Source organism: Gopherus flavomarginatus, chromosome 10 (assembly GCF_025201925.1).
Source record: "Gopherus flavomarginatus isolate rGopFla2 chromosome 10, rGopFla2.mat.asm, whole genome shotgun sequence".
NCBI lineage: Eukaryota > Metazoa > Chordata > Testudines > Testudinidae > Gopherus > Gopherus flavomarginatus.
The window spans coordinates 81,869,521-82,008,602 of record NC_066626.1 but is presented as its reverse complement, the minus strand read 5'-3'; the positions used below and the strand labels follow the sequence as shown (position 1 = coordinate 82,008,602).

Genomic DNA, 139,082 nt, shown 5'->3' with positions numbered 1-139,082 from the left:
GGCGGGGGGGTTGTCTGGAATCCAACCCTCAGCTCCCATGTAGCTGGTGTGCTTGGCTTGGGCTCCCCTGTGGGATTTCTGCGCCCAGCTCCACCCAGCCCCACTGAACCTCCCCGCGACCCTGACCCCGAGCTCTTCCTCCAGCCATGGCCCTGGACGTCTCGCTGCCCCGTCCCCCCCCCGCTCCCGCCCTCCCGCTGCCCTGTCCCCCACACTCCCACCCAACACCCCCGCCAGCTGCCCCGTCCCCCCACCTGCTGCCCAGTCCCCCCCACCAGCTGCTGCCCTGTTCCCCCCACCTCCACCGCCTGCTGCCCCGTCCCCCCACCGCCTGCTGCCCTATCCCCCTCGCCTGCTGCCCCGTCCCCCCACCAGCTGCTGCCCCATTCCCCCCACCTCCACCACCTGCTGCCCCGTCCCCCCTACCTGCTGCCCGGTCCCCCCCACCAGCTGCTGCCCCATTCCCCCCACCTCCACCACCTGCGGCCCTATCCCCCCCGCCTGCTGCCCCGTCCCCCCACCAACTGCTGCCCCATTCCCCCCACCTCCACCGCCTGCTGCCCTATCCCCCTCGCCTGCTGCCCCGTCCCCCCACCAGCTGCTGCCCCATTCCCCCCACCTCCACAACCTGCTGCCCCGTCCCCCCCACCTGCGGCCCCGTCCCCCCACCAGCTGCTGCCCCATTCCCCCCACCTCCACCACCTGCTGCCCCATCTCCCCCACCTGCTGCCCGGTCCCCCCCACCAGCCGCTGCCCCGTTCCCCCCACCCCCCATCACCCGCTGCCCCATCTCCCCTGCTCCCGCCCAACCCCCCTGCCCATTGCCCCACCCCCCCTACCCACCCCGGTGGCTGTCCAGTCCCCCCCAAATCCCACCCAACCCCACCAGCCGCTGCCCCATCCCCCTCACCCACTGCCCTGTCCCCCCCCACTCCCGCCCAGCTCCCCCGTCTGCTGCCCCATCCCCCCAACTCCCACTCAACCCCACTGCCCTCTGCCCCATTCCCCCCACTCCCTCCCAACCCCTACACTGACCCCTATCTCCTCACTGCCCCATCACCCCACTGCTTCCCACTCCCTCGCTATCCACTTACTACCATCCCCCTATTTCTCCTGCCCCCTCACTGCCCAGTACCCATCCCCCAGAGTCCCCCACCCCCTGACTATCTGCTGCCCCTTTCCCTCATCCCCCCACTGCCCCTGTACCCCATCTTCCTGCTGTCCCTGCCCCCACACTGTCCCTTTCCCCCCACCAGACCCCAGGCTGCCCCAGGCCTGCGTCCTGGGGAAAACGGGGCAGAACCAGGAATGGCCCCACCCCCCTGAGGTTCGGTGCCCCCACCCCGGAGTCCTGGGCAGGAGGAGGCCAGCACCGAGCTCCCTGGGCAGGGCTGGGGCTGGTGCTGGGGGCTGAATGCCATGGGTCCCTGCTTCCTGGGTGGCTGGCTCTGCCCCATGGAGGGATTGTGCCCCACTGGGACTCCCTGGGACAAGTTGAGCTGTGTCGGGCCCCCAAGCCCCCCCGCCGTGGGGCAGGCAGCTCTGGGGCGGGGGCTCGGGGGGAAGGCAGGGGCTGCCCAGGTCTCTCCTGCGATGGGCAGGGGGCACTTACCAGGGCGCGCCAAGAGCTGCTGTCGGGGCAGAAGGGGACTAGTCAGGCCTGGGGTGACTGGAGCATCCCCATCGGGCCTGGCTTTATACCCCGGCCGGGGCGGGGCCCCGGGCCCCCGGGGCAGCTTTGCCTGAGCCACCGGCTGCATTCCCGGCCCAACGTCGCCTTCTTTGGCCAGTCAGGGGCCCCCTCCCGCTGCGGCCTGGCCCGGCCCCCCCCCCATGCCCCAGCCCTGGCATTCCTTATATAGCCTGGCCATGGCTACCAGCGGGAATTGGGGCTGGCCGGATTGCAGCCTGTGCTGGCTCATCGCATACCGGCCCTCCACTGGGACCCCCCGCAGCAGCTGGGCAGCCCTGGGCCGTCCGCGTGTGTCTGTCTGTCTGCTCCCCAACTGCTGTACACTCAAAACTACACAGGATCTTTTCAGGGGGCAAGACAAAGATGCCACATTTATTATGATAACAATCTGATTTATGACCAATAACTAATATCTTAATCCTTATACACACACATTATACCTAACACACACACACACACACACACACACACACCCACCACCCCCCAACCATCAACCATCAGATGTTCTGCAGCTGCTGCATAGTTACCAGTCCTGGACATAGCTTGAGTTCGTGGCTTGATTTTGCAGCTTGGGTTCGTAGCTTGTGGCGGTAACTGGCCAGGAAAGCTGGTCACAAGGACCAGCTGGGTCTCTGCTGGGCCTGCCCCGATGCCCTTCCATGTTCACAGCAGAATGTTACCCTCCAAAGTCTCCCATCTCACCCATCCTTTCTGTAGGCTTTAGTCTGAATCCAGAGTCTATAGGTCTTGCTGTGTCACGCTGCCTCTGGGTTTGGTAATTGATCACCTGTCAATTGCAGCCTAGGACCTGGCTTTGATCTTCCTTCTGTTGTACCTGTTCTGTTTAGGGTGGACTCTGCTTACTTTGTTAGGGCTCTTGTCTGCATCTTCAGCCGGGGCGGGGATTTGAACTTTATTTCATCAGGACAGGCTGGGGCTGGAGGTCGATTCCATCATCCATACACACCTCAGTCACACAGCTAACCTAAACTAATAAGATTACAGCCGGGTTTGCAAAAATGAAGGTTGGAGGAAGCTTTTACAAAATGGAGTGAGTGTTTTAAAATGGGGTTTGAATTACAACAGGGCAAACAGTGAACAGAAGTTACAATATAGACAAGTGTAGTGAATGGTGAACAGAAGTTACATTAATAAAGTGAACAATTAAAAACAATTTCATTTATCAGTTCTACAACCCTCTACCCTGGTGCTGCTCCCCAACACCCCCTGCACCCCCTAGCCAGCATGGCTCCCTGTGCCCTGCTGCACCCCCACCCTGGTGCTGTTCCCTAACCTCCCCCGCCCCCGCACCCCTGTCACGGCGTGTGGGGGAGTCAGGGCCCTGCACCCCTCTTCCTGGGATTCACCGGGACTCTCAGCCAGCTGGTAACACAGAAGGTTTGTGTAGATGACAGGAGCACAGTCTGTCATAAACACACAGTTGAGTTAATTCCTCTTTGCAGAGTGACTTACCTTGGACACCAGGTGGGTCAAGGAACTATCAACCCTCAGAGGCCAAGGTGGCTGGTGTTCAAAAGTGGCCTGCCCCAAAGTCAAAGAAATGGGTCCAATCCTTCCAAGGCTTGGCCGGATATTACAGGTAATTTGTACCACACTATAGCCAAATCGCCGCCTGGCTGACAGACCTGACCAAAGAGACCAGCCAGATGCAGTGCAGTGGACTGATGAGTGTCAGAAGGCCTTTAATGAGCTTAAGGAGACATTCATGTCTAACCCTGTGCTAAGGGCCCCAGACTTCAACAAACCGTTCCTAGGAACCACAGAGGCGTCCGAGGGGGCTGTGGGGGCAGTTTGACTGCAGGAAGGACCAAATCAAGAATTCCATCCTGTCATGTTTCTCAGCAAGAAACTGGCTGAGAGGGAAAGCCACTGGGCAATCAGCGAAAGGGAATGTGTACATGCTGGAAAAGCTACGCCCGTACGTCTGGGGACAGCGTTTCCAGCTACAAACCCACCATGCTGCGCTGAAGTGGCTTCACACCACCAAGGCCAATAACAAAACACTTCTTTGGTGGAGTTTAGCTCTCCAAGAATTTGATTTTGAAATACAACACATTTCAGGTGCTTCTAACCACGTGCTTGATGCTCTCCCTCTTGAAAGTTTCCCAGAAGCAACTGGTTAAAATCGTCCTTGAAATGTGAAAAATCTTGTTTGTTTTTACATAATCCATAGTGTATGTAAAGGTGCATGTGTCTTATTAACTCTGTTTTCTCCTAAAGTTCTAGGAAGAAATCACAGCCAGTGTGATCCAGCCCTGTCTATGACTGGGGGGCGGGGGTGTCATAAACAGACAGTTAAGGGTTCATTCCTTTTTACCCGTAAAGGGTTAAGACGCTCCCATAACTTGGCTGACACCTGGCCAGAAGGACCAACAAGGGGATGTTACTGAAAATATCGGGTTTGCCTAGCTGAGAGCCAATTAGCAACCTGACAGGGATAAGGAAAAATGCTTTATTCTGCAGAAAAAGGAGAGCCTGTACCTTGGTACAAAAGACTCTGTCTTACACAGATTTCACAAACCTTTTATACACATTCAGACAAAGACCCTTGCGTGTTAATACTTGATTGGTAAGTGTAAAATCTCATGTTCCCCTTATCTGGGTAGTACTGACTGGTCTGGAGCAGGACCTTCCTGCTTTGAGGCAGAGGAAAAGAGATAGTGAAAAAGTTCAGGCTACTGTGTCCATGAGCAGTACTCACCCCTCCCGCCTACTGGCCGCTTGTAATCTATTAAGGGGGGTCAGCCCGCTTTCACAGGGACAAGATACTTTGAAATCTGGAAGGAGGAAAAGTCTCTTGTCTGCGCTGGGCGTGTGCTTTAGCCTGAGACAGAGAAAGAAGGAACCATCCCATTCCCATAGGAGAGTGAGTATTTAGAGAAGGAATCTGTTAGGTTACTTTTATTCCCTTGTTTGTGAGTTCTTCTGCAAATAAGAGGGAGGATAAATTTGGGTTCTTTGCGTAATTCTAAAGTTTTGCCCAGAGGGAAACTCTCTGTGTTTTGAATCTGATTGTCTGTGAGATTATCCTTCATTCTAATCTCGCAGCGGTTCTCCTTTCACCTTTCTTCTTTCATTCAAATTCTTCTGTTAAGAACCTGATTAATTCTTCATTGTTTTAAGACCCAAGGGTTTGGATCTGTGTTCACCAGGATGAAGTGATGAGGGGATATTCTCAAGCCTACCCAGGGAATGGGGTGTGGGGGCTTGTGGAGGATTATTCCCAAGCAGCCAGAAAAAGGGGGTTAGGGACTTGGGAGATATTTGGGGGAAGGCAGAGTTCCAAGCAGCTCTCCCTAAATATTTGGTTAATGCTTGGTGGTGGCAGCATCCTGTTAACCTAAGCTGGTAAAAAATAAGCTTAGGGGTCTTTCATGTGGGTCCCCAAATCTGTTCCCTAAAGTTCAGCGTGGGGAGGGAACCTGGACACAGCCCAAGACAAGTCTTGCAGGTACAGACAACAGGGCCCCCTCAGTCAGGTCCGTCTTGGGGGGCCCCAGGGAGGCCAGAGCCCTGTTGGGAGGTCAGAGCCCATCTGGGCTCCCCTCCATTCCCCCAGCCAACTCCAAACTCAAACTCAAACTCCTTCCAGCATCTCCCTCAGCCTCCCCCAGGCCCGTCACCCAGCCTTTGTCCAGCTTCCCCGGGCAGAGGTGTCACCTGGCCTCTAACCCATTCCTGGGTTCTCACGTTACCTGCTCAGGTCTCCTGCCTCCAGCCAGTCTCCCATCCCCCAAGGCAGACCGTCCTCCCAGGCCAACCCTCCCCACTCAGCATTCACAGCCCACAGTTAGAACAGTCCCAGTTCATCACCTGTCCCCCCTTGGAGACCAAACTGAGCGGGGTCACTTCAGCCAGTGACCTGGGGAAGTTCGAACCCACCCACGTTCCCAGGGACACCCCAACATCCCCCCGCCTCGTGGGGGAAGAGTTACCCCAGGCCCTTCCAGTTTCCTGCCCCCCTTTAGGTCGGGGGTGCTCGATGGCACCCGTAGTTCGCAGGTGGGAAGGCTTATGCAGCCCGTGCCCTTTCCCCACCCCAATACCCCTGGGGTTGAAGCTGGGCTGGGGTCTTCTCCCCACGTTCCAGTCTAGGGGGCTGTGAATCGGGCTCTCTTAGTTCAGAGCCCCCCTTTTGACCCTGTCCCCCCTCTGGAAAGGCCCTTTGTGCTGGGCAAGGGTCCTCCAGCCGTTTTCCCCTTGTCCCGGGCCTTCCCCACCCTCTGGCAGGGGTCACAGGATTGACAGTACTGTCGGACCTGGGTAAAGACCCCAGGCCAGTAAAAGTTCTGTAGCAGCCTCTGCCTGGTGCGCTGGATTCCCTGGTGCCCTGCGAGAGGGATGTCATGGGCCCGGCACAGCAGCTGGCAGCGATACTTCCAGGGTATCACCAGCTGCCTCCTGATCCCCCCGACTCCATTTTCCATGGGGAGCCCATTCTCGGTACAGGAACCCCTTCTCCCATGGGAACCTTTTCCAGAAACCTCCCCCCATGGTCTGTACCACACCGAGGTCGGCCAGGTCCCTTATCTTACGCACTGAGGGATCTTTCTGCAACTCGGCCTGGAACTCAGCAGCTGGGGCAGGGATGGGGACCGGCTCTCTCCCGCCGACTGGGGCTAAAGACGCAGCCTCCTTGAGCTGTGTCTCTGGGCGTTCCCCCCACCAGAGTAGGGTTCTGCTCCTCGGGCAAGGTACCTTCCCGAGGTCAGGACGCAGTGTCCCTTGCAGGTTTCTGCTACGGGTCATGAGCAGGGCACCCTGGGGTTGCTTGGCCAGTCCTCCAGGTCCTCCCCCCCCAAGCTCAGTGAGTAAATGGTGGTGCACCCCCACTTTCTTGGGGCCCTCCTTGTCCCCCCATTTCAAGTGTACCCTCACCAGGAGCACCTTCAATGGGGTCCCACCCACCCCCGTCAGGGTCAGGTAGGTGTCGGGCATCAACCGATCTGGAGCTACCACCTTGGGTCGGGCCAGCGTCACCTCAGCGCCCGTGTCCCAGTATCCATGGACTTTCCTCCCATCCACCTCCAGGGGAACAAGGCACTCGCTCCGCAGGGACAGCCCTGCACCCACCCTGTAAATGGAAAACCTGATGTCCGGAGCATCCAGCTCTGCGGAGGAGGTGGCCTGGGCCCTCCTCCCTCCTGAACAGTTGATAAGCTGCCAGCCCCTCTTTCCTGGGAAGCCTGCCCCTCCTCCAGCTGAGCCGCTACCCAGTTAACCCTCTGTGGGTCCAGTCTGCTCGATCTGTCCCTGAGCCTGGGGCACTGGGACTGTATGTGGCCCCTCTGGCCACATTGATAGCAGCTCATGTCCCATTGGTCCCCTCGAACTGGTCGGTTGGCCCTGATGCCGGATGTTCCCCTTCGGAGGGGTGTCACGGAGTGTGGGGAGTCCAGTCCTGCACCCCTCTTCCTGGGACCCACAGTGACTCTCGGCCAGCCAGTAAAACAGAAGGTTTATTGGACAACAGGAACACAGGTTACAGCAGGGCTTGCAGGCACAGTCAGGACGCCTCCACCGAGTCCTTCTGGGCTTTCAGGGTGCTTGGATCCTAGCTAGGATACCCTGAATTCCGCCCACACAGCCCCAAGCCCAAACTCAAACTGCTTCCCTCCTGCCACTCCCTTCCTTTGTCCCCTTCCCGGGCAAAGGTGTTGACCTTTCCCCTCCCTTACCTAGCTCAGGTTACAGGCCCTGGCATCGTCCATCCCCTAAAGTCCACCCCTGCTCTCCCACTCCCCACACAGACAGTCCCTACTGCATCACATCTCTCCCCCCTTCGAGACTGAACTGAGCGGGGTCACTCTGCCCAGTGACCTGGGGAAGTTCAGGGTCCCCTCTCCGGGACAACGCATCCGCTGTCAGGTTGGCACTTCCCTTCACATGGACCACGTCCATGTCATAGTCCTGCAGGAGCAGGCTCCACCTCAGGAGCTTGGCGTTGGCTCCTTTCATCTGGTGCAGCCAGGTCAGGGGAGAGTGGTCGGTGCACACGGTGAAGTGTTGCCCAAAGAGATATGGCTCTAGCTTCTTAAGGGCCCACAGCATGGCCAGGCATTCCTTCTCGATGGTCGCGTTGCTTTGTTCCCGGGGTAGCAGCTTCTTACTCAGGTACACGATGGGGTATCTCTCCCCCTTTTCATCCTCCTGCATTAACACTGCCCCCAGTCCCGTGTCTGAGGCATCGGTGAACACCATAAAGGGTTTGTCAAAATCTGGGTTTGCCAGAACTGGGCCACTGACCAGAGCCTCCTTCAGCGCCCGGAAAGCCTCCTGGCCCTGCTCAGTCCAGATCACCTTGTCTGGCTTCCCCTTCTTGCACAGCTCAGTGATGGGGCGGCTATGGCGCTAAAGTGGGGCACGAACCTTCGATAGTACCCCGCCATCCCAATAAATGCCTGGACCTGCTTTTTGGGTTGGGGAGCGGGCCAGTCTCTGATCACCTCCACCTTGGCTGGTTCCGGCTTCAGGCAGCCGCTCCCCACCCAATGGCCCAGGTAAGATACTTCAGCCATCCCCACCTTGCACTTCTCAGCCTTTACGGTTAACCCCGCCTCCTGGAGTCGGTCCAGGACTTGTTTAACCTGGGACACGTGGTCCTCCCAGGTCCGGCTAAAGACGCAGATGTCGTCAATATACGCCACGGCAAAACTCTCCATCCCCCTCAGTAGCTGATCCACAAGGCGCTGGAAGGTGGCCGGTTCTCCCTTGAGGCTGAAGGGCAGGGTCAGAAACTCATAGAGCCCCAGAGGGGTGATAAAGGCCGATTTCAGCCTGGCATCTGCGTCCAGCGGCACTTGCCAGTAGCCCTTAGTAAGATCCATGGTGGTGAGGTACCGAGCACCTCCCAGCTTGTCTAGGAGCTCGTCAGGCCTGGGCATAGGGTAGGCATCAGATATGGTGATGGCATTGAGCTTTCGATAGTCCACACAGAACCGGATTGACCCATCCTTCTTGGGGACCAGCACTACTGGCGAGGCCCAAGGGCTGGAAGACGGCTGGATCACCCCCAAAGCCAGCATGTCCCTGACCTCTCTTTCAAGATCCTGGGCAGTTTTACCAGTGACCCGAAAAGGGGAGCATCTTATAGGGGGATGTGACCCGGTCTCCACCCGGTGGACAGTCAAATTAGTGCGTCCAGGCTGGTTGGAAAACAGCTGTCTGTACAGATGCAGCACCCCTCTGATCTCAGCCTCCTGGCCCGGGGTCAGCTGATCGGAGAGGGGAATCGCCTCCAGGGGGGAACCAGCTTTGGTCCCAGGGAATAGATCCACTAAGGGGTCATCTCCCTGCCCCTCCCAATGTCCACACACGGCCAACACCACATTCCCCCGGTCATAGTATGGCTTCACCATGTTCACATGGTACACCCGACGGTGATGTGCCCGGTTTGACAGCTCCACCACATAGTTTACCTCATTTAGTTGCTTGATAACCCTGAAGGGCCCTTCCCAGGCAGCCTGGAGTTTGTTTCTCCTCACGGGGATGAGAACCATCACCTGATCCCCGATGGCGAAGGCACGGGCCCGTGCCGTGCGGTCATACCAGACCTTCTGCCTCCTCTGGGCTCGGGCCAGATTCTCCCTGGCCAGGCCCATGAGCTCGGCCAGTCCTTCCCGGAAGGTCAGGACATACTCCACCACTGACTCTCCCTCGGGAGAGGCCTTCCCCTCCCATTCGTCCCTCATCAGGTCTAGGGGCCCCCTTACCCGCCTTCCATACAACAGTTCAAAAGGCGAAATCCGGTAGATTCCTGGGGCACCTCCCTGTACACAAACAGCAGGTGAGGTAAGTACTTGTCCCAGTCCTGCGGGTAGTGGTTCATAAATGTTTTTAGCATCATCTTCAGCATCCCGTTGAACCTTTCTACCAGCCCGTTGGACTGGGGGTGATACGCTGAGGCCCAGTTGTGCTGGACCCCACATTTCTGCCATAAGGACCGGAGCAGGGCCGACATGAAGTTGGACCCCTGGTCCGTTAAGACCTCCTTGGGGAACCCCACCCGGCTGAAAATTGTCAGCAGCGCATCTGCCACAGTGTCTGCTTCGATAGAGGACAAGGCCACCGCCTTGGGGTAGCGAATGGCAAAATCCACCACCGCCAGGATGTATTTCTTCCCTGACCGGGTCATCTTGCTGAGGGGTCCCACTATGTCCATGGCCACCTTCTGGAAAGGTTCTTCTATGATGGGTAAAGGCCTCAAAGCCGCTTTCCTCTTGTCCCGGGCCTTCCCCACCCTCTGGCAGGGGTCACAGGATTGACAGTACTGTCGGACATGGGTAAAGACCCCAGGCCAGTAAAAGTTCTGTAGCAGCCTCTGCCTGGTGCGTCGGATTCCCTGGTGCCCTGCGAGAGGGATGTCATGGGCCAGGTACAGCAGCTTGTGACGAAACTTCTGGGGAACCACCAGCTGCCTCCTGATCCCCCATGACTCTACTTCCCCTGGGGGAGCCCATTCTCGGTACAGGAACCCCTTCTCCCACAGGAACCTCTCCTTGCAACCTCTCCTCATGGTCTGTACCGCACTAAGGTCAGCCCGGTCCCGGTGCTTCCGCAAGGAGGGATCTTTCTGCAACTCGGCCTGGAACGCCGCAGCTGGGACAGGGATGGGGACCGGCTCTCTCTTGCTGGCTGGGTCTGAGGCCGCAGCCTCTCTGCACCGTGCCCCTGGGCGTTCCCCACTCCCTGGGTTAGGGTCCTGCACCTTGGGTCGAATACCTTCCCTGTTGTCGGGGTGCAGTGCCCTTTGCCGACTCTGACTACGAGTCACGACCAGGGCACTCTGGGTGTTACTAGGCCAGTCCTCGAGGTCCCCTCCCATTAACACGTCCGTGGGCAAATATGGGTGTACCCCCACATCCTTGGGGCCCTCCTTGGCCTCCCATTTCAGGTGTACCCTTGCCACGGGCACCTTGAATGGGGTCCCGCCCACACCCATCAGGGTCAGGTAGGTGTCGGGCACCATCCGATCTGATGCCACTGTTATACCAATTATATTAGACCAGTAAAAACCAGCAGGATCTTATTAAAGGGGACAAGGCAAAGATGCCACATTTATTATGATAACAATTTATGACTAATAACTAATATCTTAATTCTTATACACACACATTATACCTAATACCTATACATACACACATTCACACGCACACACCCACATTCATCAGGTGTTCTGCAGCTGCTGCATAGTTACCAGTCCTGAAGATAGCTTAAGTTCATGGCTTGATTTTGCAGCTTGGGTTCGTAGCTTGTGGCGGTAACTGGCCAGGAAAGCTGGGCACAAGGCTGAGCTGGATCTCTGTTGGGCAGGCACCGATGTTCTTCCATGTTGGCAGCAGAGTGTTACCCATCTCACCCTTCTTTTTTATAGGCTTTTAGTTTGGATTCAAAGTCTATAGGTCTTGCTGTGTCACGCTGCCTCTGGGTTTAGATTGATCACCCATCAATGGCAGGCGTGACTTTCAGCCTTGGACCTGGCTTTGATCTTTCTTCTGTTGTTCTGTTGTCCTTTTCTTTTTAGGGTGGATGCTTCTTACTTTGTTTAGAGCTGTTGTCTTCAGCCGTTGGTATTTGAACTTTATCTCATCAGGACAGGCTGGGGCTGGAGGTTGATTCCATCATTCATACATACCTCATTCACACATCTAAACTAAACTAATAAGATTACAGCAGGGTTTGCAAAAATGAAGGTTGGAGGAAGCTTTTACAAAATGGAGTGAGTGTTTTAAAATGGGGTTTGAATTACAATATGGAACAGAAGTTACAGTGTGGGCAAGTGTAGTGAATGGTGAACAGAAGTTACATTAATAAAGTGAACAACTGAAAACAATTTCATTTATCAGTTCTACACCACCACCTCGGGCCGGGCCAGCATCACTTCTGCGCCCATGTCCCAGTACCCAGTGACCTTCCTCCCATCCACTTCCAGGGAAACAATGCACTCTCTCCGGAGGGGCAGCCCTGCGCCCACCCGGTAAACCAAAAACCCGGAGCCTGGAGCATCCACAGGTGGTATGTTGCCAGCCCCCCTTTCCTGGGAATGTAGCCCCTCCTCTGATTGGGTTTTTACCCAGTCCACCCTCTGCGGGTTGGGTCTGCTTGGTCTGTCCCTGAGCTTGGGGCACTGGGCCCGTATGTGGCCTCGTTGGCCACAGTGATAGCAGCCCATGTCTCGTGGGTCCCCTTGAGTGGGTCGGAGGGACCTGCCGCTGGATGTTCCCCTTTTGGGGGGGTTCTCCATAGGCCCCCTTTGGGAGGTCCCATGATGACTCTCTCTCTGCGTTGAGGCAGGCCTGCTCCTTCGAGACTCCTCCCTGCCATCCCCTGCCCAACTGTCCACAAATTGGTCGGCCAGCTGGCCTGCGTGCTGTGGGTTCTCCGGCTTCTGGTCCATCAACCACAGCCTCAGGTCGGACGGGCACTGCTCGTACAGGTGCTCCAGTATGAATAGGTCAAGCAGGTCCTCTTTAGTTTGGGCCCCAGCTGTCCACTTGCGGGCATACCCCTGCGCCCGGTTGACCAGTTGTAGGTATGTGACCTCACGGGTTTTACGCTGGCTCCGGAACCTTTTCCGGTACATCTCAGGAGTCAGCCCAAACTCGCAGAGCAGGGCCTGTTTGAACAGTTCGTAGTCCCCTGCCTCCGCCCCTTTCAGTCGGCTGTACACCTCCACGGCTGTGGAGTCCAGTAAGGGGGTGAGAACTGCGATCCTGTCTGCAGGGTCAACCCTGTGCAGCTCGCAGGCATTCTCAAAGGCCGTCAGGAAGGTATCTATGTCCTCCCCCTCCTTACGCCGGGGCAGCAAGTGCTTATCAAAGCTCTTTGTAGGCTTGGGTCCCCCCTCACTCACCGCAGCCGGGGCCTCACTGCTCCTCAGCTGGGCCAGGTCCAGCTCATGTTTACGCTGGTTCACCTTCTCCTCCAGCTCTCGCCTCTTTAACTCGAGCTCTTCCCGTCTCAGCTCCCTTTCATATTCCAGCCGCGTCCGCTCCACGGATGCCGAGCGTTGCCGGGAGGATCCCCTGCTGGGGGGTGGGCTTCGCCGGGCGGATCCCCTGCTGGCCGGGGGGGTCACGGTGCCCTCGGTATACACTGGGCTCCTCCCCGCCCTTCCCCTAGGCCTAGGAAGGGGGGGTCTCGGGAAGCCCTCGTCCGCCGGCTGACCACTCCCAGCGGGGACAGACACTGGTGCCTGCGCTGCATCTGCTCGGCTGCTTCCCTCAGAGACAGGGCTCCGTTCATTCATGCGGTCTCCCTGCTCCAGCTGGGCAATCAGCTGGTCCTTGGTGCGTCTCCCCGGGTGCAGCCCCCTCTGCTTGCACAGCTCCAGCAGGTCACACTTGCGCCGCTTGGCATACATCTTCCTGCTGACCACTCACAGGCCGGGGTGCTCGCCGCTCCCCACGGTTTCCAGGGGGACCCCTAGTGCACCAGCCCTTCTTGAGGTCACCACCTCTCTGCCAGGGTCGAGCTGCAGACTCCTCCGCCCCTGGGACCGCTCGCTGCAATCCCCCGGGGAACCCTGTTACTGCAAAGTCCTTCTCACTGGGCACACACTCCCAGGGGTTAACCACCCCTTCGTTTTACTGCTCCCCAGTCACTTACTGCAGGAAGCGCCGTCCACGAGGTGCAGTATATCCCACCGCTGCCACCAGTTGTCACGGAGTGTGGGGGAGTCCGGCCCTGCACCCCTCTTCCTGGGACCCACAGTGACTCTCGGCCAGCCAGTAAAACAGAAGGTTTATTGGACAACAGGAACACAGGTTACAGCAGGGCTTGCAGGCACAGTCAGGACCCCTCCACCGGGTCCTTCTGGGCTTTCAGGGTGCTTGGATCCTAGCTAGGATACCCTGAATTCCGCCCACCCAGCCCCAAGCCCAAACTCAAACTGCTTCCCTCCTGCCACTCCCTTCCTTTGTCCCCTTCCCGGGCAAAGGTGTTGACCTTTCCCCTCCCTTACCTAGCTCAGGTTACAGGCTCTGGCATCGTCCATCCCCTAAAGTCCTCCCCTGCTCTCCCATTCCCCACACAGACAGCCCCTACTCCATCACAAGGGGGTTCTCCACGTTTTCCCTACGGGAGGTCACAGGATGACTCTCTCTCTGCATCGCGGTGGGCCTGTTCCTTTGAGACTCCTCCCTGTCACCCCCCGACTGGCACTTCACAAACTCATCGGCCAGCCGCCCTGCATGTCGCGGGTTCTCTGGCTTTTGGTCCCTCAACCACAGCCTCAGGTCGGATGGGCACCGCTCATACAGTTGCTCCAGTACCAGCAGTTTAACCAGGTCCCCCTTCGTCTGGGCCCCATCTGCCCACTTGCTGGCGTATCCCTCCACGCAGATGGCTAGTTGCAGATATGAGACCTCAGGGGTTTTATCCTGACTCCGGAACCTCTCCCGGTACATCTCAGGAGTCAGCCCAAACTCGCGCAGCAGGGCCTGCTTGAAGAGTTCCTAGTTCCCTTTCTCCTCCTCCCCCAGCTGGCGGTACAATGCCACGGCCTTGGGGTCCAGTAAGGGGGTGAGAACCCAGAGCCTGTCCACAGGATCTACCTGGTGCAGCTCGCAGGCCGTCTCAAAGGCATCCAGGAGTCATCCATGTCCTCCCCCTCCTTACGCTGGGCCAGGATGCACTTATCAAAGCTCTGCGCAGTCCTGGCCCCCCCCTCACTCACTGCAGCCCGGGGCCTGCTGCTCCTCAGCCTCTCCAGTTCCAGCTCATGTTTTCCAGGAGACAGTCCCCCATCCTGTGAGTGTGGCCTGTAGTCTGTGTTCCTAGTTGTAGACATTTACATTTGGCCATATTAAACCCATATTGTTTGCTTGCACCCAGTTTACAAACCAATCCCAAATGCTCTGAATTTGTGTGTCATATTTGCAGGTCATTGCTAAAAAGGACAAATACCATAGGGCCAAGAACCAGTCCCTGTGGGATCCCACTGGAAATATACCCACTCAATGACACTTCCACATTTACAGTTACATTGTGAGACCTATCAGTTAGCCAGTTTTTAATCCATTAATGAGCCATGTTAATTTTATATCGTTCTAGTTTTCTAATCAAAATGTTGTGCAGTATCAAGTCAGATGCCTTACAGAAGTCTAAGTACAACACTATCACCTTTATCATCCAAACTCGGAATCACTTCAAAAAAAGATATCAAGTTAGTTTGAGAGGCTCTATTTTCCATAAACCCCTGGTGACTGGCATTAATGATACTACTGTCACGGAGTCCCCGGGCGATGCGCTGGAACTGCTCCCCACAAAGCCAGGCAGGACTTTGAGGAGCCTCCTCTCCCTCAGAGCAGACTGTCTGCAGGGCAAGAAGCTCACACGGCTTCACCTCCTGGGTCTCTCCTTGGAGCATTCAGCATCCTCTGCCCCTCTGTGCGCTTCCCACAGCGAGCCCGCCCCAGCGGGGTCCTGGGGGGGCCACAGAGTCCTGCCTCCCCACTTTGCAGTCAGACGTGACTCTCAGCCAGCCAGTAACACAGAGGTTTATTCGATGACAGGAACAGGGTCTAAAACAGAGATTGTAGGTACTGTGAACCAGACCCCTCGGCCGGGTCCATTCTGGGGGGCCATGAGCCAGACCCCCACATCTGCCCTCAGCCAGCTCCAGACTAACAACCCCTCCAGCCCCTCCTCTCTGCTCAGCTCCTTTCCTGGGCCAGGAGGTCACCTGATCCCTTTGTCTCCAACACCTTCAGCTGGCACCTTTGCAGAGGAGGGTCCCAGGCCATCAGTTGCTAGGAGACACAGTGCCAGGCATTTAGGTGCACTGGCCCTTTGCTCTGCAGCAATCACACACCCTTATCCCACCACCTAGATATTAAGAACAGGCATGGGGACACTGAGGCACCAACACAGTATTCAGAGAAAACATTAAGAACATTCCCAGTTCGTCACAACTACACACTTTTAATTCTGTATTAACTGAGTCCTGTATCAGCTGCTCCATTATCTTGCCCGGGATCAATTTCAGGGAGACAGGCCTGTAATTTTGCAGGTCACCCATTTCCCCTTTTTAAAAACTGGCCCAACATTCGCTACTTTCCAGTCTCTGGGAAGTCCCCAGTGCTCCAAAGCGTATTGAAAATCCACATTAACGGGCCTGCGAGCTCCTCAGCCAGCGCTTGCAAAACTCTTCAATGCAAGTGCTCTTGAACCCGATTTAAAAGTGTCTGACGTTGGTAGCTGGTGTTTAACGTCCTCCAGAGACACGAGTGGGATGGGAAGAGTGTTATCACCATACCATGAGACTACATGATCTGTTTTCCCCCAAACACAGAACAGAAACATTCACTTCTGCTATTCCAATTCGCTGTTTGCTCGCTGGCTCCCAGCGCTGGTGTCCAGGCAAGTGACAAATTTCTTCTCTCCGGGTCCTTTGGCTCCTAGATTTTCTTTGCAGCATCTGGAGCTTGTACTGGTCGAGGGCTCGGATCTTCCCTCACTTCACCCTCCCCTTGGGCTCTCAGGAAACCCCCTCTGGCTTCAGGCGGGGAAGAGAACACACCACGTCCATTGCAGGACCCTGTCACTGTCCCATCACATGTAGAGCTGCAGCAGGGGGGAAAGTCTCCCCACGCCCTCTCGCAGCTCGTGAGAACGTCCGATCGGCCAGCATGGGTCAGACCCAAGGGCCTTCCCGGCCAGTGGGCGTCCGGAGCCGGTGCTCGGGGCGGGGCAGCGCGCCATCTGCTGGCTTAGTCCACTCGAGCCCAGGGCCAGCAGGGACCATTTGGTCACCTAGTCTGGGTAGCCCAGGCGAGACCTGCCCTGCGTTAATTCCTGTCTGAACCCTGCTGGAGAATCCTCCCCACCCTTGGGCCACTGGCCCAATGTTTTATTGCTCTCGCTGCATCGCCGTCAAACCTGGCAGCGTCATGCCCGGCGTCACAGCGACGCAGCACAGCCTGTCCCAGAAACCAGCCCCGATTAATCACCTGCAAGCCAGGATTTCAGGGCTCAGGATAGCAGGGAAAAGCTGAGCTCCTGTGAGCCTCCGGCCAGCGGCATCCCCTGCCCCTCTGGCCCAAAGCCCCCAGGATCTAGCAGTGGGCAGCCAAGTTCTTAGCCCTGAGTCCTGTGGGCGTGAACAACTAATGCCTGGACCCAGGTCCTCACGGTCTCGCCCACACAGCTCCAGCCACATGGAGCCCGTTCTAGATAGTTCATTTGTAGCAACCGAGCCCTGCCAGCTGCCTATGCGACTCCTACTCAGTCCCGTCCCAGAGGAGAAATTAACCGCCACAGTACAGAGTGAGTGGGGAAACTGAGTCACCTTTTTCATTAAAATATTGCAGAAATTTCCCACATTCTCCAATCCCCCTATTCCCTCCTCCCCACTCCACCCCCATTCTTATCCGTGTGAGCTTCTGCCTGGGAGACAAGCTGCTCAGGGCGCCAGCACGTTACGCCCCCGGGGCGGCTGGGCAGAGCTGCGCTGGGTGCTGTTAAGCTGGAAGGTGTCAGTGGTTTCCATCAGCTGGTTCTTTGGTCTCCAGCCAGTGGCCGAGGTGGCTCAGCTGGGCCCCTGCTCACCAGCAGCACCGTGTCCCTTGTTCCACAGTCTGTCCCCCCTGCCCCACAGCTCAGCAGGGGGCTGCCCGTCCGTGTGCTGGCCCCGAGCGGTGGCCGCGTCCAGAGCTCTCGTGTGCAGGGCGAGCAGGCCCCACGGAGAGCGCAGGATCTCACAGCTTCCTGGCAACGAGGGGCTGGGGGGTGGGCCGAGAGATCATCACGTCCATCCCCTGGTGCTGGGGCAGGGCGAAGTCACCATAACCCAGCCGGACAGGGGTGTGTCCAGCCTGACCTTCAAACCGTCCAGTGCCGGGGATCCCACAGCCTCCCTTGGGCACCTGTCCCAGAGCTTAGCGACCCTGGGAGTTTCTCAGATCTGCTTTGGGTTTCAAGAGGGGGAAACCTTAAGCCACAAAGACTGAGATCCCCAGTCATTGACTGGAGCCACCCTGAATATGGAAATTGGACTGTAACCTCTGGACTATTTCTGAAAGGACTTTTGGCAACTACAAGCTCATCTCTGCTGTGTCTGAACCTCAAGAATTGAATTCAAGTCTGTCTGTAGATTGATCTTTCAGCCAACTCTCTCTCTCTCTTTTCTTTCTTAATAAATTTTAGTTTAGTTAATAAGAACTGGCTGTAACGTGTATTTGGGGTAAGATCTAAGTTATCATTGGACCTGGGTATGTGGCTGATCCTTTGGGGTTGGAAGAACCTTTTCTGTTATACGATGAAATAAGATTTTCAGTGATCATCAGCATCTCTGCCGTGTGTGTCTGGCCAGAGGCCTGAGGCTGGGCACTGGAAGGGAACTGCGGGGTTTGGATTCTGAGGAACCAGTGAGGTGCTAGAGAAGCTGTTCTGTGCTGGTTGGTAAATCGGAGTATTGGAAGATCCACCAGCTTCTGGGGTCTGTTTGCCCCGTTTGGTTTGCAGCCCACCCTGATTGAGTGACCTCAGCTGGCTCCCACGGGCACCATCGTCACACTGGGTCAGACCAAAGGTCAATCCAGCCCCGTGTCCTGCCTGCTGACAGTGGCCAGTGCCAGATGCCCCAGAGGGAATAAACAGAACAAGGAATCAAGTGATCCAGCCCCTGTTGCCCAGTCCCAGTGTCTGGCAGTTGGGGGTTTAGAGACTCCCAGAGCATGTCCCTGCCCAGCCTGGCGAATAGCCATTGCTGGACCAGCCTCCAGGAACTTACCTCGTTCTTTTTCGAATCCAGTTACAGTTTTTGGACATGGAGAACAATCGCTTCCGGTCCTTCCTGTAACATCCTTTTGCAGGTGGGAGCCTGTTCTCAGTCATCTCTTCTCCAGACTAAACAGGCCCAGGTTTGTCACCTTCCCCCACAAGGCAGGTTTTCTAAACCAGTGGATCTCAGCCTTTCCAGACCAGACGACTGTACCTCTTGCAGGAGGCTGATTTGGCCTGCTCACCCCCAAGTTTCACCTCATTTAACTACTCAAAACTCTTCTCAAAACCCTCAACATTGACTCGCTTACAAAGTCAGCCATAACATAGAGAAGTGTCACAGCACACGATTACTGACAGATTGTGGACTTTCCCATTGTTACCATATCATTATAAAGAAACCGATTGGACTAGAACTATGGTACTTACATTTCAGTGAGTGCTCTGCAGAGCAGCAGAAACAAGTCGTCGTCTGTCTGAAATGTTACTTTGCACTGACGTCACTAGGGCTTTCTCTGTAGCCTGTTGTAAAACTAGGCAAACCCCTAGATGGGTTGACGTCCCCCGGGAAGACCCCCACATGCCCCAGGGTACACGCACCCCTGGCTGGGAACCACTGCTCTAAACCTTTGGTCAGGTCTGTTGCTCTCCTCTGGACTCTCTCCAATTTATCCGCATTGTTCCTGCAGTGCAGGGCCCGGAACTGGACACAGGAGTCCAGCTGAGGCATCGCCAGTGCTGAGCAGAGCGGGACAGTGACCTCCCATGTCCCATACGATGCTCCTGTTCCTACATCTCAGAATGAGATTGGCCCTTTTCACAGCCACATCACATTGCTGATTCGTCCTCAGTTCATGCTGCACCGTAACCCCGGATCCTGTCCAGCAGTGCTACCACCGAGCCACTTAGTCCCCAGTTTGTACCTGTGCAGCTGAGTTTTCCTCCCTACGTGCACTTCCTCACTCACTGAGCGTACTTAGAATCACGGAATCTCAGGAGGGGTCTAGTCCAACTCCCTGCTCAAAGCAGGACCAACCCCAACTAAATCATCCCAGCCAGGGCTTTGTCAAGCCTGACCTTAAACACCTCTAAGGAAGGAGATTCCACCACCTCCCTAGAGCAGATAAATCTCTGATAATTTTCATGTGACTTTACATTGTGCCTCTTCATATAACCTTGTTGTGGGTCTACCCACGGGGAACCTCTGTTTTCATGAGACTTTGTATCAAAGCCTCATAGAGAAACCTTGTACTGATGAGCCTTGGTATATGGAAACTTTGCACTGAACCTTGGTATAACGTTGTAGCCTGTCGGCTAAGGGGCCTATCGCTTTCCTAGGATTCAGCGGGGTCCCTCCCTGATGTGCCACAGCTCAGAACGACTCGTTTGGGTCTCTGCCCCCTTCGTCCAGAGCTGCTCTGTTATTTCCAAGTGCTGCTTCCCGTCCCGTGGGAGCCTGGCCGGCTGCTTGGCAGGGCCACGCGCCGTCTCTGCTGCGGGACCCCAGCTTTTGGCCAGCTACGAACGCGCTGGGAAGGGTGGCTCCTTTTCAGCCACCGTTTGTAGCCTCGGCGTTGGGCCGATCGCCTCTGAAACCGGCCTGGAGCACCCGGCTGGGTCCCTGCCCCCGCTGACTGTGAGCCGGGGGGCTGCCGGGCTCCCCAGTGACCACACGGAGCCAGGCCGGGCTGTCAGGGCCTTTATTGCTTCTCAGTCACATGGCTTGTCCACACCAGAGCAACTGCAGTCCCAAGCCCAGAGCGCAGCGAGGGGGGCGAGGGGACAACGGCTGGGGAAAGCGGGGGGACAATGGCGGGGGAGGGACAACGGCTGGGGGAAGCGGGGTGGGATTGTGTCCAAAGCTGCCACCCCACGCGGTATCTCTGGGGCCGCAGTGCCAGGGGTCCAGCCGAAGCCCCGGGGTGGAGGAGGGGGGAATGGGTCCTGCGCAGAGCGAGGGGGTGGTTGGTGCAGAGACCTGGGCAGGCATCCCTGGGGCAGAGCCCTGCAGGGACAGTTATCTGGGAACTGCCTGGCACTGGGAAGCGCAGGGGGGCGTATGGGGGAGTGTCGTTCTGTGTCACCACGCTCCAGGTGTGTGCGCATGCATGGGGTGTATGGGAGTGTCGTGTGTCGCTGTGTGTGTGTACAGGTGTGTCCCTGTCTGTGTGTACGTTTGTACAGGCGTCACTGTGTGTGTGTAGGGGGGCATACAGGCATGCAGCTGTGCGTGGATAGGGGAGTCACTGTACATGTGTACAGGCATGTTGTTGTGCATGTGTACAGACGTGTGTGTGTATGTAGAGGCGTATCGCTGTGTGCACAGGGGAGTCATTGTACATGTGTACAGGCGTGTCGCTATGTGTGCATAGGGGACTCACCGTACATGTGCACAGGCATGTCACTGTGTGTGTGTGTACAGGCATGTGTGTATGTATGTAGAGGCATGTTGCTATGCACACATAGGGAAGTCACTGTACATGTGTACAGGCATGTTGCTGTGTGTGTGTACAGGCGTGTCACTGTGTGTGTGTACAGGCGTGTGTATGTAGAGGCATGTCGCTATGCACGCATAGGGAAGTCACTGTACATGTGTACAGGCGTGTCACTGTGTGTGCACAGGGGCACACGGGCATCGCTCTGCGTGTCAGACTGTGGCTGGACACAGCAGGTGACTCCTAGCAGCTCCCCAGGTGCGGGGAGGCGGCGGGGAGGCTGCTCAGTTTGCCTTCATCCATAACAGGCACCAGTTTCCCTGACTTCCAATGGAACTGAAGCCACAGGTTGCCCTCAGTCAAAATCCACCCCCCCCCCCCCGCAGTGAAGCCTCCCCGCCGGCCACTACAGCCCCCCCACACACCAGGCGTGTTGTAGCCACTCCCTGGGGCCTGAGCTGTGCGGGGGGGGGGGAGGGGGAGGTTGCACAACCAGCTCAGCCATGTTCAGCACAGATGCAAACTCACCATTTGCCCCGCCAGCGCCTCGGCAGCCTGCGGGCGTGGGGGCAGGGAGGGAGGCCACCGAGTGGGGCCGGTGCTGGACAGCCAAACCAGGGCGACAGCGCCCTCGAGAGGTGCAGGAGGCACGCGGTGACACTAACGCTGGGCGCTGCTGCCAGGACCCCGGAGGACGCAGCTCTGCTCCCCCCAGCTCCGGTTACAGGGCATGTGGGCAGCCCTCCAGCCCAGCCCCAGAGCATGCGTGGCGCTGGAGGGAGAAGACGCGCCGAGCTGGTTGCTGGCAGTGGAACCCCGCAGGCCGGGCTGCGCTCCCCTAAACCCGGGGGAAACATCTCAAAGGGCAGACAATGCTGGTGGCTTCCCATCGTCACAGCTCCTGCTTCCTGCCCCTGGCCCTCCATCTCCCCCCTTGACAGGGCTCCCCAGACACTCCCCTCCCCCTGCAGCCCCTAGTCCTGCAAGTCTAGCTGTTTGCGTAGCTTTCCCTGGCCTCCGGCACAGCAAACAGGACGTCCCGCCCCGGCAGCAGGCGCCCGCAGGAGGAGCGGGAGCAGTCAGGCGTGGAGCAGTGAGCCCCCGGCAGTGCCGACTCTGCTGGGCGGAGGGGCCCGCGGTCTCCTCTGCGCCCCGAGCGGCCCAGCCCTGCCCTGCCCTGCCCTGCCGGAGCGCGCCAGCCTCCGGGAACCTGCCGCCGCGGGCCCGGCCCCTGGAATGTTCCTTCGACTCCTCCGTCGCCGCGGGGGGGGGGCTACTGCGTGACCGGCGCAGGGGGCGGCTGGCTGCCGGAGCCGCGGTAGGAGCGGAGTAAGACCTTGTGCTTGGTGACAGCCTCGCCGCGCCGCCGCTGGTGCTCCACCAGGAACTCCTTGAGCCGGTTGGTGGTGAAGGTCAGGGTCTGGCGGCGCAGCTTCATCAGGTAGGCGTCCTGCAGCCAGGGGCTGGCAAAACAGTCCTTGACGGTGGGCCGGCTCCTGCGAGAGCCAGGGAGAGCCGGGGTGAGGGAGTGGCCGTGTCTCCCGCCGGGGAGCCCCAGGCTGCTCGTCCCCCGGGGCGCAGGCGAGCCCAAAGCCCAGCCAGTCCTGACTCCCACTTGCCCTGTTCCAGCCCACCAGCCCCGCAGCCCTCAAAGGTTTGGCCTGGTGACCCCGGGACAGAGCAGCCTCTGAGCACAACCCCCTCTCCAATCAATTAAAAACACTTGATATATTTAACACCATTATAAATGCTGGAGGCAAAGTGGGGTTTGGGGTGCAGGCTTGTGACCCCCCCATGTAATAACCTCATGACCCCCTGAGGGGTCCCAACCCCCAGTTTGAGAACCCTGCTCTAGCCCCCACTCCCATCCCCAAGCTGGGATAGAACCCAGACCCGCTGCCCCCCCCGTGCAATGCCCACACACAGTGCGTGCGAAAGGCAGGCCTGGACCTGGCACAGGGGCTGTGCTGGGGCAGGCTGCGGTCCCCCAGCCGGCCGGCCGGTGCTCACCAGGGGTAGATGCAGAGCACCTTGCGGATGAAGAGGGCAGCGCTCTGCGAGGCGTTGGGGTACAGCTTGAAGGCGTCGAAGCGCCCGGCCAGGATCCTGTTCTCAGTCTCGATGGGATCCAGCTCGAAGAACGGCGACCGGCCGCTGAGCCTGGGGACCGGCACCACAGGGGGTGAGGAGCCCCCCCGGACTTGGCCAAGGGCCAGCGCAGCCCCAGCCCTTCTCCAGTCCCTGCACCCCCGGGGTGCGCGCCCAGCTGGCTGCCACGGACACAGCAAAGCACCGGCCCTGCTGCCAGCCCAGGGCTCTGCTTCAGCCCCACCGCGGGGATTAATGCTGGTGTCTCTTGAACCCAGGGCCAGGCCAGAAACAGCCCCAGTCCCGCAGTGCCTCAGACTTTAAATGCAGGGTGTGAAGGGGCAACCAGCGCTCACTGGTTCAGGGCTGGAACCCCCAGGGATATCACCCCGCCACTCTGCAGGTGCCCCTCACTCCCGACCCCCAGCCCCCTGCTAGCCCAGCCCAGCTCTGCCCCCCCCAGTGCCCCTCTCTCAACCCGCAGCCCCTGCTAGCCCAGCCCAGCCCTGCTCCCCCCGCCAGTGCCCCTCACTTCTGACCCGCAGCCCCTGCGTTAGACAGAGACCAGGCTGTGCCCTGCCCTGCACCTCATTCCAGGGCATTAACCCTGTATGCCCCGCACCCGAGCTCCATGAGTGCCCTCAGCTTGTACAGCCACACTAAGGCCCCGGCCCTGGCTCCCTCGCGCCCTGCAGGGGACTCACATGATGTAGGTGAGCACGCCGACCCCCCAGATATCGGCAGCAGAACCCACTGGGTCTCCCTTCACCACCTCTGGAGCTGCAGGGGAGAGAAGGGGAGTGGGTCAGGCTCCGGCCTGCCGGGTGATCGGGGATTCACTCACCCCCTGCGCAGAGGAAGGCGTGCCAGGCACGAGCACTCACACATGAACTCCAGCGTGCCCACGCGGCGCCCCAGTCTGCGCAGCACCAGAGGGTTGTAGCTCTGGGCACTGCCGAAGTCGATGATCTTCACCGCGTTGCTGGAGGCGACAAGCACGTTGTCAGGCTTGATGTCCAGGTGCACGATGCGGCGCCCGTGCAGGTACTCCAGCCCCTGCAGCAGCTGCAGCACGTAGCCGGCCACGTCGTCCTCCGAGTAGCGGAACCTGCGGGGAGGGTGGTGTGACGTTACTGATATAATCTGGGACCATATAGACCATGGCTGCAACCAAGGTCCTGTAGTGGTACCAAATCCTTATGGAAAAGGGGGTCATATAAGGTGTCTAAGACCAGGTTCTGGGTTGCTGGTTATGGTTATGCTGCCTGTATGTCTGTATCATTTTGTAGTTGAAGTTATGAGTATTGGATCTATACTCTGTATTTCAAATTTGTGCTATGTTTCTGGGAAACATCCCAGACAAGTTGGTGTTAGCTCTGCCTAGCCTGCTTGATGGTCCATTAAGGACCATCAGCTACACAATTGACCCATTGAGAGGAGGCAGATACGCCTTGTGACTCAGCAGGGAGTGCAGGAACTGGCCCATGTGACTCCAGACTCCATTTTGCTGTAATTTTCCACAGTAAGAACAAAGATGTGTTCTTACACCTGGAAGTGCCTGTATAAGGCTGATGCCTCATCTCCATCTGGTCTTCAATCCTGCTTCTTACCTCTGGAGGGACTTTGCTACAAGCTGAAGCTCTACACAAAGGACTGATGACCCATCCCAGTGGGGGATGTTCCAGAGACTTGATTTAAACCTGCAGTTTACTCCATCACTGCTACAAGCCTGAACCAAGAACTTTGCCATCGCTGTATGGAATTGATTCCATTTAACCAATTCTAGCTCCCAACTGTATCTTTTTCCCTTTATGAATAAACCTTTAGATTCTAAAGGATTGGCAACACAGTGATTTGTGGGTAAGATCTGACTTGTCTATTGACCTGGGTCTGGGGCGTGGTCCTTTGGGATCAGAAGAACCTTTTTTCTTTCATTGGGATGTTGGTTTTCATAACCGTTTGTCCCCAGGACAAGTGGGACTGGTGGTGATACTGGGAGACTGGAGTGTCTAAGGAAATTGCTTGTGTGACTTGTGGTTAGCCAGTGGGGTGAAACCGAAGTCCGCTTGGTCTGACTGGTTTGGTTTGCCTCAGAGGTGGAAAAACCCCAGCCTGGGGCTGTAACTGCCCTGTTTTAAGCGATTGGTCCTGAATTGGCACTCTCAGTTGGGCCCCGCCAGAACCACATCATTACAGGGGGTCAGCGCCCGCCCCCTCCCCACTGGCAGGACCCATCCCCCCTTCCCCACTGGGTCCATCCCAACCCCTCCTGCTACGGCCCATCCCCCCTCCCACCACTGCCAGAGACCGCCCCCCCTCCCCTGCTGGGCCCATTCCCCCCTCAATGCCAGGACCCATCCCCCAACCCCCATGGCCGCTCCCCAGCTACCAGGGCCCAGCCCTGCCCCCTCCCCTTTCTGCCCCCCTCCACAGCACAAGGCCCAGCCCCTCCCCCGCCCCAGGCCCAGCCCCCACCTGTCCACGAGGTGGTAGAGGATCTCCTTGCCGGCGCAGTGCTCAGCGATCAGCACCAGGTAGCGGGGGGTGATGTAGGCCTCGTGCAGGCCCATGACGCGTTCGTGGTGCAGCCCCCTGAGGATCTCGTACTCCTGCAGGACGCTCTGCTTCTTCTCCGCCTCGTAAGGAATGATCTTGGCCATGAAGTGCTTTCCCGTGGCGTTCTCCTTGCACTCCCGGATCACCCCGAACCGGCCCCTAAGGGACAGGACACCATTGGCACCGGCTGTGCAGTGGGGCTGCAAGGGGTCCGAGCCAGAGACAGCCCCCCGGGTGCCTCTAGGCACTGCTGTGTGGCCGCAGAATGAAGGCAGATTCGCCAGGCTCTTCAGCTCCCCCCAAGCCTGGCTCCCTCCCCCCATGTGGGGATTTTCTCAATGTTGTGTGTGCCTCAGTTTACCCATGTGCTGCGTGTTTGACTGTGGGAGGGGAAGTTGTTTAATCTCTGCAGAGACCTGCCTGGATATCTGGTGTCCAGCAACACCCACCCCTGTGCCGGAGACCCGGCTGTGCAGAGCAGCAGGAGAACAAGGAGCTGAGGTGGAGGCCAGGCCCGTGGGGGGCAGGTTGGGTCTGCTGGGTACAGGGACACATCTGGCCCAGGGCAGCATAAGTGCTTGAGGGAGGGATAGCTCAGTGGTTTGAGCATTGGCCTGCTAAACCCTGGGTTGTGAGGTCAATCCTTGAGGGGGGCACTTAGGGATCTGGAGCAAAAATCAGTACTTGGTCCTGCTAGTAAAGGCAGGGGGCTGGACTCAATGACCTTTCAGGGTCCCTTCCAGTTCTAGGAGATGGGCATAGCTCCAATTTTTTTTTTTTTTTTTTTTTTTGGTCAGACCCAGCCAGCCCTGTAAGCACTTTTCCGCTCCCTGGGCTGAGTGCCAGAGAGCTGGCAGCGCCCCCCCCCCACTTACCGCACGGGCCGAGAGCGACTCCAGATTCACGCGGGAGGGGGGCAGCTCCTGCCAGTCTCACAGGGCAAACTCGGCCCTGGCCTCCCTGCCGGGGAGGAAACTGGCCAAGGCTCGGTGCTGGCCTGGAGCCTACGGACAGCAGGGTGGGCTGCCCCAGGGCGAGTGCCAAGGAGGCCAGGACTGAGCTGGGGAGATGCCGGCTGGTGCCAGGGACCAGACCTGATCCAAAAGCTACAGGAAGAACCAGGCTCAGACTGGGGGGATTGAACCCTAAACCCAGGAGAGAGCTGCCTTGGTGAAGCCCGGCAGCAGGTGGGCAGCCAGCCATGCTGGGGACGTCTCCCTGCCCCACCCTGCGTCCCTCCCACCCCTGCCCGGAGCCAAGCCCAGGGAGCCCTGAGACACCGGTGCTGGTGCTGCCGGAGAACCTGCGCTGGGCACCATGTCGGTCATCAGCTGCTGAGCCCTGATTCCAGGAGCCACTTCTAGGCTGCCAAGCCACAGCCTGCACCCCACAAAGGGGAGAGCCCCAGCCTGTGGGGCAGGTGCTCCAGGGTGACCTGGGAGTGGCCAAGGGGGAATCGCTGGTGATATTTGTATGCCCCTGTGCCTCGGTCTTCCCAACAAGCTGCATGGTTCCTGGGTGGGTGAGGCGGTTTGCTCTGGGGGAGGCTCAGAGACATTGGTGTGAATGTCGCCAGGCTGTCTGAGTCGGGAAGGTTGTTACCAAGGACTGGCTCGGCCCAGCCCCATATCAGTGGGGAATCCCAGCAAAGCCAGTCACGGGAGGGGGGGGCGGGGATTTCACCCCCTGTCCCCAGGGAGGCTGGGCACAACCCCCCCAGCCAGTGAACAGCGGATGGGGGATTAGAGCCGGCTGCTGGCAGGAGCGGGGACTCCCAGCTGGAGCCCACCCGAGGTCGTCAGACACAGGGATAAAAGCCCCCCGGTTTGGCTGCGGCTGGCCTGGGTCAGCTCGCTCGGGCTCAGGCTGCAGGACTGTGACCCGTCAGGGTCGGGGCCCCAGAGCCCAGCCTCCCACCGAGCCCCACAGGCTGCACTGCAACTCTTCAGCCTTGGGCCAGCCGCTGGCCTTGCAGCCCTGCGTGGGGCAGCCTGGGGCAGAGCTGGGGCCATGAGGCTCCCTGCCTGTGCCTGGGCTCTGGCCGATGCTTTAACCTTCACTTCTGTGGGCTCCCCGGGCCGGTCCAGGTGACTAATCACCCGCCTGTCGGCCGCGCTGGCTGCATGTCCCTGCAGACGCTGGCGGAGGGGGCGCTGCCCCCCAAGATGGTACAAGTCTCCCTCGGGGTCTGTCTCAGGGGGACTTGCTGCCCGGGGCTCACGGGGGGGGGGCAGGGGGGCTGCAGGCCCAGGGGTCCAGCCCCAGGAGGTGATGAAGCCGCGTGACTTCCCCTGGAGGGAGAGCGAGACCCCTCGGGGCCTGGCCCACTGAAGAGGCCTCCCAGAGCCTGTCCCCACGCAGGGGCCGTGGCCCCGATCCTGGGGGTCCGTGATGCCGGGACATAGGGTCAGGTGGACCCCACTGGATCTCGCTCTCTCAGATACACCCCCCCCCCCCGGCAGTGCAGAGCGTGGCACACTGCAGGGGATCCCAGGAGCTGCTCTGGCCGAACCCTGGTGCCCAGACAGGGCAGTGCCCAGCACTAACCTTGCTTTCTCCTCCAGGAAGGTGTAAGGCTTCTGGGGGACCCCCTGGCGCAGCGCTGTGCCCTCCTTTGCCTCTGGAGCCCCCGGCCCCGTGGGGCTAAGCCTGCTGGCGGGGCCGCTGGGCTCCCTGCTCGGGGTGGCACTCCGGCTCAGGAACTTTGTGGCTGATGGCACCGCCTCTTTGGGGAGAGGGGACAGGGCTTCCGTGGGGGGTGTCGCAGCCGGCATGGAGACAAAGGAGGTGACCACGTACATGGGCGCCGCTTTGGGGGAGGGGGACACGGGCGTGGCCAATGCTGGAGCAATGGGGGAGAGTCGGGAAGGGGGTTGGGCTGGACGGGTGGGTGAGCCCCGGGGTGAGGGGGGGCCTGGGGCGGGTGATCCCTGCACCGCCTGGCTGGTTGTGTGGGTGGCGAGGGGGCGCGGAGGGGCAGCCCTGGATGGCGTTAACGCCGGCTCTGGGGAGCCAGACCCAGCAATTGCTGGGGGGGCGGCAGGAGGGCAGAGCTGCTGTTGGGGGGCAGGCTCTGTCTCGGCACGGGAAGGCGGCTGAATGGCGGCAGAAACGTCCCTGGGAACAGGCGTCTGGGGTGCCCGACCGGGCATGTGCACGACCCCTTTGTGCTTGCGGGGCGGGGTGGGGGGAGGGGCCCCCACGGTTTGGGGCACAGGCTGGGCAGGAGGGGGTTGGGTGGAGCGTCTGGAAGCTGCTCTCTCGGGGGCAGCCACGTCCTTCCGGGCAGCGCTGGGATCTAGACAGCAAACAAAAGAGAGCAGACGGCCAGTGAGTGCCCTGCCCCACCCCGCCCCTGGGGAGATGGGGGGCAGATGGAGCCAAGGGAGTGACCGAGGCAGTAACCAGGGTCCCCCCCAACCCCTGCAGCCATGGAGCAGGGCAGCTGGGAGTCCCCCACCCCTCCCCACTGAGGCCAGCACATGCCCCCCCCCGCCTGCTAGGGGGACCCCCCACTTTAGTTTGGTTCACGACACACAAATGGGCCCCACTACCACCCAGTGCCCCACGATCCCCATGTCCCCGGCCTGGTGCTGCTGCACCCACCACGACCCCAGAGCGGCCAGGGATGGGGCTGGGCCAGGGCCCCCCAGGAGCTCACTCACCGTCGGGCTCGATGGCCACCATCTCCGAGGGGTTGCTGTAGGGCCCCTGGCCAGCCATATTGACGCAGGCAACCCGAAACCTGGCCGTGCTCCTGGTGGGCAGCTCCGTCACGTTGAAGTAGCAGTCGGGGATGCCCGAGCTGATGGTCTTCCACTTGCGTTCCCCTGGGGAGGGACGTGCAGCCATCAGCGCCCGGCTGGGCACTGGCTGCAGTGGGAGATCGACACAGCACTGGGATCTGCAGGGAGATGGTGCCCTGGGTGTGGGCAGCACGGGGCCCTAGCAGGGTCCTCAATCCCACCCTTGCAGCAGGGGTATGAACGCTGAAGGGCAGGCACCCAGAGGTGATGCTCAGGGCTCCTTGGCCCTCAGAAGGGCTACTGGGGGCTCTCCAGTGTGGGGCCAGCATCCGGTGCCCGTGCCTCTGCCCACAGACCCCTGAGCTGTGCAGGTCCCGAGGCCTGGAGACTGCAGAGATCCTGTGACGCACTGAACCTCCACATAACACCCTGTGACCCCCATATTTATCATTCATACAGGGGTGCGAGACCTCACAGAAAGCAGGCCACGTACGCTGTGATACGAAAGGTCATGATCTGCTGAACCCCTTGTTCACGTATCATTAGTGTGTATGAAGGGAGAAGACTTTGCTGAATGGCTGCTCCTGAACTTTGCCGTAAACGTGAGTCTCTGCTCCCAGGAGTGTCCAGGGATCATTGATCAGCAGGGGCGCGGGAATCAAGTGGTTACAATTCAGTGACAATTGTGCGAGCGCCACACAATGGGACTGCTCAGCTCTGCGACTCAGCAAAGCCCCCCAGGCACGTCTGGGCACATGGGCTGAGAGTATCAAATAGGGGACGGGGGCATCATGCCCTGGCCTTCTCCTCCTCCACCTACACGGGAAGCCACAAGAACATGGAGGAGACAGAGAGTCCAGCGGAGGAGACTGGCCCCAGGCTGGAGAGAGAAGCCAGCGTATGAAGACCCGTGACATCCAGTGGGGTGAGAAAACTGCTTGATCCAAATGCTGCCTAGTGTAAGTTGGGCCCTACCAAACTCACCATCCATTTTGATCAATTTCACAGCCAGAGAGTGGGGAAATCGGTTAATTTCACGTTTTCAGTCAGTTACACCTGAGGTTTCATGGGGGACCCAACCCGAAAGGTCCCCAGAGGTGAGTCTGATCCCCCCTCCCCTGAGCAGGGGAAGGACAACTCCTGTCCCTCCCCAGCTGGGTGGGACTCGCAGCTAGGAGCCCCGTGGCTGGGACGCTCCCGGCGGCATGGGGGAGAGGAGATTTCAAAGGGAAGGGCTAATTTCCTGGCCCGTGATACTCTTCACAGCCGCGACACTGGCAGGGCCTAGGAATGAGCTTTAAGATTCAGACTGGGCCCGTACTGGTTATTGTCTCTGGTACCTGAATCGTGGAATCACAGAATCTCAGGGTTGGAAGGGACCTCAGGAGGGATCTAGTCCAACCCCCTGCTCAAAGCAGGACCAACCCCAACTAAATCAACCAATTCCCAACTAAACCTGCCTCTGACCTTTTATGCCTCCCACTTCCAATCACTTACAACCAACCTTCCTGCAGTGAATAAACCTGCTTTGTACTTTGACCGGCTCTGGGAACATTCAATGGAGCTGGGCTCCGCAAGCAGCTGGGCTGAGTGATCACAGCACCTGGAGGGGTTTGCTGCTGGTCCCAGAGTGCCAGGTTGTACCCTGGGGATCCAGCACCAGTCATGGGAGAGCAGTGGAGGGGGCAGCACAGGGCTGAGGGGACTGACCAGCGCGGTCCCAGAGCTGCCCCCCAGGAATCCAGGCCCTGCCAGCCCTGCCCATGGGCCCAGGCGGTGCCGGCTGGGCACGGAAGGCCTCGTACCGTTCAGTTTGCACTCCAGGATGTAGGTGCAAGGGGCCCGGCTGTCCGCAGGCTTCCACAGCACCAGCACCGTGTTCTTGTACTTCTGAGGTATCTCCGGAGTGCCCGTCTTCCCCGGCAGGCCTGGCAGGGGAGACAGAGCGCACTGTAATGGGGCTGGCGAGGGCGAGAAACGGGCTGAGGGGGGAGGCAGGGAATGGAGAGGGGTCAGGGAGGGGGCTTGGCCGGCCTAGCCAGACCAGGGTCACAAGCAGCGCTGATCCGGTTAGTGGCGCTGGTGGCACCAGAGGGCTGGGGCCTACTCGCCAGTCGAGTGACCAGCCCCCGGGCTCTGCACTGCTGGCATGTGCCTCGCCCGCAGCGCAGGGGCCAGGGCTGCCGAAAGCAGGTTCGGGCCCCCCAGCAAGAGCAGACTGGCTAAACAGGGGTGATGAAGCCAGGCCCTGGGCCCCCTTCCGGACCACTGGGCCCCGGTAATTTGCACAGTTCCCCACCCTGCCAGCTCTGGTGGAGGCCTCAGACAGACCCTCCATCCCTTGGCTCCTGCCCGAGTGCCCTGGGGCAGTAGCCACAGGGGGGCCTGGCAGACAGGGTCTGGCAGCCCCCCACCGGAGCGCTCCCTGGACAGGAACGGGGCAGCTCTGATCCTGGCCACCTCACAGGAGCTGCTGCAGCCAGCACCCTCCCATGCCCAGGGCCCTTACGTGCCACGGCCAGAGTGCATGAGCTGGTGGCGGTGCCCAGGGCATTGGCAGCGGTGCACTCGTACAGGCCTGCATCCTTCTTGCACGACTTGGGGATGGAGAGCAGCTGGCGGCCATCCTTACACGAGACAATGTTGACCGCGGCGTCGGACACCAGCACCTGCTTGTCTGTGGGGAGGGAGGATGAGCAGGGCTGGCTGGCAGCAAGACCACAGCCCCCCACACTGCTCGGCGTTCAGAGCTGCGCAGCTGCACCCCCGCCCCATGGCAGCTCTGGTACCCAAACAACGTCCACCTGGGCATCAGAGCACCCGGCAGGCACCGGCCCGAGGCCCCTTCCATCTGCCTCCTGCGGGCTTAGGTCCAAGGGAGATTTTGGTCCCTGAACAGAGCGACTGTCTTGACAGTAGATGAATCCAGGGGCCAGCAGCACAGGCTCACCAGGGAGAGGGGCTGAGAAATGGGCACACATGGGTGTGACACGGGCAGGCCAGGCACCAGCCCATGGCAAGATCCCGAGCTCTCAGCCAGACGGGGCTGGGATCTGCCCAGCTCGCCTGTGGGTTTGCAGCAATAGGACAGGGACCAGAACCGGGAGTTAGTGTCTGGACTCTGGCGAACGCCTGCCTCTGTCTCACTTCCCCGTCGGGCCGGGCGAGCTGAGTGGGTGCCTGGCCGGGGCTGGACACTGATGGAAGAGCTGCTCTCCCACAGCAATTTTTACGCTCTCCCTGAAAGAGGAGCCAGTGACCGCAGCCGGGCTAGGCTTGGCTCTCAGAGCTGGGAACACCCCACATCTGGATGGAGAAACCATCAACTAAAGCCTAAAAAAACTCATCTTCTGCCATTCTCCTCCCCGAGAGCGACTCCCCGCATCCTCTGGGAGCACCCGGCAGCAGGGGGAGAACCCCAGACCAAAGGGACCAGGTGTGAAAACGTGGGAATTCTTTTGCAATATTTTCATGATGCCTACGTGTGCCTCAGTTTCCCCTATGTGCTGCAGTTACCTCGGGGATAGACAGGCCTGTCACTCTCTGTGATGAACTAGGAATGTTCTTAATGTTTTCTCTGAATACTGTCTTGGTGCCTCGGTGTCCCCTAGGCAGCTCTTAATATCGAGGTGGTGGAATAAGGGTGTGTGATTGCTGCAGAGCAAAGGGCCAGTGCACCTAAATGCCTGGCACTCTGTCTCCTAGCAACTGATGGCCTGGGCCCCTCCTCTGCAAAGGTGCCAGCTGAAGGTGTTGGAGACAAAGGGATCAGGTGACCTCCTGGCCTGGGAAAGGGGCTGAGCAGAGAGGAGGGGCTGGAGGGGTTGTTAGTCTGGAGCTGGCTGGGGACGAGGAGTGAAGTGCAGACGTGGGGGTCTGGCTCACTGCCCCCTAGAATGGACCCGGCTGAGGGGTCCGGTTCGCTGTACCTACAAGCTCTGTTTTAGACCCTGTTCCCGTCATCGAATAAACCTGTTTTACTGGCTGGCTGAGAGTCACGTCTGACTGCAAAGTGGGGGTGCAGGAGCCTTTGGCTTCCCCAGGACCCCGCCTGGATGGGCTCGCTATGGGTAGTGCATGGAGGGGCAGAGGATGCTGAATGCTCCAAGGAGAGACCCAGGAGGTGAAGCCGTGTGAGCTTCTTGCCCTGAACAAGTCTGCTCCAAGGGAGAGGAGGCTCCCCAAAGTCCTGCCTGGCTGGGGAGCAGTTCCAGAGCATCGCCCAGGGACTCCGTGACACTCTCTGGGCAAGCTAACACAGGGGCAACGGGCTCCCAGCTGTCTGGGCCTTAGGTCTCATATCAGTGGAGCTCTGAGAAGACAGTGGCAAATCCGACTGCCCAGACACAGATGCCCAGCAACCAGCGCCCCAGAGAGATCTGCACCCGCCACCCCTGGGCAGGGAGCTGAGCCGCATCCCCCGCTGGGCTCGGGAACAAAGGGCTGGGAGCGGGGAGGAAGTTAAGTGCTGGCTGCTGAGGGCTCTGGGTGCACCTGCCTTGGGACAAAGGGAGGTCAGAGGGACGGGGCTCTGGGCTGACCAGGATGGTCTCAGCTGTAACTCTCTGTTCTCTGGGGTCCCCAGGCTGGTCCAGGTGACTAATCACTCGCCTGTCGGCCCACGCTGGCTGCATGTTCCTGCAGACGCTGGTGGAGGGGATGCTGCTCCTCAAGATGGTACAAGTCTCCATCAGGGTTTTTCTCCAGGGGACTCGCTTGCCCAGGGCTCATGGGGGGGGGGCAGGGGGTCTGCAGGCACAGAGGTACAGCCCTAGGAGGCAGTGAAGCCAAGTGGCTTCCCCTGGAGGGAGAACGAGACCCCTCGGGGGCCTGGCCGGCTGACGGGCTCCCCCAGAGCCTGTCTCCATGCTGGGGCCGTGGCCCCAATCCTGGGGGTCCGGGACACTATGCTGTTTGGACTGGGTGGGGGCAGGGGTTTCACAGCTAGCTGATCACGGCTCCTGTTGGCATCTGTAACTCGGGGGTGTGTCTGGGCTCAGCTGGCTAGTGTCCTCAACCCGGCCGGGCCCCGAGGCCTGAAGCGCACGGGAGCTGGGGTAAGTGACGGCCCCGTGGGGCTGCAGGAACCTGAGCACTGCTGGGTTCTTGGGGCTCTGGTGCTCCCCTGGAGAGGGATGGGCCGTGACCGCCAGGAGGCCGGGCGGCGCCTGCGGAGTTTTCACGGGTGCAATGTACACTGAGACGTCGCCATCGGGGCGGCGTGTGGGGAACCATGGGACACTTTGCAATAGTGTTGACACCAATATTATACAATTGCACAGAACGTGAGCAGAGCGGTCACGAGGGACCTGCGACAATCCTCCCGATTGTCAAGGCCGAGAGCTTGTTTGTGTGTGTCACTGTATGGCGAGTTACAGCTACGTAGGGTGGATCTGTGACCCCTCCATGCACACACAGATCGGCATCAGCCCAGCCCAGCCCAGCCTGCTCGACGGCCCATTGGCTGTACACGGACCCCGCTGAAAGGAGCCGGGGCCGCACCTGAGGCGGCAGCAGGCAGGGCAGGGCAGGCCAGGCCGGTGGACAGAGAACTCCCAGGCTTCTCCATGCCGGGTGCTGGGAAGCTTGTTTGGGACACAGGAAGTACCAGGCACGTGGCCCAAAAGGAATATAAAGCACAGCTGCAGCATCTCCATTTGGTTTTCAATTCTGCTTCTTGCTCCAAAGCTCTGCCCCAAGGACAGACTGACCCATCCAAGCTGTGGCTGAGTCCAGAGGGACCTGCAAGCCAGCAAACTCGCCCCCCTGCTAGAAGCTGATGTGTAGCCTGAGGCTCTGTGGTTGCTTTACCAGTTCACAGCTCTGCTTCCTCGGTCTCTTTTCTTTATAATAAACCTTTCAGTCCCGAGGCTGAAGGACCCGGCCTGGCACCGTGGTGGCCCTTGGGGGTCACAGGGACATTTGCTCTGTGAGCAGAGTTTGCAGGTAACATCTCACTGTGCCAGATGTCGGTGCTGACCGGGTGCCTGAGAACTGGCCTACAGTGGCTGTGATTTCCCGGTTAGTGGCGGGGGTGTGACTGGCTGGGGAGCAACTTCAGCAGTACCCAGCCGGTCTGGGAGGAGCTGCTCTCCCTTTCGCTGCCCCATGCACCCTGGGGCACATCCTGCTTGGAGCAGCCGCCCTGAGCTCGGTGCTCATGCTCTCGCGGCCCCGCTGTGAGTGATACCAGGGGCACCCAGCCCTGGGGGTCACAGCACCTCAGCTCCACAGCATGTTCCGCACCCACTCCTACACGCAGAGTCCCCAGGCCTGGGCCCCCAAGCACCAGTCCTGTGGGTAAAGAGCCCCAGGTACCAGTCCTACACGCACAGAGTCCCCACAGCCTGGGCCCCGATCCTGTGGGCACAGAGACCCAGGTACCAGTCCTATACACACAGAGTCCCCAGAGCCTGGGCCCCCGGGCACTGGTTCTGCGGGCACAGATCCATGCCTCCATGCCCTGGCCCCCAGGCAGTAGATCCCAGACCTACCCTTCATCCAGAGGATTTTGGGGGACGGGCTGGCAGCTGGTAGGCACAACAGGGTTGCCGGGTCGCCCTCCAGCAGCACCTGGTCCTTCAGCTTGATGTGGAAAACAGGGGGGAAGTCTGGGGGAGCAGAGGGGACACGGCAGGTGTGAGTGAGGGTGGAATGGGGATTCCCAGTGAGCACGGCCCCCCAGAAGGAGCATGTGGGGCTGCCAGCTGGGCCCCTGGCTCAACGTCTCTCCCACCCCCATTGTTGGCCCAGGAGTGGCCCTGAGGGGCCCTGGAGGGGCAGAGCCCTGCTCTGACTACTGGCCAGGGGGAGGGGATAAGTGTGGGATCCCCAGAACACAGATCGGCTGCTCCTCGTTAAGTACCCCCTAGTCCCTGGCCTGGCCCCCCTCCCTGCCCCTGCACTTTCATGTGATGGCAGCGGGACTCGGACCACCCAGCGCGGGAGACAGAGCCCAGGGCTGGGTGCCGCAGGGCCTGTCCTGCTGTGGGGAGCTGCCCCAGAGCTGGTCCCTGCCCGGGGCAAGGTGGGGAGGCTGCTCAGAGTGGGGCACCATGAGCCCAGCACACCGTGCCCGGTGACTGAACACGTGGGGCACTGCCTGCAACCCAGCGCTGCCTCAGGCAGACTGTCCTTCGGGCCCCGCAGCAGCGCCGGGCTCGGCTCCGGAGTGCGGGTGGCGTCTTTGCAGCCTTGGTTTCCCGGCTCTGCAGGGCTGCAGGGCTCCCTGCGCAGTGCTCCTCCCGGCCGGGGGTGGCTGTGGGGCTCTGCCCCCTTCTCCTCCCCACACCTGCTCCCCAGCCACCTGTCCCAGGCAGCTGCCAGCCCCCCCAAATGGCTTCTCCCCAGACCCTCCACCACCCCACAACCCCCGGGATACCCAAGTTGCTCCCTACATGATCCCTGAGCCAGCCCCACAGCCCTCTCTGCCAAAGACTCCCTGCCCGGCACAGGACACAGGCACAGCCGGACCTACCCGATTCGTTGCGCACGTACTGCCTGCCCACGATGGTGCCGTCCTCCTGCAGCAAGCTGGCCGGGATGTTGGGCTGCGAGGCCACCTTGTCCCTCTTGGCGCGGGACAGGCCCCAGCGGTCCCACCGGGAGTGTCTCTGTCCCTCGCTGGGAGCTGTAGGGAGAAGGGCCGAGGCCATGCTGACTACACCTCACCCAGGAGCTGCCCGTGGTGCCACTGGGTGGGGGCCATGTGTCGGGACAAGCCCTGCCAGGTGCCCGCAGGGAGCAGCGTACACGACCCCCGCCCGTGCTCCCAGCTGGCCCAGAGAGGGGCTCTGGCTGCAGGCTGGAGAGTGGGGGGTGCTCACACAGGGACCCCCCAGCTTGCTCCCCGGGGGCTCAGCTCTGCCAGGCAGGGGTGGGCAGGTGTCTGGGCTGGGAGCCACGCAGGACAGTTTTTGGTTTGCCCCAGGGCCAGCGCAGGCCCCAGCCCTGGCGATGGGGCAGAAATGGCTGCCAGCAGGCACAGACGTAGGGGCCCAGTGGGCTCTGGGCCCCTTCTGCAGCCCGTCCCCACTCACCTCTGGCATCCGCCTCCGAGCGGGTGCTGCTCTCCGACTGGAAGGACTCGGCGGAGGGCGCCAGGGCTGACTGCGCCGCCAGCTGGTTCTGCGGGATCCCCATCTTGCGCAGGTTCTCCCCCTCCGAGTTGGACCTCCGCAGCAGGGCCAGCAGCGGGCTCCGCTTCCCGGGCCCCTCCGCCTCCCCCCTGTCGGCCGAGGGGCTGCGCAGGCGCTGGGAGAGGCGCTCCATGGTGGAGCTGATCTTCCGCCTCATGGCCATGACGGGCGACTCGCTGGGCTCCCTGCCGGGGGGCTCCGACCCGGCCTGGCTCTGGCCTGGCTCCGATTTCAGGCTCGCCGAGTCTCGCTTGTCCTTGGAGCTGCCCAGACCCAGGGTCCAGGAGAGACGGCGGCCCCGGCTCGGGGGCTCGCGGCCCGACTCCTCCTCCTGGGGCTGCTTCCGCTCCATGGGTGGCGTGTGCCAGAGGCGCTGGGACATCCTACGGATGAAGCTGGCCACCTCCGGCTCACGCAGGTCCTGCACCGACTGGGCCCTCTGGGCCGGGCCCTTGGCGAGCTCCAGTGGCGCCCCAGCCGGGCCGGGCCGGTACATCCCCTCCTCCCGCGCCAGCGGGCTGGCCAGGCGCCGCTCCTGCGAGTGGGGCCTGCTGAGGAGCTTCAGGCCGCGGCTGAGCGACGACTCCCGGCCCCGCTTAAACTTGGCCTCAAAGACTTCCTCCGAGTCGATGTCCTTGATGGGCAGGGCACTGCTGGAACGCGGCGGTGCCGTCTCCGCCTTGGCAGCATGGGCTGGGGGGGGCGCGGGGCACGGCTCCGGGCGGGCAGCGGGGGGCTCAGCCCGGGCAGGCTCCCCGGGCGCTGCGGGGAGCTGGATGGACTGTATCACCTGTGCATAGGAGGAGGGTTTGGGGGCCCTGGAGGCCGGGGCAGGGGGCTCTGGCAGGGATGCTCTGGGCTTGGGAGCTGCCTGCAGGGGGACCTGGGCAGCTCTGGCAGCTGCAGGCCGTGGCAGAGGCTTTTCTTGAGGCCTCTCGGCTGGAGGCTTCTTGCGCACAGCTGCCAAGCTGGCTCTGGGCCCTGCAGTGTCCCCTGGCACAGGCCTCTGCTCAGGGGAGGCCTCGGGCAGGCCAGGGCCGGGTGGTTTGGAGGAGCTTTCCCGCGGGGTGTGGGGCCGGGACTCCGTCAGAGCAGAGAGCGAGGGGGACTCCTGGAGCCGCTGGCCTTCCAGGCGAGTGCTGGGGATTTCGAGTGGGGCGCCCGAGCGGCGGTGCACCATGACTGGCTCCAGGTCGCCCTGGCTGAAGGAGCTGCTTTTCTGCAGCAGGCGTGGCTCTGGTGGCGGGTGCTGCGGGGCCGCCTCGCTGGAGGCCGCCCGCACCAGCCTGGCCCTTGGGGCTGGCTGCTTTGCGGGCCGGGGGGGCCGCAGCACCTTCTTCTCCAGGGTCTCCAGGAGCGGCCCCCGTAGGCCACTGACCCTGGGCTCCACGGGGCCGTCCCGCAGCAGGTGCTGGTGCACGAGCTCCAGGCGCTGGCCTTGCTCCTCCTCGGCCTGCCTGCGATGCGCACTCCCCGGGCTGGGGCTCCGGCCCGGCAGCTCCATGGACGCCGCCTTCTTCAGCGCCTTGGGGGGCTCCTCGCCCGCCGGCCCCACTCTGTCCGCCGCCGGCAGGCCCAGCAGGAGGGCGCTGTCCGCAGAGCTGCCCCGCCGCAGCTCGCCCCTCCGGCCAGGCGGGTGCCCCCACTCCGGGGACTCCAGGCTGGAGCCCTTCTTCAGGGCCTTCCGGGGGCACCCGGGACGCGGTTGGGCCTTGGCGGAGTCCTCATCTGTGGAGCCAGGCCCCTCCGCCACCGCGGGCCCCTTCCCCGGGCCTGCCACCCCTGCCTGCCACTCCATGGGGGCCTCCTCCAGCGCCCCCTCGGCCTGGCCCAGGGCTTCGTCGTCCGTGGGGATCTCGTTGAGGGAGACACGGGAGCCAGAGAACTCCACCTGGTGGGGCATGGGGAGCAGGGGCAGCTCGTCCAGCTCCTCCGAGTCCGAGGAGGAGGAGAGGGCGGGCGAGTCCTTGAGGTGCCGGGGCAGGGCGATGGAGAGGTGGCTGGACGTGTCCTCCAGCAGCTCTGGGATGGCTCTCAGCACCAGGTTGCCTTTGTAGCTGATCTGAGAGCGCTGTGGGCAGGGGGGCAGATGGGTGAGAAGCTGCACTGGGGCCTGCAGGGCCGGGGGGCGGTTGGGTTGGGGGGAGCCGTGAGAGGAAGAGGGGAGCCCCTTGGGGAGAGCCGTGGAGGGAAGGGAAGAACTGGGCAGGGGGTTGCAGGGAGCTGTGCAGGGGGACTGGAAGCCCCTGAGCTGCCAGAGGGGGTGGCAGGGGCTTTGCCTCAAGCACCCCAGCCCCACAGTCCCTGGGATGGGAGCACAGGGGGCTTGGCCCCCATGGGGTGGACAGAGGGATGTGTGGGCCAGTGGTTTGGGGCGGGGCTGGCCCGAGGTTCAGTTCCCGGCCCTGCCACAGACTCTGGGGGCCGTGGGAAAGCACCAGGACAAACTGCTCCCCACTGATCTCGCTGGGTCTGGCACGGGAGCCCCCCACCCCCTCTCTGCTCCCCACGCAGGGGCCCAACCAGGCTCCATGCACCCCCACAGGAGCACAGGCCTCTGCACTGGGGGCGTCACCCCCACTCGCTTCACCTCCGCCCCATGGCAGCATCTGCTCCCAGCCCTCTCTGGTCCCCGGCTGCCCCCCTTTACCTGCCACTTTCTGCGGCAGATGAAGAGCTTCAGGTGGTCGGTGCTGATGGATTTCCCCTTGGCCAAGGTCTGCGGAGAACAGAGAGGAGCATCTGGGGGCTGCCTGAGGCCCACCCCCCCCACAATGGGCCAGCCCTCTCTCTGCCTGCCAACACCCCCTGCCGGGCTGCCTCCCTTCCTGCCCTCCGACCCCCAGCCCACTGGGCCGCCCCCTCCCTGCCTGCCAGCCAACGCGCACCCGATGGGCCTGTCCTTTCACCAACCCCCTGCCAGGCCGTCCCCCTCCCTGCTCACTGATGCCCCGCACTGGTCCGCACCCCTCCCGGCCCACCAACGTGCCCCCCGATGGGCCTGTGTGATGAACTGGGAATGTTCTGAATGTTTTCTCTGAATACTGTGTTGGTGCCTCAGTGTCCCCATGGCAGTTCTTAAGTATCTGGCAGAGCAAAGGGCCAGTGCACCTAAATGCCTGACACTCTGTCTCCTAGCAACTGATGGCCTGGGCCCCTCCTCTGCAAAGGTGCCAGCTGAAGGTGTTGGAGACAAAGGGGTCAGGTGACCTCCTGGCCCGGGAAAGGGGCTGAGGAGAGAGGAGGGGCTGGAAGGGGTTGTTAGTCTGGAGCTGGCTGAGGGCAGACCTGGGGGTCTGGCTAACTGCCCCCCAGAATGGACTCGGCCGAGGGGTCCGGTTCGCTGTACCTACAAGCTCTGTTTTAGACCCTGTTCCTGTCATCGAATAAACCTCTGTGTTACTGGCTGGCTGAGAGTCACGTCTGACTGCAAAGTGGGGGTGCAGAACCCGGTGGCTTCCCCAGGACCCCGCTGGGGTGGACTCGCTGTGGGAAGCGCACGGAGGGGCAGAGGATGCTGAATGCTCCAAGGAGAGACCCAGGAGGTGAAGACGTGGGAGCTTCTTGCCCTGCAGACAGTCTGCTCCAAGGGAGAGGAGGCTCCCCAGAGTCCTGCCTGGCTTGGTGGGGAGCAGTTCCAGAGCATCGCCCGGGGACTCGTGATAGCCTGTCCCGCCAACAACCCCCTGCCAGCCACCCCCCTCCCTGCCAACCAATGCCTCCTCACTAGTCCGCCCCCTTCCCTGCTTGCTGATCTCCCCCCACTGGTCCACCCCCTTCCCTGCCTGCCAATGCCCCCCACTGGTCTGCCCCGCTCCCTGCCCGCTGATGCCCCCCCCGATCTGCTCCGCTCCCTGCCCGCTGATGCCTCCCACTGATCTGCCCCGCTCCCTGCCCGCAGATGCCCCCCCACTGATCTGCCCCACTCCCTGCCTGCTGATGCCCCCCCACTGATCTGCCCCACTCCCTGCCCGCTGATGCCCCCCCACTGGTCAGCCCCCCTCCCTGCCCGCCACCACCCCCCAGATGCGAGATCCCTGCCTGGGTTGGACCCAGCCAACCACTCACTTTAAACCAGGGGTGCTCCAGCGTCTGCTCCGCGTTGGGTCTCCTGCAAACAGGTCAGGGCCTTGGTCAGACCCAGGGCGAGTCCTCCCCACAGCTCAGCGCTGACGTGGCTGCCAGGGGGAGCAGGGCCAAGCCTGGCAATGGGGTTGGCATCAGGCCCCTGGCACAATTGGGGGATCTGTCCAGAGCACCGTGGCACTGCCTGGCACGCTGCCTGGCATGGGGGCCATCTCCCTTTGGCTGAGAGGGCAAGCCTGGGGTGGTTCTGGTCCCTGAGCACCAGGGGACTTGGCCTATGGTGCTCCCTGCCCAGCTCCAGCACCGGGCACGTGGGACCCTGGTGTGGGGTGCTCCCTCCCCAGACACGGCGGCCTCCTGGTCCCTGGCCATTCCTTCCAGATGTTCCCCATCCCTTCCAGCCCAGCAGTGGCAGGAGGGAGACCTAAGCAGCCTGGGGGACGGGTGGGACCAGCCCTCGGGGGGTGTGGCAGGGCCCAGAGGGAACTCATGGGGCCCCCCACTGGGGCACCAAGGCCTGGGCAGGGACGTGGGCTGAGCCCCAGGTTCTGTCACTGCTCCAAGCCACAGCCCAGGGATCTCAGGCCCCAGCTCCCACGCTGGGCTGGTGTGATGAAGTGGGAATGGTCGTAATGCTTTGTGTGAATGTTGTGTGTGCCTCAGTTTCCCATATGGGATACTCAAATATCTAGGTGGGGCAGGGTGACCAGACAGCCCATGTGGGCCGGGATGGTCCCGTTTCAAGCTCTGTCCTGGCCGTCCCGATGTTTTTGATCAACGTGGGCATCTGTCCCATTTGCCCTTGCCAACGCCGGGAGAAACGCCCCCTTTTGTCAAGCAAGGGGGCGCGGGCAGCCCACGCGGGGTGGGGAGCAGGGCTCAGATAAGCAGCTTGGACCAGCCCTATGCGGGGACAGGGAGGATTTGGGCTAGCACTAGCCTCACACGATGTCTTGTTTTCCCTTGGGGAAATATGGCCATGGGGCGAGCGTGTGATCGTTGCAGGGACCCCCAGAGGGCAGGTGTGACCGCGACTGGCTGCCTGGGCACAGAGAACAGCCGGACACCCTGTATCCCAGCAACTGACCATGAAGGCCCAGGGAGGTGGGGGCCTGCAGCCTGGGGGGTGCAGGGAAATGGCCCAGGAAGGGGGGGGCCATGGCCCAGGGATGGGGGGGGTGGATGGCCCAGGGAGGGGTGGGGCCATGGCCTAGGTGTGTGTGAGGGGACAGCCCAGGGAGGTGGGGGCCTGCAGCCTGGGGGGGGGGGGGAAATGGCCCAGGAAGGGGGGGCCATGGCCCAGGCGGGGGGGGGGATGGCCCAGGGAGGGGGGGCCTGCAGCCTGGGGGGGGAGGGAAATGGCCCAGGGAGGGGGGGCCATGGCCCAGGCGGGGGGGAGGGGATGGCCCAGGGAGGGGTGGGGCCTTGGCCTAGGTGTGTGTGAGGGGACAGCCCAGGGAGGTGGGGGCCTGCAGCCTGGGGGGGGGGGGGGGAAATGGCCCAGGAAGGGGGGGGCCATGGCCCAGGGATGGGGGGGGTGGATGGCCCAGGGAGGGGTGGGGCCATGGCCTAGGTGTGTGTGAGGGGACAGCCCAGGGAGGTGGGGGCCTGCAGCCTGGGGGGGGGGGGAAATGGCCCAGGAAGGGGGGGCCATGGCCCAGGCGAGGGGGGGGATGGCCCAGGGAGGGGGGGCCTGCAGCCTGGGGGGGGAGGGAAATGGCCCAGGGAGGGGGGGCCATGGCCCAGGCGGGGGGGGAGGGGATGGCCCAGGGAGGGGTGGGGCCTTGGCCTAGGTGTGTGTGAGGGGACAGCCCAGGGAGGGGGGGCCATGGCCCAGGCGGGAGGGGGGATGGCCCAGGGAGGGGGGGGCCATGGCCCAGGACGGGAGGTGTGGATGGCCCAGGGAGGGGTGGGGCCATGGCCTAGGTGTGTGTGAGGGGACAGCCCAGGGAGGGGGGGCCCACAGCCCGGGGCAGGGGGGATGGCTCAGGGAGCCGGGGGGCCCGGGGTACTCACAGTCGGTCGTTCACCAGCACTTTGATGAGAAAGCCCTTGGCCTCCCGCGTCAGCCCCAGGAACATGCTCTCCTCGAAGGCCACGTTGTAGTTGCGGATGTTCAGCAGCGTGGTCTTGTCGTTCTCGCCCACAAACGGGGAGATCCCCGTCAGGCTGCCGGCAAGGAGAGCCAGGGTGACACCAGCCAGCCCGGGACGCCCCGCGGGGGGGGGGGGGTGTGTCAGGCCCTGCCCCGCGGGGGGGAGGGGAGGGGGAGTCGGGAATCCATGGGGGAGGAGAGGTTGCGCCCCGGGGTGCCCCGCAGGGGGGAAGGGAGGGGGAGTTGGGCCCCGGGGCACCCTGCGAGGGGGAGGGCAGGCAGTGGCACACACGGGAAGGCAAGACACCACCACGAAGAGGCTGGGCGCTTGCACCAGGCCTGGCCCTTGCCCAGATCCAGCTTGTGCCCGGGGAGGGGCTGGGGGCTGGCTGAGCCCTCGGGATTGGGAGAGGGGAAGGGAGAGAGGCTGGGGGCAGTGGGACGGGCTGCAAGGGAAGGGAGGGATTAGGGGCTGGCTGGGGAATGGGGCCGACTGACCCTGCAGCAGTTCCCTGCACCACAGGGATGGCTGATATGGGGGGGGGCCCCCAGAGGCACCTGGCCCAGCCAGGGGCTGCCTCCTTCTCTGTGGCCTGTTTCCATGGGAGCGGTGTGGGGCGATTGGCAGGGGCAGCCGGGGGGCAGGGGCCCTTACCATAGGTAGGCAATGACTCCCACGGGCCTGCAGAGAGAAGGCGATGGTTACAGGCCAGTGGGTGCCAGCCCAGGAGCTCGAAGCCCCCAGCCCCCCAGCCCATGACAGGGGGTGCACCTGGCACAAGTGAAGCTGGGGAGGGTGTAGAACTGATAAATGAAATGGTTTTTAATTGTTCACTTTATTAGTGTAACTTCATAAGTAAAGTTTTATGAATGAAAGAACGTTCATTCATAAAACCGGTTGCCCCAAGAACTGGCTAATTGACAATGAAGATGCTTGTTAAGAGCCAGAGCTGTTCAGCCAGCTGCCTTTGTAAATTTCACTATCAGTCCAATTCCTGCCTAAATCACTGAGAGTTGCACTGTTTCAGTATTGTAACTTCTGTTCACCATTCACTACACTTGTCTATATTGCAACTTCTGTTCACTGTTTGCCCTGCTGTAATTCAAACCCCATTTTAAAACGCTCACTCCATTTTGTAAAAGCTTCCTCCAACCTTCATTTTTGCAAACCCGGCTGTAATCTTATTAGTTTAGGTTAGCTGTGTGACTGAGGTGTGTATGGATGATGGAATCGACCTCCAGCCCCAGCCTGTCCTGATGAAATAAAGTTCAAACCCCCCCGGCTGAAGATGCAGACTAGAGTCCTAACAAAGTAAGCAGAGCCCACCCTAAACAGAAAAGGTGCAATAGAAGGACGGGTGATCAGTCATCAAACCCAGAGGCAGCGTGACACAGCAAGACCTATAGACTCTGGATTCAGACTAAAGCCTACAGAAAGGATGGGTGAGATGGGAGACTTTGGAGGGTAACATTCTGCTGTGAACATGGAAGGGCATCGGTGCAGGCCCAGCAGAGACCCAGCTCGTCCTCAGCTTTCTTGGCCAGTTACCGGCACAAGCTACGAACTCAAGCTGCAAAATCAAGCCATGAACTTAAGCTATTTAAGGACTGGTAACTATGCAGCAGCTGCAGAACATGTGATGTGGCATCTTTGTCTTGCCTCCTGAAAAGATCCTGTGTAGTTTTGTCTGTATAACAAGGGGTTCTGGACTCACTCCAGGGCCTGCCCCCCACCATGCCCCAGCCCCCCAGAGTTCCCAAAGAGAAGCTCCTCTGTGTTTCCTGGGGGTGTGGGGCCACCAACCTCACCCCAGCCCCTCCTGTGGGCATCCTGCACCCACCCGCCTCCCAAGCAGGGTTCCATCAGGACAGCCAGAGTCCCTGGGGGGGGTAGGAGGGGTGTCAGCCCCTGCCCCAAGAGGCTGCTGGCTGGGGGCCATTACCAGACGTCGGTGACGATGGACACAGGGCTTTGGCTGACGATCTCTGGGCCCACGAACTCAGGGGTGCCGTACTTGCAGTACTGGGCCCCCTCCGGCGCCAGCCGCTGCGCGTTGCCGAAGTCGCAGAGCCGCACCTGGTCGCTGCCGGCCATCAGCAGGTTCTCCGGCTGCGGGAGAGCGTAGGGGACAAGGGTCAGAGGGAAACGGCCCGGGCGAGGGCCCAGCCAATACCAGGGGGCACAGGGCAGGGCAAGGGCCCAGCTGATACTGGGGGGCACAGGGCAGTGCAAGGGCCCAGCTGGGGCTGGTACCATGGGGGGCACGGGGTCCTGGGACTCCATGGCAGCAAAGCCATGACATGCAAGAACTGGGTGGGGGCAGAGGATGGAGCCCCCAGTCCAGGTGCCATGGGGGAACCCAAGCAAAGAGAAGCACTGGCCGAGCACGGCACTGAGCGGGTAGCCTGGAGCCAGCCCCACTTGGGCACTGCGCACACTGTGTAGAACTGATAAATGAAACTGTTTTTAATTGTTCATGTAACTTCTGTTCACCATTCACTATACTTGCCCACACTGTAACTTCTGTTCCATATTGTAATTCAAACTCCATTTTAAAACACTCACTCCATTTTGTAAAAGCTTCCTCTAACCTTCATTTCTGCAAACCCTGCTGTAATCTTATTAGTTTAGTTTACATGTGTGAATGAGGTATGCATGGGTGATAGAATCAACCTCCAGCCCCAGCCTGTCCTAATGAGATAAAGTTCAAACACCAACGGCTGAAGACCTAGACAACAGCCCTAAACAAAGTAAGAAGCATCCACCCTAAAAAGAAAAGGACAACAGAACAACAGAGGGAAGATCAAAGCCAGGTCCCAGGCTGACAGTCACGCCTGCAATTGACGGGTAATCAAGCAAACCCAGAGGCGGCGTGACACAGCAAGACCTAGAAACTTTGAATCCAAACTAAACTCCTATAAAAAAGAAAGGGTAAAATAAGAGACTTTGGGTAACGTTCTGCTATCAACATCAAGGAGCATCGGTGCGCACCCGACAGAGACCCGGCTCCTCCTCGTGCTCAGCTTTCCTGGCCAGTTAGCTGCCACGAGCTCCGATCCCAAGCTGCAAACTCAAACTGCAATCAGGACTGGTAACTATCCAGCAGCTGCAGAACATTTTGGTGTGTGTGTGTGTGTGAGTGTATGTGTATAAGCATTAAGGTATTTGCTAATAGTTACGGATTAATAATAAATGTGGCATCTTTGCCTTGTCCCCTTTAATAAGATCCTGCTCGTTTTTACTGGTCTAATATAATTGGTACAACAACTGGGGGGTGGGGGGGGGAAGCTCTGTCCCGCACTCACCTTCACGTCCAGGTGCAGGATGCTGCAGCGATGCAGGTAGCTAAGCCCCTCAAGCAGCTGCCGCATGTAGGAGCGAACCTGCAAGAGAGAAGGCCGGTGCGCAGCACCGCCGGGGGGGAGCAGTGTCCAGGCAGGCCCCATGAGCAGCCCCCCACGGGCAGAGGACGGGACCTAGGTCATTGCCCCGGTGTGACGCAGCAGGGAGCAGGGTGGATTGACCTGGGAATGTCTCTAGCTTTACTGGGGCTGTCTGCATGGCGGAGGGGAGAGCAGGGGGTGACTTTAGGGGAGGGACGGGACCTGAGCCTGTAACCTGAGCCAGGAGGGGGTGGGGCCAGGTGACACCTTGACCTGGACAAAGGGAGAGGAGGGGGGGGTAGAGTGAGTCAGCTGAGCGGGGGGTTCAGTTCTGGCCTGGCTGGGAAGAGGCAGGGAACCCCAAGTCTGGGGTCTAAGCTCCTTGCCCCCCCCAGGGACCTGGCTGAGGGGTCCTGGTTGTACCTAGGAGCCCGGCTTGGGACTGTGTTCCTGTCGGCTAATGAACCTTCCGTGTCACTGCCTGGCTGAGAGTCCTGGTGACTTGCTGGAAGTGGGGGTGCGGGGCCCTGACTCCCCCACACGCTATGACACCCGGGCTCGAGCCTGGTCCCCAGGGGTTGGTCCGAGGTCCCCGCCCCTGCAGTTCCTGAGGTGACCAGCAGGTGGAACCAGGCGGAGGGTGAGGTGTTCTGCAGGCGGCTCCCGGCCCGGCACTCACCTCCCACTCGCACACCGAGGGCTTCCTCGCCATCCTGTCCAGCAGCTCGTCCTCTGTGCAGCTGGGCCCGTCAAGGAGAACGTCCACAGCCACCCGGCCGCACCCTGCCAGGACCTGACACCACGCGCTCCCCCCCACACGGCTGCGCCCTGCCAGGACCCAGCACCGCGAGCCCTATCCCCCCAGCACTGCGAGCTCCCCCCGCCCCCAACCCCACACAGCTGCATCCTGCCTGAACTCCAGTGCCGCAAGCCCCCCATGGCTGCTCCCTGCTGGGACCCTGGGGCTGCGATCTCCCTGCCCCCACATGGCTGCGCCCCGTCACTGCCATCTCAGACTGCACCATGTGGGTCTGCAGTGCTGTGAGCTTCCATTGAGCAGTGCCCTGCAGGTGCCGGCAGGGACCCAGGCAGGCCATGGGGCTGTTCCCATCCCACACCCCAGCAGATACAGCTCCATGACGATGATCACGGCGTTCTTCTTCTCGAAGGAGTCGTGTAAGTAGACGAGGCGCTCGTGGTCCAGCTGGGACAGGATCTGCAGCTCCCTGCACGCCGACTGCTTGGCCTTGGCCCGGCAGGGGATGAACTTGGCTGCATAGTCCAGCCCGCTGCTCTTCTCCGTCACTCTCCGCACATAGGAGAAGGCCCCCCTGCAATACATGGGGAGCTGCAGGAGGTGGGCCAGCCTTGGTGGGGGGCTGGCAGGAGCCTAGGACATGGTGTGGGCACCAATGGAGGGGCTGGCAGGAGGCTGGGACACCCTGAGGAACCTGTCTAGGGAGGGACTGGGGGGAATCTAGGGGCAGCACGTGGCGGGGACTGAGCACTGGCAGGGGGCTCAGGTCTCCGCTCTCAGCAGTGGGTAAAGAAGCTAAGAACGGCTACCCTGGGTCAGTCCAATGGTCTGTCCGGCCCAGCGTCCTGCCTCTGACAGCGGCTGGCCCGGGGCAGGGGGGAAGGCACAGAACAGGGTGACTGTTGTGTGATCCAGCCTGTCGCCCGTTCCTGGATCCTGGCACCGGGAGCTTTAGGGACTCAGAGCCTGGGGCTGTACCCCGAACGTCCTGCCTAAAAGCCATTGCTGGACACAACCTTCGTGAACTTAGCAAAGACTTTTACAGTCTGGCCCTCACAACGTCCTGTGGCGAGGAGTTCCCCAGGCTGCCTGGGTGCTGTGTGAAGAAACACATCCCGATTCACTCTCCCACCCGCCATGAATATACAGCCCTGTCGTATCCCCCTCGCTGGCTCCTTTCCAGGCTGAATAGGCCCAGGCCATTTCATCTCTCCTCCCATGGGAGCTGGGCCAGATTCGGAACCATCTCTGCACCGTTTCCAGTTCTACTGCCTCTCGTACAGCCGGGTTGACCAGCTCTGCCTGCAGTATTTGGGGGCGGGCGGACTGTGGATTTAATAGCAGCATTATGGTATTTTCTGTCTTCTCCCTCCCTTCCCTAACGAACTGTTTGCTTTGCTGGCTGCTGTAGTTCTCAAGAACGCGAAATCTCTGATGGCACCGGCGAGCCCAGCCCCTGACTCTGACTGGCTGGCTCGCACCACGCTTCCCGTGTCTTACCCTGCACTGTCGACGCTCCGTGGGTCACCAGGCAGCCAGGGCTGCGGGGGGGTGGGGGAGCTCCCCAGCTGCAGGGACACTCCCATCCCCTGCCCGGTCCATGCTCGGGGCCGGCTCCAATCTCCCACGCCAGCCTGGGAGGTGCTGAGACAGGCAGCCTCTGACTCCTCCCTCCTCCAAAATGGGGCCTGATTCCCCGTGATGCAGGAAGGGGAGCCCCACCCCTGCTCAATCTGCCCCACCCGCTGTGGGTGGGACGAGCTGCTGACCCCCCCGGGCTTTCCAAGAGCCATCCCCTTGGGGGCTGTTTGGGCCCCCCAACCCCGGCACCGAGCAATGCCAAGCTCAGGACAGAAGCTGGTGCCAGGCCATGGACATGGAGCTGCCCTGCCTGGGCTGGCCCTGCTCTGGGGGCTGAGACACCCTGGCCCTGCCCCATCCTGTCCCGGTGGGAGACCCAGCCCTAGCTTCTGGGAGCAGAGACTCAGGGCCGAGCCCGGGGAACCAGGCCAACGCAGGTCAGTGCCCTGCTGTGGAACCGCCTGGGGACAGCCCCTTGCCAGAGGCCCCCACCTCCCTCCCACCTCACCTCCCGATCTCCTCGTGCACCTCGTAGTCGTCCGTCAGCCGCCGGGCCACGTGCCCCTCCTCCGCCACTGCGGCCACTGCCTCTGGCTGGGCTGGAAGGCAAAGAGAGCTACGGCACGAGGGCTCAGCCAATACAGGGCGAGGGCCCAGCTGATACTGGGGGGCACAACACAGGGCGAGGGCCCAGCCGATATTGGGGGGCACAGCACAAGGCGAGGGCCCAGCTGATACTGGGGGGCACAACACGGGGAGGGCCCAGCTGATACTGGGGGGCACAACACAGGGCAAGGGCCCAGCCGATACCGGGGGGCACAACACAGGGGGAGGGCCCAGACGACACCGGGGGGCACAACATAGGGGGAGGGCCTAGCCCACACCGGGGGGCACAGCACAAGGCGAGGGCCCAGCTGATACTAGGGGGCACACACAGGGCGAGATAGCAGGGCACCACTGGGAGCAGGGCACCACTGGGAGCCCAGGGCAGCTCCATGTCCATGTCCATGGCACCAAGGGATGGGAGGGTGTCAGTGGGGGTGGGAACGGCCATGGCACCGAAGGGTGGGGCAGGGTGCCAGTCAGGGTGACAAAGCAGGGGTGTTTCTGTGTTTTCCAGGGTTCCATGCAGGGGGGTGGGACTCAGTGTCCCCGGGTGTTACTGGTTTAACGAGGGGAGGGGAGAGGGAGTTTGTTGGGACACGGGACCCAAGAGGGAACTCGGGACCCCGGCCGGTGGCCTGGAGGATGCAGACCCCAGCGACTGGGGACCCGGGGACCCGGAGACCCAGCTCAGAACTCACAGCCGGTTCTGGCCAGCGGAGGACAATGGGCTGCAGGGAGAGGACCCCGGCGACCTGACCAGTCGGTTCCAGCCAGAGGGGGCTGAGAGGAGAGGACACCCAGACCTTCCTGTTTACGACCCTGTTTCCCTGGAGAGAAGCCAGTGGACAGAGGGGGCTTGGGGCCGGGATATCGGAGGCCCAGCTGGGAAGCAGGGGAGCTCGGGGCTGGAGAGGGGGAGCAGGCAGAGCCCCCCTGGCTGCAGGGGGACTGGGATGTGCTGGGCTGAGGGAGGCCAGGCCTGAGTTTCCTGTGCTGAGTTCAACGCTCAATAAACCCTCCTGTGTTATGCTGGCTGAGAGTCGCTCTGGGCTAGAGAACAGGGTGTGGATGGGGGGGTGTCACGTAGTGTGGGGGAGTCCTGCCCTGCACCCCTCTTCCTGGGACCCACAGTGACTCTCAGCCAGCCAGTAAAATAGAAGCTTTATTGGACAACAGGATTGCAGGTTACAGCAGAGCCTGGAGGCCCAACCAGGACCCCTCAATCGAGTCCTTCTTGGGGTTCAGGGTGCTTGGATCCCAGCATAGGCTTCCCTGAATTCCCCCACCCAGCCCCAAACCGAAACTGAACTGCCCCTCCTCCAGCCGGCAGATTCCTTTGTCCAGCTTCCCGGGCCAAGGTGCTGGCCCCCTCCCCCCTACCTGGCTCAGGTTACAGGCTTAAAGATCCTGTCCCTCCCCTAAAGCCCTCCCCAGCTCTCCCATCCCCCACACAGACAGCCCCTACTCCATCACAGGGGGGGCATTATTCCCTAGGGGTAAGGAGCCCCCGGGGCCCAGAGCGAAGGGATTCCCTGAGGGGCCCATGGCACAGACAGACGTGCTGAGGCTCAGAGAGGTGCAGCTACAGGAGGTAGAGGGGCCGGACTCCAGGAGGGAGTGGACCCCGAGAAGGGCTGTCGCACTGCAGGGGGCTCCCCCCAGGGACCGTACAGAGCTGAGAAAGGGCACAAGTCCTGTGAGTCTGTGACTGTGGGAACAGCCACGGCATGGTGTGGGGGGTGCCGGAGGAGAAGAGTATGGGGGGGTGGGGAGAGGAACGGCCATGGCAAAGCCCTCGTTGCTCCCCTCCCCCCCACTGGAGACAACCAAATGTTCCACAGTGGCACCTAGATGCCAAGGTGATGGGCATCTGGATGGAGGGATGCAGCCCCCGGCTCAGGCTAGCTGGCATTGCAATGAGCGCGTCCCCAAGGCCTCTCCCCAGGCCTGGCCCCGGGCCCCAAAGCTTGAGGGGCTGGGGGCCTGGCAGGGCCCTACCTGCGTGCACCACCAGCTCGGCCTTGCAGGACACCTCCCCGGCCAGGTTGCGGGCGGTGCAGGTGTAGATGCCGCTGTCATGGGCCGTGGCGCCCAGCAGTACCAGGGAGCACTCGTTGTCGTCGTAGACAAAGGTCAGGCGGCTGCTCTCGGCCAGCAGCGCCTCATCCTGGGGGGAGTGTGGGCGTCAGGCACCCCCTAGCTCAGCCACCCACTCCTGGGGGCCGAATAACCATTGGCCCAATGCCAGGGACACAATCACCCAGCGTGGCAGCCAGGGGTCCTGGCACCCTCCCAGAGCACCCAGGACCCACCTTCCTCCTGGAGAACCCTAGGTGACCAGGATCCCTGTTCCCTTGGGGGGCCAAGGCTGGCACAGCAAGGGACTGCGGGTCGGGAGTGAGGGGCGCCAGCAGAGCTGGGGGTGGGGCCGGGGTGGGGTAGCAGGGGCTGCAGGTCGGGAGTGAGGGGCAGCAGCGGAGCTGGGGAGCTCAGGGCTGGGAGAGCAGGGGCTGTGGTTTGGGAGCAGGGGCAGGAGCAGAGCAGGGGGGCAAGGCTGGACTGGCAGGGGGCTGCAGGTTGGGAGCAGGGGCACTGGTAGGTCCCATCCATTGACTGGCACCCCTGGCTCCCCTCGGGGCTCACCTTGTACCACATGATGTCGGGTAGCGGCTTGCCCTCCACCACCACGGCAAAGCGTGGTGTCTCGCCCTCCCCGACCTCCAGGTCCTCCATGATGGACTCGAAGCGCGGTGCCTCTGGGGACCAAGAGACGTTCCACTCCTCAGTGCAGGAAGGAGCAGGGGGCTGCCTCTGCGCCCTGGCCTGCAGGTGCCCAGGCTCCGCCCCCAGGCAGGGAGGGGCGTGGCCTACAGGTGCCCAGGCTCCGCCCCCAGGCAGGGAGGGGCGTGGCCTACAGGTGCCCAGGCTCCGCCCCCAGGCAGGGAGGGGCGTGGCCTACAGGTGCCAAGGCTCCGCCCCCAGGCAGGGAGGGGCGTGGCCTGCAGGTGCCCAGGCTCCGCCCCCAGGCAGGGAGAGGCGTGGCCTGCAGGTGCCCAGGCTCCGCCCCCAGGCAGGGAGAGGCGTGGCCTGCAGGTGCCCAGGCTGTGTGTGACCCCTCACATACCTGCCAGCTGCAGGCTGATGGAGCAGCTGTCCGCGCCGTGCCTGTTGCTCACCTCGCAGGTGAGCTCCCCAGCGTCCCCGCGGTGCACCTGGCAGAGCCGCAGGCAGTGCTGCTCGTCGTCAGCCATGCTCAGCTCACACTCGCCAGCCCGCTCCTCCAGCACCAACCCGCCCCTGCCGGGGGAAGGACACCCAGTCACCGGGAGTGCCGCATGGCCACACCCTGCCCCCACAGTGCCCCCTGCTGGGGGGGACTGAGCTGGAGCCGCTGGGAACTCCCCCTCCAGCCAGCCCCCCCCGCCCCCACAGTGCCCCCTGCTGGGGGGGACTGAGCTGGAGTCACTGGGAACCCCCCTCCAGCCAGCCCCCCCCGCCCCCACAGTGCCCCCTGCTGGAGGGGACTGAGCTGGAGTCGCTGGGAACCCCCCTCCAGCCATCCCTCCCGCCCCCACAGTGCCCCCTGCTGGGGGGGACTGAGCTGGAGTCACTGGGAACCCCCCTCCAGCCATCCCTCCCGCCCCCACAATGCCCCCTGCTGGAGGGGACTGAGCTGGAGTCACTGGGAACCCCCCTCCAGCCATCCCTCCCGCCCCCACAGTGCACTCTGCTGGAGGGGACTGAGCTGGAGTCGCTGGGAACCCCCCTCCAGCCAGCCCCCCCTGCCCCCACAGTGCCCCTGGCAGGAGACCAAGCTGGAGTAATTGGGAGCCCCCCACAGCCAGCCCCCCCTCGCCCCCACAGTGCGCCTGGCGGGAGATCGAGCTGGAGTAACTCAGAGCCCCCCCAGCCAGCCCCCGCCCCACCCCCGCAGTGCCCCCTGCTGGGAGACCAAGCTGGAGTCACCAGGAGCCCCCCTCAGCCAGAGCCCCCGAAGCCCCCTCCAGAGAGAGACCGAGCTGGAGTTGCTGGGAGTCCCCCCACAGCTGCACATACAATTCAGCAATTGTTCAGGGGGGGCAGGGGGAATTAGAGATGCTCCCCCCCGAGGGCAGGGCCACAGGGAGCCCCCAGGAAGCCCCTCCGGGTGCTGGCTGACAGACGTCCCAGTCACGCCATGGCCGTCCTGGCGCACGAGCCCTGGGGCTGGTGAAGCTGCATCCCACCTTTTCCAGGTGACCGTGGCCTCCACGTGGTTCAGGGTCACAGTGACAGAGGCTGGCTGGTCCTCCACCGCGTACACCACGTCTGGCTTGTCCAGGATGACAGGAGCCTCCTCCAGGTATGGACCTGCCAACGCAGCCCCTCGTCACTACGGCAACTGCAGCCCGGCCCGGGGGGCCTGGCCTGAGCCCCCTTCCCTGCCCCTCTGCCAAGGGACAAGGCCCAGAAAGAAACCGACCCAGCAGGGCCCGCTCCCCACCACACCCCTAGCTATGGGGGTTCCTCACCACTGGGGACGTGTCCCCCCACCTGGTTCCCCGGCAGCCCTGCCCGCTGGAGAAGGGACTAGCCATTGGGCCATGGGCCCCCGTACCTCAAAGCAGCACCCAGAACCGTCATTCCCCACTGTCGTGTGATGGTGATCGGTTTTACACGGCCGGCCAGGTAAGGTATCATAGGAAAGGTCAGGAGCTCCTGCAACCCACTGTTCTCTCCGAATACACACGCCTGGGGCGGCCAACTTTCTATCTGCAGAAAACCCAATGCCCTTGTCCTGTCCCTTTTCCGAGGCCACCCCCCTACTCCATCCCCCTCCCTATGTCGCTCGCTCTCCCCTACCCTGACTCACTCGCTCATTTTCACCAGGCTGGGCCAGGGCGTTCGGGTCCAGGGGGCAGTGAGGGCTCCGGCTGCAGGTATGGGCTCTGGGGTGGGGCCAGAAATGAGGGGTTTGGGGTGCAGGAGAGGGCTCCAGGATGGGGCAGGGGGTTGAGGTGTGGGAGGGGGTACAAGCTCTGGGCTGAGGGTGGGGCCAGAAAGGAGGGGTTCAGGGGGCAGGAGGGGGATCCGGGATGGGGCAGGGCGTTGGAGGGTGGGCTTGTGAGGTCTCTGGCTACAGGCTTTGGGGAGAGGCCACAGATTAGAGGTTTGGGGTGCAGGAGAGGGCTTCGGCCTGAGGCAGGGGATAGGGAAGGGGGTAAGGACTCTGGCTGTGGGCTCTGTGATGGGGCCAAGGTTTGGGGCACAGGATGGGGCTCCAGGCTGAGGCAGGGGATTGGGAATGGGGTGAGGACTCTGGCTGTGGGTGTGGGCTCTGTGATGGGGCCGGGGTTTGGGGCGCAGGCTGAGGCAGAAGAGGGTGAAGACTGACAGGAGAGGGCTTCGGGCTCAGGCAAAGGTTGGGGCATCAGAGGGGGTACAGACTCTGGGGGTAGGGTGGTGAGGGCTCTGGCTGCAGGCTTTGGGGTGGGGCTGGAGATGAGAGGTTTGGGGTGCAGGATGGGGCTCCGGGCTGGGGCAGGGCATTGGGAGGGGGTTCGGGGTGGCTCTCTGTGCTGCCTGCAGCTGCAGGCACCGCCCCCTCAGCTCCCACTGGCTGCGGTTCCTGGCCAATGGGAGCAGCTGAGCTGGTGCTGGCATTGGGGGCAGCGCACACAGCCCCAGTAGCCATCCCTCCGCCTCAGAGCCAGAGGGAGATGCTGGCAGCTTCCCAGGAGTCGCATGGAGCCAGGTTGGGACTCTGCCTGCGCCACCAGTCGGGCTTTTCACAGCCCAGTCAGCACTGCTGACCGGAGCTGCCAGGACCAGGCGTTCCGGTCGAAAACGGGACATCTGGCTCCCCCGTGTCTAGCGTTCAGGGGTAGGAAGTTCTGGGATTTTGCTGGATGGTTGTCACTGAAATATGTGGTCAGTTTGAGAGTCTCAGCAGGGGAGCTGGAATCACGGATATACAGTTCAATGACAACTGCACAAGCACCACACTGGGGTTCTGCTCAACCCTGTGCCTCAGCAAAGCCCCTCAGGACATGTCTGGGCTCCTGGCACCGAGGGTATAAAATAAGGGACAGTGGCAATGCAGGGAGTTTTTGGAGCATGTTGGGGACAACTTCCTGGTGCAAGTGCTGGAGGAACCAACTAGGGGTCGTGCTCCTCTTGAGCTGCTGCTCACAAACCGGGAAGAATTGGTAGGGGAAGCAAAAGTGGATGGGAACCTGGGAGGCAGTGACCATGAGATGGTTGAGTTCAGGATCCTGACACAAGGAAGAAAGGAGAGCAGCAGAATACAGACCCTGGACTTCAGAAAAGCAGACTTTGACTCCCTGGGGAACTGATGGGCAGGATCCTCTGGGAGGCTAAGCTGAGGGGGAAAGGAGTCTAGGGGAGCTGGCTGTATTTTAAAGAATCCTTATGGAGGTTGCAGGAACAAACCATCCCGATGTGCAGAAAGACTAGCAAATATGGCAGGTGACCAGCTTGGCTTAACAGAGAAATCTTCGCTGACCTTAAACTCAAAAAGGAAGCTTACAAGAAGTGGAAACTTGGCCAGATGACTAGGGAGGAGTATAAAAACATTGCTCAGCATGCAGAGGTGTCATCAGGAAGGCCAAGGCACACTTGGAGTTGCAGCTAACAAGGGATGTGACGGGTAACAGGAAGGGTTTCTTCGGGTATGTTAGCAACAAGAAGGTGGTCAGGGAAAGTGTGGGCCCCTCACTGAATGGGGGAGGCAACCTAGTGACAGAGGATGTGGAGAAAGCTGAAGTGCTCAACGCTTTTTTTGCTGTGGTCTTCACAGACAAGGTCAACTCCCAGACTGCTGCACTGGGCAGCACAGTATGGGGAGGAGGTGAGCAGCCCTCAGTGGTGAAAGAACAGGTTAAGGACTATTTAGAAAAGCTGGACATGCACAAGTCCATGGGGCTGGATCTAATGCATCCAAGGGTGCTAAAGGAGTTGGCGGATATGATTGCCTGGCTAAGCAGCAGTTCTGCAGAAAAGGACCTGGGGGTTACAGTGGACAAGAAGCTGGATATGAGTCAACAGTGTGTCCTTGTTGCCAAGAAGTCTAACGGCATTTTGGGCTGTATGAGTAAGAGCATTGCCAGCAGATCGAGGGACATGATCATTCCCCTCTAGTCGGCACTGGTGAGGCCTCATCTGGAGTCCTGTGTCCAGTTTTGGGCCCCACACTACAAGAAGGATGTGGAAAAATTGGAAAGAGTCCAGCGGAGGGCAACAAAAATGATTAGGGGGCTGGAGCACATGACTTCTGAGGAGAGGCTGAGGGAACTGGGATTGTTTAGTCTGCAGAAGAGAAGAATGAGGGGGGATTTGATAGCTGCTTTCAACTACCTGAAAGGGGGTTCCAAAGAGGATGGAGCTCGGCTGTTCTCAGTGGTGGCAGATGACAGAATAAGGAGCAATGGTCTCAAGTTACAGTGAGGGAGGTTTAGGTTGGATATTAGGAAACACTATTTCACTAGGAGGGTGGTGAAGCACTGGAATGGGTTCCCTAGGGAGGTGGTGGAATCTCCTTCCTTAGAGGTTTTTAAGGTCAGGCTTGACACAGCCCTGGCTAGGATGATTTAGTTGGGGTTGGTCCTGCTTTGAGCAGGGGGTTGGACTAGACCCCTCCTGAGGTCCCTTCCAACCCTGAGATTCTGTGATTTTGCCTTTCTCCTCCCTCACCTATGCAAAAAGCCACAAGAACATGGAGGAGACAGAGAGTCCAGCGGAGGAGACTGGCCCCAGGCTGGAGAGAGAAGCCAGCGTATGAGGACCTGTGACATCCAGTGGGGTGAGAAAACTGCTTGATCCAAAGGCTGCCTAGTGCAATACGGTTTAAGATTTAGACTGGGTGCTTGAATTTTATTTTCTTTGGTAACTATCATGGACTTTTTATGCCTCTCACAGCTAAACACTTACAATAGACCTTCCTGTAGTTAATAAACCTGGTTTATACTTCACCTAAACTAGTGCTCGGGAAATCTCAGCTCAGATTACCAAGGCTGGTGCGTGTCCTCTGCACAGGGAGGGAGAGGCGACTGGCTAATGAACTTACACTGGCCAGGCGTCTGCCCGGGGCAGGACGGTGCAGCTCTGGGGTGCAAGGCTGGGGAGCTGGGGGGATGGGCTGGTGCCTTTCCCTACGTGACCGGCTCTGGGAGCATTCACGCAATCTAGCTGGGTGTGGAGCTCCACATGCAGCTGTGCTGAGTGATAACAGCACCTGGAGGGGTTTGCTGCTGTCACTAGCAAGGCCTTGTGGGAGACAGCCCAGGCTGGCGCGTTAAGGGGGCCCAGCAGCTCCCAGGTGGTGGCCTGGAGTCCCCTCGCCCCTCTTACCCCGATCCAGGAGCTGCACTGGCTCGCTGGGAGGCGAGGGCTTGCTGCTGCTCCTGGGGGTGACCGTGAGCACTCGGAAGAGGTGTCGTGGCCCCTTGGCCAGGCTGTGCAATGTGCAGTGCGTGTCTCGCAGGCCGGTGGCCACAATGGTCCATTGGCTGGTGCCCAGAACCTGCTGCTGGATGGTGTAGGTCACCGAGGCGGGGTCTGCGCAGAGGAGAGGCCACAACCATGCTATGTTCTCAGGGCTCCCACCCGGTACCATCTCCACCCCGCCCCACGGCTATGGGCCCCAGCCCAGCCAGGCCACCACGCCTGGGGGGCTTCCCATGCAGCTCAGCTCTAAGCTCCACCTGGCCACTGGTCCTCCCAGGCACTGAGGGGCAGCCCTCCCCAGGCTGGCCCAGCCCTTCTCCCCCTCCCAGTGCCCCCCATCCCCCACCACTGCCCCCCTTCCCAGTGCCCCACAGCCTTGCCTAGCCCTTCTCCCCCTCCCACTGCCTTGGCCCAGCCCCCACCACTGCCCCCTTCCCGGTGCCCCATAGTCCTGTCCAGCCCTTCTCCCCCTCCCACTCCACCCCCGGCCTGGCCTAGCCCCCGCCACTGCCCCCTTCCCAGTGCCCCATGGTCCTGTCCAGCCCTTCTCCCCCTCCCACTCCACCCCCGGCCTGGCCTAGTCCCCCTCTCCCTACCCACCGCAGCCCTGGCCCTGCCCCACCTTCCTCCATCTCTTCCAGATCAACCCCCCCTGACCCTGCCCAGCCTGGCCACCCTGCCCCCAGCTCTGCTGCCCCCTACAGCCTCAGCCTGGCCCGGCTCCCCGCCCCCACGGCCCGGACTCTGCAGCTGTTCCCCCCCCAGCCCCTGGAGATAATCACCTCCCCCATGCTGGGCTGGGGGGAACTTTCGGTGGCCAGGAAGAGTCGCTGCCAGGGCTCGGCTCAACCTGTGACAGCTGCAGGGACTCACCGTGGCTGGAGCATGTTGGCAGGGGCTGCCCAGGGGCCACTGGCATTAATGACCCTCAGCCACTGCGTCTTTGGGGCGCTGGGTGTCCGCTCTGCCGGCGCCTTGACCCCACAGGGAGCCCCAGAAACCCTGGGGGAGTCACTGCAGCTGCTGCAGCCTCGTGGCTGCCAGGCAGAGCAGCCTCTCAGCGGGCAGTGCCCCCATCACCCCCACCCGGACACCCCAGCTCCCTTCCCCCCACACTGCCCCCCCGCCGTGCACCAAGCCCAATGAGACATGCTGGTGGAAGCCAGGGCTGTCGTGGGGTCTCGGTGCCAGCAGTGGGGGGTCTCCAGCCTGTCCACCATCCCCCAGCCCAGCTCACCTATGGCTGAGTCGAGCCACTTGGGTTTGTTCCAGGTCAGCGTGACGGCTCTGCCGGTCACGGCCAGCACAATGGGCGGCCCATCGGGGGGAGTCGGCACCACGTCTGAAAGAAACAGGCAGGCATGGCACTGGGGGGCTCAGCAGGCCCCACAACCTCTAGGCAGGCAGGTCCTGGACCCACACGCATGGCGGGCATGTGTGGGGAGCAGCTGAGAGACGGGGCCACATGCCATGTGCAGAGACATACGGGACGGGACAGCCACCCCTCCCCACTCACTCGCAGTGCTCTGCTCCCCGCGCCCGTCCTGCCCGTGGAGAGGCTGCTCTGCCTGGCAGCCACCGGCCACAGCAGCTCCAGTGACTCCCCCAGGGCTTCGGGGGCTCCATGTAGGGGCAAGCGCCTGGCAGTGCCCCAGAGACACAGACCCGGCTTCCTCCAGTGGAGTCACCCATAAACCACGGACACGGCACGCGCCAGCCGCTGGCCCCCCGGGCCCATCAGAGGAGCATGGGAGCGTGCGACGACGGGACAGAGCCCCGTGGCCAGGCAGTCAGTCAGGACTGTGGCTGTGCAGCAACCTCCTGGGGACAGCTGGCCTTCGGCACGGCACTCCGCAGCCAGACGAGCGCTGCCACCCGCGACCCGGGGCAGGCCCAGCCCTGTGCGGCCGAGCTCCCGCCTTCTCCCCTAGGCCCCAGCGGGGAGGCCCCGTGAGCCCAGCCTGGGGCGTGGGGCCGCTCCCCACAGGCCGGCGCGGGGCCCTCACCTGTCACGTAGAGGTGAGCGTAGCACGTGGCCTTCCCCACGCGGTTGGCAATGACGCTTTTATAGACGCCGGCGTGGGCGTGGCTGACGGCCGGGAACAGCAGGCGGTGGGTGTCCTTGTCTGCGGGGAGACGGGGTGGGGGGGTGAAAACCACAGCAGGACAGATGATGCTGACGTGCTACGCTCCCGAGCAGCCAATCAGAGCAGAGCACCAGCGGGGCATGCTGGGAACCAGGGCACCGTGCGCAGGAGCTGATGGGAGCACAGGGGTCGCTGGGTGTGGGGGAGCTCCCGGCTACACCACTCCCAGCCTCCCCCAGCAGGGGGCGCTGTGGGGAGCGGGGTTGGAGTCACTGGCTGGGGGGGAGCTCCCGCTGACTCCGGCCCAGCCACTCCCAGCAGGGGGCGCTGTGGGGGGGGGGGCGCTGTGGGGGGGGGGGCGGGGGGAAGCACTGGCTGGGGGGAGCTCCCGCTGACTCCGGCCCGGCCTCTCCCAGCAGGGGGCGCTGTGGGGGGGGGCGGGGCAGAAGCACTGGCTGGGGGGAGCTCCCGCTGACTCCGGCCCGGCCTCTCCCAGCAGGGGGCGCTGTGGGGGGGGGCGGGGCAGAAGCACTGGCTGGGGGGAGCTCCCGCTGACTCCGGCCCGGCCTCTCCCAGCAGGGGGCGCTGTGGGGGGGGGCGGGGCGGAAGCACTGGCTGGGGGGAGCTCCCGCTGATTCCGGCCCGGCCTCTCCCAGCAGGGGGCGCTGTGGGGGGGGGCGGGGCAGAAGCACTGGCTGGGGGGAGCTCCCGCTGACTCCGGCCCAGCCTCTCCCAGCAGGGGGCGCTGTGGGGAGCGGGGTGGAAGCACTGGATAGGGGGAGCTCCCGCTGACTCCGGCCCGGCCTCTCCCAGCAGGGGGCGCTGTGGGGGGGGGCGGGGCAGAAGCACTGGCTGGGGGGAGCGCCCGCTGACTCCAGCCTGGCCTCTCCCAGCAGGGGGTGCTGTGGGGAGCGGGGCGGAAGCACTGGCTGGGGGGAGCTCCCGCTGACTCCGGCCCAGCCTCTCCCAGCAGGGGGCGCTGTGGGGAGCGGGGTGGAAGCACTGGATAGGGGGAGCTCCTGCTGACTCCGGCCCGGCCTCTCCCAGCAGGGGGCGCTGTGATTCCATTTACTTTGACCCCAGTTCTGCTGGCAGGTCCCCTTGGAGCAGCTGGCCGAGGGGGACCCCGAGGGGCAGGCTGGGGAAGCAGCGAGGGCTATGACTGGAGAAGCGGTTGCTGTGGGTTAGGGGGGCCGGGCCTCGGCCGTGGCTCAGGCCAGGCACGGTGTGATGCCCCCCCCGGTCCCCCCAGGGTAGAGTAGGCCCGGCCCGGCCAGAGCCCTACACTGGGTCATCTTGCGGTCCTCAGAGCTGCGGATCTTGGTGCCGTTGTGGAACCAGGTGATGGTGGGGTAGGGCAGGCCGGCCACCTGGCACTCCAGCACCGCCTCCTTGGACTCCACCACGTCCAGGTCGTGCAGCGGGTGGAGGAAGTCGGGCATGGTGAAGCGCTCCACCTCATTCTCTGGCAGCTCCGGCTCCTCCGGGATGGATGGCATCTTCTCCAGCTTGGAGCTGCAACAGCCAAGACACGCCCACTGCACCAGCTGGCCCAGGCCCCGCAGGGGCACCTGGGAGCCAGTGGGGCAAGTACAGCCCATCCCACTCTGCTGGGCTCACCTTCCCGCCCGAGCTGGCCTGTGCCCCACCCCCACCTCACCAGAGCTGCCTTCAGAGCTTGGGGGCAGCGTGGGCAGCTCTAAGGGGACCAGTGTGGGGGCTGACACCCACACGCCAACAGAAACCCACAGATCTTCCCATGGAGCAGGGCTCAGAGCACCCTGCCCAGGAGGGCCCCCAGGGTCGCTGAGCTGGGAGCTGCTGGGACATGGGGGCTGCTCCCAGGAGGGCTGTGCACAGACTCCCCCGGGTCGTGATGGGGGCAGCTCCGCTCCGTCCCCAAGGGTCACCCGCTGGAAGGGGCCAGGGCAGCTGCATGAGGCCTGGTTTCTCACGCTGCCCTGCAGGGACAGGCCTGGAGAAGGGAGTGTGACTGGTGCAGAGCTCTAGAGGGCAGGTGGGATGGTGTCTGCACAGACAGACATTCTGTCTTCTGGCAATTAATGGCCTGGGCCCCTCCCCCTGCAAGGTGCCAGCTGAAAGTGTTAGAGACAAAGAGATCAGGGACCTCCTGGCCAAGGGAAAAAAAGCCCAGAGAGGAGGGGCTGGAGAGTGAGTCAGGTTGGGGCTGGCTGGGGACGAGGAGTGAAGTGCAGACGTGGGGGTCTGGCTCGCTGCCCCCCAGAATGGACCCGGCTGAGGGGTCCCGTTCTCTGTACCTACAAGCTCTGTGTTAGACCCTGTTCCTGTCATCGAATAAACCTCTGTGTTACTGGCTGGCTGAGAGTCACGTCTGACTGCAAAGTGGGGGTGCGGGACCCTGTGGCTTCCCCAGGACCCCACTGGGGCGGGCTCACTGTGGGAAGCGCACGGAGGGGCAGAGGATGCTGAATGCTCCAAGGAGAGACCCAGGAGGTGAAGCCATGTGAGCTTCAGTTCCAGAGCATCGCCCAGGGACTCTGTGACACCGGGTAGGCACCCGGGAGTGCTGACTCCCAGTCCACACTGCTCCTGGGGTGCCCAAAAGGGAAGGTGACCCTGCTCCAGCTGTGGGCTCACAGCTACCAGCTATGACAGACCTCTCACTGGCCAGCAAAATGTGTCCTTTAGCTAAAGGTGCAAGGATGTTGTGACCCCCGACCAGCTCTAATCCTGCCATTTTACCTGGCAACAAATCCTTCTCCTGGATCAGAAATCTCAGCACCCATGTCCTCAATCCCAGAAAAACGTCACCATTGATTTTAACAGCCTGGGTATGCTCATTGCTTGGTTGTGCAGAAGCAACCTTTACAACCCCTGTGTGGAGAGAGGCCACAGCCTGGCTCTGAGACGCCGCAGTGTCATGTGTGACTTGTTGCCTGTTTCCACTCAGCAAGGGACACTCACTCCTCAGGTGCCCAGTGGGCTCACAATGCCAGCACCTCCTGGGCTCCTCTGCTTGCCCAGGGAATTTGGGACGAGTACGAGGGGCGTGGGGAGGTGACCACCCAGCCTCTTTTTTCCCAGACCCAGGGGTAAAATGGGGATTCTGCTTTCCCTCAACCCTGCACCCCTCTGCCAGAGGTTTGGGTTTGACTGCAGCTTGTGCTTGTTCATAAGAGTCTGCAAACGCAGCTAACTCACCCACTGTATTTACTGTTTTGTCCCACACGTACTGTTTTACATCATCACTGCACACATTCAGGAAGTGTTCCTGAGTAACCAGATCACACATCCCTTCAAAGCTTGTAACGCCTTTCCCCCGCACCCATTTATCTACCAAATCTCTCATTGCATTAGCATAAGCCACATTATTCAATCCAGATCCCCTCTTAAGACTCCTGAATTTAACACTGCAGGTTTCAGGTATAACCTGAAACTGTTTCAAAACCAGTTCCTTAAATTTACCATAGTTTGAAGCAACATCAATAGGCATCTTATTGAATGTGTCCAGAGCTCTGCCAGTCTATTTTGCTATCCATGTGGCCATCTTCTGACCTTCAGGGATGGCACGGCGGGTGCACGGTCTCTCAACGGTGATGAAATACTCAGCGATATTGCTTGACTCGTCGTACTGTGGACACAGTCACTCCCATTTGTGGATTTTTGGGGAAGCAGATCCAGCAGGAGGAGAGTTTTGTCTCCTCAGCTCCATAACAGCCAGTTCATGTTTCTGAGCCTCCCTCTGGGCCTCCATAGGCCTCTCGTGGGCAGCCTCCTCCCTCTCCATCAGTCTTTTATGTTCATTTTCTTTCTCTGTTGCTTCCAGTCTGGCCAGCTCTAGTTTATTAGCGGTGTCACTGGTACTCATTTTCCTGCTTTCTTGTGCTGGGCCACACACCTCTGCAGTTCACTGAAACTGGGGTGCGCTCAGCTCAGGGGATTCTTAGTTTCACAGCGCCCAGTAGTCAGCCTTTCTGGGCAATTTGCACCCTGTGCAGTTTTAGTTTCTTCTGATCTTCCTCCTTGCACTTATTTTGCTTCCTTTTCTGTCCCTATTTTCCTCCCCCGAAATAAGCAAACAGAAAACAACAAACCAGTAACCACTTTGTCTGTCCTCCAGCCACCACACCTAAAACTCACTTGAAATCACTACCAGGGTCTCAGAGCAATCAGCTGTGCACAGATCCTGCCGACTACGCCACTGTGACGGGCTGGATCACAGAAACCCCCTTGGGAGCTGCCACGCGATGTGCCAAGACCACTTCTGCCCCTGCCTTCCCTGCCAGCTTGGGGCCCCAGCACCCTGTCTTGCTGAGCCAGACACGCCCGTCTGCTCCAACACCGACTCAGGGTCTGAATTACTTGCCCCAGAGCTGCAGGTTTACCTGAAAGCAGCTCACAGAAGTGTTCATGTCTTTAACACTCAGATGCCCAACTCCCAGTGGGGTCTAAACCCAAATAAATCTGTTTTACTCTGTATAAAGCTTATACAGGGTAAACTCAGAAATTATTCACCTTCTATAACACTGATAGAGAGAGATGCACAGCTGTTTGCCCCTCCCCCCAAGTATTAATACATACTCTGGGTTAATTCATAAGTACAAAGTGATTTTATTGAATACAGATAGTAGGATTTAAGTGGTTCCAAGTAGTAACAGACAGAACAAAGTCAGTCACCAAGCAAAATCAAATAAAAGGCGCAAATCTATGTTTAATCAAACTGAATCCAGATAAGATCCTCACCAGTTCCAGATTCTCCCTTTTACAGACTAATCTCCTTTTAGCCTGGGTCCAGCAATCACTCACACCCCTGTAGTTACTCCTCAAGTATCCTGGGGGGGTGGAGAGGCTACTTCTTTAGCTAGCTGAAGACAAAATGGAGGGGCCTCCCAGGGGTTTAAATAGACTCTCTTGTGGGTGGAGACCCCCTCCACCCCCTGTGTAGAATCCAGTCACAAAATGGAGATTTGGAATCACATGGGCAAGTCACCTGCCCATGCATGACTCAGGACCTGCAGGCAGCAGTCAATACTCACATGCTACCTTGAACCTCCTCAGGTAGCCCTCCTATGTGGATTGGAGCCTTCCAAGCTCTTTTGTCTGTTAAGTGCTTCCTGACTGAGCACTGACCTTGCACATTCCTTTCCCAGGAAGTGACCAAATGTTCTAAGGTTACTTAGAAATCAAGCCATTATGCAGCCAGTGTTCATAACTCTGAACACACAAATGGTGCCTGCATACAGCTAGGATGGACATAACCAGTAGACCATAACCTTTACACAGATGTGTTACATGGCACATGTAGCAACACCCTATCCCAGTTATATCACACCTACATTTCTGAGCTACCCCCATAAAGCCTTACGGGGTACACTGTCACACAGCCGTGGGAGCTTCAGTTCCAGAATATGGCCCGGGGACTCCGTGACACTGGGGAAGCACCCGGGAGCGCTGACTCCCAGCCCACACTGCTCCTGGGGTGCCCACTCCGGGTCCAGAAGCTGCTCCAGCAACCCCATAGCCACCAGCCAACATCTGCCCCTACTGGGACCCTGCCCCCCACCCCGGTGCACTGGGGGCAGGTCCCTGCAGGCAAGGGAGGGGCCTACTGAGCACCCGAATGGCAGGGAAGCCACTGCCCCCTCCCCACAGCGCACGGGAACTTGGGGTGACTCATGACAGGGCTAGTGACTTTGGAAGTGACCCAAGGGCTGACGTCGGTCACCCCCGAAGGGACTGCAATTGCCTGCAGGCCCTCCCCCAGCCATAGGCGCCAACTTTCCCCAGCGCCCCCTGGTCCCGCCCCCACTCCGACTCCACCCTTTCCCCATCCCTGCCCCACCCCCATTCCAACCCCTTCCCCAAATCCCCACCCTGGCCCTGCCACGTTCCCCCTCCTCCCCCCTCCCAGCCACGTGCAGCACAAGTGCTGGGACTAGGGGGAGAAGCGGAGCGGCGGCGCGAGCACATCACTACCTGGCCATTGTGGATTACTTTCCAGGTACACAGAGATAATGTCCTGGAAAGTCAGAACATGCTGCAGCGTTATCGGGAAACTGAGGGGCACTTTGCTCACTTTGGTATTCCACAACAAGCAGCGACGGACAATGGCCCACAATGCACTGCCGCAGAACTGAAGTCATTCTGACCCCCTTTCTAACAGCCAGTGGAGAGGCTGAGAGAGCTGCACAGCCAGCTCTGAAACCCGACAGCAGCAAGAGTCACTCCTGGCTCCTCTGAGTCACTGACCAACCCCCGAGCAGCTCCTGATGGGCAGCCAGCCCGTTGCAAAGGACGAAGACGACGGCTCACGGCTTCCTAACCGACCAGAGCCGGTCCCTCCACCTAAGGGACGGCCCAATGGCCCAGCTCTCGTGTGTCTGGGTCGTGTGATCAGAAACTGGTGCGGTTCCGAGACGCAGCCTGGATGCTCCCAGCAGCACAGCGGTGTGGACGCTGGCAACGTGAAGGGGGAGATGGAACGGACGCTGAACTGGGTTACGCTGCCTAAATACCTGGGCCAGGCCTGGCCGAGCGCTGGCCACGGCTGGGGGTAGCAGTGAGCTCCGGAGCCAGGCCAGAGCTGGGATAGGAGCTCACGGCTGCCAGCATCCCAGGCCTGAACAGCACGTCCCAGTCCCCTGGGGGGCTAGGAAAGCGCCCCCCCCACCACCGAGCCCACCACTTCTATGGACAGCTGGGTGGGCCCCCAGGCCAGACCCGAGCAGCGGAGCAGACCATCGGCTGGCACTGACACATGGCCCCTAGGCAGATCCCCCTGCCCATTCCCCTTGGATCTGTCACCTGAAGGGTCCCCTCGGGCAGCCCGGCGGAGGAGCCAGGCCCCACTGCAGAGGGGTCCCCAGCCGGCTCTTACCTGTGGGAGGTGGCGGCCGGGCGCGGCTCCTCCACGTACAGCTCGGCGGAGCACTCCGCCTGGCCTTGCTCGTTGGTGGCACAGACCCCGTACTGCCCCTCGTCCTCGCTGTCCGCATGCGCGATGAGCAGCGAGTGCAGCCCCCGCTCCTGCTGCAGCCGCACGTTCTCGCCTTCCTCCACAGGCTGGCCTGCAGCGGGGGGCAGAGAAATCCATGTCACCAGGGGGGGGGGGGGGAACCCGCAGCCTGGAGCAGAGGCCCAGCAGCCAGCTGCAGCTAGGGACAGCCCAGGGCTGCACAGCGCGGCAGGGACGCCACAGGCAGATCACAGCCCTGGCCGCGTTCCAAGCGGAGGGGTCATGGGGAGGGGGGTCTCCTGGCAGAGCCCGGGGCACAGCCGCGGGGGGGGTCTCCTGGCAGGGCCCAGGCACAGCCGCGGGGGGGGAAGGGGGGGGGTCTCCTGGCAGGGCCCGGGCACTGTCATGGGGGAGGAGGGAGGGTCTCCTGGCAGGGCCCGGGCACAGCCGCGGGGGGTGTCTCCTGGCAGGGCCCAAGGCACAGCCACGGGGGGGGGGCAGGGGTCTCCTGGCAGAGCCCGGGGCACAGCTGGGGGGGAGTCTCCTGGCAGGGCTCGGGGCACAGCGAGGGTGGGGGCAGGGGAGGGTTGCTACCAAAGTGGGTCCAGGTGACGGTGGGCATGGGGGTGCCGCTGATCTTGCAGTCGAAACGCGCCATCCGTCCCTTCACCACGGCCAGGTCCTCCAACTTGCGGGTGAAGAGTGGCTGGATCGACGGGCGCACGGTGAGCCGGGCGCTGCAGGTCAGCTCCTCTGCAAGGCAGGACAGGGCAGGGGGTGAGGGGCTGTGTGCCAGGCCCATGGAGACGGGGGGGCGGGCTACGGGTGGTTTCAGCCTGGGGGATCCTGCAGCACCAGGTCAGGAGGGGCTCAGGGCTCCCCTGGTCCCCAGGGCCTGACACTAGGAGCCGCTGGATGGGCTCAGGGTGTGTTCTCCACTCCATGGGGGCAGTGGCTGGGGGGTTAGTGGCTGAGGTGGGGCAGTGGCTGGGGGGGCAGTGGCTGGGGGTTAGTGGCTGAGGTGGGGGGGTTGGTTGCTGGGAGGTTAGTGGCTGAGGTGGGGGGGCGTGGCTGGGGGTTAGCGGCTGAGGTGGGGAGGTTGGTTGCTGGGAGGTTAGTGGCTGAGGGGGTGGGTTGCAAATTGTTTGCTTAACAATTTGCTCCATTATCTTTCCGGGTTGGAAGTTAAGGTGACTGGTCTGCAATGCCCCAGTTTGTTAAGGTGACTGGTCTGCAATGCCCCAGTTTGTTAAGGTGACTGGTCTGCAATGCCCCAGCGTGTTAAGGTGACTGGTCTGCAATGCCCCGGGTTCTTAAGCTGACTAGTCTGCAATTCCCCGGGGTTGTTCAGCTGATTGGTCTGCAATTCCCCAGTGTGTTAAGGTGACTGGTCTGCAATTCCCCAGGTTGTTAAGCTGACTGGTCTGCAATGCCCTGGGTTGTCCTTCGTTCCCTGTTGACAACTGGGCACTCGCTTTGCCCTTTTCCCGTTTGCAGGCGTCTCCTCGCCCTCCAGGAGCTCCGCCCAGCGCTAGCGGCTCAGCGATCTCGTCCGCTCCTTCAGCAGCCCGGGCGCATTTTGTCAGGCCTGGCCGACCTGAAGACCCCTCTCTTGTCTAAGTGACTCTCACCTCCCCGTTTCGGATCCTACCCGGGGGCTCCTCCCTGCCCAGTGCTGCAACGCAGCCGCAGCTGCGGGACGTGCCGAGTGCAGTTCCCAACCCGCCGGAGAGACACCAGCCAGCCGGTGGCCTCTTTTCCGTAGCAGATGCCCAAAGAACTGGGCCCTGCCCCCCTTCTCCAGGGAAAGAAAGCCGGGGGGACGGATGCTGAGGATGCAGGGCCCTGGCCAGCAGCAGGACAGGCCCCAGGACTCCATTGCCCCTCGCCCGGCCCTGGGGGGAGCTGCCACCCACTCCGCTGGGTAACAGTAGAGTGGCTCAGCCCCCCAGCACACCCATGTCCCGACCCCATCACTAAAGGGTGCAGCAGAGCAATGGGAGCCTGGCCAACACCGAAGCCTCGCTCAGCGCCGGCCCAAGCAGCCCCAGGCCTGGGCCATGCTCAGCTCCCGCCCCCCCTAGGAGGAAGGGCAGACCCAGCCCAGGTTGGTCCCTCCCCACAGCATCAGCCTGTAACTTGGGGGCGGGGCACCAAACCAGAGCCCCGCTGGGCCCTCCAGCCCCACCCCTCAGGCCAGGTTCCAGCGTCGAATGAGGGGCTCCCAGCAATCGCAGCCTGGGCCTGGCTGAGGGGAGCCCAGAGAGTCCCCACGGACGGTCTGGTCCCTCAAGGATCCCAGGCTGTGGCGCCTCGCGGGCAGGGGTTACCTCGGCAGGCTGGGTGCAGAGCCCCTTACCCCTGGCTGTGCTCAGCTTGCAGGTGTAGACGCCGCTGTCGTCCTCGTGCACGGAGGTGAGCAGCAGCTTGCACTTGTGCCCGTCAAAGTGCATCTTGCACTTCAGCAGGGCGGGCTGCAGCAGCCGCCCCCGCGAGAGCCAGTCCACGTCCAGGTCCGGCGGGCCCGTCACCAGGCACTCGAAGAGCGCCAGCTCCCCGGCCCCGACCGTCACGTCCTGCAGCGGTGCCAGCACAGCCAGGGCCTGGCTCGCGGGGTGTGCTGGGGAGAAAGAAACGCACCTGAGCCACTGAATGGCGACGACGGGGGGCGGGGCAGCGTGCAGGGCTAAGACATGCAGGGAGCGGGGGGGGGGGGGCAGGGTGCCCAGGGCCCCCGGGACACACAGGAATGGGAGTGGGGCAGAGTGCACTGGGAATGGGGGGATGGGCAGGGCTCCCTGGGGCATGCAGGGAATGAATGGGAGAGGGGCAGGGGGCCTGGGCAAGGTGGGGGGCAGGGCCCTTGGGACCTGTCAGGAATGGGGTCAGGGCCCCCCAGGGACACGCTGGGAGTGGGGGGCAGGCCCCGTGGAAGGGGTGCAAGATGCATGGCACCCTAGGACAGCGAGGAGGCAGCGGATAACAGGGTGACAGGGGCAGGAGGATCAGACAGGGCTTGGGGGTCTGTGCCACGAACAAACCACACGGCGCTTTACCAAACACATTTTATTAGAGCTACAAAAATATCCCAGCCGCCAGCCCCCTGGGGCCGCTCCCCCCGCCAGGAGCCCCCAGCCCCAGCTCCCTGGGGCCGCTCCCCCCGCCGGGAGCCCCCAGGCCGGGGGACCCCCGGGGTGCCGGAGGGGCCCTGCCAGCACAGTGCTCTGGGGGGAGCCATTTGTGCTACTTCACAGCCGGCGCCCGATGCTGGCTGGGCAGAGGCTGCTCTCCGGGGAGGGGTCGGGGGCAGTGGGTCTCCTGCCCCCGCCCCCCAGGCGTGTTCGTTCCCAGGCTGCCCAGTCCCGGCTGGCACGGTCTCAGCAGAGAGGCTCCCTGCTCCTTGGCAGTGCTGACGAGGAGCAGCAGGACACAGAGACGCGGACACACGGACAGAGCGAGACAGACAGCATCACGCAGCCGCGGGCGTGGCCCAGCTGGGCCAGCAGCGCCCCCTGGGGCCATCACTGTGCTATGCCAGCCTGGCCCCCCCACGCCTCCCCCGCCGCCCAGCCAGTCCACGTGTTAGCCTTGCAGCCCAGAGTCCAGGAGGTGGCGGCGGGTCGGGGGCCAGGCCCGGGCACCAGGCCCTGCCCCTTGGTCACTCCGTCCCTTCGGAGCAGACGGCAAGAACGCAAGGCGAGGTCCGGCGCCTAAGAGAGAGCCCCGAGGCCGCGGCCCCTTATCGCACTCCCCCTGTGTACAGACAAAAACCGCAGTCAGCAAGCAGCAGGGTTAGTGCAGCCGAGACGGGCACGGGACACGGGCACACGACACGGGCACACGACATCCCTGCCTGCAGAGGGGCTGGGCGTCTGCTGGGACCTGGCCTGGGGCAGCAGGGTCCTGGTCTGCCCTAGGGGCCCAGAAGCTGCCCCAGGGGTCTGCAGCCCAGCCCAGCCCGGCTCGGCCCTCAGCTAGTAACTCAGCTCCACCCCAGCAGGCGCCAAACAGGCTCCGTCTCACTGGAGCTGCCGTGTGACCCCCGTGCCGGGTGGGAACGGGATGGGCCACGCCAGTGCCCAGGCAGCAGAACTGTCCCCCCTCAGCTGGCAGCCTGAGAAGGCCCCAACAGCCCCCATGCCAGGTGGCAGGCCTGGGCCCAAGCCCTGCTGCTGGGCTCCTGCTGCCCCTTTGCCGTCTGTAAGGGGGCAGCAGCTGGCATGGCCGGGAGGTGTCTGGTCTCCCAGGGATCGGTGCCACAGCATCCCGCAGGGCACTGCAGTGGCAGCAAAGGAAACACCAGAGCAGCAGGGCCAGGAGCCCCCAACATGGCCCAGCGAGCCACGGGCGTCCTGCGCATGGCAAGGCACACAGGGACGGGGGGCAGAACCTGGCTGAGATGGAGCCACCCGTGTGCCCATGGGCAGAGCTCTCCTCCCAGGCAGGACGCCACGAAACTCCAGCAGCAGGGACCAACCCCAAGGACACCATGTGGCCCGGCACTACAGTGCAGTTAGGGACTGAGGGGCACCAGCAGAACTGTGCAGGGGAGCCCAGGGCTGAGATAGAAGGGGCTGCGGGTCGTGAGTGAGGGGCCCCGGCAGGGCTGGGCTTGCAGGGGCTGTGGGGTTCGGAGTGAGGGGCAGTGACAGAGCCAGGGGAGCCCAGAGCTGGGATAGGAGGGGGCTGTGAAGTCGGGATTGAGAGGCACTGGAAGGGCTGTGGATGGGGAGCCCAGGGCTGGGGTCGCAGGGGCTGCGGGTCGTAACTGAGGGGCACTGGCAGAGTCGGGGGAGCCTAGGGCTGGGATAGGACGGGGCTGTGGGGTCAGGATTGAGAGGCTCTGGAAGGGCCATGGATGGGGAGCCCCGGGCTGGGGTTGCAGGGGCTGCGGGTTGGGATCGAGAGGTGTGACAAAGTGGGAATGTTTTTAATGTTTTCTCCGAAGACTGTGTGTGCCTCAGTTTCCCCTATGCCTTTCTCAGGTATCTAGGTGGTGGGATAAGGGTGATTGTTGCAGAGCCCTAGGGGGCAGGTGTGATGGTGTCTGCACAGAGAATGGCGACACCCTGTCTGCTGGCAACTGATGGCCTGGGCCCCTCCCCGGCAAGGTGCCAGCTGAAGGTGCTGGAGACAAAGAGATCAGGGGCCTCCTGGCCCGGGAGAGGGACAAAGGCAGAGGAGGGGCTGGAGAGTGTCAGTTTGGAGCTGGCTGGGGAAATGGAGGGAGGCCTAGAACTGGGGTCGGGGCTCACTGCCCCCCCAGAATGGACCCGGCCGAGGGGTCCAGTTCGCTGTATCTACAAGCTCTGTGTTACACCCTGTTCCTGTCATCGAATAAACCTCTGTGTTACTGGCTGGCTGAGAGTCACGTCTGACTGCGAAGTGGGGGTGCAGGACCCTGTGGCCCCCCCCAGGACCCCGCTGGGGGGGGGGCTCGCTGTGGGAAGTGCACGGAGGGGCAGAGAATGCTGAATGCTCCAGGGTCAGACCCAGGAAGGTGGAAGCTTCCTGCCTGAAGACACTGTTCAGAGAGAGGAGACTTCACCAGAGTCCTGACTGGGTTCGTAGGGAGCAGTCCCAGACGGGGCACCAGCAGAGCTGTGTGTAGAGGGGCCCCACGGCTGGGCTAGCAGGGGCTGCAGGTCGGGAGTGAGGGGCACCGGCAGAGCTGGGGGGAGCCCAGGGCTGGGACAGAATGGCGGGAATAGGGGGTAGGAGAGATCTGACTTTTCTCTCAGTTCTACACAGCAGTTTGTCCATCTCCACTGGGATCCACCTCTCCAGCCTCCCGTGCCATCCCCCCCCCCCCCCCGCCAGTGCCAGGTGCCGCGCTGGGGATGGTGCGTGGCCCGGCCGCTGGCCCAGGCACCGGTCCCTGCAGACGCAGGGCCAGGCAGACGCGCCTCACCCTGTCCTGGAAGCAGCTCCTCTCGGGGCCCCCCGGCCCCCTGCAGCCCAGCGTGAGGGGCGCGGCCAGGCCTGGGCGTTACCTCGGACCTGCAGCTTGGCCTCGCACTGCTTGGTGCCGTATTCGTTGATGGCTTTGCAGGCGTAGAAGCCGGCGTCTGCGCGCTCTGCCGCCAGGATGTGCAGGGTGCAGGAGCCGCCCTCCCCCTCCGCCACGGAGAGCCGCCGGCCCACCTTCACCGGCTGCCGGTTCCTCAGCCTGAGGGGGGGGACAGTCAGAGCCGGCCCTCACCTGGGGGCACAGCCCACCTGGCACTGACCGAACCCACGGTTCTCCCCTGCCTCCTGCCCCACCCAGACCATCTCCTGCCCTGGGCCGGACGGGAGCCAGCACCCCCTGGAGGAGCCAGGCCCCCGCCCCATTCCCCACTCCCTACCCCGAGCCAGCCGGTCCCTGCCCTAGGGCCGGATGGGAGCCGGCACCCCCTAGAGGGGACAGGGCCCTCCCCCATTCCCCACCCCCCTGAGCCAGCCAGTCCCTGCCCTGTGCCCCATTCCCCGCCCCCCTGGGCCAGCCAGTCCCTGCCCCGTGCCCCATGCCCCGCCCCCCTGGAACAACCAGTCCCTGCCCCATGCCCCATTCCCTGCCCCCCTGGGCCAGCCAGTCCCTGCCCCGTGCCCCATTCCCTGGCCCCCTGGAACAGCCAGTCCCTGCCCCGTGCCCCATTCCCCGGCCCCCTGGAACAGCCAGTCCCTGCCCCGTGCCCCATTCCCTGCCCCCCTGGGCTAGCCAGTCCCTGCCCCGTGCCCCATTCCCTGCCCCCCTGGGCCAGCCAGTCCCTGCCCCGTGCCCCATTCCCCGCCCCCCTGGGCCAGCCAGTCCCTGCCCCGTGCCCCATTCCCCGCCCCCCTGGGCCAGCCAGTCCCTGCCCCGTGCCCCATGCCCCGCCCCCCTGGAACAACCAGTCCCTGCCCCGTGCCCCATTCCCTGCCCCCCTGGGCCAGCCAGTCCCTGCCCCGTGCCCCATTCCCTGGCCCCCTGGAACAGCCAGTCCCTGCCCCGTGCCCCATTCCCTGACCTCCTGGAACAGCCAGTCCCTGCCCCGTGCCCCATTCCCTGACCTCCTGGGCCAGCCAGTCCCTGCCCCGTGCCCCATTCCCCGCCCCCCTGGGCCAGCCAGTCCCTGCCCCGTGCCCCATTCCTCACCCCCATGGAACAGCCAGTCGCTGCCCCGTGCCCCATTCCCTGGCCCCCTGGAACAGCCAGTCCCTGCCCCGTGCCCCATTCCCTGACCTCCTGGAACAGCCAGTCCCTGCCCCGTGCCCCATTCCCTGACCTCCTGGGCCAGCCAGTCCCTGCCCCGTGCCCCATTCCCCGCCCCCCTGGGCCAGCCAGTCCCTGCCACATGCCCCATTCCCTGGCCCCCTGGAACAGCCAGTCCCTGCCCCGTGCCCCATTCCCTGACCTCCTGGAACAGCCAGTCCCTGCCCCGTGCCCCATTCCCTGACCTCCTGGGCCAGCCAGTCCCTGCCCCGTGCCCCATGCCCCGCCCCCCTGGAACAACCAGTCCCTGCCCCGTGCCCCATTCCCTGCCCCCCTGGGCCAGCCAGTCCCTGCCCCGTGCCCCATTCCCTGGCCCCCTGGAACAGCCAGTCCCTGCCCCGTGCCCCATTCCCTGACCTCCTGGAACAGCCAGTCCCTGCCCCGTGCCCCATTCCCTGACCTCCTGGGCCAGCCAGTCCCTGCCCCGTGCCCCATTCCCCGCCCCCCTGGGCCAGCCAGTCCCTGCCACATGCCCCATTCCTCACCCCCATGGAACAGCCAGTCGCTGCCCCGTGCCCCATTCCCTGGCCCCCTGGGCCAGCCAGTCCCTGCCCCGTGCCCCATTCCCTGCCTCCCGGAACAGCCAGTCGCTGCCCTGTGCCCCATTCAGACTGTTCCCGTCCTGTTGAAGGAGAGTTCCTACAGTAACACTAACGGCACCAGGGCCCGGGACCCCCTCCCCACCCAAAGCCAGGGAGCCCGTGCCGGAGGACTCACCAGTGGATGATGGGTTTGGGTTCGCCCCGGACCCGGATACTCATGCTGACGTCCTGCCCCTCCAGCACTGACAGGTCACACAGAGCCAGCTGGGATGGGAAGCACATGGGGGCGGGCATCAGACAGGGCTGCCCACGGGCACCAGAGCAGGGAGCGAGGGTCACCCCAGCACCGCAAGACAAGCCAATAGGAGAGGACGCCCGAGGTGGGCGCCGCTGTCTCAGAGCCCGGGGGGGCAGCGCGGCCCAGGCTGCGTCCAGGCTACAGCAGGGCTCAGGGGCAGGCAAACCCCAACCTAGTGACCCCGGGGCACCAGGACCGGCAGGCAGACAGGGGGGCTCCCCCCCCGGGACCCGCCCCCTCACCTCAAAGGTGGGGGCAGCCTTGAAGTTGGTCTCCACCGGGCTGCGGGCGGTGCCGAGATCGACTGTGTGCTGCAGCTTCCCGGCCAGCTGTTGCTGGGGGGTCCTGGACGCTGGGAATTCCTCCAGGGGGCTCAGGTACTCCTCGTCCGACGTGATGGGGCTGGCCAGGGCCAGGGGGGGCGGCAGGGACCCCTGGCTCTCCGCAGGGGGCGCTGGCTCAGGAGAGAGCAGGCAGCAAAGTCGGTTAAGGGTACCAGGTCACCTGGCCCCAGCAAGCCCCTGGCTGGGATGGCAGCAGCGGGCAAGGTCCCGTGGGACAGGAAGGGCAGCGGGGCACCCAGGGTGGCAGCACGCCCAGGGCAGAGCAGGCGGGCGGGCTCCTCAAAGCACAGCTCAGCTCCCCCATCCCTCACCCCCGGCCTGCCTTCTCTCAAGCACTGTGGGGGGGTCTCATCCTGACACCCCAGCCTGAGAGGAGGGGATGGATGGGACCCTGCAGCAGCCCCGTGGGAGCCCCCCTGCCAAACCCTTTCAGAGCCCAGGGGTGAGTGCAGGGGTGCGGCTGCCCGGCCCAGCATGGGAAGGCGGCCAGGCCAGACCAGGCAGACAAGAAGCGGCTGAGATAGGGGACCAGGCTGGCTCACGAGGATGCCACCGCCCGTCGTCCGCCCACCAGCCCGGCTCTCCAGGGCTGAAGGTGACATTGGCAGCCGCGCTCACGCCAGCGTTGGGGTCCTGCCGCAGAGGGGAACAGGCCCCGCGGGCAAGGACAGAGCTCTGGGAGCGCGCAGGCCGGTGACCCCGGGGCAGGGCCCTGGGGTTCATCTCCGAAAGCTGCTGGGGGCGGGAAGAGGCTGGGCCTGGCTGATGAGCCCCCGGGCACTCCAACCCCTGCCCCCCGGCTTGCAGGGGCAGCGGGATGCTGAGGGGCAGGGGCTGAGCATCGCCGGCACAGGGCTCAGGGCTGAAGACCTGGCTGCTAGCCCCGTCCCAGCCACTCGCAGGCCAGGGAGCCCTGCTCAGATACCAGGGTGACAGGTTCAGGCATCTACCCTATAGGACAGGCCATGTGCCCGTGGCCCTGGGGAGCCGGGTGGGGATGACAGATCAAGGGCGTCAGGCTGCCCTGCCCCCACAACAGAGGGCCCCCCATGTGCTCAACCCCCCGCCCCCCTCGCGCTAGTACACAAGGGGCTAATTGCTGCACAGGGCAAGGGGGAGCAGGGAGCCCAGGCTGGAGGGGGCACCAGCTGCAGGAACAGTGGCCCAGGTCCGTTCCCCTGCCCCAAGAGAGAGGCAAGCGGTGCCCAGCCTGGGGGCCAGGGGCTCTGTGGCCTGGAAGCCATCCTCTGGGTGCAGGGATAGAAACACAGCACAGAAACACCCCTCGGGGACCGGCCAGAGCCCCAAAATCACAGCTCCTCAGGGGCCAACACTGGTGCGAGCAGAGGGGTCCTGTGAGGGCAGGGAGCCGGGCACACCCGGTGTGGGCAGAGGGGTCCCTGGGGGGGGGGGGCAGGGAGCCGTGCACACCCGGTGTGGGCAGAGGGGTCCCGGGGGGGGGCAGCGAGCCAGGCACACCCGGTGTGGGCAGAGGGGTCCCTGGGGGGGGGCAGGGAGCCGTGCACACCCGGTGTGGGCAGAGGGGTCCCGGGGGGGGGGCAGGGAGCCGTGCACACCCGGTGTGGGCAGAGGGGTCCCGGGGGGGGGGGCAGGGAGCCGGGCACACCCGGTGTGGGCAGAGGGGTCCCGGGGGGGGGGGCAGGGAGCCGGGCACACCCGGTGTGGGCAGAGGGGTCCCTGGGGGGGGGCAGGGAGCCGGGCACACCCGGTGTGGGCAGAGGGGTCCCGGGGGGGGGTTGGGGGCAGGGACCCGTGCACACCCAGTGCGGGCAGAGGGGTCCCTGGGGGGGGGGTTGGGGGCAGGGAGCCAAGCACACCCCGGTGCGGGGAGAGGGGCCCGGGAAGGGGCAGGGAGCCGAGCACACCCCGGTGCGGGGAGAGGGGCCGGGGGGGGGACACGCCCCTCCCCGGCCCGGCCCGTCTCTGCGGGGTCCCAGCGCCCGCGGGCCGCGCCGGGCCGCGACTCACCCCGGGCGGCGGGCGGCTCCCGCAGCGGCTGGCGGCAGGACCCGGCCGGCTCCATCCCCGCAGCGAGCCCGGCCGGGGAGCGGAGACCGCGACACGCCGGGGCGGGGCCGGATCCGACGCCACGGGGATGGGCGCAGCCAGGCCGGCCCCGCTCTCTGCTGGCCCCGCCCCCCCAGCCGGTGGGGGGCCCCCGGGGGGGGTCCATTTCGGTACCGTCAGGCGCTACGCCTCCCCGCGCCCCAGCACCAGCAGGCGGTACCGCCCGGTGCCCTCCCGGGCACGGCCAGCCCAGGGCAGCTTCGCCTCCCCAGCCCGGCTGAAGGGGGGCGGCCATGGCACGGGCTGGGTGAACCTGCTGCTGGTGGCCGGGCACCCTGGGGACCCGGAGTGGCCTGGGCGCGGGCGGGGAGCAGCCAGGCTCAGCACCCTGGGGTGCTAGGTAGCCCCTGGCCAGCCGGGATAGCCCCTGGGAAGGGAGCGCTTGGCAGCTCTGAGGGGGGAGCCCAGGCCCTGGGGTTTCGCCAGGCGGTGCCCGCTGGAGCCCTCGGCCTGGCTGCCGTCCAGGGCAGGGCCCCCATAAGGAAAGCCTCCCTGGGGCCTTGTGCTGGGGCCCGCGAAGGCGGCGGGGTGCTGAGGAGCAGGGCTGGGGGCTGCGGGGGCAGTGCCAGGGTGCTGACGGGCCCCGCTGGGGATCCGGGGGGGCGAGGAGCAGGGCTGGGGGCTGCGGGGGCAGTGCCAGGGTGCTGACGGGCCCCGCTGGGGATCCAGGGGGGCGAGGAGCGGGGCTGGGGGCTGCGAGGGCAGTGCCAGGGTGCTGACGGGCCCCGCTGGGGATCCGGGGGGGCGAGGAGCAGGGCTGGGGGCTGCGGGGGCACTGCCAGGGTGCTGACGGGCCCCGCTGGGGATCCGGGGGGGCGAGGAGCGGGGCTGGGGGCTGCGAGGGCAGTGCCAGGGTGCTGACAGGCCCCGCTGGGGATCCGGGGGGGGGGCGAGGAGCAGGGCTGGGGGCTGCGGGGGCACTGCCAGGGTGCTGATGGGCCCCGCTGGGGATCAGGGGGGCGAGGAGCAGGGCTGGGCGCTGCGGGGGCAGTGCCAGGGTGCTGACGGGCCCTGCTGGGGATCCGGGGGGGCGAGGAGCAGGGCTGGGGGCTGCGGGGGCGGTGCCAGGGTGCTGACGGGCCCCGCTGGGGATCAGGGGGGCGAGGAGCAGGGCTGGGGGCTGTGGGGGCAGTGCCAGGGTGCTGACGGGCCCTGCTGGGGATCGGGGGGTGCGAGGAGCAGGGCTGGGGGCTGCGGGGGCACTGCCAGGGTGCTGATGGGCCCCGCTGGGGAACTGGGGGGGCGAGGAGCAGGGCTGGGGGCTGCGGGGGCACTGCCAGGGTGCAGATGGGCCCTGCTGGGGATCCGGGGGGGCGAGGAGCAGGGCTGGGGGCTGCGGGGGCGGTGCCAGGGTGCTGACAGGCCCCGCTGGGGATCAGGGGGGCGAGGAGCAGGGCTGGGGGCTGCGGGGGCAGTGCCAGGGTGCTGACGGGCCCCGCTGGGGATCGGGGGGTGCGAGGAGCAGGGCTGGGGGCTGCGGGGGCGGTGCCAGGGTGCTGACAGGCCCCGCTGGGGATCCAGGGGGGCGAGGAGCAGGGCTGGGGGCTGCGGGGGCACTGCCAGGGTGCTGATGGGCCCCGCTGGGGATCAGGGGGGCGAGGAGCAGGGCTGGGGTTGCGGGGGCAGTGCCAGGGTGCTGACGGGCCCTGCTGGGGATCCGGGGGGGCGAGGACCCAGGCAGGCAGCAGGCCCCTCTGGGCTCCCGGCTGGCCGCACGTCACGCCCGGCTCAGACACAGCCTTGTAGGGTAAGGGAGCCTGGGTCCTGCCAGCGACAGCAGGAGCGGAGCTGGGAGCTTGCCCAGCGCTCAGCCTCCCCCCACTTACCCCGGCTCTGGCCTGCTCCTCCTCCTCGGGCTGAGGGAGCCCAGATGTCCCGATCTGGGGGGCTTTTTCTTATATAGGCTCCTATTACCCCCACCCCAGTCCTGCTTGTTGACACTTGCTGTCTGGTCACCCTACTCGGGCTGAGCCGCCCCCCAGGTCAGGCCTGCCCGCCCCCCGCGGGCCCCGTGCCCCCAGCACTCACCCGGCTGCACAGTCAGCCTGGCGCTGCAGCACGACTCCCCCACCTCGTTGGCCGCCGTGACCGTGTACAGGCCGGCGTCGGTCCCCCGGGCGCTCTGCACCAGCAGGGTGTGGCGCTCGCCCTCCACTTTGATGGGGCGCCAGGCGCTGCCCCTCAGCAGGATGCCATCCTTCCTCCAGGACACTGGGGTGGGAGAGAGCAGGTCACCGGGGTCATGACACCGTGCGCCCATCGTCGGGGCCCCCCCTCACTGCCGGGGGGCAGGGCACCCCACACCCCTCGTCGTCAGGGCCCCCCCATCACTGGTGGGGGGCAGGGCACCGTGTGCCCCTCGTCGTCAGGGCCCCCCCCACTGCCGGGGGGGAGGGCACCACACGCCCGTCGTTAGGGCCCCCCCATTACTGCCGGGGGGGAGGGCACCACGCGCCCCTCATCATTAGGGCCCCCCCATCACTGCCGGGGGGAGGGCACCGTGCACACGTCATCAGGCCCCCCATCACTGCCGGGGGGGAGGGCACCGCGCGCCCGTCATCGTTAGGGCCCCATTACTGCCGGGGGTGAGGGCACCGTGCGCACGTTGCCAGGCCCCCCATCGCTGCCAGGGGACAGGGCACCGTGTGCCCCTCATCGTTAGGGCCCCCTCATCATTGCCGGGGGGAGGGCACCTTGCGCACGTCATCAGGCCCCCCCCATCACTGCCGGGGGTCAGGGCACCACGTGCCCCTCATCGTCAGTGGCCCCCATCGCTACACTGGGGCCCTGGGGGGGCAGCACTGCTCCCCGTTATTTCTGGGGGCACGTTGCCCCCCAGGTGTAGCCAGGACCAGACCCGCAGCGGTTCCCGTGACTCTCCTGCCCCCTAGTGGCTGGTCTGGAGATGCGCTGCTGCAGGTGGCCTGCGCCGGGCACCCCGTCTCTCTGCACATGGCCAGGAAGCGCTGCCCTGACAACGGGGGCTCTGCTCCCTCCCTTCCCCCTTGTGCCCCTGCTGCCCACACAGATTCCCCTGCCCCCCAGCAATGGCCGAGCCCGGCTAGATCCCCAGGCAGCCCCCAGCAGCCCCCAGCCCAGATACAGACAGTGGCTGGGACAGAGACTCCGACCTCCTGCCACTGCCCCGGTGTGACGCTGGGCAAGGCCCTTTGCCAGCCAGGGCTTCGTTCCCCTGCCCCAGATCTCAGGTCCGGGCTGCCCATCGAGTGCTGCGTGCGGAGCCTCTCTGTCCCCTGCTCCCCCCGCCCACCCAGCACAGCTGGAGTCACTGCAATTCTCCAGCTGGCACCTTGTGCCATCCTCAGACCCGGACGCGGTGTCCGGGCATGAGGGGCGGCTCCACAGCACAGTTGGCCATCACGCAAACATCCCCACGCTGCCAGGTGGTGCCCAGGGGAGCGCAGGCAGGGCAGCCCTGAGCCCCAGCCCACCTGGCAAACCCCACATGCTGCACAGCCCAGCCAGAGCTTCACTCCCGAAGCACCTGGCCCTGGGCTCTGCGGTGAACACCTGGCCAGCTGGGGTGGCCCAGGCAGCCCACAGTCGAGACCGGCCCAGCCCCCCGTCCAGGTCCGGATTCCTGTGGTCTAGAACGTGTGCTAGTGCCCCCTCCGCCCCGCCCCCGGGAGGAAGGGACGTACCCCAGGCTACCCACGGAGTCAGTGTCAGGACTGGGCAAGCTCCCGATTCACTAGGCCCCACTGGCCAGCACGCCACCAGCCCCTCCTGGCCCTGCCCAGGGCTCCGGCAGCCTGCGGCGCTCACCTTCGGGCATGGGGTTGGCCGTGACAATGCACTTCAGCAGCACCTCTGCGCCCACCGTCACCACAGCGTCCTGGATGGGGATCTCGAAGAGCGGGGCCTCCAGGGGATCCTCGCCAGCGGAGACGTACGAATCATCGGATGACTCTGGGCGGGGAGAGATCAGCCCCGTGGCACTGAGCGGGGACAGGGACAGAGGCTGCGTAGAGCCCCCGACGGCTGAGCAGAGGGGGCAGCAGCAGCCATGGGTAGCCCCCAGCCCACCTCTCCCAAGCAGTCACTCATGCACCAGAGTGGGAGTTGGGCCCCCTCCATGAGTGGGGGGAGCGATGCTGGAGCTGGGCTCTGCCCTGGGGTGCAGCCACCTTTGCTCTGAGCTACGCAGGGGAGAGGCATCTCCTGCTATGCCCAGCTCTCCCATTGCACCTCTAGGCTCTGGGCTCCCACCCGTCCCCTGCCATGGGGGACATCCCTGAGCAGCAAGTGGCAAAGGTCCCCATGTGACACCTTGGCCAAGGCCAGGGACTGAACCAGGGACCTGCAGAGCTGGGCAGGAGCTGCTCCAGCCAAGGAGCCAGGCACCCTGACTGGGGCTTGGGGACCCCTGCTCCAGGGGGGCACATCGAGCACACGGGCTGGGGCTGGGGGACACATGGGGGTGCATTGGGCATATGGGCTGGGGCTTGGGAACCCCTGCTCTGGAGAGACACATTGGGATACACGGGCTGGGGCTAGGGGACCCCTACTCCAGGGGGACACAGGCACATGGGATGGGGGACCCCTGCTCCAGGGGGACACATGGGGGTACCTTGGGCACACGAGCTGGGGCTAGGGGACCCCTGCTCCAGGGGGACACATCAGGCACATGGGATGGGGGACCCCTGCTCCATGGGGACACATGGGGGTACCTTGGGCACATGAGCTGGGGCTAGGGGACCCCTGCTCTGGAGAGACACATTGGGGTACACGGGCTGGGGCTAGGGGACCCCTACTCCAGGGGGACACATCAGGCTCATGGGATGGGGGACCCCTGCTCCAGGGGGACACATGGGGGTACCTTGGGCACACGAGCTGGGGCTAGGGGACCCCTGCTCCAGGGGGACACATCAGGCACATGGGATGGGGGACCCCTGCTCCAGGGGGACACATGGGGGTACCTTGGGCACACGAGCTGGGGCTAGGGGACCCCTGCTCCAGAGGGACACATCAGGCACATGGGATGGGGGACCCCTGCTCCATGGGGACACATGGGAGTACCTTGGGCACACGAGCTGGGACTAGGGGACCCCTGCTCTGGAGAGATACATTGGGGTACACGGGCTGGGGCTAGGGGACCCCTACTCCAGGGGGACACATCAGGCTCATGGGATGGGGGACCCCTGCTCCAGGGGGACACGGGGGTACCTTGGGCACACGAGCTGGGGCTAGGGGACCCCTGCTCCAGGGGGACACATCAGGCACATGGGATGGGGGACCCCTGCTCCAGGGGGACACATGGGGGTACCTTGGGCACACGAGCTGGGGCTAGGGGACCCCTGCTCCAGAGGGACACATCAGGCACATGGGATGGGGGACCCCTGCTCCATGGGGACACATGGGAGTACCTTGGGCACACGAGCTGGGGCTAGGGGACCCCTGCTCTGGAGAGATACATTGGGGTACACGGGCTGGGGCTAGGGGACCCCTGCTCCAGAGGGACACATCAGGCACATGGGATGGGGGACCCCTGCTCCAGGGGGACACATGGGGGTACCTTGGGCACACGAGCTGGGACTAGGGGACCCCTGCTCTGGGGGGGACACAGAGTGCATCGGGCACACGGACTAGCTAGCTAGCAGGTCCCGCCTGCAGGAGAGGAGGGGATGGCACCTGGTGCCCCCAGCCAGACCCACAAGGCTTCCTGCTGCCAGGGAGATGCCCCCCGCTGGGTGCCCCCACTAAACCCCCGCTGGCAGCAGCCAGTTTTACGGGCAGGCAGTTCCTGAGCCAGCCACTAGGGGGCGCCCCATGCAAGGGAGAATGGCCTAAGGGAGCCATAGAGCAGGGCACGAAGAGCAGCCGCAGCAGGGTCCCAGCAGCAGGAAAGGGCCATAGAGGGAGGCAGCAGGGAGAGCGCCCCCTGGTGATGGGGAAGCTCACTGCAGCACAGTGAATCCCAGCTGGGTTGGCTGGGTGTGCCTGGGGGGTGGGTAGAGGGGTCGTTCCCCCGGGTCTGGGCCCATGCGCGTCCAACAAGCTCCCCCAAGCTAACCCCCGGGAATCCCCACGGCTCGCTGGCCGTCTCCCTTTGCTGCAGAGCAATGCAGCCCTGTGCTGCCCCTCCAGGCTCACCCGTCACCTCCAGCCCCCCAGCCTGCAGGCAGGGCCTGGGGCTAGTCCATGGCCCGGAGCAGGGCACAACCCAGAGCCACGCCTTGCGCCAGGGCCTCGGTGCAGTTACATTCCCCGCCTGGCACACGGTCCCAATGAGCGGGCGCGAAGGGCAGCGTTCCCGAGCTGCTGGCAGCGCCCAGCACTGGCAGAGGGGGAGCTCGGAAGAGAAAAGGGAGCTGGGGAGGTGACGGAGCAGACGTCTGGGCACTCATGGGCGAGTCGGCCTCAGGGACTGGCCCCCTGCCGTACCCGCTGGGAGCTGCGTTGACTTCTCAGCCCGGCAGCGTGACCAGGCCACTCCTGGACCCGTGCAGGGGGGGAGGGGGTCCCAAGGGATCTGCTCCACACTCCCTGCAGCAGGGCTTCCTGGGAGTTCAGTGTGCAGCTGGGGAGGTGCTGGAGCAAACTGTGCCCTCTCTAGCCAGGCGTCCAGGGGCACAACACTGTGCCCAGACAGGAAGGTTTTCAGGTTCGTGCAAAGCCCAGTGGGCTCAGCTCATGCACTGGCCGGGGAGGGCCCTGTGCTGTGATGCCAGCCCTGGTGGAGGCGGGGGTGAGCCGTGTGCCATTCGAACAGTTTCAATGGGGCCCCGGCAGGAATGATTTAAAAAAAAAAAAAACGTAAAAAAACACAAGGCTTGTACTCACCGGGCGGTGCTCCGAGTCTCCGCGGCTCTTCGGCGGCGGGTCCTTCACTCGCTCCAGGTCTTCAGTAGCACTGAAGAACCCACCGCTGAAGTGCTGCCAATGACCCGCAGCGCCGCCAGGTGAGTAGAAATTAAAAAGGCGCCTCTAGCCAGGGAAGGGATCCTCACTGGGCCCGGGGCCCGACTCGGGGGACTTGGTAGAATAGGCCTAAAGCCGGCTCTGCCCACACCCAGCCAGTGAGCCGAGCCCCCAGCCCTCCTCTGCCCCACCCGCTCAGAGCACAACAGTACACAACGTTCCCAAAGCCCCTGGAGTCCCTGCCATCGCGGCGGGGCAGGCAGCCCGCGGTGTGCCCAGCCCCGAGCGCACTGCCCTGGCCGAGCTCAGGAGCGGAGCCACTTGGGGCCAGGGCCCCTCGTCCCGGGTGCTGCCCAGCCCCAGCCTGAGCATACGTGCCCCCCACCCCATGGTAACACTCCCCGGCCGCGGGCAGCAGGGTGCATTGGTGCCCGCCCTGCTCTGCTGGGGGGAGGCACGGCAGGGCACTCTCGGCACAGGCCTGGGGAGAGGGCTCAGGCTGGCGTATCTGATGCTGTCGTTAGCCTCTCCGGCTGGCAAACAGGGAACGCCCCGACCCCGTGCCCGCCCTGGCCCTGGCAGGGCCCACGGGGCAGCCCAAGCAGTCAGCCCCCTGCCTGAGGGACTTGCCAAGGGGTCGCTGGGGGAGGTGGGAATTGAAGACAGGTCTCCTGCCCCCAGCTCTGACCCCAAAGTGCTCGGCTCTCTGGGAGGCTCCTGGCCATACGGGACCGAGGGGGGCTAGCTGGGACCAGTGTGCGGGTACTGGGGGCCCCCACCCGCAAGCAGGGAGGACAGCGGCTGCCCCTACCTAGCTCTGGCGAGATGGGCCGGGGCCGGCGGCATTTCCCCTTGCTCCGGGCGCTTCTCCCTTCCTGAGCCAGCCGGGCACCTTCCTTCTTCTCCGTGACCTTCAGCTGCCTTTGCTCGGCATCCCTGCCTGTGCCGCGCGGCCCTGCCCTGGCCCCCTCCAGGCCGGCTCCGAGCTCCGGCCCGGGCTTGGCCCAGGGTAAGAACCGCACCTCCTGGCCCACGACCCGCTTCCTGTGTGGCCCGTGCTGGCCTTCGCTCCCAGCCCCGGAGGCCCTGCCGTCGCGGCCAGCTCTCGCCCCGACCGTTGGGCCCCCATCCAGGCATGCGGCTCCCTCGGGGGTCCTGGCCTCCGGCAGGTCCCCCCGCCCCAGCGATAAGGGGCATTGCTCCACCTTCCTCTTGCCCTCAGCACCTTCCGGCTCCACACTCCTCCTGCCTCTGGCCTCCTCCCGGGGCTGGCTGGCCAGGGCGCAGCTCCGAAGCAGTGGCTTCCGCGTGGCCGCCCGCTCCGTCCCGTCTCCGGGCCCCCCCAGCCCCACGCTGGCCAGGGCCAGCTGCTGGACACCGTGCGCGTTCTCCACAGGCGGCGGGGCCTTGGGCTGCTGGCCTTTCGGGGCCGGGGTGGCTTGTGCCTCCAGCGCCCGGGGGGCAGAGCGCTGGCTGGGGCCCCGGGGTGAGGGGGCCCGCGGGAGGCCGGCCTTTGCCAGCTCCTGCGACCTCATCAGCTGCTGTTTGGAGACCGTCCTCTTGATGCGGCTCAGCTCCTCGCAGAACCTGTGCTCGATGTCGCCGAGCCGGCTGGCGAAGCGGCCCCGCTCGTCGAACGAGGCGGCCTTGTGGCGGAAGGCCTGGCGCCGGCACGTCGGGCCGCCCATCTCTGACCGCACCCCGTCCCGCAGCTCCTCCCGGGAGCCGCCCGGCGTGAGCGGGCGCTGGCCCAGGTCGGGCTGGTCGAAGGAGCGCGTCTTGCGCAGGGGCAGCCAGGCGTGGACCGGGAGGGGGCTGTCGCTCTGCTCCAGGCTCCTCCGGCGCTCCTCAAAGTACTTCAGCTTCTCGAAGATCTTGGAGCCGGAGCGCGCCAGCTTGGGCGAGGGCCGCAGCACCGACACACGGCTGGAGGTCTCGCTCAGCGGGGTCTGGGGCCGGGACTCCAGCGTGCTGGCCTGCGAGTACCCCAGAGACTTGGGCTTCCGGACCTTCTCCTCGTACTCCTCGGGGACCGTGTCCTGGTACTCCACCGGCATCAGGGCCGTCCGGCGGGGCGTCAGGGGCGTGGGGGAGGGGACGCCAGGACCTTGGCTGGCCGGCTGAGACGCGGCTCCGGGCAGCTGGGCCGGGTACTGGCCCACCCTGGGAGACGGCAGGCAGAGAACAGGAGGCTTGGAGGCCAGCGCCTGACCCAGAGGCCTTTGGGGGTCTGCCCCAGGCTTCGGCGAGAGCTCCGAGGTGCTGCCGTTGGGGTCGTCTCTCCTGTACCCGCCCTGGGGGATGCTGCTGCAGGCAGAAGGGGGGGGTGTCAGAGCCGGCCTGGCATGCAGCCCTGCCCCCCGAGGGCAGCAGAGCTGGTCTGTCCGGGGCTGGGACGAGGTGTGAATGCAGGCGACCCCGGAGAGGGGGCTATTGGCCTGGCACAAGAGCTGGAGCAAGGCTGGATAAACTTCAGGAAGACGGGGGTGGGGGAGATCCAGCTGGGAATGCCCCCTCACCCCCGAGGGAACCAAAACCCACCTGGGACAGCCAGTCCTGCCCTGCCCTGCCCTGCGAGCGGGGCTGGAGGAGCTAATGGGGAGTCTCCCTTCTCTGGGCCACAGTCCTGGCCCCACTGGGACGGAGGCTGGCACCAGGGGACGAGCTGTCCCACTGTGATACCACCCAGGCTGTGCCTAGCAAGCCAGGGGTGCTGTGGTCTTACCATGCACGGCATGGTCCGGGGGCACCTGGGCCTGCCCTCTCCCTGGCTCCGGAACGGGCACAGCCCTGGGCTCGGGGGGAGCCCAACCGGCTGGAAGCATCACAGCCGGGCTGGTACAGATGTGAATGGCAGTGAGGCCAGGGCCTCCTGGGGCTAGCTGGGCGGCCGCCCCCCGGGGCCTGCCATGGCCAAGGCAGCTGGGGGTTGCTAGAGCTGGAGCCCTGCTGGGGAGCTGCTGAGCCCACGAGAGGGGAGCAGTCTCGGGCGAACTACGGCAAACGGGTTACTTGGCTCAACGGCCGGGCCCTGGGCAGGACCAGCAACGGTGGGAGGGGAATTCACCCCCTGCTGCCGCAGGACTCAGGCATATCTCCCCAGCCCCGTGTCACACCAGCCACACGCACACGTGGGCACGTGCATGCACACGCCCACGGGCACACTCACATGCACACACGGGCGTGTGCACACACCCAAACACATGCACACACCCATGGGCACGCTCACACGCACACACGGGCATGCACACACACCCAGACACATGCACCTGTGGGCACACCCAGACACACACACACGTGGGCACACCCAGACACACACACACAGATACACTCACAGACATCATCACACCCAGACACACACACACACACGGACACACACTCATGGGCACGCTCACACGCACACATACATGCACACTCACGGCACACCCAGACACACACTCATGGGCACGCCCACACACACATACACACACGCACACAGACACACACATGTGGGCACACCCAGACACACACATGCACAGACACTCACACATGGACACGTGCACACATGGGCACGCTCACACACATGCACGCACACAGCTGCACACACACGGGCACACACAGACATACACACAGGCTCAGCGGGCTGCCCCCCTCCCCGAGCCCTTTGGACGTGTGGGGATGACCCGGCTGTGCCCGCGGGCAGGGGGCGAGGAGGCCTGGGTCCGCGGGGGTGGGAAGCGGAGCGATGAAGCTGATAACCTGGGGGAACCTCGAACACAAGACAGTGAGATGGAGGTGGCAGGAGTGGGCGGGATGGGGCCCCTGAGCACAGCAGCCAGCTGGGCAGATGGTGCCTCCCCCTTCCCCCACTCCTGGGCCAGGCAGCTCCCAGCAGCCTGGCAGGGGCCGCAGCAGGGGTGGAACGAGTGTCCCCAGGGCCCTTCCTGAAAGGCGCCCTGCCCCCAGGAGGGCCCTGCCCGTGGATCCCAGCCGGGAGTCCAAGGAGGCTGCTCTGGGACGGTGGGAGCCAGCCAGGGAGCAGGGCAGCCGTGGGGCCGGCAGGAGCGATCCTGGGGGGACTGGAGAGCAGCTCGCAATGGGGCGGGGGCTTTGTCGCTGTGCTGGAGTCAGCAGAGCTGGGGAGTGGACCCAGGGAGTGGGAAGGGGGCAGGGAGCGTGACACTGCCTGCCGGGCCCTGCCCCTCCCAACCCCTCTGCCTGCCCGCAGCTCTTTAACCTGGGCTCCACCCCAGAGCAGCTCCCCACTAGCTCCCGCTGCCAGCTGCACAGCCCCGGCCCCCAACCCTCCCCCCAACCCCCCGTGCTCAGAGGCCCCGTTCCTCCCACGGGGATAAAGGAGGCAAAGAAAGACTCAAGACTGAGGGCTAAGATGGCTGCGGGGGTCGGGAGGAGATGGCCCCAGCACGATGCCCCCTCCGCAGCCTCCCCCAGCTACTTACACGTGGATCGAGAGCGCCCGTCCTCTGTACAGACTGAAGGCGCTGCCGTAAGGGTCGCTGGCCACCGAGAGGCTATCCTCCGACCCCCAGCTTGTGCCCACCAGAATAGCACGCGACGCCCGTAGCAGCGGCTCCACCCCCAGGTGCCTGACCTCGGCGCTGCGGGGGGCCTGCGTATGTGCTTGCCTTGGGGTCCCCTGCGGCTGCCAGCCACCGGGGCGCAGGTAGGGCCCCCTCACTGGGAGGCCGGGCTCCATCTCCTTCTCCACCACGGTCTGCTGGCTGCCCGACCAGCTGGAGCGCTCCTCCGCGTGCGACAGGCCCAGCGCCGACGTGGTCATGGAGGTGTCCACCAGCGTGTCTGACTCACCTGCGCAGAGCAGAGAGGGGTGAACTGGCAGGCAGTGCCTGGAGGGGTCCGGCCAGAGCCCCTGCCCTCTCCCAGCTGGCACTGGCCAGGCCCCCTACACCCCCAACCCAACTGGAGCCAGGACTGGCCAGGACACTCCCTGTGACGTTATTAATATGAACTGGGACCATATAGATCATTGGTGCAACCAAGGCCCTGTAGTGGCACCAAACATTGTACAGAGGTTGTCGAGTGAGGTGTCTGGGACGAGGTTCTGGTTTGCTGGTTCTGATTGTGCTCTCTAGGTGCATGGAGCATTTTTGTATTTAAAGTTATAAGTATTGGCTCTAGACTGTCTGTATTTCACACTTGTGCTGTGCTTCTGGGTGACACCCCAGACAAGTTGGGGTTAGCTCTGCCTGGCCTGCTTGATGGCTCATTAAGGACCATCAGCAACACAACCGACCCACTGAGAGAAGCCGATACACCTTGTAACTCAGCAAGGCAGGGACAGGCCTATGGACAGGACTGTAAGGGGGTTTTCACGCCATGTGCTGGGCAGTTTGTGTTTGGAACAAAGGAAGCACAGGCTGCATGGCAAGAGACTATAAAAGGCTGATGCCTCATCCACATCTTGTCTTCAATCCTGCTTCTTGCCTCTGGAGGGACTTTGCTACAAACTGAAGCTCTACACAAGGGACTGATGACCCATCTCAGCAGGGGATGTTCCAGAGACTTGATTTGAACCTGCAGTTTATTCCATCACAGCTACAAGCCTGAACTAAGAACTTGGCCATCACTGTATGGAATTGATTCCATTTAACCAATTCTAGCTCTCATCTCTTTTTCCCTTTATGAATAAACCTTTAGATTTTAGATTCTAAAGGATTGCCAACAGCGTGATTTGTGGGTAAGATCTGATGTGTATATTGACCTGGGTCCAGGGCTTGGTCCTTTGGGATCGAGAGAACCCTTTTTTCTTTTACTGGGGTGTTGGTTTTAATAACCATTCATCCCCAGGACGAGTGGGACTGGTGGTGATACTGGGAGACTGGAGTGTCTAAGGAAATTGCTTGTGTGACTTGTGATTAGCCAGTGGGGTGAAACCGAAATCCTCTCTGGCTGGTTTGGTGCAAAGGACCCCAGCCTGGGGCTGTGACTGCCTGGCTCTGAGCGATTTGTCCTTTATTGGCTCTCTCAGTTGGGTCCCGCCAGAACCAGCATTGTTACCCCCCCCCCCGCCCCGCTGGAGCTAGGACTGGCCATGGCCCCCACCCCACCCCACTCCCAGCCCCTGCAGAGCTGCCTCGAGCGCCCTGGCTGGCTCCCACTGACCTGTGGGGGAGCTGAAATGCGTCTCGTCCTGGAGCTCACTGGGCTGCGTCCCCTGGGGGTCGCTGGCGTCGTCCTCGCCTGTCTCCGAGTCTGGAGTCGGACAGAAGGGGGCGGTGAGGGCGCAGGCTGGGCGGGCAGCGCCACTCGGGCCTCCCAGGCCGGGAACCCACCTAACCCAGGTCGCTGCTGGGAGGCAGGAGAAGGCGAGTGCCAAGGCCCCACCTGGGACAGGTGGGGAGAAGCAGACAGAGCCCATCGGCCCCAGTGGGAGGCCTGAGCTGGGGGGAGCAGAGAGCAGCAGCAGGGGGAGAGCTAAGCACAGGGAGAGAGCAGAGCCAGCGTGCAATGGGGGAGGAGCAGCAGGGGGAGAGCCAAGCTCAGGGGGAGAGCAGAGCCAGCGTGCAATGGGGGGGGGAGCAGCAGGGGGAGAGTCAAACACAGCGAGAGAACAGAGCCAGCGTGCAATGGGGGGGAGCAGCAGGGGGAGAGCCAAGCACAGGGAGAGAGCAGAGCCAGTGTGCAATGGGGGGGGAGCAGCAGGGGGAGAGCCAAGCATAGCGAGAGAGCAGAGCCAGCGTGCAATGGGGGGGGAGCAGCAGGGGGAGAGCCAAGCACAGGGGGAGAGCAGAGCCAGCGTGCAATGGGGGGGGGGGAGCAGCAGGGGGAGAGTCAAACACAGCGAGAGAACAGAGCCAGCGTGCAATGGGGGGGAGCAGCAGGGGGAGAGCCAAGCTCAGGGGGAGAGCAGAGCCAGCGTGCAATGGGGGGGAGCAGCAGGGGGAGAGCCAAGCACAGGGGGAGAGCAGAGCCAGCGTGCAATGGGGGGGGGGAGCAGCATGGGGAGAGCCAAGCACAGGGAGAGAGCAGAGCCAGCGTGCAAGGGGGGGGGAGCAGCAGGGGGAGAGCCAAGCACAGCGAGAGAGCAGAGCCAGCGTGCAATGGGGGGGGGGGGAGCAGCAGGGGGAGAGCCAAGCACAGGGAGAGAGCAGAGCCAGTGTGCAATGGGGGGGGAGCAGCAGGGGGAGAGCCAAGCACAGCGAGAGAGCAGAGCCAGCGTGCAATGGGGGGGAGCAGCAGAGGGAAAGCCAAGCACAGCGAGAGAGCAGAGCCAGCGTGCAATGGGGGGGGAGCAGCAGAGGGAAAGCCAAGCACAGCGAGAGAGCAGAGCCAGCGTGCAATGCGGGGGAGCAGCAGGGGGAGAGCCAAGCACAGGGGGGAGAGCAGAGCCAGCGTGCAATGGGGGGGGAGCAGCAGGGGGAGAGCCAAGCACAGCGAGAGAGCAGAGCCAGCGTGCAATGGGGGGGAGCAGCAGAGGGAAAGCCAAGCACAGCGAGAGAGCAGAGCCAGCGTGCAATGGGGGGGGAGCAGCAGAGGGAAAGCCAAGAACAGCGAGAGAGCAGAGCCAGCGTGCAATGCGGGGGAGCAGCAGGGGGAGAGCCAAGCACAGGGGGAGAGCAGAGCCAGCGTGCAATGGGGGGGAGGAGCAGCATGGGGAGAGCCAAGCACAGGGGGAGAGCTGAGCCAGCGTGCAATGGGGGGGAGCAGCAGGGGGACAGCCAAGCTCAGGGGGAGAGCAGAGCCAGCGTGCAATGGGGGGGAGGAGCAGCATGGGGAGAGCCAAGCACAGTGAGAGAGCAGAGCCAGCGTGCAATGGGGGGGGAGCAGCAGGGGGAGAGCCAAGCACAGGGGGAGAGCAGAGCCAGCGTGCAATGGGGGGGGGAGCAGCATGGGGAGAGCCAAGCACAGGGGGAGAGCAGAGCCAGCGTGCAATGGGGGGGGGAGCAGCATGGGGAGAGCCAAGCACAGCGAGAGAGCAGAGCCAGCGTGCAATGGGGGGGGAGCAGCAGGGGGAGAGCCAAGTACAGGGGGTGAGCAGAGCCAGCGTGCAATGGGGGGGAGCAGCAGGGGGAGAGCCAAGCACAGAGGGAGAGCAGAGCCAGCGTGCAATGGGGGAGGAGCAGCAGGGGGAGAGCCAAGCACAGAGGGAGAGCAGAGCCAGCGTGCAATGGGGGGGGAGCAGCATGGGGAGAGCCAAGCACAGGGAGAGAGCAGAGCCAGCGTGCAATGGGGGGGAGGAGCAGCATGGGGAGAGCCAAGCACAGGGAGAGAGCAGAGCCAGCGTGCAAGGGGGGGGGGAGCAGCATGGGGAGAGCCAAACACAGGGGGAGAGCAGAGCCAGCGTGCAATGGGGGGGGGAGCAGCATGGGGAGAGCCAAGCACAGAGGGAGAGCAGAGCCAGCGTGCAATGGGGGGGAGCAGCAGGGGGAGAGCCAAGCACAGAGGGAGAGCAGAGCCAGCGTGCAATGGGGGGGGGAGCAGCATGGGGAGAGCCAAGCACAGGGAGAGAGCAGAGCCAGCGTGCAATGGGGGGGGAGCAGCAAGGGGAGAGCCAAGCACAGGGGGAGAGCAGAGCCAGCGTGCAATGGGGGGGAGGAGCAGCATGGGGAGAGCCAAGCACAGGGAGAGAGCAGAGCCAGCGTGCAATGGGGGGGGGAGCAGCATGGGGAGAGCCAAACACAGGGGGAGAGCAGAGCCAGCGTGCAATGGGGGGGGAGCAGCATGGGGAGAGCCAAGCACAGCGAGAGAGCAGAGCCAGCGTGCAATGGGGGGGGGGAGCAGCAGGGGGAGAGCCAAGCACAGGGGGAGAGCAGAGCCAGCGTGCAATGGGGGGGCGCAGCATGGAGGGAGGGGGTCCGGGGGGGAGGCCGAGCGGTTTCCTACCGTAGCTTTGCTTTCTGCAGGAGCGGAAAACTTCGCTTCCATCGGGGCAGCAAGAGAGAGAGAATCAGCGCCGGTTATCGGCCCGGCCTGCCGAGCTGCAGGCAGCCTGGCAGGGCAGTGGGGCACTCAGCCGAGGGGGCGGGTCCCACGGGACGCGAGGGCTGGGGGGGCGGTCACAGCCCCTGCACCCCCTGAAACACGGCACAGCCAGCCTCGCCTCGGCTCCTCTCACGAGAGTGTGCACACTCAGACACACCCCCTGACACGGCGCACCCAGCCTCACCCAAGCTCCTCTCACAAGTGTGTGCACATTCAGACACACCCCCTGACACGGCGCACCCAGCCTCACCCAAGCTCCTCTCACAAGTGTGTGCACATTCAGACACACTCCCTGACATGGCACACCCAGCCTCACTCCGGCTCCTCTCACAAGCGTGTGCACACTCACAGACCCCCCAACACTCCCAGCCCCACTCTGGCTCCTCTCATGAGCTTGTACACGCTCACAGACTCCCCGACACATGGCACACACAGTCCTGCCCTGGCTCCTCTCACGAACATGTGCACACTCACAGACCACCCCATCCCCCACCCCAACAGTCAGCTTAACTTCTGTACCCAGAAAGATAATGGAGCAAATCATTAAACAATCAATTTGCAAACACCGAGAGGATAATGAGGTGATAAGTAAAAGTCAGACCAAGCTGAGAGCTTTCTGTGACAGGGGAACAAGCCTTGGGGATGGGGGGGAAGTGGTAGATGTGGTATTCTTCGACTTTAGTAAGGCTTTCAATACTGTCTCTGCAAACTAGGGAAATGCAACCTAGATGGAGCTACTATAAGGTGGGTGCAAAACTGGTTGGAAAACCGTTCTCAGAGAGTCGTTATCAGTGGTTCACAGTCAGGCTGGGAGGGCATAACCAGTGGAGTCTCACAGGGATCAGTTCTGGGTCCGGTTCTGTTCAATATCTTCATCAGTGCTTTAGATAATGGCATAGAGAGCACACTGATAAAGTTTGCAGACACTACCAAGCTGAGCGGGTTTGCAAGTGCTTTGGGGGACAGGATTAAAATTCAAAATGATCTGAACAAACTGGAGAAATGGTCTGATGTAAATAGGATGAAATTCAATAAGGACAAAAGCAAAGTGCTGCACTCAGGAAGGAACAATCAGCTGCACACACACAAAATGGGCCATGACGGCCTAGGAAGGAGCACTGTGGAAAGGGATCTGGGGCTCATAGTGGACCACAAGCTAAATCTGAGTCAACAGTGTGACGCTGTTGCCAAAAAAGCAAACATCATTCTGGGCTGTATCAGCAGGACTGTTGTAAGCAAGACACAAGAAGTAATTCTGCTCTACTCTGCTCTGTTTAGGCCTCAACTAGAGTATCGTGTCCAGTTCTGGGCAGCACATTTCTGGAAGGATGTGGACAAATTGGAGAAAGTCCAGAGAAGAGCAACAAAAATGATGAAAGGTCTAGAAAACCTGAGCTATGAGGGGAGATTGAAATAACTGGGTTTGTTTAGTCCGGAGAAGAGAAGCCTGAGAGGGGACCTGATACCAGTTTTCAAGTCCATAAAAGGTTGTTACAAGGAGGAGGGAGAAGAATTGTTCTTCTTAACCTCTGAGGACAGGACAAGAAGCAATGGGCTTAAACTGCAGCAAGGGCAGTTTAGGTTGGGCATTAGGAAACACTTCCTGTCAGGGTGGTTAAGCTCTGGAATAAATGGCCCAGGGAGGTTGTGGAATCTCCATCTCTGGGGATTGTTAAGAGCAGGTTGGACACACACCTGTCAGGGATGGGCTAGATAATACGTAGTCCTGCCCTGAGTGCAGGGGACTGGACTAGGGACCTCGCGAGGTCCCTTCTAGTCCTAGGTCTCTATGACACACGGCACACCCAGCCCCGCCCCGGCTCCTCTCACAAGCATGTGCACACTCACAGCTCTCCCCCCAACCCACCAGCCCTCCTCTACAGGCCTCCCCTCCCCCCCATGGTTCCCTACACAGGTCTCCTTCCTGCCCCATGACAGCACCCCCATATACACACACAGCACAGAGTACAGCCCCCCAGCTCCCCATACAGCCCTCTACACACACCGCACAGAGTAGAGCTCCCTGGCACCCTATACTTCCCCCACCCCCGCATGCAGATACACAGCTCAGAGTACAGCCCCCCAGCTCCCCATACACCCCCCCCCCCCCCGCACACAGACACACAGCACAGAGTAGAGCCCCTGGTACCCCATACACCCCCCCTCCCTGTGCTCCTCCAGACCCACTCTGGGACCCAGACTCCTGGTTTGCCCATCTGTCCAAGCGCCCCAGCTCTGCTCCCTGGGCACGGCGGTGGAGCCTCGGGGAGGACGGCTCCCCCAGGACATCACTCCCCAGGGGGTTCTGCCCCAACTCCTCAGAGAACCCGACACAGCGAGGCCAAGCCCAGCCAGAGGGTCGTTTCTGGGCCGGGGGGGCTCTCAGCCACAACACCCCTCCAGGTGCCTGCCATTCAGAGCCCCCCCTTCCCAGCCAGCCCAGCCACAGGTGTGATCATAGACCCCCCGCACAGGAGTGTACACGGGCAGACAGCCAGAGACAGCCCCACCCCGGCTCCTCTCACGCGGGCGTGCACATTCACAGACCCCGCTCAACACACGGCACGCCCATCCCCACCCCAGCTCCTCTGACGAGGGTGTGCGCACTCACAGACCCTCGGCTCCTCTCACGAGGGTGTGCGCACTCACAGACCCCGGGCTCCTCTCACAAGGGTGTGCACACTCACAGACTCCCCCGACACACGGCACGCCCATCCCCACTCCGACTCCTCTCACAAGGGTGTGCACACTCACAGACCCCTGGCTCCTCTCTTGAGAGTGTGCGCACTCACAGACCCCCGGCTCCTCTCACGAGGGTGTGCGCACTCACAGACCCCCGGCTCCTCTCATGAGGGTGTGCGCACTCACAGACCCGCGGCTCCTCTCACAAGGGTGTGCACACTCACAGACCCCCCCGACACACGGCACGCCCGTCCCCACCCCGACTCCTCTCACAAGGGTGTGCACACTCACAGACCCCTGGCTCCTCTCATGAGGGTGTGCACACCCACAGACCCCCCCCGACACATTGCACGCCCATCCCCACCCCGACTCCTCACAAGGGTGTGCACACTCACAGACCCCTGGCTCCTCTCATGAGAGTGTGCGCACTCACAGACCCCCGGCTCCTCTCACGAGGGTGTGCGCATTCACAGACCCCCGGCTCCTCTCACGAGGGTGTGCGCACTCACAGACCCCCCAACACATGGCATGCCCATCCCCACCCCAGCTCCTCTCACGTGGCTGTGCACACTCACAGACCCCCAGCTCCTATCACAAGGGTGTGCACACTCACAGACCCCCCCGACACACAGCACGCCCAGCCCCACCCCAGCTCCTCTCACGTGGGTGTGCACACTCACAGACCCCCGGCTCCTCTCACGTGGGTGTGTACACTCACAGACCCCCGGATCCTCTCAAGAGAATTTGCACACTCACAGACCCCCGGCTCCTCTCATGAGGGTGTGCACACTCACAGACCCCCCTGACACACGGCATGCCCATCCCCACCCCGGCTCCTCTCATGAGGGTGTGCACACTCACAGACCCCCCTGACACACGGCATGCCCATCCCCACCCCAGCTCCTCTCACGTGGCTGTGCACACTCACAGACCCCCAGCTCCTATCACAAGGGTGTGCACACTCACAGACCCCCCCGACACACAGCACGCCCAGCCCCACCCCAGCTCCTCTCACGTGGGTGTGCACACTCACAGACCCCCGGCTCCTCTCACGTGGGTGTGTACACTCACAGACCCCCGGATCCTCTCAAGAGAGTTTGCACACTCACAGACCCCCGGCTCCTCTCATGAGGGTGTGCACACTCACAGACCCCCCTGACACACGGCATGCCCATCCCCACCCCGGCTCCTCTCATGAGGGTGTGCACACTCAGAGACCCCCCCAACACACGGCACGCCCATCCCCACCCCGGCTCCTCTCATGAGGGTGTGCACACTCACAGACCTCCCTGACACGTTGCACACATGCCCCTATCACAGCCTCACCCTGCCCCACCCCCATCCCGCCCTGCCCCCATCACAGCCCCACCCTGCCCCACACTAGCTTCGCTCCCCACCACCAGGGAGCCACTCCCCCCAGCTGTCTCCCACATGCCCTGCACACCCCCCCCAGATCGAAGCTCCAGCAGGAGCAATTCCAGGCTCACTCCCTTGCCCTGGCTGGTGGGGCAGGCGAGTGCCACGTGGCTCAGCAGCAGCCCTGGAGAACTCGGGGGCAGCGCTGGGGTTTGCCAGGCCCCCCTCACTGGGGACCTGCAGGCCAGGCCAGGGAAGGGACGTGAGGTCGGAGGGGGGCAGGGCCATCAGCACCAGCCTGTTCCCTGGCTCCACACAGGAGTGCAGAGCCCCGGGTGGCAGCTGAGCGGGGGAGGGGGCCGGGGGTCCCGAGGGAGGGGTCCCAGGAACAACGCACCATGCGTGAAGCGCCCGAAGCCCCGCGAGTGGCCGGGTTTCTGCAAAGGAAAAGAGAAGAGCGTTACCCCTCCAGCCAGTCGCCCCAGCGAGAGCCAGCGCCCAGCCCAGCAGAGGAAACGGAGCCCCCCCACTGAGACGGGGGGTCCTGGGCAGTTCCCTCTGCAAAGCTCCTGGGAGCAGCTCATGCCTCCATCGCCTGGCCCAGCATCGCCCCTTGGCACCCGTAACAGCAGCCCCAGTGCCTCTGGAGCACAGAGGGACACGGGCACAGCCATGCAGGGCACTTGTGCCCCATACAGGGAGGGCGCCTGCACGTGGGCCCGGGAAGTTCGAGCTGGAAAAGCAGGTGGGGCCAGGGCAGGGCTGCTCCCTAGTGCAGTGACGGTCCCGGTGAGGGGGTCCCCAGCCTTCCCCTGGGGCCGAGTCCCAGCCAGACCCAGCTCCCCGGCCCGGCTCGCATCCCCAGCTTGTTCTGAGATTCAGCCCAGGTCTCCGACTCTGCAGGCTGAGCTGGGGGTGAGACACTGGAAGTCATCAGTGGGCCCATCACCCAGGCCTTTGACCTGCAGACAATTACAGAGGTGCCAGGGGCTCCATGTCCTCCAGGCTGCCCGCCAGGGTTCACCTGCTGCGGCCAGGACGGGCCCTGGTGCGCTGGCATTGACCGGGGGCCGCGGACAGAGAAGCGGCCTCAGTTGAGTGCAGACTGGGGCATTGCTGGCCCATCCGGCTGGGCAAATAGCCACAGGGCAGGGGCAGGATGGCCAGCAGCTTCCGGGGCAGCAGCATCCGCTTTCCTAACCAGCGCTGCTCTCCCCGGCTTCCTGCGACACAGCACCAGCTGGAAAGAGGGGGCGGGGGAAGCGCTGGGTAACAGCTAGTCCGGCTGCAAGGACGGGCCATGGACTAGGAGCCAGACCCGGGGCTGCAGGTGGTTGCTTGGACTAGTGGTGCTATTCCTGTATGTGACAAAGGCCTGTGTGTGTTACCGGTGCCCCGTGTCTGCAGGGACGGGGGTGTTACTGGTGCCCCATGTGTGCAGGGACGGGGGGTGTTACAGGTGCCCCGTGCGGGCAGGGACGGGTGTGTTACCAGTGCGTGTGTGCGTGGGGTGAGGGGGTGTTACAAGTGCCCTGTGGGGGCAGGGACAGGTGTGTTACCGGTGCCCCGTGCGTGCGTGGGGTGGAGGGTGTTACAGGTGCCCCATGGGGGCAGGGACGGGTGTGTCCCACCAGTTCACGGGAACCAGTTGTTAAATTTAGAAGCCCTTTTAGAACCAGTTGTCCCATGAGGCACCAGCCCCCGGGTGCCCGGGCCCAGCCGGGAGCCCCGGCTCCTGCCCCTGGGCGCCCAGCCCAGCCCCCACCTCCAGGCAGCGCGGTAAGAGGGCAGGGAGCAGGGAGGGGGTGTTGGATAGAGGGCAGGGGAGTTGGGGGGGTGGATTAGTGTCAGGGCGGTCAGAGGGCAGGGAACAGGGGGATTGAATGGGGGCAAGGGTCATGAGGGGGCAGTCCGAAAAGAGCAGGGGTTGGATGGGGCGGTGGGGGGCAGTCAGGGGTAGGGATTCAAGGGGTAGTCGGGGACAGAGAGAAAGGGTGGTTGGATGGGGCAGGGGTCCCAGGGGGCCATCAGGAATGAGAGGAGGGGTTGGATGGGGCGGCAGGGGGCAGTCAGGGGACAGGGAAGAGGGGTGGATGGGGCAGGGGTCCCCGGGGGGAGGGGCATGACTCCCTCGTGGGGTGAGGAGGAGAGAACCGGTTGTTAATATTCTGGCAGCTCATCACTGCCCTGCTGGGGAAGGAAGCTGCTGGAAGACAGAGAGAAGCTACAGAACAAACGGCTGAATTGGCAAGAGACGCTGCGGAGAGAAAGGAGGGGGCTCGGAGGGGGGGTCTGGAGCTGCTGGCTGCTGAGGAGGGTTCGCCAGACGCAATGAGAAACTGCCAGACTCCAGCTCCAAGTCAAAAGAGCAACGGAAGAACAACAGCAACTGTCTCCTCTGCGAAGCCCAGTTTATAGCAATGTTGGGCTGTTGGAGAACTCAGAGCCGTGGTCGGTATTTGACCCATTATGCTATGGCCAGGGGAGGGGGCTCTAGCCTGGTGGGAAGTAGCTGTTTGTCTGTGCAAGAAAGCAGTGAGTCTGGGAGTGGAGTGTCTGAATGTCTGTCTCCTGTCTCAGGAGTCAATCTGGAGTTAGACCAAGAGCAGAAAGATCTCATGGGTCAGGACAATGTTTCTCAGGAGCAGATTCAAGTGGATGGTCAGGTGCATGGCCCTAACTGAGGGGGGAAGGGGAGATTTCTGATCGGTGATGGATTGGTGGCTGGTACAGCTCGTAAAAGGGAACCTGGACAAGGTAGCAGGGGTTTGCTGGAAGCAGCTCAGTGTAGTGTGGAGAACACGCTTTACCTGGTAAGGAAGCTGCCTCACTATCCCAGTATTTGTCTGTAACCAGCCCTGGGTGCTGGGACAAGGGAGAGGAGAACAAGCAGATTTTGGAGGAGCCTAGGCAGCCTTGTGAGCTGATGGCTTGGTCCAGTCAGTGGCGTAGCTTTGAGAAGGTCTCGTGTGGAGTAAGAGCTGTTAAGAACGTTGAGCAGCCCTATGACCAAGTGGCTGTGTTTGGCCAGCTTGTGGGGAAGACAGTGGTGTTGGGACAGGACTGTGTCCATGCCGATTCTGTGAGTGAGGATCTGTAACTCAGGTACAGAGCAGAACAGCCTTGTGACTGAACTCACAAGGATGCAGGGGAGAGCAGGCAAACACTCACCCTTAGGTACTTGGAATTTGTTTGGTATCTCTATAAAACAGAGTCCAGTCTCTAAGTTGCTGGTAGTGGTAGATTCACAAGCAAGCAGGAAGGAGAGCGCCTGTGTAGATGTTCATAGCACAGAGGAGCTGCAGTTGGTGAACACACGTAGCCAGCAAAGGAATTCCTGTGAGCAGGTGTGGTGTTACTGACACGAACTGGGACCGTATACATCATTGTGGCAACCAAGGCCTTGTAGTGGCACCAAATCTTGTAGAAAGGTTGTCAAGTGAGGTGTGTGGGACGAGGTTCTGGTTTGCTGGTTCTGACTGTGCTCTCTGGGTGCATGGAGCATTTCTGTATGTAAAGTTATAAGTATTGGCTCTAGGCTGTCTGTATTTCACACTTGTGCTGTGCTTCTGGGTGACACTCGAGACAAGTTGGGGTTAGCTCTGCCTGGCCTGCTTGATGGCCCGTTAAGGACCATCAGCTACACAACTGACCCACTGAGAGAAGCAGATACACCTTGTGTCACGGAGTCCCCAGGGGATGCTCTGGAACTGCTCCCCACAAAGCCAGGCAGGACTTTGGGGAGCCTCCTCTCCCTTGGAGCAGACTGTCTGCAGGGCAAGAAGCTCACACGGCTTCACCTCCTGGGTCTGACCTTGGAGCATTCAGCATCCTCTGCCCCTCCATGCGCTTCCCACAGTGAGCCCGCCCCAGCGGGGTCCTGGGGAAGCCACAGGGTCCTGCACCCCCACTTTGCAGTCAGACGTGACTCTCAGCCAGCCAGTAACACAGAGGTTTATTCGATGACAGGAACAGGGTCTAAAACAGAGCTTGTAGGTACAGTGAACCGGACCCCTCAGCCGGGTCCATTCTAGGGGGCAGTGAGCCAGACCCCCCACGTCTGCACTTCACTCCTCGTCCCCAGCCAGCTCCAGACTAACAACCCCTCCAGCCCCTCCTCTCTGCTCAGCCCCTTTCCCAGGCCAGGAGGTCACCTGATCTCTTTGTCTCCAACACCTTCAGCTGGCACCTTTGCAGAGGGGGGGCCCAGGCCATCAGTTGCTAGGAGTCAAGAGTGTCAGGCATTTAGGTGCACTGGCCCTTTGCTCTGCAGCAATCACACACCCTTATCCCACCACCTAGATACTTAAGAACTGCCTAGGGGACACTGAGGCACCAACACAGTATTCAGAGAAAACATTAAGAACATTCCCAGTTCGTCACACCTTGTAACTCAGCAAGGCAGGGACAGGCCTATGGACAGGACTGTAAGGGGGTTTTCATGCCATGTGCTGAGCAGCTTGTGTTTGGAACAAAGGAAGCACAGGCTGCATGGCAAGAGACTATAAAAGGAAGCTGCATCTCCTCCATTTTGTCTTCAGTCCTGCTTCTTGCCTCTGGAGGAACTTTGCTACAAACTGAAGCTCCGAACAAAGGACTGAATGACTCATCCCAGCGGGGGATGTTCCAGAGACTTGATTTGAACCTGCAGTTTATTCTATTACCGTTACAAGCCTGAACCAAGAACTTTGCCATCACTGTATGGAATTGATTCCATTTAACCAATTCTAGCTCTCATCTCTATCTTTTTCCTTTTATGAATAAACCTTTAGATTTTAGATTCTAAAGGATTGGCAACAGCGTGATTTGTGGGTAAGATCTGACTTATCTATTGACCTGGATCTGGGGCTTGGTCCTTTGGGATCAGAAGAACCTTTTCTTTTACTGGGGTGTTGGTTTTCATAACCATTCATCCCCAGGATGAGTGGCACTGGTGGGGATACTGGGAAACTGGAGTGTCTAAGGGAATTGCTTGTGTGACTTGTGGTTGGCCAGTGGGGTGAGACCGAAGTCCTCTCTGGCTGGTTTGGTGCAAAGGACCCCAGCCTGGGGCTGTGACTGCCTTGCTCTGGGTGACTTGTCCTGAATTGATACTCTCAGTTGGGTCCCACCAGAACCAGAATTGTTACTGTAAGAGGCAAGAAGCAGGATTGAAGACAAAATGGAGGAGATGCAGCTTCCGTTTATAGTCTCTTGCCATGCAGCCTTTGCTTCCTTTGTTCCAAACACAAGCTGCTCAGCACATGGCATGAAAACCCCCTTACAGTCCTGTCCATAGGCCTGTCCCTGCCTTGCTGAGTTACAAGGTGTATCTGCTTCTCTCAGTGGGTCAGTTGTGTTGCTGATGGTCCTTAATGGGCCATCAAGCAGGCCAGGCAGAGCTAACCCCAACTTGTCTGGGATGTCACCCAGAAGCACAGCACAAGTGTGAAATACAGACAGCCTACAGCCAATACTTATAACTTTAAATACAAAAATGATCCATGCACACAGAGTGCATAATCAGAACCAGCAAACCAGAACCTTGTCCCAGACACCTCACTCAACAACCTCTGTACAAGAGTTGGTGCCACTACAGGACCTTGGGTGCCAGAATGGTCTATACGGTCCCATTTCACGATAATGTCAGGGGGCACACCCTACTTTTTTGGCAAAATGGGGCATTTGTTCCATTTGCTCTTCCCAACTCATGAGTTGGGAAGAGTAAATGGGACAAATGGTTAATTTTGCCAAAAAAGTCAGGACATTTGGGCCAGGGCTTAAAAAGGGGCTGTCTCAGCCTGAGGGGACATATGGTCACCCTACCGCATGCGGGCAGTGATGGGCGTGGTGCAGGTGCCCAGCTGTGTGCGTGGGGGGGTGTTACAGGTGCCCAGGTCTGTGCGGGGGGGCATGTTACCAGTGCATGCAGCGAAGGGGTGTGCATACACGCGGTGCCCAGATATGCGTGGTAACGGGTGTGTGTGTTACAGGTGCCCAGCTGTGTGCGTGGGGGGTGTTACAGGTGCCCAGGTCTGTGCGGGGGGGCGTTACCGGTGCATGCAGCGAAGGGGTGTGCATACACGCGGCACCCAGGTACACATGGTAACGGGTGTGTGTGTTACAGGTGCCCAGCTGTGTGTGTGGGGGGTGTTACAGGTGCCCAGGTCTGTGCGGGGGGGCGTTACCGGTGCATGCAGCAAAGGGGTGTGCATACACGCGGTGCCCAGGTACACACAGTAACGGGTGTGTGTGTTACAGGTGCCCAGCAGTGTGCGTGGGGGGTGTTACAGGTGCCCAGGTCTGTGCGGGGGGGGGGTGTTACCGGTGCATGCAGCAAAGGGGTGTGCATACACGTGGTGCCCAGGTACGCATGGTAATGAGTGTGTGTGTTACAGGCGCCCAGCTGTGTGCGTGGGGGGGGGGTGTAACGTGTGCATGCAGCAAAGGGGTGTGCATACACGCGGTGCCCAGGTACGCACGGTAACGGGTGTGTGTGTTACAGGTGCCCAGCTGTGTGCGTGGGGGTGTTACAGGTGCCCAGGTCTGTGCAGGGGGGCGTTACCGGTGCATGCAGCAAAGAGGTGTGCATACACGCGGTGCCCAGGTACGCGCGGTAACGGGTGTGCATGTTGCAGGTTCCAGGTGCACGTGGGGTGCCTGTGTGTGCGTAAGGGCATGTTATGCAGGAAGCAAAGGCACTCGGGGAACAGAGCCCTAGGGCCTGACCCTGGGGCCCCTCTGTGACGCCTGCGAGGTCCTGAGCTGCCTCGGGTTCCCTCGATGTGCTGGCAGGCTCCAGCTAAGGAGGCAGAGGAGGGGAGATAATGCCCTGTGCTCCAGGCCACGGCATTTCACAGTCAGCAACACGGTAACTTTCGTCCTCCGCCCCTGCCCCACTCCAGGCCTGGCAGGAGCGTTCTGGGCATCCAGGGGAGGAACGGGACAACGGGGACACATGGAGCCCCTGGCACGCACCTAGCAGAGCTCCAGCTTCTGCCACCTCTGTAATGGCCGACAGACCAAAGACCCGGCCCTGGGACTCCCCGCATATTCGAAGGCCCCTTTCCTGTCTCCCCGCAGATCTGGCTCCACGCAGCCTAGAGCCGGGCAGGCAGGTACCCACTCCCCTGCCGTCTGCCATGCCAGCCCCTGCGCCAACCAGGCAGAGACAGCCAGGCAGCAGGGCCAGACACAGAAAGCGTCACCCACACAGCCCCACCCCAGAGCCTGCACCCCCAGCCAGAGCCCTCACCCATCCAGAGGCCACGTCTCAACATCCAGGCATCAGCATCCAGCCATTAAAGGCCCCTGACTCAGCCGCTGCCCCGAGGTCTCCCAGCACCAGCCGCTGCCCTCCAGCACACTGGGAGTTTTTACAGAAAGCTTCAAACTGGGAGAAGGTGCCTGGGGAGAGCGTGAGTCACACCCACCCATGCACACGCCCACGAATACCCACGCCCACACGCCCACACACGCACACCCACTCATGCACACACGTGCACACACCCATCCATGCACACACATGCACGCACACCCACGCCCACACCCCCATGCACGCACACACATGCCCACCTACACCCACACCCGTCCATGCACGCACATGTCCACCACACACGCCCACGCCCACTGGCATGCCGTGATGCGCTAGTTAGGCAGCGGCTGCTTAGTGTGGAAGAAAGCTGATCTTGTGCCAATTTTTAAACGGGGTAAACAGGATGGCCCGGGTAATCCTGGGCCTGTCAGCCTGACATCAATCGCAGGCAAGAGAATGGAGCAGCTGATTCAAGGCTCGACAATAAAGAATGACAGGAGGGGCAGGTAATTAATGCAAAGCAACCTGGGTTCATAGAAAATAGATCCTGTCAAACTAACTTAATAGCTTTTTTTGGTGAGACTCCAAATGTATAAGAAATGATAAAGCCAATGGTGTTGACATCATAGACTTTGCTATGACATTGGCCTTGGTACCACATGACATTTTGATTCCAAAACGATAACACTATAAAATTAATCCAGCACACGGGAAATGGATTAAAAACTGGCTAACTAATAGGTCTCAAAATGTACCTGTAAATGGGAACTCATCATTGAGTGGCTGTGTTTCCAGGGGGTCTGTCATGAAGTGGGGCTTTTCCCTTGTTATGCTGTATGTGAGCCTATGTGAGTCTTACGGTTCTGCATGAATACAGTGTGTGCCTCAGTTTCCCTGTGTGCTGCACCAATATCTCGGTGGTGGGAATAGGGGTGTGTGACTTTGGCTGAGACCTCTGGGGCAGGGGAAGCTGCTCCAGCTGCCTGCACATATCCTATGACCAGTGCCCTTCGTAACCGGAGACCCAGGAGGGGGATGCGACCAGGTGAGGACCAGGTGCCTCTTTGCCTGGAAGAGAGACAAAGAGAAGGAGGGGGAGCAATGGGGGTGTCTGAGTCAGAGCACACGAAGCTGGCAGTCTGCTGTGGGGGACTGGAAGGGGGGAAGTTCAGAAGTTCAGCCAAGATGGACTTGGCTGAAAGTCACGGATTTCTGTCCTACACTGTGATCCTGTCGAGTAATAAACCTTCCATTTTCTGCTGGCTGAGAGTCACGTCTGACTGCGAAGTGGGGGTCCAGGACCCTCTGGCTTCCCCAGGGCGGGCTTGCTGTGGGAAGTGCATGGAAGGGCAGAGGATGCTGAATGCTCCGAGGTCAGACCCAGGAAGATGGAAGCAGGGGAAGCTTCTTGCCCTGCAGACAGTCTGCTCCCAGAGAGGAGGCTCCCCAGAGTCCTGCCTGGCTTCGTACGGAGCAGTTCAAGATAGGACTGTCAAGTGATTAAAAAAATTAATCATGATTCATTTCACAATGAATTGCACTGTTAAACAATAATAGAACACAGTTATTTAAATATTGTTGGATGTTTTCTACATTTTCAAATCTATTGATTTCAATGACAGCCCAGAACACACAGTGTACAGGGCTCACTTTATAGTTATTTTTTATTACAAATATTTACACTGTAAAACACAAAATACATCGTATTTTTCAATTCATCTAATACAAGTACTGTAGTGCAATCTCTATCATGAAAGTTGAACTTACAAATGTAGAATTATGTACAAAAATAACTGCATTCGAAAATAAAACAAGCAAGTCCACTCAGTCCTACTTCTTGTTCAGCCAATTGCTAAGAGAAACAAGTTTGGTTTGCAGGAGATAATGCTGCTCTCCTCTTATTTACAATGTCACCAGAAAGTGCGAACAGGTGTTCACATGGCACTGTTGTAGCTGGCAACACAAGATATTTACGTGCCAGATGGGCTAAACATTCATATGTCCCTTCATGCTGCAACCACCATTCCAGAGGACATGCTTCCATACTGACGACAGGTTCTGCTCGATAACAATCCAAAGCAGTGCGGACCGATGCACGTTCATTTTCATTATCAGAGTCAGATGCCACCAGCAGATGGTTGATTTTCTTTTTTGGAGGTTCGGGTTCTGTAGCTTCTGCACTGGAGTGTTGCTCTTTTAAGACTTCTGAAAGCTCCACACCCCGTCCCGCTCAGATTTTGGAAGGCACTTCAGATTCCTAAACCTTGTGTTGAGTGCTGTATCTATCCTTAGAAATCTCACATTGGTGACTTCTTTGAGTTTTGTCAAATCTGCTGTGAGTGTTCTTAAAATGAAGATGTGCTGGGTCATCATCCAAGCCTGCTATTACATGAAATATATGGCAGAATGCAGGTAAAACAGAACAGGAGACATACAATTCTCCCCCAAGGAGTTCAGTCACAAATTTAATTAACGCATTATTTTTTTAACGAGCATCATCAGCATGGAAGCATGTCCTCTGGAATAGTGGCCGAAGCATGAATGGGCCTATGAATGTTTAGTGTATCTGTCATGTAAATACCTTGCAACACCGGCTACGAAAGTGCCATGTGAACACCTGTTCTCACTTTCAGGTGATGTAAATGAGAAGCGGGCAGCATTATCTCCCGTCAGTGTAAACAAACTTGTTTGTCTGAGCGATTGGCTGACCAAGAAGTAGGACTGAGTGGACTTGTAGGCTCTGAAGTTTTACACTGTTTTATTTTTAATGCAGTTATTTTTTGTACATAATTGTACATTTGTAAGTTCAACTTTCATGATAAAGAGATCGTACGACAGTACTTAATTGAAAAATACTATTCACCCACGAAAGCTCATGCTCCAAAACGTCTGTTAGTCTGTAAGGTGCCACAGGACTCTCTGCGGCTTTTACAGCTCCAGCGCTAGACTAACACGGCTCCCCCTCTGATACTTGACTATTTCTTTCATTTATCATTTTTACAGTGAAAATATTTGTAATAAAAATAATAACATAAAGTGAGCCCTGTGCACTGTGTATTCGCTGTTGTAAAATAAATCAATTTATTTGAAAATGTAGAAAAACATCCAAAACATGGAGTACATTTAAGTGGAATTCTACTGTTTAACAGTACGAGTCATTGAGATGACTTGTTTTAATCACAGTTAATGTTTTTGAGTTGGTCGTGTGAGGTAACTGTGATGAATTGACAGCCCGAGTTCCAGAGAATCGCCCGGTGACTCCATGCCAGGGTCCCACAGGATCAGGTTTTGGCCCTAAGCCAGTTAACATTTTTATCAGTGATGTGGAAGAAAACAAAAGCTCATCATTGGACAAAGTTTGCAGCAGACACAGAAATTAGGGGCGGGGTAAATAACGAAGAGGACAGGTCACTGATACAGCATGACCCGGATCACTGCTAAACTGGGTGCAGCAAACAATGTGCATTTTAATACAGCTAACGTCAAGGTCCAGCTCAGGAACAAAGCCCGTCGGGCAGACGCACGGCCTGCGGGACTGCCCTGGGAAGCCGCGACTCTGACAAGGATGTGGGTGGAGGTCATGCTGGATAATCAGCTGATCGGGGGCGCCCAGTGTGGTGCTGCGGCCAGAAGGGCTAATGTGATCCAGGCCTGCCTGAGCAGGGGAATCCCGAGCAGGAGCAGGGAAGTTATCTGGCCTCTGTGCTTGGCACTGGTGCAGCGCTGCTGGAATCCGGTGCCCAGATCTGGTGCTCACAGTTCAAGGAGGGGGCAGAGCAGAGCCAGGACAGTGAACTCTTTGGGTCTATCATGAGTTAGCTTAACCAGAGAAGGGTCGGGGTGACTTGATCACACCTAGAACAATCCGCATGGGGACCAAACACTTACTGGGCTCCTCACTCTGGCAGAGGAGGGTCTAACACGACCCAAGGGGGGAAATGTACATTTTTCACAGTGAGGTGATGAATCACTGGAACCATTTACCCAGGTCATGCTGGATTCTCCGTCACTGACCATTTTAACCTCAAGACGGGATGTTTCTCTACCAGCTCCGCTCTAGGAAAGGGGGGTGGGGGGCAGGTCTCTGGCCCGTGCTCTGCAGGGTCAGACCAGATGCTCCCGACCATCCCTGCTGGCCTTGGCATGTAGGAATCTGTGACTCTGGGCTTCCCCTCCCTGGTCACTGCCTGCGCTGGCTCTGGCTGGGAGCCCAAGCTCCAGGCTGGGGGAAGATGTATGAGCAGATTAACTGCACCGTCAATGGATCATTCTGGCTCCATTTGAAAATGAAAACGCAATCGAGTGTCATTAACAGGCGCTTTCCTGGCTGCACCTGGGGCTGGCCTGCCCCCTCCCACTCGGGGATGGGGAAACACGGAGCAAGCCCAGCCCTGGCCCAGCCCCACAGCATCTCTGCCCCTCGCCCCCCCATCACATAAAGCCCTGGAAGATGCCAGGGCCCTGCTTTGGCAGTAGCTAGGGTGGCCACAGGCAGGAGCAGCATGTGCCAGTAGCCCATGCAGGGCCCAGTGCTCAGGCCAGGCACGGCCAGCAGCCCCCACGGGAAACCCGCGGAAAGCCTCCTCCGGCCTTCTAAGGGAGGGGGGCCAGGCAAGGGCTCTGGAGGTGGGCAGGGCAGAGGCCAGGCCCAGGAGCAGGGCACCTGACGGGCCCTCCCGGCAGGGACAAAGGCCCTACAAGTGCAAGTTAAGGCTGGATGAGTCTCCGGACCCAGGCCTGGCGGGGCCCTCCCCCGACCCCAGCCAGCTCTGCCAACAGGGCCCATGGCCCTGCCCTCCTGCGGCTCCACTCCCTGCCCAGCCAGGGTGGCAAAGCGCCCTGAGCTCTGCCCACCAGCCCGGGGCCAGGCCACACACGGCCAAAGCAGGCAGTGCGCCAGCTCGGGGTGCCGGCTACCTGTGCGCGGGGTGGGGGGGTGTCAAGGGCGAAGGGCAGGGCAAGGACCCAGGCATTCGGGACGCTGCTCCCGGCTCTGCCACTCAGGTAACCTTGGGCCAGACCCGTCCTGCGGCGTGCCTCAGTTTCCCCTGCAGTGCGAGAGGGACTGGCCCTCGCCGAGTGGGGGAAGGGCTGGTGGGGTCTGGGCAGCCCCGGGGGGGGGAAGTGCTGGGTCATGGGGCGGGACCCCCAGGACCCGCTGCCCGCCCGGGGACCTGGCCCCACCGGCCCGCGGGACGGACCGAGCCGAGGCGCCGCGGGAGGCCCCGGGAGCCGATCTCCGCGCTGAGCCCGGCCCGGCCCCGCGCAGCACCCTGGACAGCGGCCCGGCCGCGGTCTCACCTGGACCCGCTTCTTCCCCCAGCGCCGCTTCATGGCCCGGCCCGGCTCGGCTCGGCTCGGCTCCCACCGCGCACCGAGCCACCGCCGAGCCTGCGCAGGCAGCCGCGAGGGGAGGGGGGCTGCCTCCGCCCCCCCAACCGACAGACGGGGGGCAGGGGGAGGGGGCGGAGAGGCGGGGGGGAGGAGAGCAGGCAGAAGGGGGGAGGGGAGACGAGGAGGCAGGAGTAGGGCGGCGGGGGGGAGGTGAGGCAGGGAAGGGACAGGAGGGGGAGGGGAGCTGGCAGGTGGGGGGAGGGGACAGGCAGGGGGAGGGGAGACAGGGAGGGGACAGGTGTGGGGAGGGGAGCTGGCAGGTGGGGGGAGGGGATAGGCGGGGGGAGGAGAGACAGGGAGGGGACAGGTGGGGGGAGGTGAGGCAGGGAAGGGACAGGTGTGGGGAGGGGAGCTGGCAGGTGGGGGAAGGGGATAGGTGGAGGGAGGAGATGTACTATGGGACAGATGGGGGGAGGTGACACAGGGAAGGGACAGGCGGGGAAGGGGAGCTGGCAGGTGGGGGGAGGGGACAGGCAGGGGGAGGAGAAACAGGGAGGGGACAGGTGTGGGGAGGGGAGCTGGCAGGTGGGGGGAGGGGATAGGCGGGGGGAGGAGATGTATGATGGGACAGGTGGGGGGAGGTGAGGCAAGGAAGGGACAGGTGGGGGGAGGGGACAGGAGGGGGGAGGGGAGACAGGGAGGGGACAGGTGGGGGGAGGTGAGGCAAGGAAGGGACAGGTGTGGGGAGGGGAGCTGGCAGGTGTGGGGAGGGGACAGGCGGGGGGAGGGGAGACAGGGAAGGGACAGGTGTGGGGAGGGGAGCTGGCAGGTGTGGGGAGGGGACAGGCGGGGGGAGGAGAGACAGGGAGGGGACAGGTGGGGGGAGGTGAGGCAGGGAAGGGACAGGTGTGGGGAGGGGAGCTGGCAGGTGGAGGGAGGGGACAGGCGAGGGGAGGAGATGTACGATGGGACAGATGGGGGGAAGTGCAGGGAGGGGACAGGCGGGAGCGAGGAGTCAGGGAGGGGGCAGGGGAGGCAGGAGTAGGGAGGCAGGGAGAGGCAGGGGGCAGGGCTCTCCCCACCCCTCGAAGCCAGTGGCAGGAGCTCCCAGCTCAGAGCAGGGGCTGGGCTGGGTGCCCGGTGAGCTCAGGGCTGTGGGGGCCCCGTTCCCTTACCCCTGCTCACTGCACCTGTCCTGGAAGCGGAGGAGGGACCGAGCCGGGGATCTCTGCCCAGCCTGCTGATCTGTCCAGTCTCGCTGCTCCCTAGTGCTCCCCTGGCCGCCTGGCCCCGAGGCTGCGTCTCGGCTCCCACGGGGAGGTTTCTGTGGGGCAGGGCCTGGCTCTGGCTCTGGCTCTGCATCTGTCCAGCCCCTGGCACCATGGGGCCTGCCCCACGACTGGGGCTCCCAGAAGCAACCGTAACTCACACCATGAATCACAGCCACAGCCCACAGGACCCCCAGAACAGTCACGGCCCCCCCAGCCCCACCGAGACAATCATCCGAACAGCGCACCACCCTGTGCCCCACTCACACAGAGACCCCACACACACACAAGGAGACACCTCCATCACTGCCCCTCAGCCCCGGGATCAGCACAGCTCCATGCCCTAGTCTGATAATCGCCTGCCCTGGACACAACATCCTGCCACCCTCGCCCCCCGGTGCCGTTCTGTGTCTGCCCACGCCTGGCACACTGCGGATGGCACCATGACAGCCAGACAATAGCAATCAAATTCCATCCACTCACAACACCCTGACTGCCTGGCACATGCCACCCGCCCAGCTCCACCAAGAGCGTCCCCCTCAGGGCCCCGGAGGCAGTACACAAACGCCCCGCACTGGCAACGTCCCCCCACCAACTCACACCCACAGCCATCCAACCCCGGACCGGTCACGTGCCACACGACAGCAGCCGGCAGGCAGGGCACTAGGCAGCGCCCACAGGGATCAGGCCCCGGAGCCCGTCGCTGCCCTATGTGAGACGGAGCAAGCAGGACTCCTGCGTTCTGTTCCCTGCACTGCCAGACTCGCCGGGCGCCTCTGCGCAATGGGGCAGTGACTGGCCCTCAGCCAGGGGGTCCTGGGTGTTGTTGGTAGGAGCCAGGGCCAGACATCTAGGGCTCCCGCTCCATAAAGCAACCTGCCGGCTCCAGCCCCATGAGCTCTGGGCTCAGGACCTGCCCGTAACCCCCGGTCCTGTTCATGGCAGCGAGCAGCCCCACCCAAAGTCAGCAGCCTGGGAACACACTGCCCTATATAGCCAGCTCCCAAGCTCCGGCTCGGGGGGCTGGCTGCCTGGGGCACCGAGCTTTCTGTCCTGCCCGGGAGGCTCGGCCCTGCAGTGAAGCCCATGAACCACGCTGCAGCGTCCATGCTGTGGGGGTGCTTGGACCTGCCAGGGCCTCCCGCCCACCTGAAGAGGGTGAGGAGCCCCGGTGGGCCAGCCTTTATTCCCCCTTGGTCCCACGGCCCACCAGGGACATCGGTTGGCGGCTCCTTCATGGAGCCGTGAGCACGGGTGTGTACCTGGCGCAGTTGACACCCGTGCCCGAGGCCTGCCCCTTCTGCAGCATGAGGGAGAACCTGGCACACGCCTGTCTCGAATGCGCCAGGTTGCAGCCCCTATTCCGGCTCCTCTTTTCCCTGCACCTGTTCCTTCATGCACACCCCATCCGTGCCCCATGAAGTCATGAGACCTCCTGGTCAACCTCCTCCTGGCCCTGGCCAAACGCTCCATCTACTCCTAAGAGGAGGGTGCAGGACGAGGGGGGCTCTGCGACTGTGGGGCCCATTTCCGTTCCTCCCTTGTCTCACGTATCCAGGCCGCGTTCCGCTGGGCAGCGTCCGTTGGCTCCCTCCACACGTTCGAGGAGCAGTGGCTGCTGTCCGGGGTCCTCTGCTTGGTGTCCCCTCGTTTTTAGCCTCTGACCTCCACCTCAGGCCCTGTTTTTCTCATTTGTTGTCCCCCGTAATCACTTGGCCCCTGGGTCCTGTGGTCCCTCCTGCTTCCCACTGGTGCTCAGCACAGCCAGGGCTCGGCGCAGGCGACTGGACCGGACGTGTCAGAGACGGGGAATTGCGAGCCGTTGCCAACTGGGCTTTGGGGTCATCCTCGGGGGCAGCATGGGCCCAAGAGACTCACGTCTCCTCCCCCGCATAGCCAGGCCAAGCCCGTGGCCCACGTCTGGGCTGGAGCAGCACCGCAGACGTGAGTGCTGCTGCCAGAGAGCCCAGCAGCCTGCACGGCTCTGCCTAGGCCTTGGGGGAGCCAGCGAGCCGGACGGGCCGGTGTGGGAAGGGCGGGGAAACCGTCACTTCTCCGCCCGGCCCCAGCCCTGAGCGCTCGGGCCCGTGGGGGGAGGCGAAGGTGCCCGGCCTGCAGCCCGAGTGCTATATTTACCCGCCTGCGGGCCGGGGTCTCGGTCTCTCCCAGCATGTAACACAAGAGCCTGTTGCCCCGTTAGAATCCGAGGGGCTGGCACATTCCACGGCAAAAATAAATCCCAAGCAGCGCAGCAGGGAGCAGGGCAGGGGCAGCGGTGACTGACTGGACAGCTGCAGGGAGCGCACATCACAAGCAGGCCGAGCTGGCCGACCCCAGCACGCGAAGCACCCCGTGCAGCCAGCACTAGCCTGCAGGCCCAGCGCTGCCCCTGCCTGAGCCAGGGCTGCCGGGGCCGCCGGGGAGCCCCCATCCTCCGAGCCAGGGCTGCCGGGGAGCCCCCATCCTCTGAGCCAGGGCTGCCGGGGAGCCCCCATCCTCCGAGCCAGGGCTGCCAGGGCCGCCGGGGAGCCCCCATCCTCCGAGCCAGGGCTGCCGGGGAGCCCCCATCCTCTGAGCCAGGGCTGCCGAGGCCGCCGGGGAGCCCCCATCCTCCGCACCAGGGCTGCCGGGGCCGCCGGGGAGCCCCCATCCTCTGAGCCAGGGCTGCCGGGGCTGCCGGGGAGCCCCCATCCTCCGCACCAGGGCTGCCGGGGCCGCCGGGGAGCCCCCATCCTCTGAGCCAGGGCCCGCCACGGAGCCGCTGCGCTAGGACGGAGCGTTGTAGGCCAGGCCGAGCACAGCCCCGCAGCAAGGGGTAAGCGCCCCCACCCCCCTCACACCCTGCTGCTCTCTAGCTCTTCTGTAGCCCCCCAGCCGTAGCACCAAGCTCAGCCAGCCCATCACGCAGGCCGCCAACAAGCCCCCCACTCTGCCCTAGGAGGAGCCCCCAGGGCAGCCAAGCGGCAGAGAAGCCAGACAGGTTAAGGCCACGTCCTCATCTCGGGGCGGGGCAGAACAGCCCCTCTCTGCAGGGTGCCTGGGGATACCAGGCAGATGTACAGAGGGGTGCGGGGCTGGCGGCACTGAGAGGTCGGGGGGAGGGCCAGGAGGGCGTCTCCAGTGGGTAATTCCCTGCCTGAGCAGGTAAGAGAGAAGGTTCCCTCCTGGTTCAGTAATTGGTAAATGACAGGAAACAAGGGCAGGAATAACTGGTCAGTTTTCAGACTGGAGAGAGGGAAATAGTGGTGTCCCCCAGGGGTCTGTACTGGGCCCAGTCCTATTCCACATAGTCATAAGTGATCTGGAAACGGTAAACAGGGAGCTCGCAACATTTGCAGATGATACAAAACTGCTCAAGATAGTTAAGTCCCAGGCAGACTGTGAAGAGCTACAAAAGGATCTCACAAAACTGGGTGACTGGGCAACAAAATGGCAGATAAACAAGGAGTCTGGTGGCACCTTAAAGACTAACAGAGGTGCCACCGGACTCCTCGTTGTTTTTGTGGCTACAGACTAACACAGCTCCCCCCTGAGACTTGATAAAATGGCAGATGAAATTCAGTGTTGATAAATGCAAAGTGATGCACATTGGAAAACACCATCCCAACTCTACAGATACAATGATGGGTCTAAATGAGCTGTTACCACTCCAGAAAGATCTCGGAGTCAGTGTGGATAGTTCTCTGAAAACATCCACTCAATGTGCAGTGGTGTCAAGAAAGCGAACAGAATGTCGGGAACCATTAAGGAAGGGAGAGATAATAAGACAGAAAATATGTTGCCTCTATATAAATCCATGGTACACCCACACCTGGAATACTGTGTGCAGATGTGATCGCCCCATCTCAAAAAAAAGAGATTGGAATTGGAAAAGGGTCAGAAAAGGGCAAACAAAACGATTAGGGGTGTGGAACAGCTGCTGTATGAGGGGAGATTGATAAGACTGGGACTGTTCAGCCTGGAAATGAGATGACTAAGGGGGATATGCTAGAGGTCTATAAAAGCATAACTGGTGTGGAGAAAGTAGATATGGAAGTGTTATTTACTCCTTTTCATAATACAAGAACTAGGGGTCACCAAATGAAATTAAGAGGAAGCAGGTTTAAAACACATAAAAGGACGTTCTTCTTCACGCAGCGCACAGTCAGCTTGTGGAACTCCTTACCTGAGGAGGTTGTGAAGGCTGGGACTATAACAGTGTTTAAAAGAGAACTGGATAAATTCATGGTGGTTAAGTCCATTAATGGCTATTAGCCAGGAGGGGTAAGGAATGGTGTCCCTAGCCTCCATTTGTCAGAGGATGGAGATGGATGGCAGGAGAGAGATCACTTGATCGTTACCTGTTAGGTTCACTCCCTCTGGGGCACCTGGCATTGGCCACTGTCAGCAGACAGGATACTGGGCTGGATGGGCCTTTGGTCTGACCCTGTATGGCCATTCTGATGTTCTTATGGTGCTGGCGGTGCTCTGGCCCCTTGTCCTGAGGGCAGCCGGGGAGGAGCCGGGCAGGAGTTCAGTCCCACCAAAGGGCAGGGCCCAGGCACAGGAGAGCAGAGAAATCGGCAGCGCTGGCTCAGGCAGGAGGGCAGCTGGCAGCGAGCTCTGGCCAAGCCCAGTCAAGCGGGGAGCAAGCAGCAGATCCTTGGGGCACTGAGCATGCCCATGGACACTGCCACCTGAAAGAATCCCCTTGGTCCGTACATCCCACGTCACTCCCGAGCGAGACCCTGCACCAGAGAGCGACAGGGCCCCCCAGGCCACGCGATCGGGGAACAGAGCACGCCTGCAAACCACAACCACTGGCAGGACCAGGGCCGGCTTTAGGCCGGTTCGCCCAATTCCTGGGAATCGGGCCCCGCGCCTAAGAGGGCCCCGCACTTTAGGTGCCTTTTAAATTTTTTTACTTACCCCAGCTGCGGTCTGCTCCGGGGTCTTCCATGGCCCCGCTCCCCTGACCAAAGCGCCGGCGGGAGAGCAGCTGCCCCACAGCCCCGCTCTCTCAGCTGGAGCTCTGACCAGAGCGCCGCAAGCCCCGCGGCCCCGCTCTCCTGGCTAGAGCTCTGGCCGGAGCGCGACAAGCCCCGCGGCCCCGGCTGGAGCTCTGGCCGGAGCGTGGTAAGTCCCGTGCCCCCGGCTGGAGCTCTGGCTGGAGCACGGCAAGCCTCGTGCCCCCGGCTGGAGCTCCGGGCCCTTTAAATAGCCCCCAGAGCCCTGGGGTAGCAGGGGGCTCTGGGGGCTATTTAAAGGGCCAGGGCTCCAGCTGCCTCTACCACCCCATCCTTTAAATATCCGCCAGAGCCCCACCGCCCCCATGCATTCCCCAGGGCTCCCACGGCTATTTAAAAGGTCCGGGGCAGGGTAGAAGCAGGGGAGCCCCGGGCCCTTTAAATAGCCCCCAAAGCCCTGGGATAGCGGGGGGTTTGGGGGCTTTTTAAAGGGCTGGGGCTCCAGCTGCCTCTGCTGCACCCCCTGCCCTGCCCGCACCAGCCCCGCCCCCCGCTGCCTGCAGCCAGCTCTGCACCCCGTGTCCACAGCCAGCCCCTACCAACCCCCTGCCCTGTCTCCAGCCAACCCCTGCCACACACCCCTGCCCGCACCAGCCCTGCACTGCCTGCCCTGCCCTGTCTCCAGCCAACCCCTGCTGCACCCCCGCCTGAAGCCAGCCAGTCCCATACTCCTGTCTCCAGCCCTGCCAACCCCTGCTGCACCCCCCTGTGGCCCTGCCTGAAGCCAGCCCACCCCACACCCCCGTCTCCAGCCAGCCCTGCACCCCTTGCCCTGCCTGCAGCCAGACCCTACCTCCAGTCAGACCCTGCCCTGCCTCCAGCCAGCCCCATGTCCACTGCTGCCCTGCAGTTCACAGGGCAGTAACCCTGCATAGCTGCTTCAATGAGGGGGGCAGGGAGCAGCTGGGACCAACACATGTGCACACCCCCAGGGAGTGGCAGGGGCCCACACATGTGAAATGGTGGTCATTAATAAGCAATCAACAGCATATATGATGCAATGTACATAATATGTAATTGTATTATTTATATAGTTATGGAAAGTAAATAATACATGGAAGAAATGGAAGGCTTTTTTTTACACTTTTTTCTTTTTAAGTCATCCCTGCCAGGGCCCCGCCAAAAATGTTCGAATTGGGCCCCGCACTTCCTAAAGCCGGCCCTGGGCAGGACAAGTCAGCGGGGCAGGGGGCCGGCGGGGCGGGGGGGGGTCAGGGAGAGGAGCTGGCACAAAAGGGTGCCTGGCGTTGAGGTGTGGTTAGATTTGCAGCTGAGCCGGAATTGGAGGTACCCTGAGGCTCTCCCCAGCCAGCCGGGGTCTCGCCCTCAGCTCTGGACCCCGCCGCACCAGAGACGCTGACAAATTCAGATTCAGAAAGAAGCAAGAGAAATCACAAATGGGGCTGAGGAGACAGGCACTAGCTGGGTCTCGCTGGCTCAGCAGCAAGTGGGAGGACCACGGAGCGGGCGTGCAAGGAGCTGAGGGAGTGACCCTGTCATAAACAGATAGCTAAGGGTTAATGTGTCTTTCACCTGAAAAAAAAGTAACCTGAAGCACCTGATCAGAGGACGAATCAGGAAACAAGACTTTTTCAAATCTGGGTGGAGAGTTTTTTGTGTGTGAGTCCTTTGTTCTGGGTCTTCTGCCTGCTCTCTCTCGGCTATGAGGGGATTTCTATTTCCTGCTTTCTAATCTTCTGTTTCCAAGTTGTGAGTACAGAGATCATAAAAACAATAGGGGTTATTGTTTTTTCTTTTGTATTTACATGTCTATAGTTGCTGGAGTGCTTTGAATTGTATTCTTTTTGAATAAGGCTGTTTATTCAATATTCTTTTAAGCAAATGACCCTGTATTTGTCACCTTAATACAGAGAGACCATTTTTATGTACTTTTTCTTTCTTTTTATATAAAGCTTTCTTTTTAAGACCTGTTGGAGTTTTTCTTTAGTGGGGGACTCCAGGGAATTGAGTCTGTACTCACCAGGGAATTGGTGGGAGGAAGAAGTCAGGGGGAAATCGGTGTGTGTTAGATTTACTAGCCTGACTTTGCATTCCCTCTGGGTGAAGAGGGAAGTGCTTGTGTTTCCAGGACTGGAAATAGAGAGGGTGGACTCCCTCTGTTTAGATTCACGGAGTTTGCTTCTGTGTATCTCTCCAGGAACACCTGGAGGGGGGAAGGGAAAAGGTTTATTTCCCTTTGTTGTGAGACTCAAGGGATTTGGGTTTTGGGGTCCCCAGGGAAGGTTTTTGGGGGGACCAGAGTGCCCCAAAACACTCTAATTTTTTGGGTGGTGGCAGCTTTACCAGGTCCAAGCTGGTAACTAAGCTTGGAGGTTTTCATGCTAACCCCCATATTTTGGATGCTAAGGTCCAAATCTGGGACTAGGTTTATGACATGAGTGGCAGTGGTGAGATAGAATCCAGAAGCCAGTAGGAATATTATATTTTTCTTTTCTCTGCTAGGGGCTTTTAAGCAGAAACAGTTTGCTTTTAAAAGGGAACCAGAGAGAATTTTTTTTTTCTGCTCTCTCTGGCAGTTGTGGCTTGCATATTAAGCAAGAAACCATTAAGAGACTATTAAGGGTCTTTTGTCACACAATAGCACTCCCATTAGGAGGCAGATACCAGCACTATACTCATGCAAATAAAGTGATTTTTCTGGTTTACTTTACATTGAAAAAATTAGCTAGAGGAAGAAAGGGAAAAGGCACTGTTGCTAGGCAGACCCCAGGAGGCAACAGAGCCTGCAGTTCAGAAGATAAACACCGGAGGGCACCCCAACACAAGAAAACAGGATGTCACGAAAACCAGTCGCAGTACAGCTCGAAGCAATGGAAAAACAGATGGAACTGCTCAGAACACAGATGGCCAGAGATGAGGCAACTCACAAACAAGAGATGGAAAGGCTACAAAAACAAGAAGAAGCCAAAAATGCAGCCCACCACAGAAAACTACAAGAAAAAGAAGTGGCCCACAAAATGAAACAAGCAGAAGAAAAGGTGGCCCACCGCCGAGAAATGGAAAAAACAACAAAAAGAAAGTGAAGAGAAGGAAAAACAGAGAAAGCATGAACTGGACTTAGCGCAGGCTGGGCAGCATGCTCCAGCCAATCCTAACAACCCTTCGCCAATTATGGTTCCACATCACAGAAAATTTCCCACCTACAAGGCAGGTGATGACACCGAGGCCTTCTTGGAAAATTTTGAAAGAGCCTGTCTTGGGTACAGCATCCCTGAAGACCAGTACATGGTAGAATTGAGGCCACAGCTCAGTGGACCTTTAGCAGATGTGGCAGCTGAAATGCCTAAGCAGCAAATGAACGACTATAAACTTTTTCAAACCAAGGCCAGATACAGAATGGGGATAACCCCGGATCATGCCCGTCGGCGTTTCAGAACCCAAAAGTGGAAACCAGATGTGTCATTTCCCAAACACGCCTACTACATTGGGAAAAATTATGAGGCCTGGATATCAGGACACAATGTTAAAACCTTGGAAGAACTGCACCTCCTCATACAAATGTAGCAGTTCTTGGATGGTGTTCCTGAAGATATCACACGGTACATACAAGATGGAAAACCCAAAAATCTCGCTGAGGCGGGGGAGATTGGAGCCAGATGGATGGAAGTGGCAGAAAGCAAGAAAGCTACGGTCAAGGGGAACGAATACCCCAGGGGGCACACCGACCATAAACCCTACAACCGAGGACAGCCAAAGACCCCACATACCACCCAAGTAAAGCCACAGACGCCCTATTCTTCCACCTCACCAGTCTCCAGTAACTCACCTCGGCCCAGTGACCCATCAGATGGAAGATGCTTTAAGTGTAATGAACTGGGACATATCAAGGCCAACTGCCCAAAGACCGCCATCCGAGTGCAGTTCATTACACCACCATCATACCAAAGATCCCCAGGCCCAGATGCCTCTCAAATACCCTTGGAGCGAAGGGAAAATTTGAGAGTGGGCGGAAAGAAGGTTACTGCATGGAGAGACACGGGGGCACAAGTGTCAGCTATCCACCAATCCTTCATAGACCCCAAATTCATCAACCCAAAGGCCCAAGTGACAATTTACCCCTTCATGTCACAAGCTGTAGACTTGCCTACAGCTGAACTGCCTGTCCAGTACAAAGGCTGGTCAGGAATGTGAACTTTTGCAGTCTATGACAATTATCCTATCCCCATGCTACTGGGGGAAGACTTGGCCAACCAGGTGAAGCGGGCCAAGAGAGTGGGAATGGTTACACGTAGCCAAACCAGGCAAGCTTCCAGACCCATTCCTGTTCATGAGCCTCCACAGACGCCCCGTCTGTGTTACCAGAGACCCAGACAGAGGTAGTGGACCCGGATTCCATTCCAACCACTGAAACAGCCACAGCACCTCCAGTCCCAGGCCCGGAACTGGAACAGCAACCAGCACCAGCAACTACAACCACATCTTCAAACTCAATGCCAGTGGGCGCCAGCGAGCCAGAACTGGCAGAAGCAGCAGACAGCCATACCCAAAAGGCTCAGCCAGAGCCTGAAATACCCTCAGGTGCGCCAGCGGAGAGCGGTTCACCAGCAACGGAAACAACCTCATCACCTACATCGCTTCCAGAGGGACCAAGCCCAAGTCCCCAGTCTGAGGAAGAACTGGTGACCCCAGCCTCAAGGGAACAGTTCCAGACTGAGCAGGAAGCAGATGACAGTCTTCAGAAAGCTTGGGCGGCGGCACGGAGCACCCCACCGCCTCTCAGCTCTTCTAATCGATCCCGGTTTGTTATAGACCAAGGACTTTTATACAAGGAGATTCTTTCTGGTGGACACCGGGAAGAATGGCAGCCGCAAACACAGTTGGTGGTTCCAACTAAGTACCGGGGGAAGCTCTTAAGCTTAGCCCATGATCATCCCAGTGGCCATGCTGGGGTGAACAGAACCAAGGACCGGTTGGGGAAGTCCTTCCACTGGGAGGGGATGGGCAAGGACATTGCCAAGTATGTCCGGTCTTGTGAGGTATGCCAAAGAGTGGGAAAGCCTCAAGACCAGGTCAAGGCCCCTCTCCAGCCACTCCCCATAATTGAGGTCCCATTTCAGCGAGTAGCTGTGGATATTCTGGGTCCTTTCCCAAAAAAGACGCCCAGAGGAAAGCAGTACGTACTGACTTTCATGGACTTTGCTACCCGATGGCCGGAAGCAGTAGCTGTAGGCAACACCAGGGCTAACACTGTGTGCCTGGCCCTAACAGACATTTTTGCCAGGGTAGGTTGGCCCTCCGACATCCTTACTGATTCAGGATCTAATTTCCTGGCAGGGACCATGCAAAAACTGTGGGAAACTCATGGGGTGAACCACTTGGTTGCCACCCCGTACCACCATCAAACCAATGGCCTGGTGGAAAGGTTTAATGGAACTTTGGGGGCCATGATACATAAATTCGTCAACAAATACTCCAATAATTGGGACCTAGTGTTGCAGCAGTTGCTGTTTGCCTACAGGGCTGTACCACATCCCAGTTTAGGGTTTTCACCATTTGAACTTGTGTATGGTCACGAGGTTAAGGGGCCATTACAGTTGGTGAAGCAGCAATGGGAGGGGTTTACGCCTTCTCCAGGAACTAACATTCTGGACTTTGTAAGCAACCTACAAAGCACCCTCCGACACTCCTTAGCCCTTGCTAAAGAGAACCTAAAGGATGCTCAGGAAGAGCAAAAGGCCTGGTATGACAAACATGCCAAAGAACGTTCCTTCAAGGTAGGAGACCAGGTTATGGTCTTGAAGGCGCAACAGGCCCATAAGATGGAAGCATCATGGGAAGGGCCATTCACGGTCCAAGAGCGCCTGGGAACTGTGAACTACCTCATAGCATTTCCCAATTCCTCACTAAAGCCCAGAGTGTACCATGTTAATTCTCTCAAGCCTTTCTATTCCAGAGACTTACAGGTTTGTCAGTTTACAGTCCAGGGAGATGATGCTGAGTGGCCTGACGGTGTCTACTACGAAGGGAAAAAAGACGGTGGCGTGGAAGAGGTGAACCTCTCAACCACCCTGGAACGTCTGCAGCGGCGACAAATCAAGGAGCTGTGCACTAGCTTCGCCCCATTGTTCTCAGCCACCCCAGGACGGACTGAACGGGCATACCACTCCATTGACACAGGTAATGCTCACCCCATTAGAACCCCACCCTACCGGGTGTCTCCTCATGCCCAAGCTGCTATAGAACGGGAGATCCAGAACATGCTACAGATGGGTATAATCCGCTCATCTACCAGTGCATGGGCATCTCCAGTGGTTCTGGTACCCAAACCAGATGGGGAAATACACTTTTGTGTGGACTACCGTAAGCTAAATGCGGTAACTCATCCGGACAACTATCCAATGCCATGCACCGATGAGCTATTGGAGAAGTTGGGATGTGCCCAGTTCATCTCTACAATAGACTTAACCAAGGGGTACTGGCAAGTACCGCTAGATGAACCTGCCAAGGAGAGGTCAGCATTCGTCACCCATGCGGGGGTGTATGAATTCAATGTCCTTCCTTTCGGCCTTCGAAATGCACCCGCCACCTTCCAGAGGCTGGTAGATGGTCTACTAGCAGGACTGGGAGAATTTGCAGTTGCCTACCTTGATGATGTGGCCATTTTTTCAGACTCCTGGCCGGAACACCTACTACACCTGGAAAAGGTCTTTGAGCGCATCAGGGAGGCCGGACTAACTGTTAAGGCCAAAATGTGTCAAATAGGCCAAAACAGAGTGACTTACCTGGGGCACCAGGTGGGTCGAGGAACCATAAACCCCCTACAGGCCAAGGTGGATGCTATCCAAAAGTGGCCTGTCCCAAGGTCAAAGAAATAGGTCCAATCCTTCTTAGGCTTGGCCGGGTACTACAGGTGATTTGTACCACACTACAGCCAAATCGCTGCCCCACTGACCGACCTGACCAAAAAGACCCAGCCAAATGCAGTTAAGTGGACTGATGAGTGTCAAAGGCCTTTACCCAACTTAAGGCAACGCTCATGTCTGACCCTGTACTCAGGGCCCCGGACTTTAACACGCCATTCCTAGTAACCACGGATGCATCTGAGCGTGGTATAGGAGCAGTGCTCATGCAGGAAGCAACAGATCACAACTTCCATCCTGTCGTGTTTCTCAGCAAGAAACTGTCTGAGAGGGAAAGTCACTGGTCAGTCAGTGAAAAGGAATGCTACGCCATTGTGTACGCCCTGGAAAAGCTACGCCCATATGTTTGGGGACGGCGGTTCCAGCTACAAACTGACCATGCTACGCTAAAGTGGCTTCATACTGCCAAGGGGAACAACAAGAACCTTCTTCGTTGGAGTTTAGCTCTCCAAGATTTTGATTTTGAAATTCAGCACATCACAGGAGCTTCTAACAAAGTAGCTGATGCACTCTCCCGTGAGAGTTTCCCAGAATCCAGTAGTTAAAAAGTGTTCTTAAAATGTAGAAGTTTGTTAGTTATATACTTAGTGGTATATGTAAAGGTGCATGTGTTGTATTAATCTATTTATTTTAAAGTTCTAGGAGGAAATCGCCGCCAGTGAGCTTCCCCACTGTCTGCAATTTGGGGGGCGTGTCATAAACAGATAGCTAAGGGTTAATGTGTCTTTCACCTGAAAAAAAAGTAACCTGAAGCACCTGATCAGAGGACGAATCAGGAAACAAGACTTTTTCAAATCTGGGTGGAGGGTTTTTTGTGTGTGAGTCCTTTGTTCTGGGTCTTCTGCCTGCTCTCTCTCGGCTATGAGGGGATTTCTATTTCCTGCTTTCTAATCTTCTGTTTCCAAGTTGTGAGTACAGAGATCCTAAAAACAATAGGGGTTATTGTTTTTTCTTTTGTATTTACATGTCTATAGTTGCTGGAGTGCTTTGAATTGTATTCTTTTTGAATAAGGCTGTTTATTCAATATTCTTTTAAGCAAATGACCCTGTATTTGTCACCTTAATACAGAGAGACCATTTTTATGTACTTTTTCTTTCTTTTTATATAAAGCTTTCTTTTTAAGACCTGTTGGAGTTTTTCTTTAGTGGGGGACTCCAGGGAATTGAGTCTGTGCTCACCAGGGAATTGGTGGGAGGAAGAAGTCAGGGGGAAATCTGTGTGTGTTAGATTTACTAGCCTGACTTTGCATTCCCTCTGGGTGAAGAGGGAAGTGCTTGTGTTTCCAGGACTGGAAATAGAGAGGGTGGACTCCCTCTGTTTAGATTCACGGAGTTTGCTTCTGTGTATCTCTCCAGGAACACCTGGAGGGGGGAAGGGAAAAGGTTTATTTCCCTTTGTTGTGAGACTCAAGGGATTTGGGTCTTGGGGTCCCCAGGGAAGGTTTTTGGGGGGACCAGAGTGCCCCAAAACACTCTAATTTTTTGGGTGGTGGCAGCTTTACCAGGTTCAAGCTGGTAACTAAGCTTGGAGGTTTTCATGCTAACCCCCATATTTTGGACGCTAAGGTCCAAATCTGGGACTAGGTTTATGACAGACCCCAAAGGGAGGAGTGGACAGGCTGCAAGGCAGGGCCCTTTCCCTGGCACTGAGGTTGTCTGTGCCCAGAGAACAGCAACCTCTGCCCCACGCAGCCTGCAGCCCATGTGATGATGTGGGTTAGACGGCTGGAGAGTTTCAGTTTGGAGCTGGCTGGGGAAATGGAGGGGAGCCCAGATGGGCTCTGACCTCCCAATGGGGCTCTGGCCTCCCTGTGCAGTGGGGGTGCAGGACCCTGTGGCTTCCCCAGGACCCTGCTGGGGCGGGCTCGCTGTGGGAAGCGCACGGAGGGGCAGAGGATGCTGAACGCTCCAAGGAGAGACCCAGGAAGTGAAGCCTTGTGAGCTTCTTGCCCTGCAGACAGTCTGCTCCAAGGGAGAGGAGGCTCCCCAAAGTCCCGCCTGGCTTTGTGGGGAGCAGTTCCAGAGCATCGGCCGGGGACTCCGTGACGTAGGGACAGGAAGACAGTGCCCTGGACAGTAACCGGGGGTTATGGGAAGACAGGAGGACAGGGCCCTGGGCAGTAACCAGGAGGGATGGGGGGGACAGGGCCCTGGGCAATAACCGGGGAGTGGGGGACAGGAGGACAGGGCCCCAGGCAGTAACTGGGAGGGATGGGGGGACAGGGTCCTGGGCACTACCTGGGGTGGGGGCCCAGGACAGTAATGGGGGGGGACACGATGGGGCCTATGTGCAGAAGGTGGCACTGGAGCCCTGGCACTCAGGCAATGTCTGGTCCTGCAGCTGGCCCATTCTAGAGCCGGAGGTGGGTGCTGGCCAAGGGCCTGCCAGCCCCCTGGGTCAGGCGTCACTGGGGCCAGAGCAGGCCCAGTGAGGAAAAGGCCAAGGCCACGGGGAGCCCAGGGTCTGGGGCCAGGTTCTGGAGGCTGGAGGGAGACGTGTATCCACGTGCCCCCTGCCCCCAAGGATTTACCCTGCAGCCCAGGAAGGGGATGGGGAGAGGCAGACACTGTAACTCTGTAGAACTGATAAATGAAATTGTTTTTAATTGTTCGCTTTATTAATGTAACTGCTGTTCACCATTCACTACACTTGTCCATATTGTAACTTCTGTTCACTGTTTGCCGTGTTGTAATTCAAACCCCATTTTAAAACGCTCACTCCATTTTGTAAAAGCTTCCTCCAACCTTCATTTTTGCAAACCCGGCTGTAATCTTATTAGTTTAGTTTAGCTGTGTGACTGAGGTGTGTATGGATGATGGAACTGACCTCCAGCCCCAGCCTGTCCTGATGAAACAGAGTTCAACCCCCCCCACCCCCCGGCTGAAGATGCAGACAAGAGCCCTAACAAAGTAAGCAGAGTCCACCCTAAACAGAACAGGTACAACAGAAGGAAGATCAAAGCCAGGTCCTAGGCTGCAATTGACAGGTGATCAATCACCAAACCCAGAGGCAGCGTGACACAGCAAGACCTATAGACTCTGGATTCAGACTAAAGCCTACAGAAAGGATGGGTGAGATGGGAGACTTTGGAGGGTAACATTCTGCTGTGAACATGGAAGGGCATCGGGGCAGGCCCAGCAGAGACCCAGCTGCTCCTTGTGACCAGCTTTCCTGGCCAGTTACCGCCACAAGCTACGAACCCAAGCTGCAAAATCAAGCCACGAACTCAAGCTATGTCCAGGACTGGTAACTATGCAGCAGCTGCAGAACATCTGATGGTTGATGGTTGGGGGGTGGTGTGTGTGTGTGTGTGTGTGTGTGTGTGTGTGTGTGTGTGTGTGTGTGTGTATTAGGTATAATGCGTGTGTATAAGGATTAAGATATTAGTTATTGGTCATAAATCAGATTGTTATCATAATAAATGTGGCATCTTTGTCTTGCCCCCTGAAAAGACCCTGTGTAGTTTTGTCTGTATTACAACTCGCCCTGTCCTGGGTCTAGGCACCCGGCGGCTGCCGCTCACTGAGCAGGACCTGCCAGCCTGGCCCACGCATCCCACAGCGAGAGCCACGAGCTCTGCCCTGGAGCTGGGCACATTGACACCCACCCTCCCCTTCACCCTGTTCAGGCAGCCCCCCAAGTCAGTCCAGGGGGAGAGCCTGGGGTCCCAGCCTCCTGCCTGCCACTTCAGTCTCATTCAGTGCAGCCAGGGAGTGTGTCGACGGCACCGGGGTCCACGAGGGCGGAACTCCCAGCTGCTTCCCTGACACCCAGGGGGTGGCCGGTGCCATGTGCCCCCTGGGAACACTGGGCACTGCGAGCAGCTGACCACTGGGCACTACCCACTGCAGCGTGCCCCTCCCCCACCTTAACTGACCACTGGACACCACCCACTGCAGTGTGCCCCTCCCCCACCTTAACTGACCACTGGACACCACCCACTGCAGTGTGCCCCTCCCCCACCTTAACTGACCACTGGACACCACCCACTGCAGTGTGCCCCTCCCCCACCTTAACTGACCACTGGGCACCACCCACTGCAGCGTGCCCCTCCCCCACCTTAACTGACCACTGGACACCACCCACTGCAGTGTGCCCCTCCCCTACTGTAACTGACCAATGGGCACTGCCCACTGCAGTGACACTCTCTCCCCACGGTGACTGACCAATGGGCACCACCCTCTGCAGTGTGCCCCTCCCCCACTGTAACTGACCAATGTGCATCACCCACTGCCGGGTGCCCCTTCCCCACCATAACTGACCAATGGGCACCGCCCACTGCAGGGTGCCCCTCCCCCACTGTAACTGACCAATGAGCACCACCCACTGCAGTGTGCCCCTCCCCCACTATAACTGACCAATGGGCATCACCCACTGCAGTGTACCCTTCCCCCACCGTAACTGACCAATGGGCACTGCCCATTGCAGTGACACCCCCTCCCCCACCGTAACTGACCAATGGGCATCACCCACCGCAGTGTTCCCCCTCCCCCACCATAACTGACCAATGGGCATGGCCCATGCTGGTTCTGGCCAATGGGCTCTGCTGTCTGGCACTTGTCTCAGCCCCCCTGCGGGTGTTAACCCCCCCCATGGCACCCAGCTCTGGTCGGGGAGGGGGGGCACCATTAGGTGCAGCAACCTGGCTGGGACTCAGATCAGGGCTTGATGCACAGGTCTTAGCCAGCAGCGGGGGGTGGGGGGCTCGTTTTCCAGAAGGGCCCCCCCTTGGGCATTGCTGCTCTAACTGGGGCAGCTCCGTGTGGGGCTCAGCTGGCCCCACCCCCCTCGCCGTGCCAGCTGGAAGGTGCATTGGGGTGCAGTGTCTGGCTGGCACCGCCATGCCACTGGCTTCCCCAGTAACCACTGCACCGCGCTCTCTCTCTCCTGCCCCAGCGCTTGGCTTTCCAGCTCCCTGCAGCGGCCTCCCAGGTCCCCTTCCCCAACCCAGCTCTCCCAGTCTCTAACCACAGCCGGCCCACATGCCCCACGCCAGCGCCTCATCTCCAGCCCCACAGGGCCACATTCACCAGTATGACAACAGGCCTCAGCCCTGCCCCAGGGCACCTGCTCCATCCCCACACTCTAGCTGCTCAGAGCTCTCCCGGGGCATCGCCTGCAACGTATGGACCTGTGGCTGTGATGCAAATACACATGGCAAAGCTCGGCTCCGGCAGTTCCACTTGGATACCCAGTGTGGCCGTGCAGCTGGTAAGAGGTGTTGTGTCCCACCCCAGAGGCAGCTGCATCGGGCAGGGTCCCCTGTGTACACACACACTCACCCTCTGGCCTCAGACCCTGCTCCCCCCACCTTACCTTCCATATCGATGATGGCCAGCACGGCGCTCGTCATGGCCTCACCCTGCTCATTCTGGGCCACGCAGGTGTAGACGCCGGCGTCCTCCAGCTTGCTGTCGCGGATCCACAGGGTGCCGTACTCCTCTCCCCGTGGGGGGATTTGTGCCTTGTTTTTGTACCACCGCAGGCGGGGCGGGGGGCTCCCAACCACAGCCACTCGCAGCCGAATGTCGCAGCCGGTGCCAATGGCCGCGTTCTTCAGCTTCCGCACAAAGACTGGGGCTGCTGGGCGAGCTGCCCCCGCTTCGGGCACCGTTGTGACCTTGGCGCGCTTCGGGGGGATGCCGGGACTTGGAGGGGCCACTCCAGGCCTCTCCAGTGTGCGCGCCAGCCCCCCGGCCTCCTCCCCAGATGTGCTCAGCTTGCTCTGCGCCTGGGCTCGGTGCATGGCTTGTGGCCGCTGAATTCAGCCCTCACTGGGGTTCCCGCTGCAGCCCTGCACCCTGCCGAGCCTTTCCCCAGGGCCCTGGACTCAAGGCAGCTGCAGCTGGACCCCCGGGCAGCCCCCACGATCCGTTTCTCCCTCTTGCCGCACTGCCTAGTGCTTGGAGCTGCCCCCGGCGGCTGGGCACGTGCTGGGGGGCGAGAGGAGGAAAGGCCGCTGCCCGCTGCAGGTGGCGTTCGGTTCGGTGCCTGCCCAGCCGGACGAAGCCCCGAAGGTCGCAGCTCCGGGGGTGAGTGCAGGGTTATTTTTAGGCTGGGTCTCAGGTTGCTGCCTGCACAGTGGAGCCAGACGTGCAGAGGGGGCCCACGCCGCACGCCAAGCCGGGAGCTGCACCGTGCCGAGATCAAGCCCCACTCCGCTCCGTGACCCAGCACCTGCTCCTCTGCCCTCCTGGGGCGCGGCTCCCTGCAGCCCCCGACCCCTGCTGCAGGCTCCCTCTGGCCTCAGACCTTGGGGTCCCCCCTAAGTTCTGTGGAGCCCAGCAGAACCGAGCTCTGTCTGCCCCCTCTCCTGAAGAGCAGCTGCCTTCTGATGTGTCACATTCCTTGGCCTGCCTCCCCCACTCAGAGCCGAGTGTGCGGACCCGCACAGCTCAGCTCCACTTGCAAAGATAGCTGGGGCCCTGGGCCTTTCCATATTAGCCGCAAGGCCGAGGGGGAGCCACTGCAGCCCAGCCCCCTGGCCAGCTCCGAGAGGCAGCTGCAGCCTCGGGAGACATATGAGGGGAACAGACACCGCACGCTCCCTGCAGTGCGAGGGCCCAGCTGAGGAACACGAGTGCCAGGCCAGGCTCCACACGCTTTGCTATGCCGACCCTCACACCCCCAACACCTACTGCACGGGCGGGGCTACCTGTGCACTGGGGGCGGGGGCCCTAACTGGGAAACCCAGCGCTCGTGGCAGCTTTTCCCATTTCCCCCCAAATCAGCCAGTTTCCCTGGCCAGGGCGGCGACCCCACAGCCTTGCCAACCACAAGGGATCACAAATCCTGAGTTAGACCCCCAGGAAGCCTGAGATTAGCCCCAAAGTCCAGAGTTTTCAAAAACACCATCAAATTATCTTCTTAGTTGGGCTTGGCTCTTTCATTCCCCTCGATGTCTCGCCAGCGCGTGCGAGCATTTCACGTTGGAAAGTGAACGGTTAAGACACTCACAGGTGCAGGCTCAGTCAGGAACAATACAAGGGCTGGGAATTAAAGCTGGAAATTAGCACCCACGCTCCACAGCCCTGCTTGAGCATCCACTCTTCCAATCAGCTTTCAACCATCGTGCGAGCTGCAAAGCTCTGTCCATGTAAGACTGTGGGGAGAGCCCCAGCACCTCCCCGAGCAGCTTTTACGGAAATAGGTCTTGTCAGACAAACCCGATTTCACTCTTCAATGAGCTTACAAGTCTGCCTGATAAAGGTAACTGCACAGACGTAATGGACTTTGAGTTCTGTAAGGCATTTGGCTTGGTACGACGTGACATTTTGATTAAAAAGCTAGAACAGTATAAAATGAACATGGCCCAAGGTAAATGGATTAAACACTGGCTAACGCATAGGTCTCCAAATGTAATTCTAAATAGAATATCATCACTCAACATGTTTACTTCTCAGGGGGTCCAACCGGGATGGGTCTGGGCCCTGCGTTATTTAACATTTTTAGCAGCGCCCTGGAAGAAAACCCAAAGTCATCACTGAGGAAGCTTGCAGCAGACACAGAACTCGGGGGCAGGTAAAGAATAGGGACAGAGCGACCTGGATGGCTTGGGAAGGCAGGCACATGCCGAGCTCTGCGTCTAGGGGCAGAGCTGCCGGCTGGGCGTACAGGGCTGGGGACTCTCGCCTGGGAAGCAGGAACTGAAAAAGATTTTGAGGTCATAGTGGAGAATCAGCTGAATATGAGCTCCCAGTGTGATCCTGGGCTGCAGAAACGGGAATCTCAGGTAGGAGCCGAGAGGTTCTTTTACCCCTGACCTTGGCTGCTGGGACCCTGGGGCCCACAGGTCAGGAAGGAGGTTGATAAACTGAAGCGGGTTCAGACAGAGAAGATGGATTAAAGGATTAGAAAACTACAAAAGGTTAGAAAACCTGCCTCTAGCTAGACACAAGAACCCCGTGGATTTAGTTTAACAGAGATGGTTAAGGGGTGACAAGGTCGCCTTCTGGAAGGACCCATATATAGGGAATACGGGACACTGGGCTCTTCAATCCCACAGCGGAAGGTCGAACATGATCCCAGGGCTGGAAGTTGAAGCTACACAAATTGCGCCTGGAACGAAGTGCACATTTTTTTGTGCGTGCGCGCGCACGAGAGAGAACCACACAGCGAGGACAGCGTGTTTGCCTTCAGCAGCTCAGGCACGGTGAGCAGTGCAGTTTCTGTGAGAAGCCTTTTCTTTCTTTTATTTTTATGAGATAAGAGATGTGTTCCTGTGATCAGTGTAATGAATATTCAAGAATTATAGATGATTCAATGTCACGGCGTGTGGGGGAGTCAGGGCCCCGCACCCCCACTTCCTGCGATTGCCCGGGACTCTCAGCCAGGCAGTGACACAGGTTTATTAGCCGACAGGAGCGCAGTCCCAAGCAGGGATTGCAGGCAGGGCCGGCTTTATGACCCGGGGGCCCGACTGGAATACTCGGCGGTGGTCCGGGACTTCGGCGGCACTTCGGCGGTGGAGGGTCCACTCTGGGTCTTCCGTGGCACCGAAGGACCCCCCACCACCGAAATGCCGCCGAAGACCCCCGGAGCGGGGCCCCCTTAGGCGTGGGCGCTAGGCCTTCTTCGGCACAGGGCCCGATTCCAGGGAATCAGGGGAATCGGTGTAAAGCCGGCCCTGCTTGTAGGTACAGACAACAGGACCCCTTTGTCAGGTCCATCTTGGGGGGCAGGGAGCTTAGACCCCAGCCCTGGGGCTCCCTCCGTTTCCCCAGCCAGCTCCAAACTGAACCCCCCTCCAGTTGTCTCACCCAGCCCCCTCGGCTCCTCCCCCAGCCTTTGTCCAGTTTCCCGGGCAAAGGTGTCAGCTGGCCCCACCCCCCTCCTGGCTCAGGTTACAGGCTCAGGTCTCATCCCTCCCCTAAAGTCACCCCCTGCTCTGCTCTCCCCTCCCCCATGCAGACAGGCCCAGTAAAGCTCCCACGGGACAGTCCCAGATCTGTCTGCCCCTCCCTGCTCCGTCACATTCAAAGATTCAGAAACATGGAAGTATCAGGCTTAGCCTGAATGTGCTGTGACAGAGACTGCTGGCTGGGCTGAAGGTTACGGCTCCGCGGAGAATAGCCTCTGAATTCTTGCACAAAGGCAACCCAGCTCAGTTCTGAAGTCAAACCGCTTACAGACGGCTTCCGCCGGCGTGCACAGGCAGAAATCGTGGAACAACAACATCGCTTGCCTCACAACCTAAGTCGTGCAGAACGCAATGCCATCCACAGCCTCAGAAACCACCCTGACATTATCATCAAAGAGGCTGATAAAGGAGGTGCCGTTGTCATCATGAACAGGTCTGACTATCAAAAGGAGGCAGCCAGACAACTCTCCAATACCAAATTCTACAGGCCACTTCCCTCAGATCCCACTGAGGAATACACTAAGAAACTACAGCATCTACTCAGGACACTCCCTACACTAACACCAGAAGAAATCAACATACCCCTAGAGCCCCGACCAGGGTTATTCTATCTACTACCCAAGATCCACAAACCCGGAAATCCTGGACGCCCCATCATCTCGGGCATTGGCACTCTCACTGAAGGACTATCTGGATATATGGACTCTCTACTCAGACCCTATGCCACCAGCACTCCCAGCTATCTCCGTGACACCACTGATTTCCTGAGGAAACTACAATGCATTGGTGACCTCCCAGAAAACACCATCCTAGCCACCATGGATGTAGAGGCTCTCTACACAAACATCCCACACACAGATGGAATACAAGCTGTCAGGAACACTATCCCTGATGATGCCACAGCACAACTGGCTGCTGAGCTCTGTGACTTTATACTTACACACAACTATTTCAAATTTGATGACAATATATATCTCCAGATCAGTGGCACTGCTATGGGCACCCGCATGGCCCCACAATATGCCAATATCTTCATGGCCGACCTGGAACAACGCTTCCTCAGCTCTCGTCCACTCACACCCCTTCTCTATCTACGCTACATCGATGACATCTTCATCATCTGGACCCATGGGAAGGAGACTCTGGAAAAATTCCACCATGATTTCAACAGCTTCCACCCCACCATCAACCTCAGCCTGGACCAATCTACACGGGAGGTCCACTTTCTTGACACCACGGTGCAAATAAGTGATGGTCACATTAACACCACCCTATATCGAAAACCCACCGACCGCTATGCCTACCTTCATGCCTCCAGCTTCCATCCCGGGCACATCACACGATCCATTGTCTACAGCCAAGCACTGAGATACAACCGCATCTGCTCTAACCCCTCAGACAGAGACCAACACCTACAAAATCTCCACCAAGCATTCTCAAAACTACAATACCCGCACGAGGAAATAAGGAAACAGATCAACAGAGCCAGACGTGTACCCAGAAGCCTCCTACTGCAAGACAAACCCAAGAGAGAAACCAACAGGACTCCACTGGCCATCACATACAGCCCCCAGCTAAAACCCCTCCAACGCATCATCAAGGATCTACAACCCATCCTGGATAATGATCCCACACTTTCACAGGCCTTGGGTGGCAGGCCAATCCTTGCCCACAGACAACCTGCCAACCTGAAACATATTCTCACCAGTAACTGCACACCACACCATAATAACTCTAGCTCAGGAACCAATCCATGCAACAAACCTCGATGCCAACTCTGCCCACATATCTACACCAGCGACACCATCACAGGACCTAACCAGATCAGCCACACCATCACTGGTTCATTCACCTGCACATCCACCAATGTAATATACGCCATCATATGCCAGCAATGCCCCTCTGCTATGTACATCGGCCAAACTGGACAGTCTCTACGAAAAAGGATAAATGGACACAAATCAGACATTAGGAATGGCAATATACAAAAACCTGTAGGAGAGCACTTCAACCTCCCTGGCCACACTATAGCAGACCTTAAGGTGGCCATCCTGCAGCAAAAAAACTTCAGGACCAGACTTCAAAGAGAAACTGCTGAGCTTCAGTTCATCTGCAAATTTGACACCATCAGCTCAGGATTGAACAAAGACTGTGAATGGCTTGCCAATTACAGAACCAGTTTCTCCTCTCTTGGTTTTCACACCTCAACTGCTAGAACAGGGCCTCATCCTCCCTGATTGAACTGACCTCGTTATCTCTAGCTTGCTTGCTAGCACACATATATATACCTGCCCCTGGATATTTCCATTACATGCATCTGAGGAAGTGGGTATTCACCCACGAAAGCTCATGCTCCAAAACGTCTGTTAGTCTATAAGGTGCCACAGGATTCTTTGCTGCTTTTACAGACGAGAGGAGAATCCGGTTTCTCTTGCTCATGCTCATTGCAGTGTGATACCATTATTTTCAAAGCAGAAGAGGAATTCTCCCAAGCTGCAGCTGATGCTCCAAACCACAAGCCCAGTATAAACATTTCCAGAATACATGGGAAAGCCTCCGTCACTGCTTGGCATCACCCACAACGGCTTCAAATTCTCTGAATTGCTCTTATCAGGGGTTTAAATCCAGCCATTTGAACTTCCCCTTCCCAATCTCTAATCCAAGCGAGTCCCTCAAAGCTGCAGCGAGCCGGGTCCCACGATGCCAGGAGATGGTGGGGTGGATTGCCGATAACTGGAGCTTTTCTCCAAAAATCCCCATGCAACTCACCACTGGGTCCGTCAATCAATTCCTGGTCAGTTTGGGACCACTGGGGCTCGTTTGCATTTCGGGATCCTGAGACGTGCCCAGTGATGGGGCACCTGAACAGTTGGGGCAAGACCTCAGTTTGGTGGCCCAGTCACAGTCCAATCGCGGTGCCATCCAGATGAGGGGGTGGTGTCACCGCCTGCCCTGTGACCCCCCCCCCCCGGCTGCCTCACGACGCTTTGCTGTTGTAGCTCCCTGCCAAGGCCGCTCACAGCCAGCCTGGCAGCATGCAGGGCACACCCGGCCCCAGTGAATGTGTGTCGCTCCAGCCGGGGGCCAGGCCCAGCCTGGGTGACCCCAACACATGCCTGGTCCCCAGCTTTGTCCACCTGGGAGCTCTGCAAGGTCCAGAGAACCCCCCGGGGTCCCTTGTTCCTTTAGAGACACAAACGCACAACCCGGCCCAGTGACTGCCTGTGATGCAGTAGGGATTGTCTGTGTGGGGAGTGGGAGAGCAGGGGAGGACTTTAGGGGATGGATGATGCCAGAGCCTGTAACCTGAGCTAGGTAAGGGAGGGGAAAGGTCAACACCTTTACCCGGGAAGGGGACAAAGGAAGTGAGTGGCAGGAGGGAAGCAGTTTGAGTTTGGGCTTGGGGCTGTGTGAGCGGAATTCAGGGTATCCTAGCTAGGATCCAAGCACCCTGAAAGCCCAGAAGGACTCGGTGGAGGGGTCCTGACTGTGCCTGCAAGCTCTGCTGTAACCTGTGTTCCTGTTGTCCAATAAACCTTCTGTTTTACTGGCTGGCTAAGAGTCACTGTGGGTCCCAGGAAGAGGGGTGCAGGGCCGGACTCCCCCACACTCCGTGACAACTGGTGGCAGCGGCGGGATCTACTGCGCCCCGTGGACGGCGCTTCCTGCAGTAAGTGACTGGGGAGCAGTAAAACGAAGGGGTGGTTAACCCCTGGGAGTGTGTGCCCAGTGAGAAGGACTTTGCAGCAACAGGGTCCCCCGGGGCATTGCAACGAGCGGTCCCAGGGGCGGAGGAGTCGGCAGCTCGACCCTGGCAGAGAGGTGGTGACCTCAAGAAGGGCTGGTGCACTAGGGGTCCCCCTGGAAACCGTGGGGAGCGGCGAGCACCCCAGCCTGCGAGTGGCCAGCAGGAAGATGTATGCCAAGCGGCGCAAGTGTGACCTGGTGGAGCTGTGCAAGCAGAGGGGGCTGCACCCAGGGAGGCTCAGCAAGGACCAGCTGATTGCCCAGCTGGAGCAGGGAGACCGCATGAATGAACGGAGCCCTGTCTCTGAGGGAAGCAGCCGGGCACATGCAGCACAGGCACCAGTGTCTGTCCCCGCTGGGAGTGGTCAGCCGGCGGACGAGGGCTTCCCGAGACCCCCCCTTCCTAGGCATAGGGGAAGGGCGGGGAGGAGCCCAGTGTATACCGAGGGCACCGTGACCCCACCGGCCAGCAGGGGATCCTCCCGGCGAAGCTCACCCCCCAGCAGGGGATCCTCCCGGCGACGCTCGGCATCCGTGGAGCGGACGCGGCTGGAATATGAAAGGGAGCTGAGACGGGAAGAGCTCGAGTTAAAGAGGCGAGAGCTGGAGGAGAAGGCGAAACAGCATGAACATGAGCTGGACCTGGCCCAGCTGAGGAGCAGTGAGGCCCCGGCTGCGGTGAGTGAGGGGGGACCCAAGCCTACAAAGAGCTTTGATAAGCACTTGCTGCCCCGGCGTAAGGAGGGGGAGGACATAGATACCTTCCTGACGGCCTTTGAGAATGCCTGCGAGCTGCACAGGGTTGACCCTGCAGACAGGATCGCAGTTCTCACCCCCTTACTGGACTCCACAGCCGTGGAGGTGTACAGCTGACTGAAAGGGGCGGAGGCAGGGGACTACGAACTGTTCAAACAGGCCCTGCTCCGCGAGTTTGGGCTGACTCCTGAGATGTACCGGAAAAGGTTCCGGAGCCAGCGTAAAACCCGTGAGGTCACATACCTACAACTGGTCAACCGGGCGCAGGGGTATGCCCGCAAGTGAACAGCTGGGGCCCAAACTAAAGAGGACCTGTTTGACCTATTCATACTGGAGCACCTGTACGAGCAGTGCCCGTCCGACTTGAGGCTGTGGTTGATGGACCAGAAGTCGGAGAACCCACAGCACGCAGGCCAGCTGGCCGACCAATTTGTGGACAGTCGGGCAGGGGATGGCAGGGAGGAGTCTTGAAGGAGCAGGCCTGCCTCAACGCAGAGAGAGAGTCATCATGGGCGGGGGCCTATGGAGAACCCCCCCAAAAGGGGAACATCCAGCGGCAGGTCCCTCCGACCCACTGAAGGGGACCCACGAGCCATGGGCTGCTATCGCTGTGGCCAACGAGGTCACATACGGGCCCAGTGCCCCAAGCTCAGGGACAGACCAAGCAGACCCAACCCGCAGAGGGTGGACTGGGTAAAAACCCAATCGGAGGAGGGGCTACATTCCCAGGAAAGGGGGGCTGGCAACATACCACCTGTGGATGCTCCAGGCTCTGGGTTTTTGGTTTACCGGGTGGGCGCGGGGCTGCCCCTCCGGACAGAGTGCATTGTTTCCCTGGAGGTAGATGGGAGGAAGGTCACTGGGTACTGGGACAGGGGCGCAGAGGTGACACTGGCGCAGCCCGAGGTGGTGGCCTCAGATCGAATGGTGCCCAACACCTACCTGACCCTGGTGGGCCTGGGCGGGACCCCATTCAAGGTGCCCGTGGCAAGGGTACACCTGAAATGGGGGGCCAAGGAGGGCCCCAAGGATGTGGGGGTACACCGATATTTGCCCACTGACATGTTAATGGGAGGGGACCTCGAGGACTGGCCTAGTAACACCCAGAGTGCCCTGGTCGTGACTCGTAGTCAGAGTCGGCAAAGGGCACTGCACCCCGACAACGGGGAAGGTACTCGACCCGAGGTGCAGGACCCTAACCCAGGGAGCGGGGAACGCCCAGGGGCACGGTGCAGAGAGGCTGCGGCCTCAGACCCAGCCAGCAAGAGAGAGCCGGTCCCCATCCCTGTCCCAGCTGCTGAATTCCAGGCCGAGTTGCAGAAAGATCCCTCCTTGCGGAAGCACAGGGACCGGGCTGACCTTAGTGCGGTACAGACCATGAGGAGAGGTTGCAAGGAGAGGTTCCTGTGGGAGAAGGGGTTCCTGTACCGAGAATGGGCTCCCCCAGGGGAAGTAGAGTCATGGGGGATCAGGAGGCAGCTGGCGGTTCCCCAGAAGTTTCGTCACAAGCTGCTGTACCTGGCCCATGACATCCCTCTCGCAGGGCACCAGGGAATCCGGCGCACCAGGCAGAGGCTGCTACAGAACTTTTACTGGCCTGGGGTCTTTACCCATGTCCGACAGTACTGCCAATCCTGTGACCCCTGCCAGAGGGTGGGGAAGGCCCGGGACAAGGGGAAAGCGGCTTTGAGGCCTTTACCCATCAAAGAAGAACCTTTCCAGAAGGTGGCCCTGGACATAGTGGGACCCCTCAGCAAGACGACCCGGTCAGGGAAGAAATACATCCTGGTGGTGGTGGATTTTGCCATTCGCTACCCCGAGGCGGTGGCCTTGTCCTCTATCGAAGCAGACACCGTGGCAGATGCGCTGCTGACAATTTTCAGCTGGGTGAGGTTCCCCAAGGAGGTCTTAACGGACCAGGGGACCAACTTCATGTCGGCCCTGCTCCGGTCCTTATGGCAGAAATGTGGAGTCCAGCACAACTGGGCCTCAGCGTATCACCCCCAGTCCAACGGGCTGGTAGAAAGGTTCAACGGGACGCTGAAGATGATGCTAAAAACATTTATGAACCAGCACCCGCAGGATTGGGACAAGTACTTACCTCACCTGCTGTTTGCATACAGGGAGGTACCCCAGGAATCTACCGGGTTTTCACCTTTCGAACTGTTGTATGTGTAAGCAGAGTCAGG

General features: G+C 61.1%; 1 protein-coding gene across 4 annotated transcripts; it reads right to left on the bottom strand.

The window, feature by feature from the left end:
- Positions 1–19,957: 19,957 nt before the first annotated feature.
- SPEG (striated muscle enriched protein kinase) lies at positions 19,958–129,761 on the bottom strand. 4 transcript variants are annotated; one of them, XM_050969635.1, is made up of 44 exons: positions 110,342–110,381; positions 105,796–106,108; positions 98,144–98,183; positions 93,610–93,644; positions 90,889–90,978; positions 89,205–89,574; positions 85,577–87,072; positions 81,670–81,813; positions 79,912–80,094; positions 75,694–75,905; positions 75,329–75,417; positions 73,371–73,546; positions 69,737–69,997; positions 67,972–68,130; positions 67,300–67,489; positions 61,726–61,955; positions 60,360–60,479; positions 59,591–59,695; positions 58,258–58,464; positions 54,135–54,258; positions 53,033–53,205; positions 52,552–52,664; positions 51,907–52,075; positions 49,811–49,901; positions 48,095–48,295; positions 47,644–47,704; positions 46,887–46,964; positions 45,524–45,690; positions 44,236–44,262; positions 43,502–43,654; positions 41,468–41,510; positions 40,050–40,118; positions 37,301–39,470; positions 36,739–36,891; positions 35,756–35,872; positions 31,771–31,938; positions 31,067–31,189; positions 29,181–29,345; positions 28,063–28,813; positions 25,435–25,674; positions 23,844–24,067; positions 23,664–23,739; positions 22,882–23,031; positions 19,958–22,367 (listed from the first exon to the last, which is right to left on the bottom strand). In XM_050969635.1, the coding sequence occupies exons 2-44, from the start codon at positions 105,845–105,847 to the stop codon at positions 22,145–22,147; spliced, it is 10,188 nt and encodes a 3,395-aa protein (XP_050825592.1). In that variant the 5' UTR covers positions 105,848–106,108; positions 110,342–110,381; the 3' UTR covers positions 19,958–22,144. The 4 variants fall into 4 exon arrangements, with proteins under 4 accessions (XP_050825592.1, XP_050825593.1, XP_050825590.1 ...); XM_050969636.1 differs by having other exon boundaries at positions 93,610–93,639; XM_050969633.1 differs by lacking the exons at positions 93,610–93,644; positions 98,144–98,183; positions 105,796–106,108; positions 110,342–110,381 and adding an exon at positions 128,847–129,761.
- Positions 129,762–139,082: the final 9,321 nt, after the last annotated feature.

Bases quoted from the DNA above. Each gene is read 5' to 3' on its own strand.
- SPEG (XM_050969633.1), bottom strand. From the start codon at position 129,276: ATGCACCGAGCCCAGGCGCAGAGCAAGCTGAGCACATCTGGGGAGGAG. The intron at 52,076-52,551 runs GTGAGCCCCGAG...CACTCCCCCCAG, and splicing joins CCGACATCATGTGGTACAAG to GATGAGGCGCTGCTGGCCGA. The intron at 45,691-46,886 runs GTGAGTGCGGGA...GCTCTCCCGCAG, and splicing joins TCCTGCACCTGGACGTGAAG to CCGGAGAACCTGCTGATGGC.